Here is a 127,762-nt window from a genome sequence, read left to right as displayed (position 1 = left end):
AGGTCACAGTGAGCAGAGGGGTCCGTCTGTAACTAGGGGTCGTCTGTAAGTCGGGTGTCCTTAAGGGCGTTGTCACATGGGACGTTTTGGCTGCATTTGCAAACGCAGACCAAACCGCACCCACCGGGGCGGCCCGATCGCATCGGCGTTTCTATGGAAACGCCTGCGATGGCGAACGAGCCGCTGGTGTTTTGCATTAAAGTAACGCAAAAAACACCCGTGGCTCGTTCCTGATCACAGGCGTTTCCATAGAAACGCCGATGCAATCGGGTGGTGGCCGGCCCCGGTGGGTGCGGTTTGGTCTACGTTTGCAAAAGCAGCCAAAACGTCCCATGTGACAGCGCCCTGAGTAGGGGACCGCCTGTATATGTGCTATAAATGGATGAGTCCTAGTCCCTGTAGTTCATTTCACATCAAGCCTGCAAAGATCTGCTTTTCGTTACATTGTGTGGCTGTGTGGTGCACCATAGTATGAATACACAGTAAACTGGAGAGATATTTATCAGGGCTTGTACGACAGTCCTAAAATAATCGCAATTACTAGCAACCCACCAGTAATTGCGATTCCTTCCCCCTTCACGTCATCTACACAGCAAGAAGGTGTGAAGGGGGAGACCATGGAGTGGGCTGGCATGGGGCCTGTGGACTCGCTATAGCCTGTGACCATGGTTTGTCCCAGTATTGCAATCCGACTCCATTTATCTCTGAGTTGCAATACTAGCACAAACCATGGTCAGGTATATGGTGTGCTCCGGTGTATGGTTGATACATCAGGAGACCCATTGCGCTGGTGTTGTTTGCGATATTAACCAGTGATCATAATCAGCTTGAACTTGGTGTGGACGGGTATAAAGGTGAAAATACTCGTAATACTTAACCGTTCACTAGGCATTGCAATTATTTCAGGGCTTGTAAGCTACAACACTGATAAATCTCTCACATTGCGTCTGGTTTCTGAGGGTGCGTTCACATATGGCATACAAAATGTGTATTAACGTGTGTTAACAATAACATATGTTGATAATGTTCACACATGTGTTAACATGGCGTTAGTTAATTAAATGTTAACAGCTATGTAATCAGGCAAATCTCTTCTCAGCAGTACGTTACTGCCACCTGTGAACGCACCCTGAGGGCGCGTTCACGCGTTGCGTTTTGGCCTGCGTTTTCATTGCGTTTGAAACGCATTACAACGGCTGAGAGGTGATTTGCCTAATTACATTACTATTTACATGTGTTAACGCAATGTTAATGCATGCGTTAACATCACGTTTGCAATGCGTTTTGTAAACACAAATGTTAACAGTAATGTTATTGGGCAAATCACCTCTCCTCAGCTGTTGTAATGCGTTTCAAACTCAATGAAAACGCGGGGCCAAAACGCAAAGTGTGAACGCGCCCTGATACTTGAAAGTGTCTCCTGGATTACAGCTCGAATAAATCCTGCAGACGTTCTGCAATGTGGGTCGTTACCCAGCGGAGTAAAAAAAAAAGAGAAGAAGCAACAACCTCCTATTACCCATTAAGCTTTGGGCTTGAAAAACTGAACATGTGAATACAATCTTATATGTGTACAACTACGGCCCAATATTCAGACCTGTGCCCCAACATATATGGCATCTGATCATCTCTCTTGCTCACAGCTTTCAATTCTCAAAGGCAGAATTATATATACTTTGATAATTGAAATCTGTGATAGGTTGCTATGGGCAATGGATACTAATAGGTCCTGAGGGATTAGGGTGACATATTGGTGCTGTTGCTCCCATGAGGGGTCACTTAGGACTTATATGTGGAAAGCCCTTGCACAGCAGTGATATCATGGTCACTACTTTTAGCATGTTGTGGTTTTAATAACATTGAATGCGTCACGGCCGCCATTTTGCCCACACTTTGCCCTGACTTGCGTGGGCGCGGTCGCCGCGCGGTGACGTCATCTCCCCGGGACGCCCTCGCTTAGCCTAGGAGGCGGGTAGTTACGTCCGAGCGGAGTTTCGCATCAGTGGCGCGGTCGGCGTGCGCACCGTGACGGGACTCCGGTCTCTGAGGAGGAACATAGGAGGATATAGAGACTACTAACGATAAGTACAAGCCCCCGGCGCCATCTTTAAGCCGTGTATCTCGCTACTTGTGACTAGTAGTGATTCCTGCGTCCTGCCCTGTGGCCTGCAGGGGGCGTTATACAACAGAATCCCACAACATGGCCAGTGTACAGCCCTACAGATTCCCTGAGAGCACCCATGCTACCAACCTGGCCCTGAACTATGGCTATCCAGAAGGTGCTCCTTCCCCCTCACTTCGGAACCAGTTTCGCCGACCCAATGGAACGCCAGTGTGTTCCCCAAACCAACTCCAGCAATACAGCCCTGTGAAAATGGACTACCTGTACCCACAACTTGAGATTGGCGTGACAGAGCCCGTGATGGTGACCCAGGTACTGGACCCGCATCGCCTCTTCTGTCAGCTGAGGAGCCTGTCTCATGAAGTCCAGCGTCTATCGGAAAGCATGCACCATTATTACGAGGTCCAGAAGGGTTATGGCGATCAGGAGACGGCGCTTCCTTTAGTACTTGGTCAGCCGTGCGCGTCCTGCGGATCCGATGGGCGGTGGTACCGCTCCTTGCTGCAGGAACTCTTCCTAGACCGACAGCTGGCGATGGTCATCCACGTGGACTGGGGAAGAAGAGATATCGTCCCCTTGTCGGGGTTGCGAAACCTCACTTCTGAGTTCCTCCGTATGCCGGTGTTCACATTCCCGTGTACCTTGTGTGGTATTTCCGATGGAGGTTTGGGCTGGGACGTGGCGGTGATATCTGACCTGCGTACTATGCTCCTCGGAAGACACGTCAACGCCAAGATCGAATGCTACAACTCTTACGAACATTTATACGTCATCACCCTATTTGCAGAAGATGGAATGAACCTCAATTGTGTCTTTGGTATTCGGTCACAGAACCCCAAATTATACCAGGTTCCATTGCCTGCCTTAGTGGAGCCTTCTCCAGTGGATACTGTGAAGAAAATTCCTGTAAAACCCGATGTGCAAATTATATATATGTCCAAGTACCCACCGGTGGAACTTAAGATCGGCAAATTTGAAGACGCTGTGGTGGAATTTGTCATCGATCCTTTCAGTTTTTGGGTTCGGCTTGGAAAATATGCCGCGAATCATAAAGAAATGGTCGACGGGATGACAAAATTTTATTCCCAAGCTTCGAAATTGATGGGTATCATCAAGCCGAAACCAGGACAACTGTGCTGCACCAAGTATGAAGATTCCTTCCACCGCGCTGAGGTAATATCGGTCATCGATAAAAAGGTGAATGTATACTTTCTGGATAGCGGAGTAGTAGAAGTGGTGGACTGGTCCGAAATTAGGGAACTCCCTGCTGAATATACTAAACTTCCAGCACTAGCCAATAAATGCAGCATCGCTGATACATTCCCTATAGAAGACACCTGGAGCGAGGAAGCCATCTTGGCCTTTAAAGTAGCCGTCACCGACAAAAAGCTCATCATTCGTGTGTTATCGAAAGATTCCGATGAGTATATCGTAGAGATCATGGACCAATCCAGAATTGAAGAAAAATTTGTAGGAAAAATACTTGCAAAAGCCGGACTTGCAAGGTTTGAAGAACCAGATGCAGTATACCAATCCAGCGGGGATAAAATTGCACATGTTGAATTGAGCAAAACTATTTTAAATCCCAATGCTTCAGATTATGTATCGAAGGTTCAGGAGACGACCACTTCAGATCACACATCTAAGTCTCGTGAGACTACAGCTTCAGATAAGGTGTCTAAGTTACAGGAGACCACCGCCTCATACCCCGGTGACGAGACTACAGAGGTTTCTCCATTTGAACAACAATTATTTGAACCCGGCACCACAATCGAGGTAATCGTGTCACATGTTCGTCACCCTGGAATCTTCTGGTGCCAAAATGCTGACTCAAAAGCTGACCTCGGCACCTTGATGACTGCTATACAGAGCCATTGCAAGTCTACAGATTGCCCATATGTTGGCGACTCTCTAGCCTGCCTAGCAAAAAGTTTGGATGATGAATTATGGTATCGAGCATTCATCACTGAGGTTCCAGTGAACTTCTCAAAAACATCTTCCGTGGAAGTAGAATATGTGGACTACGGCAAACGAGAAACTGTGCCGGTGACAAATCTTCGTGCCTTAAGCAGTGAATTCTTCCGCTTAAAGGCCCAGGCCTTCAAGTGTAGTCTTTACAATATCATTACCCCTAAGGGAAGTAACCCTTTTCTTTGGGATAAAGCAGCTACCAAAGTCTTTTTGGAATTTGTCCAGGGCGCCTCCAAATGGACCGAATTTCACTGTACAATTTATGCGATCGCATCCCTGCATGGAGAACTGTTTAATATTGTGGATTTGTATACCCCATTTTCCAAGGTGTGTGATACCCTAGTAAAGAGCGGCTATGCAACACATCTCTATCACAAAACCTTGGCGCCATCTATGCAGCTTTACACTTACTACTATTCCATGCATGACATCAAGCTCGGGAGTGAGGAGGAGATCTACATCACCCATGTTGATTCTTCTCATATGTTTTACGCCCAGTTGGCTAGAAGCTCGAATATCATTGATGAGATTTCATTTACTATCAAAAAGATTATGGAGAAAACGCGTCGGAAGAAAGTGACGCCCCTATCTGGAAATCTGTGTCTGGCGAAGTTCAGTGATCAGCAGTGGTATCGTGGCCTAATCCAGTCTGAGAATGGCTGTAACAAAGTCTTCTTTGTCGACTATGGCAATACTGAAAAAGTTTCAGAAGAAGACCTTTTACCAATCATGCCCAGCGAGCATGACCTTCTACTTGTACCCATGCAGGCTATAAAATGTTTCTTGCCTGATATTCCACCGAAGGTTCCAAGTGAAATTATATCCTGGTTTGAAGATGCCGTCCTGGAAAAAACCTTGAAAGCTCGTATTGTCGCTAAAGACGCAGATGGAAAGTTATCGGTAGAACTGTACGATGGTGAGCAGCAAATTAACGCAACCCTTAAAAGAAAGTTGCGCTTGAATGCGCCCAAAGACAAATCCGATCATCCAGCAATTGAACAGCCCAGGACCTTCAGGCAAGAGGAAAGAAGGACATTTTCAGACAGAGTGGACAACCAAGAAAGAAAAACACCTTTCTCAGTTGGTAAAAATTTTAAGAACAGAGATTCTGATAATCGTAGCCATTCAGATATAGGTCAAGAACCAGAACCCCGCTACAGAAAGAACCCAGTTGTCCAATACAAAACAGATAACAAAGACTATAATTCACGTTTTCAGGAGTTCAGTGGTCAAAGAAAGACCGAATCCAGCCAAAGAGCATCTTCTAATGATTCCAATCATGAAAACCTTGGCCGGCGTGATACCAAACAAGGTGGAAACACATTGCCACAAAGACAGACGTCTGCTTCTGAATTCCGGTCTCCAGCAAAACCCCCTGTGGTGTCTTTAAGCGATATTCCCAAAAGGAAAATCTCCAAGGGGATGAAGGAACTTGTGTACTTGTCGCATACTAACTCTGTCTTTGACTTTCATGTACAAGTCGCTGAGGACACTCGACTGGATGAAATCTCGGACATTTTAAATAAAGAGAAGAGTTCTCTGGAGGCTCTCGCTGATGAAGACATCCGTGAGGGAAATGTAATTTGTGCCTATTTTTCGGACGACGGCCTGTATTATCGAGGATTGGTGCGAGAAAAGAGCAGGCGAGGAATGTGTGTAGAGTACATCGATTATGGGAACACTTCCATCCTCTCCGACTGCAGGAACTATAGACTCCCACCGAAGTGCTGCTCAATTCCTGTAATGGCCATTCATTGCTCGTTACAGAAACCTAGTACCGCATCTAACGCACCCAATCTGGAAGAGCTGCTGGGGGAATTTTCCAAAAGAACAAGTGACCTTCAACTCAGTTGTGAGTTTCTGAAACAAGATGGTCATAAATGGGATGTCCTCCTACAAGACGAGCTGGGGTGCATTAATGACCTGCTGAATCCTCGTGAAGAACCTGGACCAGAGGAAAGCACAGAGGAGGCAAGTGAAACCATCATGACGGAGGAGGAGGAAATCTCTTCTGTTGGTGCCTTCACTTGGGATCTGCCGCAACCGGGTGAGACTGTAAAAGTCTACACTAGTTCAGCAGAAGGCCCTGAATGTTTCTGGTGTCAGCTGTCCACCGCCGACATTGAATCTCTAGCATCGCAAGTCCAGAAGGCCGGAGAAGAGTCTGTCAAGAGCGATGAATTTTTTGATACTCTTCAGGTCGGCAGCCCATGCAACGTCATCTTCAGTGAGGATAATAACTGGTACAGGGCTATGGTGACCAGAATGGAGGGAGAGCTGGTGACTGTCCGCTTTATTGACTATGGTAACGAAGACACTGTCGGTAAAGACCAAATTAAGATACTTCCCGAGTCACTAGTAAAAATTCCTCCCCAAGCGTTGTCCTGCCGCCTGGCGGATTTCGATACGAACGCTGGAACCTGGAGTCCAGAAGGCAAAGATTACTTTTACGAGAAGGTCACCGAGGACGCGCTGGAATTAACGGTTCTCGAAATACAGGAAGGTTACTCTTTCCCTATACCGATGGCGTGTGTAACCATTCAGTATAACGAGATTAATATCAACGAGGAGATGAGCAAGTTTTGGCAAAAAGTGGATCCACTACGGCCCGACAAATCCATAAACTCAAGTTATGCGGATTTAATAGAAGTGGAGGGCAAAGATTTACCGACTACAGACTCGAGATCAAACGTTTCTGAAGATAGCTCCCAGTATGAAGAATGCACCAATCTTCCTGGACTAGAGCGCCCCCTGCAGGACGATGGGATTCATTATGGTGAAGACCAAGAATATAACACGGATGGAGTTGAAGGTGAGATGTTATGTGCTTTTTCTTGTTGTGTATTCATTCTTTTGTTCGTCTGGGAACTTCTGTTGTGTAGTGGCCATGCTGGGTATTGCAGCTCCATTCATTTGAAGGGGACAGATTGTAAACTGGCCACGAATGGACTTTGGCCAGTTCCCTCCAGTACTGCTATATTTCTTCTCACCTGTGTTCCCTGCTGTGTACTGTATATATTGTACGTTACATGCCATATTGTATTTTATACCAATTGCTTCTCGTTCATTTTCAGTAGCTGTGGACGTCCCTAGAGCACATGATGACCCGGATGCAGGAGATGTGGATCACGCTCCAGAGGACTTTGGTAATGTGCTCCTGTCTAATATATAAAACCAATGGTATCCCCCCCAATAGAAATGGAGGGAAGAGGGGAACGACTAATTTGTGACAAAAAAGTAAAAAATGAAAATTTTATTTATGACAACAAGAAAATGTATTAAAAATATGACACCTACATAGACAAGATACACAGCACACAGTATGGTGGGTCACAGAAGAATGGCAGTCAAAGACCGAGACAGTACTGGAACATGATGGTGTAAAATATTAAATACAGGACTGGGTTAGCTGTACTTGCTGGTAATGAATACTGTGCCTGTCCAGTACAGTAAGGGTTTGGGGGTCTACTCAGATGAGGCAACAGTCCTTACCTAATGAGAACAAGTCAGGTGGTTCCACTGCCCAGGATGGCTGCCCACCCCGACGCGCGTTTCGGCTCGAAATGAGCCTTCGTCTGGGGGTGGCTCATTTCGAGTCGAAACTCGGGGAGGGATGCCACTTGAGCATTGAGTGGGGGATGCAGTATTACACATTTATAATTTATTGCTCCCCTTTTCCCTCAACGTGTTCCTTTCTGTTTGGTTTAATTGTCCTGTCTATCATAGCCTCACCCCGCCGTCACTTCTGCAGTACTGTCAGATGCCATTCTCATATAGATTTTCACATGTAAGGCCCAGTATTATGCTCTGTTATAATAGAGCAGTAACAGAACTAAAAATGGAAGGTGAATGGACAGACGTAGCAGAGATCACTGATGGAAATTTGCAGTAAGGCAACACACACACAACACACACACAACACACACACACTATTTATTCTTGGGCCCAGAGCTAGCTGTACAAGCATTGGCTAATTCGCGGCCCTATTGACAAACATTAACATTTAAATGGAGTCCTTGGTGTTTGAGAATCGAAGCTGCTTTCTTCCTAAAACAGCGCCCCCACTTGCCCATGGTTTGTGCTGGTATTGCAGCTGTACCTCATTACCTCATGCTACCCATGGTCAGGTGTGGCGCTGTTTTTGGAAGAAACCAGCCATGGTTTTCAAACCCTGGACCAGGGTTTTCATATGAGACACTTTTTTTTTTTTTTTTTTTTAAAGCATGGCCTCTCTACACACGCAAATTTGCTTTATCTTCACAGAATAAAAAAAAAAAAAATCTACCATCCAATTTCATCAAGATAAAACGGGAATACTTACTCATAGATCCAGGCAACGTGACTGTGACCGTTATCTTGTTATCCATGGCCTCCTTCTTTCTAAAATCTACTTTTGAAGTTATGGTAACTGGGAGTTGTTGTAGATTCACAGGTTGTTACACTGTGCAGGAGCACTTCTCCCGGCCACAATGTGAGACTGTGCAGGAGCACTTCCCCTCTCCCACTTTGTGAGATTACATCAGACAGAGGAATAGGGGGGCTTGCTGATGGGGAGGGTGTAACAGACTGTGAAGCTGCAGCATGGAGGGGCTCTGGTAACACCCCCATAGGACTTCTGGCTAATTAGCATGATTATAAAATTAGATTTTAAAAGGAAGGGGGCCATGGATAACAGGTATAAGAAGATTACTACAGTCACTGTGCCTGGATCTATGAGTAATGTCCCTGGTTTATCATGATGGTTTTTACTCCTGTTGGGGCTTTGCTACAGATTTTTCCATTTACAGCAAACAAGGAGAATTTGTATTCACAATCCATGGCTAAATACGGCAGAAAAGAGGATGGATATTTCCTGCCTGAAGATTGTATGTGTGCATGGGGCCTAAAAAATGGTAATAAATATTTTTATACTCTTTCTTCTAGGCTCATATGTGGAGAGCAGTGACACCGCAGGTGATGTGTTTCCAAATCCTACACTACAAGATCCAAGTGACCAAGGTAATTTATCATCTGTGTATACTCTGTTCTGTTCAATTCTTACGGAAAATACTGAAACATCTTTACCGAAACTCACTGACTACAACTTTATATTGGATTTATGGTAGTGTTGGGCTAGAATCACGAGTAGATGTGTAGTTGTCATCCCCAGCAATAGCCGTGATCTTCATGTCTGCTGTCTTTTATGTAGACAACCACCACAGGAAGATCTATGCACATAGTTACTTTTTACATTTTTGTGTTTTTTTTCCAAAATAGGTTTCACCATTGACTCTGGTCCCTCTGAAAATAGCACATTTCACCAGCCGCGTGACCTGGAGGCCACACAAGATCAAGGTTATTCATGATTTGATCATCTCTTGGGTGTAAAGCCATGCAGATTTATTGTGTTGGTTGTTACACGACACAAATATCTCTTTTATTCATTGAAGTCATGTTCATTTGTTTTCAATAAAAATATTTTTTTTTGTACATGGAAAGTAATATTACTGAGCTGTTGTAGAAATCCTGTCCGGCACAGATTACTAATCCGGAGTCTGGCAGATCATCACCTAACCAAACACTTTTGCATGGCTTGCATCCTGACTGGATGCGTGAGAACGGTATATTGTTATTAGGCGCACATTTCATAAAGTAATTCTCAATTTATGACATCGCAGCCTTCGATTGCCAATATTTGTGACATGCTCGTTTTATGTGTGTTATTCTTTGTCATATCCTGCTTTTCCCTCTATCTTCTCATTTTGATCCCTTTCACTGCTCTTAAATTCTCTCTTTCTTAATCACTTGCTGCGCTGCTTCTCTGCTACGTATCTGTCTGTTGCGCTGAACTTTCTGATTCTTGGGTCACCCCTATCTTGTGGAATGGCCCCTGTCTCTTATGGATTCTTGAGCCGTCTCTCTCTCTCTCTCTCTCTGTCTCTCTCTGTCTCTCTCTGTCTCTCTCTGTCTCTCTCTGTCTCTCTCTGTCTCTCTCTGTCTCTCTCTGTCTCTCTCTGTCTCTCTCTGTCTCTCTCTGTCTCTCTCTGTCTCTGTCTCTGTCTGTCTCTGTCTCTCTCTGTCTCTCTCTGTCTCTCTCTGTCTCTGTCTCTCTCTGTCTCTCTCTGTCTCTGTCTCTCTCTGTCTCTGTCTCTCTCTGTCTCTGTCTCCCCTGTGCTCCTTCCAGTGTTTTTACGGCAGGTCAGCAGCATCAGCCATAGTCTGGTCTGGGGGGCTCAGCAGCGTCAGCCGTAGTATGGGCGGGGGGAGGGCTGTTGCTGGCATTGGCCATAGTCTGGGATTGGCAGATCGTAGTGTCTACCATAGTCTGGTCTGGGGAGGTCGGTGCCATCAGCCATAGTCTGGTGGGGGAGGGGTGTCGTGGTCAGCCATAGTCTGGTGGGGGAGGGGTGTCGTGGTCAGCCATAGCCAGTATATATGAGTGATTTATCTGTATTACTGAAAATGTAATACTCCTCATTGGATATATAATACTCCTGAAAAATGGTGAAAAGAGTATTATTATTATTCTAGAAAAATGTTAGTGACCTCTGCGCCCCACAATTCATAGTATCGTAGTTTATACAGTTGAAAAAAGACACTTGTCCATCAAGTTCAACCAAGGAAGGGAAGGGATTGGATGTGGAAGAGATTTATGGGAAAAAATTCTATATAACATAACCATCAATGTTATTTGGTTGTAAAAAGGCATCTAGACCCTTCTTGAAGCTCTCTGCTGTCCCTGCTGTGACCAGCGCCTGAGGCCTCTGTCACCTTGTTTTCTCCAAACGGAGACAGTGCCCCCTCGTCATTTGATTAATCTGAAACAACTTACCACCATATTTTTTTGTATGGACCATTCATATATTTATATAAATGAATGATGTCCCCTCGTATTCGTCTCTTTTCCAGACTAAATAAATCTAGTTGTTTTAATCTTTCCTCATAACTGAGACCCTCCATACCCCGTGCCTAAAAACTTCCAATTTAGGAAAAAATTGTGATAACTGTATAAAGTTATGGCTGAGAAAATAGAAGAAGGCAAAACTAAAATGACTGCGCTTCTCTTAGTACAAAATTTTTTTGGTTCATAAAGCACTTTTAAAAACTTATCACAAGACAATTGTCCAGTGTGTACCTAAGGAGTGACTGTGTTGTCTCGGAGCTGGTGACTGAAGACTGGCTGTTATGTAGTCTCCCATACACTGCACACACAGAGTAGTGGAGGATCTTTCTCACTCACAATCATCGGCAGGATCATATACGATGTTCTAGAGAAGTAGAGATCTGAGAAGAAACCATTTGGGGTTAGATATAAACTGAGCCAAGAGATACAGGTACAAATATGTTGCTGAAGCTTGATTTTTTTTAATGCCAATTTAGGTAAGTTTCAGCATCCCCTATATATCCACTTTTTTAACAGGGTCATATAAAGGTATTGGGGCACATTTACTTACCCGTCCACTGAAGTTCATCGAAAGTGCATTGTTTGACGATCAAGCACTGTGCCGCGATTCGCTAAGATCGTGCACCCGATATCCTGCATGTGTCGCTTCCCCACTCAGGTCCGACAGAGTTCACCTACTTTTTAGTGGTGCATGTAAGTGCATTGTCTTGTGACACAATTTGAATGTTAAATCCCGCGCTCAGTCCGAATCAGTCTGTTAAATGGAAGCCAGTGCAGCTGCGCCAAAATCCGATTGCGTGCAACACAATCCCAGCGCAGACACCTGTTATACATGTCCAGGCCATGTAATCCCCGAAAACGGCGAACAGTTCAACAAAAGTGCGATCCGCGACCCTTAGTAAATAAGCCCCCTAAAGTGAAGCATTATATAGCACTGCCCTGCACTTATGGCAATAAGACAACTTGGTAAGATAGAATACTCACTGTAAGCTTCAGCAAGCTCTGTGTGTGCCTGTGTCCCCTACACAATCCTCTCTCTGTAGACTTCTGTGTAATCCAAAACTCTGTCAGCTAATACTACACATTCAGCAGAGATCTCAGGGTGAAGGGAGTAGGATAAAATGAGCCAAAGCAAGTGGAGGAGGGAGCACTTAGTGCTGAGAATTTACAATGTTTTTTCCATTCACTTGATTTATTTAAAGGGTTGTCCATGTATATAATTTTTCAGTGGCTGGGAGGCTTTAAAAGTAATAAAGATCATATACTTACCTCTCTCCGGGTTCCTATTTACAAGGAAAAATGAAGGTATTGCTGCAACTCCTGGGTGAACTACTTCTGGGTGTAGCAGAGCCCCGGTACAATTGAAATAAGGAGGATTTACAACTCTATCACCAATAGCCACAAAGCGAGTATACTTACTCATTTACCTCCTCCACCTGACTACGACTACAAGATTTCCAAACTCAGAATTTCTGAAAAATACAAGTCATTTTAATTAACATTTAATAAGTAGGAAGATGAACCACAAACCAAACTATAACCAATCCTTTCCTGTGCCTGATGAAGGGCGTCAGCTACTGTATTACTAGGAATCGGATCGCACACTTGCACGTAACATACTTGATACATTAATAAAGTTCTAACATTTTACACAATCCCTATCAACATTCTATTTCTGATCTTAAAGGGGTTGTATGTGTAAGTCTATGGATCCTCCACTTGGCAACCCCAATACATCACTGACTTGCCAGGAAAGTGATTGGTAGCTATTCATTTTAAGGATTGCGCCCCCAACCCATTGATCTCCGTATGTACCAATAAGAGCCTGAACCATAAACTGCATGACCAAAACTAGAAAACCTTCTGAAAACACCCGCACACCTGACCATGGGTTGTGTCTGCTATTTTTGCTTAATGTAATTGAGCTGCAGTACCACACTCAACCTGGAGGCTGGGGTGGCACTATTTTGGAAATAATTACCCTATTATTTACCCTCCTGATATATAACGCCACATACCTGATCCACCACTGTCTGTGTGTCTGCTACTACCTGGTGTGTGAGGTCCTAATAATTACATAGATAAAATACATAGAAACAGATACATAGAAATAGCCGTATTTTTAGTGTATGGTCACACCCGGAGGTCGCTGGATGAGACGCAGCCGTTTACTAGTAAAATGTACACTCATTTACATTTGGTTTGCGCTAAAACCACATCGGCTGCCACATGAGATCTGACTTTAACACCTCTGTAGACTGTAAGCTCTTGTGATCAGTGGCCTCATTCCTCTTGTATCACTTGACGAGCATGTTATTACTCTGTAGTGCTATTTGTACCCAAGGTTCTGTACAGCGCTGCGGAATATGATGGCGCTACGATGCGCCATGACTTGTTAGTCGGGACCTTGCTGTACTCGGATTTTAAAGTCTACCCAATAAAGAAGATTTCACCGCTGTCCCGGGCACATAAAATTATTTGTTATCTTTAGATGTTTAATAGAACAAAGTCTTGTAGATTTTTCATATTTTTTTAGTAGAATAGTTCAATTCTCAGGTCTTCACTTCTGTGCTTCTAGCTCTCTGCATACCCTGAAGGTGTAATCAGACCTATGTGTATGTTGTTAGTAGCAGCAGAACTGTGTAATACGGATTTATATACCAGGATTGTACTTTCTCCAATTGCACTGGGGTGTGTACTTGCACTGCTGTGCTCTTAGCTCTTTGCAGACAGTGTTTGGTTTTGTCCCTGGAGAGATGTATAATCATGCCTCTATGTGTGTTGTTAGTAGCAGCAGGACTGTGATATATGGATTTACGGTATATTCCAGGATTGTGGCTTCACCATGTGCACTGGGGGAATATCCTCACACTGCTGTACTCTCTGCAGCCAGTGCTCGGTATTGTCCCTGGAGGAATGTGAAATCATGTGTGTGTTGTTAGTAGCAGCAAGACTGTGATATACGGATTTAGATTGCAACATTGTAATGGGGGCGAGTCCTCACACTGCTGTGCTGTGATATCTTTGCATTGAGCTGCTCCACTGCCCTTCCCATCAGTGACTGCTGTAGTATACAACTTGATAGGGACTTTAAAGGCGTTTACTGATGTGGCCTCACATAGCCGTGCGTCACACCCAGCTACGATCCGGGAATATATATGCATTTTCACAGCTCTGCTGCTACTAAAATCGTGAAGGTGGTCCCAGATATTTTATTATTTCTTGACATTGATTCACATTTATCCTAATTTCACAATAACGTATGCTCGCCCGGCTGAGCATACAGCTGCGTGCTTGGGAGACATGGTGCCCGGCCTTGAAGTACGGGAAAAGATTGAGAATGCTCTTTTGTTCCCAACGACTGTGCGCCATGGTGACCCGTGTGTGCTCACCGTACCGCGATCGGGTGCCATAGGCTTCTATGGGGACGTATATCCGTCCAGCTATACGTGCCCACAACATCGGTGTAAAAGAGGCCTTGCGTGACTGACCGTTTAGCAAGTTAACGTGTCCTTAAGAACACACAATCTCACACACATCGTCTGTGTTTCTTGCAGAGCCGACAACAGAAAGTGAAGGAACAGAAGAAGTTATTATCCCCGGAGCTGAGACTGAAGAAGAGTATGAGGATTGCACAGAAGGTCAGTTATATCCCAAGACATCCCCGTTTTCATTTCTACCATTTTTTGGGACTGTAATGACCTTTTTGATTACTAATTATTTTTTAAAGTGTGGTTAAAAAAAAAAAAAAAGGATCTATTCAGTCACGGAGTTCCCCACTGAGAATATCCATGGATATTTTCAAAATTTTAAACAAGACTGTTGGGATAGAGCGCTACCGAGCAGTTTATGGTTTTATTTGTTAATTTTTGTATCGGTTTATGGGTAGATGCACACAGCCATATGCCCGCCTCGCTGTGGCCGGAGGGGGAGGCGCATGCGGCTGTGTGTATGTACCCTTAAACCGATACAAAAATTAACAAATAAAACCATAAACTGCTCGGTAGTGCTCTATCCCAAAAGTTTGAGCGCTGTGAAGGAGGTGACCCCATCCATAGAGAAAAGCAGAGCACGGCCGCACGCACGGGAAAAGATAAAGCATGCATCCAGTATCGCCGCCATTACCGTCTATGGGGGCGTATATGTGGCCGTATATACATCCCCAAAGTTGGCCGTATAAATGTACCCATAGGGGAAGGGGGTTCATTTGAAGTCTTAGCTTTTTTCATTATTTTTTTTTAACTTATTTATTTTTCAGTAATTTTAGGGCAGAGGTCCCCATACTTTTTACATAGGGGGCCGTTCACTGTCCCTTTCAGACCGTTGGAGGGCCGGACTAAAGTTTAAAAATAAATAGCGGTACATACAGGTCCCCCCTCAACTATTTTATATATTGGCCCAATGAATTGGGTCAATTAATTATTAAATATACTGGGACCCCTGTCAATTATTGAATATGCTGCCCCCCCTTTAATTACTATACTGCCCCTCATAATTAATTATTTCCTATGCCCCCCCACCATTAATTATTTCCTATGCTGCCCCTCATAATTATTTTCTATGCATCCCCTCCACCATTATTTCCTATGCTGCCGTTTTTAGAACAAAAAACTCGTACTGACCTCAGTCTCCCGCCGCGCGGAAGGGGCTGCGTCATCATGCGGCTGCGCAGCCTAGTTCACGGAGCGATGGTTGTCTTCCGGCCACATGGCTTCAGTGATAGTGCTTAAGTGGCCTTTTCCGGAACTATACTGTGACGGGCAGGAACTTCCTGTCCGGACGGAGGCCCCTGCCTGACTGTCGAAGGCCGAGAGGGCCCGGCCAGATAGAAGCAGGACATAGTTTGGGGACCCCTGCCCTAGGGTAACTGAACCATGGGGGGGTTTGATTGCTCCTACCATATACTGCAATACTTATGGCCCCGCAGAGTTACAGAGACTCCAGGCTGTCATGCCAACGGGTCATCTGCTCCCCATTGACTTACCAGCATTCAAATGGTTGACACCTGCAATCAGTTCCAGCACCCACCATGGATGTTTGCAGTAGGTGCAAACACCCTCCATGTATAAAAAGGGATGTGCCCTTGAGCCCTCTTCATGCCTCCTTAACGACCATTTTTTCTTCTGACCTGTGAGACTCTAAATTGCTAGGATAAATTTATTAATTGCGTGTCTTTTTCTCTATAGAGTTCACAGATAAATGATAAAAGTTTTGTTCTTAACAGTCTTGGTAAAATTGAATAAACCTTTAGTATAGTATGCAGGGTGCCAATCCTTCACCCTGCCCCAAGTTCAGCTACAGAGGGTGCATGTACTTCTGCAGAATAGAAGCTCTGCCTCCCTGCAGCTCCTTCTACATTCTGCCTGCAGGGGGCAGCACTTCAAATGCCTCAAATCTTCAAATCTCCTGAGCTGTGGAACCCTTTAATATTGCATCAGGAATTGTCTCTCATGGCCTGAGGCCACTCATTAGACAAATCAAGTCCTTTTTTTTATTATTAGCTTTTCCAGTGAAAACCATTTAGTCCCAGTGTAATTGTATATATCTTTCTCTTGTATACCAAAGACAAGAACCTTTTGCAGACATTGAAGTTTTGTATATATTTTTTCCAGATGGGGCAGAGCCAGAAAATGGAGGTGATGATGTTCCTACTAAAGACTATGAGAAAATTGAAGACCACCTAACTATTGCTGATGATGATGTTGTATATCACCAGAGCGATTATGGAATGGAGGAGGCAGCATTTAGTAAAGTCATTGTAACAAGTGAAGAGCTGAAGGAATCCACCATGGAAAGTGAAGCTGTAGAGACCAGAAGATTCATAGCGCATGATGTCCTAGATGAAGCAGGAGAGACTGCCGGCCTTAGAATGACCATAGAAGAAGAAATACTTGGAATTATAGATGGAATGATATCATCAGTGATCAGAGAAGATGGCGGCAACTTTGAAAACATAGTCACAGGTGAAGATTTTGCGGGAACAGATAGAGTGGTGGCTATCCTTAATGATGAGGAGATTGAGGCATCCATGACTAGGGAAGATATTGTAGAAGAAAATCTTGTAGATCGCAAGGCGTCTGCAGAGCTTCTAGATACTAATCCAGAAGAAGTTTTGATTTTACAAGACAAAGCCATCGAAGAAGATGCTGAATGTTATGGAGGGCCAGACACATGGGAAGACTATGTGGAAAGTGAAGACCTTCTGACCATCGACGATATTGTAACACTGCCCCAGAGTAATGATGAGAGAGAGGAAGCTGCACTAAGTGAAGTAATTGTAACAAGTAAATATCTAAATGAAATCATGAATGTTCTAGAATGTGAAGATACAGAAATCAGAAGCTACACAGAACACGATGACCGAGACAAAGCTGGGGAGGCTGCCCCCGCTACAGTCACCGGAGAAGACGAAACTGTTCGTTTTGTGAATGAAATTATACAATCAGTGATCAGAGAAAATTACCACAAAGGAGAAGACCTAGTCGTCGAGGAAGATGTCGAAGGAACTAATGCAGAGGTAGATGTTGTAGTAGATGAGGAGAACGAGGAAGCGATGACTAGTGAAGATCTTGCTGGAGAAGATGATGCTGTAGATAGTAAGTTACCTGCAGAGCTTTTAGATCGTAATCCAGAAGATGCTTTGATTTTACAAGATAAAGCTGCCGAAGAAGATGAAGAACGTTATGGTGGGCAAGACGCATGTGAAGAGTTGACTAGAGTAGACTATGAGGAAACTGAAGACCTTCTGACCCAACACGACGTCTTAATAAGTAAAGAAACTCCCCAGAGCAACGATGAGTTAGAGGACGCTGCATTACGTAAAGTTCTCAGAGACGATGGCGACAAGAAAGAAGACCTAATGACAGAAGATGATGTCGAAGGAACTAATGCAGTGGTAGATGTTGTAGTAGATGAGGAGAATGTGGAAGCAATGACTAGTGAAGATCTTGCAGAAGAAGATGCTGTAGATAGTAAGTTACCTGCAGAGCTTTTAGATAGTAATCCAGAAGATGCTTTGATTTTACAAGATACAGCGGCCAAAGAAGATGAAGAACGTTATGGTGGGCAAGATACATGTGAAGAGCTTGACGAAAGTGAAGACCTGCTGATTACACTATCAATGATCAGAGAAGATGACGACACGAGAGAAGACAAAGTCACAGATGTTGACGTCAAAGGAACTAACGCAGTGGTAGATGTTGTAGTGCCTGAGGAAAGCGAGTCAACCGTAACCAGGGCAGATGTTATTGAAGAAAATGTTGTAGATAGTAAAGTATCTGCAGTGCTCCTCGATATGAGTCCGAAAGATGTTTTGATTTTACAAGAAGATGATGTGGAACATTATGGAGCGCTGGATACATGTCAACAGTTGACTAGTGAAGACTACGAGAGAAGTGAAGCCGTTCTGACCACCCATGATGTTTTAAAAAGTGAAGAAACGCCCTGGAGCAAGTTAGAGGAGGCTGCATTAAGTAAAGTAATTGTAACTAGTGAAGATCTGGAGGCATTTGGAAATTTTCTAGATAAAGAAGCTACAGAAATCAGAAGCTTTGTAGCAAGTGATAACCTAGACAAAGCTGGAGAGAAGGCTCCCACCACAGAGACCCAAGAAGACAAAACAAGAGAAATTTTAAGTTTTGTGAATGAGACTACACCTACTTTGATCAGTTTCGGTGACTACGAAGGAGAAGACATAGTCACAGATGAAGATTTTAAAAGAACAAATGCAGTAAGGGATGTTGTAGTCGAAGAGGAAAGCGAGGCAGCCATGACTAGTGAAGATGTTTTTGAAGAATATCTTGTAGATAGTAAAGTATCTACAGAGCTTCTAGTTATTAATCCAGAAAATGTTTTGATTTTACAAGATAAATCTATTGAAGAAGAGGAAGAACGTTATGGAGGGCTAGATAGTAGTGAAGAGTTGACTATAGAAGTCTATGAGGAAAATGAAGACCTTCTGGTCCAACACGACATCTTAATAAGTGAAGAAACACCCCAGACCAATGATGAGTTGGAGGACGCTGCATTACGTAAAGTTCTTGTAACTGGTACAGATCTAAATGAATTTGGAAATGTTCTAGATAGTGAACCTTCAGAAATAAGAAGCTATACAGATCCTGATGGATTAGACGGAGCTGGAGATGCTGCTCCCACCACAGGGAACCAAGAAGACAGAACAAGACAAACTGATAGTTTTGAGAATGAAGATAATACATCAGTGATCAGAGAAGATGACGACAAGAGAGAAGACCTAGTCACGGAGGAAGATGTTGAAGGAACTAATGTAGTGGCAGATGTTGTAGTGGTTGCGGAAAGCGAGCCAGCCTTGACTAGTAAAGAAGAAGATGTTGTAGATAGCGATGTTTCTGCAGTCCTTCAAGATCTTAATCCAGAAGATGTTTTGATGTTACAAGTTATTGAAGAAGATGTGGAAGGTTATGGTGAATTAGTTGAATGTGAAGTTGTGACTCGTGAAGATGATATTGCTCCGGGTTTAGGTGTTGAAGACATTCTAGCAATGGAAGACCCTCCGGAAAGTCAAGCAGAGAGCAGAAGTGAAGAGGGTCTAGATAGTGAAGATTACCTCCACAAGATACATGTTGAAGACTTTAGCGGATATGAAGAGATGATATCTTATGAAGTATCTACTGAGCATTCAGGGTTTACAACTAGTAAAGACTTTATGCAAACTGAAGAAGATTTAACCAGCTGTGAGTATGGAGGGGTGATAGATAGAGAAATGGAAGAAGTAATGTATGAGGATGAAGAAGTTGTATCCAGAGAAGAAGTCCTTGCAGAAGCTAGTCTAAGTTACGAGGAGCTGGAGGCCACCATCGTAGAAAGTCCGTCCATTGACCTGAGTCAGAATTTTGAAGTATGTGCAGGTGTCGGTCCGGTAGTTGACCTTGAACACGAGGACAATATGATATATGAAGGAGTTGAAATGGATGAAGAGCTCGGAGAATGTAAGACCCATGAAGACCATGCAACTGGAGAAGACCTAGGAACCGGAGCTGCAGTTTTCGAAGACCTTTTTTTCGAATGTCTGTCCACAGAAAACATCACGGATCATGAAGAGACGGAAATTGTTGAAAGCAGCCAAGAAGTTGCGGACTGTGGCAGCGATGTCGGTGACCTTGGTGAGTGATGTCCAAGGTGCTGATATTATAGACACAAGACGAGAAACTACAAGGTGTATGGAAGATGTAAAAGTTTTTTTTTTTACTATCTATCCACAATTTAGTGGATAAATGTCTTATTGTCCGCCTCCCCAGTGTGACTACTACTACATGTAAGACCACTACAGTCTTCCATGTAAAGAGTGAGGAGGCTGCAGCAAATGGGTGGGGGTGGGGTAGCAGTAGTTTTTGGCATCACACACATAAATTCTGAGAAAAAATGGCATTTTCTGTATTAGACACAAAATTTACAGAACCGTTCAGCTCCAACTCAGCTTAGATCATCCTATATGAATGTTCTGCACTTTAATGGTGTAATAGTTTAGCAGCCATCTCATGGAGGTCTCTATAACTTGAATATAACTCTTTACCTGAGTAACTGCGCTTACTATTAGACGCACCCCAGATTTAGTCATTAAAAAAAAAAGTAAAATACATTTGAAACCATTTAAAAATTCCTTGGTGGTCTCATATACATACTCAGGAATGCTGCATATACACACACACACAGTGCTGCTACAGCTATGAACTTATTGCAGAACATGAATAGGACCTTTATTCACTCATACATAAAGCACTGCTACAGTCATACTTTCACACACACAGCTCGACTGCATCCATCCTCACACACACAGCTCGGCTGCATCCATCCTCGCACACACAGCTTTGCAACATCCATTCTCTCGCGCTCACACAGCTCTTCTGCATCCATCCTCTCGCACACACGGCTCTGCTGCATCCATCTTCGCACACATGGCTCTTCTGCATCCATCTTCGCACACATGGCTCTTCTGCATCCATCCTCTCGCACACACAGCTCTGCTGCATCCACCTGCTGCATCCATCTTCGCGTACGCTGCTCTGCTGCATCCATCTTTGCGTACGCTGCTCTGCTGCATCCATCTTCGCGTACGCTGCTCTGCCGCATCCGTCCTCTCGCGTACGCTGCTCTGCCGCATCCGTCCTCTCGCGTACGCTGCTCTGCCGCATCCGTCCTCTCGCGTACGCTGCTCTGCCGCATCCGTCCTCTCGCGTGCGCTGCTCTGCCGCATCCGTCCTCTCGCGTACGCTGCTCTGCCGCATCCGTCCTCTCGCGTACGCTGCTCTGCCGCATCCGTCCTCTCGCGTGCGCTGCTCTGCCGCATCCGTCCTCTCGCGTGCGCTGCTCTGCCGCATCCGTCCTCTCGCGTGCGCTGCTCTGCCGCATCCGTCCTCTCGCGTGCGCTGCTCTGCCGCATCCGTCCTCTCGCACACTGAACACTACTACATACCTAGTCCCATGGTCAGTACAGCTTTTCCTCCCAACCTCTGGCTCTGTCCTGACCAGCAGCATGGATGGGTCCCAGGACCTTACAGTGATCAGTCACATGGTTCTGACATCTCTATGGGTCCAGTAGTTCTTATACCAGGACTGGGTCAGGAGGCTCTGGCAGTGCTGGATTTATAAGACACAGGCACTTACTAGCAAGAGCTTTTCTTATTTATTATATGACTTTTCTGCTTCATGCCTTCTCCGAGCTATAGACGAGGGAGCAGGACACCTGTGTCATCCCAATAGCCCCATGAATCCTTCTGACTATTGAGTCTGCCTCATTCTGGTGAATGATTTTGTTCTGCAGGTAACCAGCCAGACAGCTTCATCGTGTACAGAGAGTGCCCAACCTTAATCGCCAGCACAGACTCTGTATACGAGAGCGAAATTAACGAACCGCTCGACGAGACGGACAGCGACTGCGGAGGTAAATTGTATCAAACCTGCACAATTTCTCGTGATCTGTTTAGACTCCGAGGTTCATCTAAGTAACTCATGTATCTGCTTCATCTCTGTAGTCTCTATGCAGTTTCAGTAACACTTTTTGTGGTATCCCATCAATATGTTATATAGAATGAAGGTTACTTGCGTAGTTGCTGTATTATTTTGTATCTATACTTAAAGGAAACCTACCATTTGTTTTTATGCATTATGAAGCAAACAAACATACCATTGTAGCTGTAGCTACAATGATGCAGAAACATATCTTGTTTAATCCCTGAGCTGAGTGGTTTTGCTCAAAAAACAATTATAAAATACAAGACCTTGGGAAAGCTGGGTGCATACTATGTTCCATGCATAAAAGAGCTGCCTGAAATGTCCAGACAGGACTAATCAACCTGAGCTGGATGACTCGTACACAGCAGCTGGGGGATGGTGCAGTGATTGATTACTTCTACCTGTCAGGGACAACACAGTGATAACGTATTTTTGGCTTATGCTGGGCAGGAGGAGTGTATAATTAGGGTAAGGAGAAGCGCCGGGGCAGCCACAGGAGCAAAAGTCTCATTATCTTAATTTCATAATTGATTTTTCAGCAAACCCATGCATTAAACAAGATATGTTTCTGCATCAGTGTGGCTCCAGCATTCTCAAGGTATGTTTGCTTCATAAAGCATGAAAGCAAATGGTAGATTTCCTTTAACTCCATGGTGACAGACTACTTACAAACCCTGTGTAGTCGGGTCCTGCATTCATGTGGTCTCTTCAGTTGTCTGTAGATGTGCAGACAGCCACCATATATCCACTGTATATAATATAATTTCTTCTTCTCTTCTGGTGTCAGGTCTAGCAGGCGGCAATGATGATCTGCTATGGAGTTTCTTTTGTGGGACCACGTCTGCGGTCCAAGATACTGCAGAGACTGAAGGTAAGGATCCCCCTTCTGTTATTAAAGGGATTCACAGCATCTTTGGCTACAGCTCCCATTACATGACCAAAGATCAGGGGATAAGTGTCCGACTGCTGGAAGTCCCCTTGAAGTCAGTGGAGAACAGAACTAAAACTTGTCCTGTGCTCCATTGGGATTCCGGCACTAGGAATTGCTTCTCTCCCAAATTACATGTCACTAATGGAGTCCATGTTCTCCACAGACGCTGATGAGTGCGCTGACCGCACTTTATACGAAAATCCAAGCCAAACTGATTGTGCTGCAGAAGCCGCTGATTTAGGCGACACCCAATGTCAAGGTGAGTGTGACCTACAACCGTGTCCAGCTCTTTCATTGCAACGCAGTGTAATTAAAATACAAAACTTTCCAAAAATTGAGTTTGTTACAATTGTTCTATTGCTTCCATGGTGACAGACTGCTTAAAGACCCTGTGTAGTCAGATCCTGCAGTCTGTTATCTATCCACCACCTCTCAGGCTGTCTGAATCTGGCGGGGGGGGGGGGGGGAGTAGAAGATGAGATTAGAACATGATTTCTTCTCCTCTCACTATATCAGGTGCAGCAAGCGACACTGATGATCTGCTATGGAGAGACTTCTATGAGAGCCTCCAAGATAATCCCGAGCCTGAAGGTAAGGACCCCTCCCCCCCTACCATCTATATTAGGATGGGGCTTCATGGTAACTTTGCCTAACAAGGATTACAGTCTCGCTCTGCGACTCTTCCAGTAGTATAAGCAAGTCCAGAACTAGAACCTTTAGTAGTGAAAAAAAAAGTGCCACTCGATTTAGATCCACTCGGATAGGGTTGAAAAAAGACACTTGTCCATCAAGTTCAACCAAGGAAGGGAAGGGATTGGATGAGGAAGGGATTTAGGGGAAACAATCCTATATAGCATAACAATCAATGTTATTTAGGTGTAAAAAGGCATCTAGACCCTTCTTGAAGCACTCTGCTGCCCCTGCTGTGACCAGCGCCTGAGCTCTCTGCTGTCCCTGCTGTAACCAGCGCCTGAGCTCTCTGCTGTCCCTGCTGTGACCAGCGCCTGAGCTCTCTGCTGTCCCTGCTGTGACCAGCGCCTGAGCTCTCTGCTGTCCCTGCTGTGACCAGCGCCTGAGCTCTCTGCTGTCCCTGCTGTGACCAGCGCCTGAGCTCTCTGCTGTCCCTGCTGTGACCAGCGCCTGAGCTCTCTGCTGTCCCTGCTGTGACCAGCGCCTGAGCTCTCTGCTGTCCCTGCTGTGACCAGCGCCTGAGCTCTCTGCTGTCCCTGCTGTGACCAGCGCCTGAGCTCTCTGCTGTCCCTGCTGTGACCAGCGCCTGAGCTCTCTGCTGTCCCTGCTGTGACCAGCGCCTGAGCTCTCTGCTGTCCCTGCTGTGACCAGCGCCTGAGGCAGGCTATTCCACAGATTGACAGTTCTCATAGTAAAAAATCCCTGTCACCTCCGGTGATTAAACCTTGATTTCTCCAGACGGAGACAGCGCCCCCAAATATAAGAGAATGACATAGCAACGCGTCGTAATGAAAAGTCACAGAGCGATATACATGATCTTTAGTCGCATCATTGGGAGATGCGGTCAGAGTCGCCAGGTACCTCCAATCCTAAGAAAACTAAGTTGGAGAAAATTACAAGAATGAATGTAATTAGTTTGGGTCAGCTCCGTATCTTGGTATTGGGCCTATGATGAGGTTTCCGTGGACACTTTTGGAAATTGGAGAATGTTCTATAGTCGATTATTATCAAATTGGTGGGTGCTCATCTCCCGGAAACCTCTTTGTCCACCTAACTTAAGGGGCACGGTACTTACCTCTTTGTTTTACAAAGTAAATTAAAGACGTGCACTCACTGACTAAAACCCCAAGCCCTTTTATTTATGCCACGCAAGACATTGGAGCACTCCAGACACACAATGAAGGGAGCGACGGCCCGTTTTATGCTGGAACTGGACTGGACTGTGGAGGCAGATCAGGATAATGAGGCTACCACAATTCTTTTATGTTACTTACATCTTGTACGTCAGAAACCAGTTGTTTTATAGTGGCTGGAACTTGGTATTGCAGCTTAGTCCATGGGGACTGAGTCGCAGCGAGCTGTAATACCAGACCCAGCCACTACTAGGAGTACAGCAGTAGCTGGTAAACTATGAGGGGCATGAATCTTTATTTTGTTCTGTTTTTCTCTCTTCCTTTTGCTAGTTTTTTATTTTTTGGGACTTTTTAGGTGCATTTTTGCGACTATGCCAGGGTCTTTAGAAGTTAGCCAGTGGTTCTGTCTGTTGCAGTGTTCCTGGATGTATCTTTCCAACACAGATGTTTTCTTTGTTCTGCGACTTTTCGGAAAGCAAATTAGAAACTTTTTAGGTGCAAGACTACGTTACAACTGACCCCATGCTTAGTTCCATACATGCACCTAAAAAGTTGCAAATACCGTATATACTCGAGTATAAGCTGACCCAAGTATAAGCCGAGGCCCCTAATTTTACCACAAAAACCTGGTAAAACCTATATATATATTTTTTTTTTACGCGAGTATAAGCAGAGTTTGGGTTTTCAGCACATTTTTTTTTTTTTTTTTGCTGAAAAACTAGGCTTATACTCGAGCAGAGATCGCGATAACGCCTCTACAAGCGTCTATGACGCATGCAGAGGCTGATTTACTCTAAAAAAAAAACCACCAAGCGTATAAATCCGCTTGGCAATGTAATTGTGTTACCGCTGTGTGGCTCTCGGCAGTGGTGATGTGCAGCTGCCGCCTGCTAGTGTGTAAGGAACAGAGCGGAGAGCGGAGCTCAGACAGAGAGCAGTCACGTGTACACTGCCCCACTACACTGCAGAGATGTATCTGCTCCTCCCCCGCAGAAGAGGAGCTCAGGCCACGCCCCCTCAGCACGGAGCAGTCACTGTCTTCTCCAAGCTGCTCTGTGTCTGTGTGATATTGCATATAGGGAGCAGCAGGGGAATCACATTACACTGAGGGTCGGGGCAAGGCACAAGCAGGAGGACAGGACATGTGACCACTACTGGGGGTCCCTGCTCCTCCTCCCCTCCTGACCCGTCTCTCTAGTTCTAATATATACAGCTGCACATGCGCACTAGCAGACTTGGCAGAGTCTGAGAGAAAGAGTGGAGGAGCGTTTGATTCTAAAGGTGTTAGTTGTCATTTGGTGTGGTGGTCCAGTGCCTGGTGTGGTGGTCCAGTGCCTGGTGTGGTGGTCCTGTGCCTGCTGTGGGGGTCCTGTGCCTACTGTGGTGTTCTCACAGGTTTGTGTGACTGACCTATTCCCAGGGAGTTCAATTGATTAATAGTGAATACCTGAGCCTGACATTAGATGTATTCAATAAAGTACAAAATAGTTATAATTGATATTCCATGCATAGGTGGACTACATGGGACACAGGAGGTGACCGTGATCTTACAATGTTCACAAGAGCTTACAATCTATGAGGGGGAGGGTGCAAGAGGTGACAGTGCTTGTACAATGGTCCCCAGAGCTTACAATCTATGAGAAGGAGGAGGGGACACAGGAGATGACAGTCCTTGTACAATGGTCACAAGAGCTTACAATCTATGAGAAGGAGGGGACACAGGAGGTGACAGTGCTTGTACAATGGTCCCCAGAGCTTACAATCTATGAGAACAAGGAGGGGACACAGGAGATGACAGTCCTTGTACAATGGTCACAAGAGCTTACAATCTATGAGAAGGAGGGGACACAGGAGGTGACAGTGCTTGTACAATGGTCACAAGAGCTTACAATCTATGAGAAGGAGGGGACACAGGAGGTGACAGTGCTTGTACAATGGTCACAAGAGCTTACAATCTATGAGAAGGAGGGGACACAGGAGGTGACAGTGCTTGTACAATGGTCACAGGAGCTTACAATCTATGAGGAGGGGACACAGGAGGTGACAGTGCTTGTACGATGGTCACAGGAGCTTACAATCTATGAGGAGGATGGCACAGGAGGTGATAATGCTTATACAATGGTCACAAGAGCTTACAATCTAGGAGATGGTAAAGGGAGAATGGAGGTGACAATGCTTGTACAATGGTCACAAGAGCTTACAATCTATGAGGAGGGGACACAGGAGGTGACAGTGCTTGTACAATGGTCACAGGAGCTTACAATCTATGAGGAGGGGACACAGGAGGTGACAGTGCTTGTACAATGGTCACAGGAGCTTACAATCTATGAGGAGGATGGCACAGGAGGTGATAATGCTTATACAATGGTCACAAGAGCTTACAATCTAGGAGATGGTAAAGGGAGAATGGAGGTGACAATGCTTGTACAATGGTCACAAGAGCTTACAATCTATAAGAAGGAGGGGACACAGGAGGTGACAGTCCTTATACAATGGTCACAAGAGCTTACAATCTATGAGAAGGAGGGGACATAGGAGGTGACAGTCCTTATACAATGGTCACAAGAGCTTACAATCTATGAGGAAGAGACACAGAGGGTGACAGTGCTTGTACAATGATCCAGGCATTTCAAGTAAGGGATAATTAACCGGTTAAGGACCGGGCCCTTTCCTGTTTTTTCATGTCCATTTTTCACTCCCCACCTTCAAAAATCTATAACTTTTTTATTTTTACACGTAAAGAGCTGTGTGATGTCTTATTTTCTGCGTAACGAATTGCACTTCGTAGTGATGGTATTAAATATTCCATGCCATGTACTCGGAAGCGGGAAAAAAATTCCAAATGCAATGAAAATGGTGAAAAAACGCATTTGCGCCATTTTCTTGTGGGCTTGGATATTACGTCTTTCATTGAGCGCCCCAAATGACATGTCTACTTTATTCTTTGGGTCGGTACAATTAAGGGGATACCAAATTTGTATAGGTTTTATAATGTTTTCATACATTTACAAAAATTAAAACCTCCTGTACAAAAATAATTTTTTTGATTTTTGCCAACTTCTGGCGCTAATAACTTTTTTATACTATGGTGTACGGAGCTGTGGGTAGTGTCATTTTTTGCGAAATTTGATAATATGTTCAATGATATCATTTTTAGGACTGTACGACCTTTTGATCACTTTTTATAGATTTTTTTAGATTTTTCAAAATGGCAAAAAAGTGCCATTTTCGACTTTGAGCGCTTTTTTCCGTTACGGGGTTAAACGCATTGAAAAACCGTTATCATATTTTGATAGATCGGGCATTTTCGGACGCGTCGATACCTGATGTGTTTATGATTTTTACTGTTTATTTATATTTATGTCAGTTCTAGGGAAAGGGGGGTGATTTGAAATTTTAGGTTTTTTTATTATAATTTTTTTTTTTTTAACTTTTTTTAATTTTTATTTATGCTATTTTTCAGACTCCCTAGGGTACTTTAACCCTAGGTTGTCTGATCGATCCTATCATATACTGCCACACTACAGTATGGCAGTATATGGGGATTTTCTTCCTCATTCATTACAATTCATTACAATGTGCTATCAGCAGCACCGATCGCGGATGTTACCGGTAAGCCTTTGCTGCAATATGCAGCAAAGACTTACCGGCTATGGAGAGGGCTCAGCCCGTGAGCCCTCTCCATGCAGCGCGACGCGACCGCCGCCGTGAATACACGGCGGGCGGTCGTGAACCGGTTAAATAAATACCCCAAAGACCCCAATGTTTTCATATTGTATTGAAACTCATTCTATTGAACAAAATCCTCCCTGAACCAAAACACTTGTGCTCAGTAAGTAGCAACTTTATCGCGGCCAAATACATCTCGCTAGTTAGTGAACGCAAGTGCGATGGTCAGAAGGCTTATGTTTTTGGGAAGGCCTATTTACTTTAGTAAAAAATAAACAGTGTAAAAAAAAAGTGTTATTCCCTCAACACCCCAAAAAATAAATGAAATAAATTTAGAGGTGCAGCCTCAGCCTGCTCAGTGTGGGGAGGTAGGGGGTTTGCGGCTGGCTATTAACAAGTATACGACTAAGAGTTATATATTTGTATTACTGAAAATTCCATACTCTTCCTCGGCTAAAAATACTCCTCAAAAATGGTGAGAGGAGTATTATTACCCTTCTGGAAAAATGTTAGTGCGACCTCTGTACTCGAGTATATATGGTAATCAAAAAAACGTGCAGATCAGAGTAAGATAGAAAAATCGGCAAATTTAGAAAGATACAAAGCGCTGCTAAAGTCTCCCGACTTAGGCCGACTTTAAGAGGTCGCAAAGGAAAACAAATGATACATGTGCCCCAGTTAGTATGTGGAGGCCTTAGTCAGACATATAGGGGGGCATTTACTTACCGAAAGTTTTCGGAAAGTACCCCGAAAGTGTATTGTCCGACGATAATGCCCTCTGCAGCAATTCGCAGTCGTGTGCATGAGGCCGCTGGAGCAGCACATAATGGACTATGTCTCGTCTGCAGATGTTGATGATGAGTGCGGTGACTTTGCTTTACATGAGAATCCAAGCCAAACCGATGATTTTGAGACTGAAGCTACTGATGTAGGGGACACCCAGTGTCACGGTGAGTATTATCATAATAATAATAATCATTCTTTATATAGCGCACACAGATTACACAGCGCTGCACAGAGTTTGCCACATCAGTCCCTGTCCCCAATGGGGCTCACAATCTAATCAGCCTACCTGTATGTTTTTGAGGGTGGGAGGCAACCAGAGGACCCGTAGAAAACCCACGCAAACAAGGAGAGAACATACAAACTCTGCAGATGTTGACCCTGAGACTTGAACCCAGGACCCCAGCGCTGCAAGGTTTTAATGCTAATCTCCGAGCCACCGTGCTGCCCTTATACAGGGGTCTTGTAAAGTTGGGGAATAACTCCTATGATATAAGTAAGGGGCGCCATATAGGTTATAAACTTTATAAGTTGCTAGTAATGGGAAGCCTCTGAATGGGGCGAATCATGAGCGAATAAACATGTTATCCCAGGGTATCGATGCCAGGATGTTTGTTAAGCTTCTAGTCTTCTTTCCTTCAGGGTCTGTGTTTTTTCTTACCATTTTATCACACTGTGTAATGAAAAAAAAAAATGGCTACTTTTCATATAATCTTGACTGTAGCATTCTACAGCACCTATACAGATTTGTGTGTCTCCATGGCGACAGACTACATACAAACCGTTTGTTGTCAGTCACTAGAATGACATGCTTCAGTCATGTTATTACTATGGATTTTTTTTTTATTGCAGCTCCTGACACTGAGGGCGATGTCTCAAGCTCATGGCATACAGAGCGATCTCCTTCCGAAGAGAGTGGCCCGAGAGGGGAAGAGACTACCCCAGAGCCATGATGGCCACTAGCACCCTCTGCCTATAGCAGCTCGTTCACCGATTCAGCACTTATATTGTTTCTATAGTATAACTGATAGTTTATGGGTTGGATGATTCTGACTGATGTTCAGTTTTCAAGCATTTTGCACATTTCTTTCAGTTTTTGGTTAGATTATATTGCTTATTATCCAGTCAATTTAACTATTGTCACTTTGGAGAGGAACTTGGCCTCCTCCTCAATCAGCAGTGACCGGACTGGATGACTGCAGATCGCATGCCTTAAAGACAGAGACAATTTGAGGCTTTGTACATTTTCGTTTGTATGTAATAAAAGAATATTTCAGTAAAGTTGTGGTCAGTATTTTCTCTGTATATATTAAATACTGTGTACTAAGGGGGCCAAATGTAAGTGTAGTATATAGATGAAGTGTCAGCTCTCCTCCTGTGTGGTGGAGTATATAGAGGATGTGTTGGCTCTCCTCCTGTGTGGTGTAGTATATAGAGGATGTGTCGGCTCTCATCTTCCTCCTCCTGTGTGGTGTAGTATATAGAGGATGTGTCGGCTCTCATCTTCCTCCTCCTGTGTGGTGGAGTATATAGAGGATGTGTCGGCTCTCATCTTCCTCCTCCTGTGTGGTGTAGTATATAGAGGATGTGTCGGCTCTCCTCCTCCTGTGTGGTGTAGTATATAGAGGATGTGTCAGCTCTCCTCCTCCTGTGTGGTGTAGTATATAGATGAAGTGTCAGCTCTCCTCCTGTGTGGTGTAGTATATAGGAGAGGTGTCGGCTCTCCTCCTCCTGTGTGGTGTAGCATATAGAGGATGTGTCGGCTCTCCTCCTCCTGTGTGGTGTAGTATATAGAGGATGTGTCGGCTCTCCTCCTCCTCCTGTGTGGTGTAGTATATAGAGGATGTGTCGGCTCTCTTCCTCCTGTGTGGTGTAGTATATAGAGGATGTGTCGGCTCTCCTCCTCCTGTGTGGTGTAGTATATAGAGGATGTGTCGGCTCTCCTCCTCCTCCTGTGTGGTGTAGTATATAGAGGATGTGTGGGCTCTCCTCCTCCTGTGTGGTGTAGTATATAGAGGATGTGTCAGCTCTCCTCCTCCTGTGTGGTGGAGTATATAGAGGATGTGTCAGCTCTCCTCCTCCTGTGTGGTGGAGTATATAGAGGATGTGTCGGCTCTCCTCCTCCTCCTGTGTTGTGTAGTATATAGAGGATGTGTCTGCTCTCCATTTCCTGTGTGGTGTAGTATATAGAGGATGTGTCAGCTCTCCTCCTCCTGTGTGGTGTAGTATATAGAGGATGTGTAGCCTCTCCTCCTCCTGTGTGGTGTAGTATATAGAGGATGTGTGGGCTCTCCTTCTCCTGTGTGGTGTAGTATATAGAGGATGTGTCGGCTCTCCTCCTGTGTGGTGTAGTATATAGAGGATGTGTCGGCTCTTCTCCTCCTGTGTGGTGTAGTATATAGAGGATGTGTCGGCTCTCCTCCTCCTGTGTGGTGTAATATATAGAGGATGTGTCTGCTCTCCTCCTCCTGTGTGGTGTAGTATATAGAGGATGTGCAGGCTCTCCTCCTCCTGTGTGGTGTAGTATATAGAGGATGTGTCGGCTCTCCTCCTGTGTGGTGTAGTATACAGAGGATGTGTCTCCTGTGTGGTGTAGTATATAGAGGATGTGTCGGCTCTCCTCCTCTTGTGTGGTGTAGTATATAGAGGATGTGTCGGCTCTCCTCCTCCTGTGTAGTGTAGTATATAGAGGATGTGTCGGCTCTCCTCCTCCTGTGTGGTGTAGTATATAGAGGATGTGTAGGCTCTCCTCCTCCTGTGTGGTGTAGTATATAGAGGATGTGTGGGCTCTCCTCCTCCTGTGTGGTGTAGTATATAGAGGATGTGTCGGCTCTCCTCCTCCTCCTGTGTGGTTGTAGTATATAGAGGATGTGTAGGCTCTCCTCCTCCTGTGTGGTGTAGTATATAGAGGATGTGTGGGCTCTCCTCCTCCTGTGTGGTGTAGTATATAGAGGATGTGTCGGCTCTCCTCCTCCTCCTGTGTGGTTGTAGTATATAGAGGATGTGTGGGCTCTCCTCCTCCTGTGTGGTGTAGTATATAGAGGATGTGTCGGCTCTCCTCCTCCTGTGTGGTGTAGTATATAGAGGATGTGTCGGCTCTCCTCCTCCTCCTGTGTGGTTGTAGTATATAGAGGATGTGTAGGCTCTCCTCCTCCTGTGTGGTGTAGTATATAGAGGATGTGTGGGCTCTCCTCCTCCTGTGTGGTGTAGTATATAGAGGATGTGTCTGCTCTCCTCCTCCTGTGTGGTGTAGTATATAGAGGATGTGTCGGCTCTCCTCCTCCTGTGTGGTGTAGTATATGGAGGATGTGTCAGCTCTCCTCCTCCTGTGTGGTGTAGTATATAGATGAAGTGTCAGCTCTCCTCCTGTGTGGTGTAGTATATAGGAGAGGTGTCGGCTCTCCTCCTCCTGTGTGGTGTAGTACAGAGGTCCCCAACCGCCGGTCCGCGGACCAGGACCGGGCCGTTGGAGTCTATCAACCGGTCCGCGCAGGGGCGAGCGCCTCCTGCTGTACGAGGGGGCGGCACCGTGCTCCCGCCAGCCGGCCTGCATCCTACTCCCACCCGCCCTCCGGCCCGCACTCCAGCCGGCAAGAGGCTCCCTGCGCCAGCCGGCATTGAGCTGCCGCCTGCCCCTTCTGCCGGCCGGAAAGCGACGAGTTCCCGCCGGCCGCCCGGAACCGAGCTCCCGTTTGCACGCCCTCCGGCCATCATCATTCTCCCGTCCGCGCTCTGGTCCCTGCCTGCCGAAACCAAGCTGCCCGCCCCCAGGCACCGAGCTAACACCCGCGCGCACCATGTAACCCGCCGTCGGCCATGACCATGCGACCGCCTGCAGACCGGCACGACGAGCTCTCAAGTGCCTGGCCGGCATGCACCGATCTTCCACCCGCCGACCACCTGGCACCGAGCTCCTGGCACCATGCTGCGGCAGCCCACTGGACAGCACCGGGTGCCCGGCTCTTCCACTCCTCGCATACCTGTCAGGACCATAAAAAAAGGTAATGTAACTTTATCTGTGCATGTATATATTTATGTGTTCGTGTATGTATATATGTGTGTATATGTGTATGTGTGTGTGTGTGTGTGCATAAGTGCATATGCTGTATGAGTGTTTATGTATATTCTGTATATGTATGTGCAGTGTGTGCATATGCTGTATATACTGTTTGTATATGTGTGTATATATGCTGTATGTATATGTAGTATTTGTGATATTTATCAGAGTTTCTATTTTGTACTACATGGTGATACGCTGGATGCATTTTATACTACATGGCGATACGCTGTATGCATTTTATACTACATGGGGGTATTCTGTATGCATTTTATACTACATGGCGGTATTCTGTATGCATTTTATACTACATGGCGGTATTCTGTATGCATTTTATACTACATGGCGGTATTCTGTATGCATTTTATACTACATGGCGGTATTCTGTATGCATTTTATACTACATGGCGGTATTCTGTATGCATTTTATACTACATGGCGGTATTCTGTATGCATTTTATACTACATGGCGATACGCTGTATGCATTTTATACTACATGGCGATACGCTGTATGCATTTTATACTACATGGCGATACCCTGTATGCATTTTATACTACATGGCGCTACGCTGTATGCATTTTATACTACATGGCGATACCCTGTATGCATTTTATACTACATGGCGATACCCTGTATGCATTTTATACTACATGGCGATACCCTGTATGCATTTTATACTACATGGCGATACCCTGTATGCATTTTATACTACATGGCGATACGCTGTATGCATTTTATACTACATGGCGATACGCTGTATGCATTTTATACTACATGGCGATATGCTGTATGCATTTTATACTACATGGCGATACGCTGTATGCATTTTATACTACATGGCGATACGCTGTATGCATTTTATACTACATGGCGATACGCTGTATGCATTTTATACTACATGGCGATACGCTGTATGCATTTTATACTACATGGCGATACGCTGTATGCATTTTATACTACATGGCGATACGCTGTATGCATTTTATACTACATGGCGATACGCTGTATGCATTTTATACTACATGGCGATACCCTGTATGCATTTTATACTACATGGCGATACGCTGTATGCATTTTGCATTGCTTTATTTTTACACCAAACCAATATGATGGATCTGGTCCGGACACTCCCTGATATCTTATATTATAAGCTCCACCCCTCCATAACCCCACCCCATATGACCAAAGCCCCGCCCCCACCGGGCCATGGAAAACTTGTCTAGCTTAAAGCCGGTCCCTGGTGCAAAAAAGGTTGGGGACCTCTGGTGTAGTATATAGAGGATGTGCCGGCTCTCCTCCTCCTGTGTGGTGTAGCATATAGAGGATGTGTCGGCTCTCCTCCTCCTGTGTGGTGTAGTATATAGAGGATGTGTCGGCTCTCCTCCTCCTGTGTGGTGTAGTATATAGAGGATGTGTCGGCTCTCCTCCTCCTCCTGTGTGGTGTAGTATATAGAGGATGTGTGGGCTCTCCTCCTCCTGTGTGGTGTAGTATATAGAGGATGTGTCGGCTCTCCTCCTCCTCCTGTGTGGTTGTAGTATATAGAGGATTTGTAGGCTCTCCTCCTCCTGTGTGGTGTAGTATATAGAGGATGTGTGGGCTCTCCTCCTCCTGTGTGGTGTAGTATATAGAGGATGTGTCGGCTCTCCTCCTCCTCCTGTGTGGTGTAGTATATAGAGGATGTTTCGGCTCTCCTCCTCCTCCTGTGTGGTGTAGTATATAGAGGACGTGTCAGCTCTCCTCCTCCTGTGTGGTGGAGTATATAGAGGATGTGTCAGCTCTCCTCCTCCTGTGTGGTGGAGTATATAGAGGATGTGTCGGCTCTCCTCCTCCTCCTGTGTTGTGTAGTATATAGAGGATGTGTCTGCTCTCCATTTCCTGTGTGGTGTAGTATATAGAGGATGTGTCAGCTCTCCTCCTCCTGTGTGGTGTAGTATATAGAGGATGTGTAGCCTCTCCTCCTCCTGTGTGGTGTAGTATATAGAGGATGTGTGGGCTCTCCTTCTCCTGTGTGGTGTAGTATATAGAGGATGTGTCGGCTCTCCTCCTGTGTGGTGTAGTATATAGAGGATGTGTCGGCTCTTCTCCTCCTGTGTGGTGTAGTATATAGAGGATGTGTCGGCTCTCCTCCTCCTGTGTGGTGTAATATATAGAGGATGTGTCTGCTCTCCTCCTCCTGTGTGGTGTAGTATATAGAGGATGTGCAGGCTCTCCTCCTCCTGTGTGGTGTAGTATATAGAGGATGTGTCGGCTCTCCTCCTGTGTGGTGTAGTATACAGAGGATGTGTCTCCTGTGTGGTGTAGTATATAGAGGATGTGTCGGCTCTCCTCCTCTTGTGTGGTGTAGTATATAGAGGATGTGTCGGCTCTCCTCCTCCTGTGTAGTGTAGTATATAGAGGATGTGTCGGCTCTCCTCCTCCTGTGTGGTGTAGTATATAGAGGATGTGTGGGCTCTCCTCCTCCTGTGTGGTGTAGTATATAGAGGATGTGTCGGCTCTCCTCCTCCTGTGTGGTTGTAGTATATAGAGGATGTGTAGGCTCTCCTCCTCCTGTGTGGTGTAGTATATAGAGGATGTGTGGGCTCTCCTCCTCCTGTGTGGTGTAGTATATAGAGGATGTGTCGGCTCTCCTCCTCCTCCTGTGTGGTTGTAGTATATAGAGGATGTGTGGGCTCTCCTCCTCCTGTGTGGTGTAGTATATAGAGGATGTGTCGGCTCTCCTCCTCCTGTGTGGTGTAGTATATAGAGGATGTGTCGGCTCTCCTCCTCCTCCTGTGTGGTTGTAGTATATAGAGGATGTGTAGGCTCTCCTCCTCCTGTGTGGTGTAGTATATAGAGGATGTGTGGGCTCTCCTCCTCCTGTGTGGTGTAGTATATAGAGGATGTGTCTGCTCTCCTCCTCCTGTGTGGTGTAGTATATAGAGGATGTGTCGGCTCTCCTCCTCCTGTGTGGTGTAGTATATAGAGGATGTGTCGGCTCCAACTCCTGTGTGGTGTAGTATATAGAGGATGTGTCAGCTCTCCTCCTCCTGTGTGGTGTAGTATATAGAGGATGTGTCAGCTCTCCTCCTCCTGTGTGGTGTAGTATATAGAGGATGTGTCGGCTCTCCTCCTCCTGTGTGGTGTAGTATATAGAGGATGTGTCGGCTCCAACTCCTGTGTGGTGTAGTATATAGAGGATGTGTCAGCTCTCCTCCTCCTGTGTGGTGTAGTATATAGAGGATGTGTCAGCTCTCCTCCTCCTGTGTGGTGTAATATATAGAGCAGTGGTGGCGAACCTATGGCACGGGTGCCAGAGGTGGCACTCAGAGCCATTTCTGTGGGCACTCAGGTCGTCGCCCAAGGACAGAGTTCACCAAACAGGACCAAATCCACCAAATCGTCCTGCAGTCCAAGGCAACTTAAGAGAAGCTGCCCTCCACGATATTTTAAAGCAACACTTCAATGGCTGTTTGGAACTGCAGTTAACATTAGGTGTGGACTGATCTGCATTATCTTTGGTGGTCCTCCTTTTGGACCCACTATTCTTTCTGGTGCAAAGCTACAACGATAGTCTGAATTTGACCTCCTTCTTTCAACTGTATTGGTGGCTTCAGGGGGCCCGATACGATTGAAAGATGTGGAAGATCAGGCAGCAATAAGTTACTGCTAAAAATGCCAAATTGGCACTTCACGGTAAATGAGTGGATTTTGGTTGTAGTTTGGGCACTCGGTCTCTAAAAGGTTCGCCATCACTGATATAGAGGATGTGTCGGCTCTCCTCCTCCTCCTGTGTGGTGTAGTATATAGAGGATGTGTCGGCTCTCTTCCTCCTGTGTGCTGTAGTATATAGAGGATGTGTCGGCTCTCCTCCTCCTGTGTGGTGTAGTATATAGAGGATGTGTCAGCTCTCCTCCTCCTGTGTGGTGTAGTATATAGAGGATGTGTCGGCTCCAACTCCTGTGTGGTGTAGTATGTAGAGGATATGTCTCCTCTCCTCCTCCTGTGTAGTGTAGTATATAGAGGATGTGTCAGCTCTCTTCCTCTTGTGTGCTGTAGTATATAGAGGATGTGTCGGCTCTCTTCCTCCTGTGTGCTGTAGTATATAGAGGATGTGTCGGCTCTCCTCCTCCTGTGTGGTGTAGTATATAGAGGATGTGTCAGCTCTCCTCCTCCTGTGTGGTGTAGTATATAGAGGATGTGTCGGCTCTCCTCCTCCTGTGTGGTGTAGTATATAGAGGATGTGTCGGCTCCAACTCCTGTGTGGTGTAGTATATAGAGGATGTGTCAGCTCTCCTCCTCCTGTGTGGTGTAGTATATAGAGGATGTGTCAGCTCTCCTCCTCCTGTGTGGTGTAATATATAGAGGATGTGTCGGCTCTCCTCCTCCTCCTGTGTGGTGTAGTATATAGAGGATGTGTCGGCTCTCTTCCTCCTGTGTGCTGTAGTATATAGAGGATGTGTCGGCTCTCCTCCTCCTGTGTGGTGTAGTATATAGAGGATGTGGCGGCTCCAACTCCTGTGTGGTGTAGTATATAGAGGATGTGTCAGCTCTCCTCCTCCTGTGTGGTGTAGTATATAGAGGATGTGGCGGCTCCAACTCCTGTGTGGTGTAGTATGTAGAGGATATGTCTCCTCTCCTCCTCCTGTGTAGTGTAGTATATAGAGGATGTGTCAGCTCTCTTCCTCCTGTGTGCTGTAGTATATAGAGGATGTGTCGGCTCTCTTCCTCCTGTGTGCTGTAGTATATAGAGGATGTGTCGGCTCTCCTCCTCCTGTGTGGTGAAGTATATAGAGGATGCGTTGTCTCTCCTCCTCCTGTATGGTGTGGTATATAGAGGAGGTGTTGGCTCTCCTCCTCCTGTGTGGTGTAGTATATAGAGGATGTGTGGGCTCTCCTCCTCCTGTGTGGTGTAGTATATAGAGGATGTGTGGGCTCTCCTCCTGTGTGGTGTAGTATATAGAGGATGTGTCGGCTCTCCTCCTCCTCCTGTGTGGTGCAGTATATAGAGGATGTGTCGGCTCTCCTCCTCCTCCTGTGTGGTGCAGTATATAGAGGATGTGTCAGCTCTCCTCCTCCTGTGTGGTGTAGTATATAGAGGATGTGTCTGCTCTCCTCCTCCTGTGTGGTGTAGTATATAGAGGATGTCTCATCTCTCCTCCTCCTGTGTGGTGCAGTATATAGAGGGTGTGTCCGCTCTCCACCAATGTGGTGTTATATGTATTCAGACCAGATACACACTGGGTAATATTGATGCGTTTCCTTTAGCATTATAGTGAATGGGATATGTATCTTCCTACACCAGGCACAGTCTCCCCTTATCACTCACAGCATCTAAGGAATAAATACTACAGGAATTCTTAGTATGAGGCTCAGGAGCCTTGGTATCAAAGGCAGCAACAAAGTGAAATGAGGCATCAGCTCACCAGTTATAAGAGATCGGGGACACAGGCCCATTCATACGTATAAAGTAACTGGGTCAGACATGGAAAGATTCTCAATCCTGGAAGACTTGCACAGATACTGAAGGCTTGTACCCGGTAAAATGCTGTTTTACGTCTTTCTGTTTACGATGGAGACATTGAGGAAATTGACATTTTTTCATATAATTAATAATTTCATTAAAAGCTCAGTAAGAAAAGTGCAAATACATCAGTAATAGACAATCATAGATATCGGCCATGATTTGCCCGAGGCAAAGTCATGGTTCCAGTAGTGTATATAGGACAGATCGGGCACAGTTCACACTCTATAAAACAGGCATCTGGGATATGGATCCAGTAGAAGGCGCACCATGTGTCCAGGATCATCCAGGTGATGTTGCAGCTTGGTCACCGTTGTCGGGACATTAATCGTATCTTCTGGATGCCCTATCAGCGCAATGTGGTCAGAATTTACTATTCAGTTGCTGCGATCATGAACATCCGTTCTCAATGGTCTGAGGAGCTTCTGCTTAAACACAACAGCCAATCTGAGAAAGTCCAGCTGCAGTGTAAAGCATGGGGGACAGCTCGAGAAGAATGAACAGCTTGCTCTTTCCTAAGACCCAAGACAGATTCAATACTCCGTGGTAAAATTGTACATGTGCTTTACGGTTACCCAGTTTCTAAAAATATCTATAAAGGAAACCAAATGAATGGCGCACTCCACACCTCCCCACGGGAATACTACAGGTACCTAAGTCCACAGCAGAGAAAAACATTGTCAAAAAATTATCCACGATATTGTCACGTCTGAAATCCTTAAAAAATCACATAGCCTAATACTGTGTTATTTCTATTTGAGGTATAGGCAGGCGCCTCTCCCGTCCTCTGATTTGTTATCGTTTACTTCACATACAAGATGCAGGCCACGCGCCTCTCCTGACACATGATGTCATTCTGGTTTTTCTATAGATGAGATACAAGCTCCACGCCTCTTATGATCTCTGATGTAATGTGTTGTCTCTATGTATGAGGTACAGGCTCTGCGCCTCCTCTGACTGAAGATGTGATGTCTCTATGTATGAGGTACAGGCTCTGCGCCTCTTCTGACTGAAGATGTGTTGTCTCTATGTATAAGGTCAGGCTCTGCGCCTCTTCTGACTGAAGATGTGATGTCTATGTGTGAGGTACAGGCTCTGCACCTCTTCTGACTGAAGATGTGTTGTCTCTATGTATGAGGTACAGGCTCTGCGCCTCTTCTGACTGAAGATGTGATGTCTATATGTGAGGTACAGGCTCTGCGCCTCCTCTGACTGAAGATGTGATGTCTATGTGTGAGGTACAGGCTCTGCGCCTCCTCTGACTGAAGATGTGATGTCTATGTGTGAGGTACAGGCTCTGCACCTCTTCTGACTGAAGATGTGTTGTCTCTATGTATGAGGTACAGGCTCTGCGCCTCTTCTGACTGAAGATGTGATGTCTATATGTGAGGTACAGGCTCTGCGCCTCCTCTGACTGAAGATGTGATGTCTATGTGTGAGGTACAGGCTCTGCGCCTCCTCTGACTGAAGATGTGAAGTCTATGTATGAGGTACAGGCTCTGCGCCTCTTCTGACTGAAGATGTGATGTCTATGTGTGAGGTACAGGCTCTGCACCTCTTCTGACTGAAGATGTGATGTCTATGTGTGAGGTACAGGCTCTGCGCCTCCTCTGACTGAAGATGTGATGTCTATATGTGAGGTACAGGCTCTGCGCCTCCTCTGACTGAAGATGTGATGTCTATGTGTGAGGTACAGGCTCTGCGCCTCTTCTGACTGAAGATGTGATGTTGTCTATGTGTGAGGTACAGGCTCTGCGCCTCTTCTGACTGAAGATGTGATGTCTATGTATGAGGTACAGGCTCTGCGCCTCTTCTGACTGAAGATGTGTTGTCTCTATGTATGAGGTACAGGCTCTGCGCCTCTTCTGACTGAAGATGTGATGTCTATATGTGAGGTACAGGCTCTGCGCCTCCTCTGACTGAAGATGTGATGTCTATGTGTGAGGTACAGGCTCTGCGCCTCCTCTGACTGAAGATGTGATGTCTATATGTGAGGTACAGGCTCTGCGCCTCCTCTGACTGAAGATGTGATGTCTATGTATGAGGTACAGGCTCTGCGCCTCTTCTGACTGAAGATGTGATGTCTATGTATGAGGTACAGGCTCTGCGCCTCTTCTGACTGAAGATGTGATGTCTATGTATGAGGTACAGGCTCTGCGCCTCTTCTGACTGAAGATGTGATGTCTATGTGTGAGGTACAGGCTCTGCGCCTCTTCTGACTGAAGATGTGATGTCTATGTATGAGGTACAGGCTCTGCACCTCTTCTGACTGAAGATGTGATGTCTATGTATGAGGTACAGGCTCTGCGCCTCTTCTGACTGAAGATGTGATGTCTATGTGTGAGGTACAGGCTCTGCGCCTCTTCTGACTGAAGATGTGATGTCTATGTGTGAGGTACAGGCTCTGCGCCTCTTCTGACTGAAGATGTGATGTCTATGTATGAGGTACAGGCTCTGCACCTCTTCTGACTGAAGATGTGATGTCTATGTATGAGGTACAGGCTCTGCGCCTCTTCTGACTGAAGATGTGATGTCTATGTGTGAGGTACAGGCTCTGCGCCTCTTCTGACTGAAGATGTGATGTCTATGTATGAGGTACAGGCTCTGCGCCTCTTCTGACTGAAGATGTGATGTCTATGTGTGAGGTACAGGCTCTGCGCCTCCTCTGACCGAAGATGTGATGTCTATGTGTGAGGTACAGGCTCTGCACCTCTTCTGACTGAAGATGTGATGTCTATGTGTGAGGTACAGGCTCTGCGCCTCTTCTGACTGAAGATGTGATGTCTATGTGTGAGGTACAGGCTCTGCGCCTCCTCTGACCGAAGATGTGAAGTCTATGTGTGAGGTACAGGCTCTGCGCCTCCTCTGACCGAAGATGTGATGTCTATGTGTGAGGTACAGGCTCTGCACCTCTTCTGACTGAAGATGTGATGTCTATGTGTGAGGTACAGGCTCTGCGCCTCTTCTGACTGAAGATGTGATGTCTATGTGTGAGGTACAGGCTCTGCGCCTCCTCTGACCGAAGATGTGAAGTCTATGTATGAGGTACAGGCTCTGCGCCTCTTCTGACTGAAGATGTGATGTCTATGTGTGAGGTACAGGCTCTGCGCCTCTTCTGACTGAAGATGTGATGTCTATGTGTGAGGTACAGGCTCTGCACCTCTTCTGACTGAAGATGTGATGTCTATGTGTGAGGTACAGGCTCTGCGCCTCTTCTGACTGAAGATGTGATGTCTATGTGTGAGGTACAGGCTCTGCGCCTCCTCTGACCGAAGATGTGAAGTCTATGTGTGAGGTACAGGCTCTGCGCCTCCTCTGACTGAAGATGTGATGTCTATGTGTGAGGTACAGGCTCTGCGCCTCTTCTGACTGAAGATGTGATGTTGTCTATGTGTGAGGTACAGGCTCTGCGCCTCTTCTGACTGAAGATGTGATGTCTATGTATGAGGTACAGGCTCTGCGCCTCTTCTGACTGAAGATGTGATGTCTATGTGTGAGGTACAGGCTCTGCGCCTCTTCTGACTGAAGATGTGATGTCTATGTGTGAGGTACAGGCTCTGCGCCTCATCTGACTGAAGATGTGATGTCTATGTATGAGGTACAGGCTCTGCGCCTCATCTGACTGAAGATGTGATGTCTATGTATGAGGTACAGGCTCTGCGCCTCTTCTGACTGAAGATGTGATGTCTATGTATGAGGTACAGGCTCTGCACCTCTTCTGACTGAAGATGTGATGTCTATGTGTGAGGTACAGGCTCTGCGCCTCATCTGACTGAAGATGTGATGTCTATGTATGAGGTACAGGCTCTGCGCCTCTTCTGACTGAAGATGTGATGTCTATGTGTGAGGTACAGGCTCTGCGCCTCTTCTGACTGAAGATGTGATGTCTATGTATGAGGTACAGGCTCTGCGCCTCTCCCGACCTAAGATGTGTTGTTAAAGGTAGTGAAATGAATGGGATACTTCCACCCCTATTCACTGGGAGACTTCCAATACCTTTGGAGGAAAGTTTGTCAAAAAATGATCCCGGACATTGTCTAGACTGAAATCTTCCTAAAATCTAGAATTAATCACATAGTCTAATACTGTGTTATCCATACTTGAGGTATAGGCAGGCGCCTCTCCCGTCCTCTGATAGGTTGACGTGTGCTTCACGTACTTGATATAGGCCACGCGCCTCTCCTGACACATGATGTAATGGTTTTCGCTCTATAAATTTGAGGTACAAGTTCTGCGCCTCTCCCGACCTAAGATGTGTTGTTGTCTCTATCTATGAGGTACCAGCTCTCCCGAGCTATAGTCTAATGATGTGTTCTCCATGTATGAGGCACCGGCTCCGATCCTCCTGCGATTTTGGATGGCACATAAGTCATAACACTAGTAATGGGGTTTTGCAGCAGTTGTCACTTTGAGGCTTCTGTGTGTCCTTGAGGTAGATCAATGTTGGTCCCAGGAATGACGTATTCCCCTTCTCCATCAATAAGAGGGTCCCACTGGTTAAAATCTTTCTGGAGTCCTAATAAATACAATAAAATCACAACAGAGACCGTTACCCATGGTCCATAATGCACACAGTCATGTGGACGGGGCCTCAGTGCACCCAGGTTTTGGTACTCACCTAAATGCCGCTGTAGAAAGGCCAAGGTTACATTTATAATGATGTCCATCGCAATGTAGGGATCGATTTCTCCTTTCAACTTGAAGATCTTCCCAATGAGGTAACCGGTCAGGAAGGTGAAGTCTGGAAAACTCTGGTGGACGCTGCCCCTGGTGGTGGACACGAGACATGCGGTTACCACAATGAAAATGTATTCATCATGACGAAGAATAGAAAGCGCTGCTACTCTACACGTACTTGATGGTGATCATCTTCCTCTCCACACGGCTAGAATCCATCCTCTTCATTAGTAAAATGTTGTCCACCCACTGAAACTTCTCAGAATTGACAAATAAAACGGGTTGGTGGATGGTGGAAAATATCTCATCTCTCAGAGAGAACATCCAGGCATCCAGTGCCACAGCACATCTACCAAATACACAGGATACAGCGTTATATACATCATGTGCACATAGTATACAACAACAAGGATATGACTGCTATAATACTGCCCCCTATGTACAAGAATATAACTACTATAATACTGCCCCCTATGTACAGGAATATAACTACTATAATACTGCCCCCTATGTACAGGAATATAACTACTATAATACTGCCCCCTATGTACAAGAATATAACTACTATAATACTGCCCCCTATGTACAAGAATATAACTACTATAATACTGCCCCCTATGTACAGGAATATAACTACTATAATACTGCCCCCTATGTACAAGAATATAACTACTATAATACTGCCCCCTATGTACAAGAATATAACTACTATAATACTGCCCCCTATGTACAAGAATATAACTACTATAATACTGCTCCCTATGTACAAGAATATAACTACTATAATACTGCTCCTATGTACAAGAATATAACAACTATAATACTGCCCCCTATGTACAGGAATATAACTACTATAATACTGCTCCCTATGTACAAGAATATAACTACTATAATACTGCCCCCTATGTACAGGAATATAACTACTATAATACTGCCCCCTATGTACAGGGATATAACTACTATAATACTGCCCCCTATGTACAAGAATATAACTACTATAATACTGCCCCCTATGTACAGCACTATAACTACTATAATACTGCCCCCTATGTACAAGAATACAACTACTATAATACTGCCCCCTATTTACAAGAATATAACTACTATAATACTGCTCCTATGTACAAGAATATAACTACTATAATACTGCCGCCCCCTATGTACAAGAATATACCTACTATAATACTGCCCCCCTATGTACAGGTATATAACTACTATAATACTGCCCCCCTATGTACAGGTATATAACTACTATAATACTGCCCCCTATGTACAAGAATATAACTACTATAATACTGCCCCCTATGTACAAGAATATAACTACTATAATACTGCCCCCTATATACAGGAATATAACTACTATAATACTGCCCTATATGTACAAGAATATAACTACTATAATACTGCCCCCTGTGTACAAGAATATAACTACTATAATACTGCCCCCTATGTACAAGAATATAACTACTATAATACTGCCCCTATGTACAGGAATAGAACAACTATAATACTGCCCCCTATGTACAAGAATATAACTACTATAATACTGCCCCCTATGTACAGGAGTATAACTACTATAATACTGCTCCCTATGTACAAGAATATAACTACTATAATACTGCTCCCTATGTACAAGAATATAACTACTATAATACTGCTCCCTATGTACAAGAATATAACTACTATAATACTGCCCCCTATGTACAAGAATATAACTACTATAATACTGCCCCCTATGTACAAGAATATAACTACTATAATACTGCCCCCTATGTACAGGAATATAACTACTATAATACTGCCCTATATGTACAAGAATATAACTACTATAATACTGCCCCCTGTGTACAAGAATATAACTACTATAATACTGTCCCCTATGTACAAGAATATAACTACTATAATACTGCCCCTATGTACAGGAATAGAACAACTATAATACTGCCCCCTATGTACAAGAATATAACTACTATAATACTGCCCCCTATGTACAGGAGTATAACTACTATAATACTGCCTCCTGTGTACAAGAATATAACTACTATAATACTGCCCCCTATGTACAGGAATATAACTACTATAATACTGCTCCCTATGTACAAGAATATAACTACTATAATACTGCCCCTATGTACAGGAATATAACTACTATAATACTGCCCCTATGTACAGGAATATAACTACTATAATACTGCCCCCTAAGTACAGGAATATAACTACTATAATACTGCCCCTATGTACAGGAATATAACTACTATAATACTGCCCCCTATGTACAGGAATATAACTACTATAATACTGCCCCCTATGTACAGGAATATAACTACTATAATACTGCCCTATATATACAAGAATATAACTACTATAATACTGCCCCCTATGTACAAGAATATAACTACTATAATACTGCCCCCTATGTACAAGAATATAACTACTATAATACTGCCCCCTATGTACAAGAATATGACTACTATAATACTGCCCCCTATGTACAAGAATATAACTACTATAATACTGCTCCCTATGTACAAGAATATAACTACTATAATACTGCCTCCTATGTACAAGAATATAACAACTATAATACTGCTCCCTATGTACAAGAATATAACTACTATAATACTGCTCCTATGTACAAGAATATAACTACTATAATACTGCCCCCTATGTACAGGAATATAACTACTATAATACTGCCCCCTATGTACAAGAATATAACTACTATAATACTGCCCCCTATGTACAAGAATACAACTACTATAATACTGCCCCCTATGTACAAGAATATAACTACTATAATACTGCCCCCTATGTACAAGAATATAATTACTATAATACTGCCCCCTATGTACAAGAATATAACTACTATAATACTGCCCCCTATGTACTCCCTCCCTCCCCCCCCGTCATTATAGTATTTCTTACCTAAACCGTGAATCTCTCCCGAGGGCTTTGATTGCTGTCGCTGCACCAAATGAATGTCCTGCTACGGCTATCCTTTTAACATCAATAGAATCCTAAAAAGTGGATAAATATAAACAGACAGTAAAAAACATATAAATGTAAGATGAGATATACGAGACTATATATGTATATAAGTACTGCAGAGGTGATGTATTACATCATGGCGATCAGTCACATGATAAATGGCCGCCGCCTCTTATTTTCTGTACTCACCTTTAATGGTAACCAGTTAAATTTGGATGGCAGAGCGTTAGTGACGGGTTTCCCAGCATTGATATCCAGCAAGAGGTCTAAGGCTCGTAAGCATTCATCCGCCCTGATCTGGACCTACACATATGTAATAGGGTGAGGACCAATGCAAGAACAGGTCACATGTCTGAGAGGGGTGGAGCTTAACTGCTCTGACCTTGTAAAGCTGCAGCCATTATAATGTATTGTCCCTGGAGAGATGTGTGATCATACCTTTGTGTTTGTTCTAAGTAGCAACAGGACTGTGTAACATGGATTCATATTCCAGAATTGTAGCATCTCCAAGTGCACAGAGGGTGTGTCCTAACACTGCTACTATCTGTGCTCTATGAAGCAACAGTGTTATGTATTGTCCCTGGTGAAATGTGTTATCATACCTGTATTGTTTTGTAGCAGCATGAATGTAACTTCTCAACTGGAGGTGTCCTCATACTCCTGTGTTCTCTCAAGTCAATGTTATGTAATGTCCCTTGGGAGATGTGTACCTATATCTTTTTGTGTGTTGTTAGTAGCAGCAGGACTGTGTAACATGGATTTATAATCCAAGATTGTAATTTCTCCAAGTGCACTGGAGGTGTCACACTGCTGTGCTCTGTTCTCTCTGAAGTCAGTGTTATGTATTGTCCCTGGAGAGATGTGTAACTATATATTTGTGTGTTGTGGTTGTGTAACATGCATTTATATTTTAGGATTGTAGCATTTCCAACTCTACTGAAGCAGAGTCCTCACACTGCTGTGCTATTAGCGCTTTGCACAGAGCTGCTCTAACTCTCTTACCCTTTGCAGTGAACAGTATTGTTATAGTATTCAACCACAAGCTTTCTACAGCTCTTACTCGGAGCAGAGTGGAGGTGGTAAGAGCAGCTTAGGGACCATACCTAACACTGGTTGCAAAGAGCACAGCAGTGTGAGGACACACCCCAGTGCATGCGGCAGGAGCTACAATCCTGGAATATAAATGTGAAAATATGATAATAGTTTTGGGGCTTTTTTTTTTTGCTAGGATTATAAAACCACGTGCACCCATCCAGGATGTGATGTGACTGTCAGCTCAGCTGCTGTACCTGCTCGAATCGCAGAGGAAATTCATCGGCTCCCGGTTTCGGAGTCTTGTTGTACATCCAGACCTCCTCCATAGCGTCGCACTCTTCCTCCTCCGCGCAGCTGTCAGCGGGGGGGCGCTCTCGGAAGTAAAATGTTGCGGATGCAGATTCATCTCTGCGAGACACGGCACAGGGTCAGTGATACAGAAATGTCAACTTGTTCTAGTGCTGATCTTGAAGCACTTGTATTATGGGGGATGTTTGCCAAGTGGTTCCAGGTATTGGGGCACGACGGCAAGTGGTTCCTTATTATGGGGGGCACCATGGCAAGTGATTCCTGTTTTGGGTGGCAGTGCGGGATTGGGTCCTGTTAGGGGGACACCACAGCGAGTGGTTTCCATTATGTGGGGCAGCGTGTCAAGCGGTCCCCGGTATGCAGAGCAGTGCGGCAAGTGTTCCTAGTATGGGGGCCGGCGCCGCTAGTGGTTTTGTTATAGGGGGCAGTGTGGCAAGTGGTTCTGTTATAGGGGGGCACAGCGGAAAGTGATTTCCATTATAGGGGGCACAGCGGAAAGTGATTTCCATTATAGGGGGGCACAGCAGAAAGTGATTTCCATTATAGGGGGGCACAGCAGAAAGTGATTTCCATTATAGGGGGGCACAGCAGAAAGTGATTTCCATTATAGGGGGGCACAGCAGAAAGTGATTTCCATTATAGGGGGGCACAGCAGAAAGTGATTTCCATTATAGGGGGGCACAGCAGAAAGTGATTTCCATTATAGGGGGGCACAGCAGAAAGTGATTTCCATTATAGGGGGGCACAGCGGAAAGTGATTTCCATTATAGGGGGCACAGCGGAAAGTGATTTCCATTATAGGGGGCACAGCGGAAAGTGATTTCCATTATAGGGGGGCACAGCAGAAAGTGATTTCCATTATAGGGGGCACAGCGGAAAGTGATTTCCATTATAGGGGGGCACAGCGGAAAGTGATTTCCATTATAGGGGGGCACAGCGGAAAGTGATTTCCATTATAGGGGGCACAGCGGAAAGTGATTTCCATTATAGGGGGGCACAGCAGAAAGTGATTTCCATTATAGGGGGGCACAGCAGAAAGTGATTTCCATTATAGGGGGGCACAGCAGAAAGTGATTTCCATTATAGGGGGGCACAGCAGAAAGTGATTTCCATTATAGGGGGGCACAGCGGAAAGTGATTTCCATTATAGGGGGGCACAGCGGAAAGTGATTTCCATTATAGGGGGGCACAGCGGAAAGTGATTTCCATTATAGGGGGCACAGCGGAAAGTGATTTCCATTATAGGGGGCACAGCGGAAAGTGATTTCCATTATAGGGGGCACAGCGGAAAGTGATTTCCATTATAGGGGGCACAGCGGAAAGTGATTTCCATTATAGGGGGCACAGCGGAAAGTGATTTCCATTATAGGGGGCACAGCGGAAAGTGATTTCCATTATAGAGGGCACAGCGGAAAGTGATTTCCATTATAGGGGGCACAGCGGAAAGTGATTTCCATTATAGGGGGCACAGCGGAAAGTGATTTCCATTATAGGGGGGCACAGCGGAAAGTGATTTGCATTATAGGGGGGCACAGCGGAAAGTGATTTCCATTATAGGGGGGCACAGCGGAAAGTGATTTCCATTATAGGGGGGCACAGCGGAAAGTGATTTCCATTATAGGGGGGCACAGCGGAAAGTGATTTCCATTATAGGGGGCACAGCGGAAAGTGATTTCCATTATAGGGGGCACAGCGGAAAGTGATTTCCATTATAGGGGGCACAGCGGAAAGTGATTTCCATTATAGGGGGCACAGCGGAAAGTGATTTCCATTATAGGGGGCACAGCGGAAAGTGATTTCCATTATAGGGGGCACAGCGGAAAGTGATTTCCATTATAGGGGGCACAGCGGAAAGTGATTTCCATTATAGAGGGCACAGCGGAAAGTGATTTCCATTATAGGGGGCACAGCGGAAAGTGATTTCCATTATAGGGGGCACAGCGGAAAGTGATTTCCATTATAGGGGGGCACAGCGGAAAGTGATTTGCATTATAGGGGGGCACAGCGGAAAGTGATTTCCATTATAGGGGGGCACAGCGGAAAGTGATTTCCATTATAGGGGGGCACAGCGGAAAGTGATTTCCATTATAGGGGGGCACAGCAGATAGTGGTTCTCCTTATAGGGGGGTAATGCAGCAACTGTCTCTTTTATGCGGGCCACCACGGACAGTGGTTAATAGTATCAGGGCACCGCAGCAAGTGGTAACTGTTATGGGGGCACCGCATCAGGCTATGGGCAGACACCAACCCAATTTTGTGGGGTATTGTTATGTGCCGTCATCATATTTACCTGTGTTCAACAGCAGCAACTACAAATCCCTGCGAGGCCAGCCCGATGCAGATGGCGGCGTACAGCGTCCTGCAGAAAAAGGTCACACAATGGAGTGAGGAGAACATATACCATGTCTATAGCATGAATGCTGAAGATAAGAAGACCCCCTACTATGTCCCATGTGAGATCAGGGTTGGTGCAACCCAATCCCAATCCAATCAGTCAGATTTGGGATTTGGTAAAATGTAAGAATTACAGAGTGAACGTGTAGCAGGGAAAATCGTATGTGTGATGTCATCGTGTCTGAGATATGATGTCATAGGATACATTGTAAGAGTGGAGTGAGTGGTGCGTTACCTGAAAGCTCCGAGGCCGTGGGAGAATATAACCAGCGGATACTTCTCTCCGGGATGGAACGGTGCGTTCAGTTTTGCAGGACACTTTACAGAACCTACATAAAAGAGGAAATCTCAGTGTACTGATGAGGAGGTTATGCAGATTATTTAGGGCTTTCGGGCCACTATCCTTTAATGAGCCATTCAATCCTAATACAGGAACAGTGGGAGCATTAAAATGTGCGGGGGGGGGGGGTGAGGACTGAACATCAAATTCTGCAAGATGTTGATGTTACCTTGTGTAACTACACCAGGTCATACATGAGATAAGTGATGGCCCAACAGCTTCCTCTCCTCCACCATGTCCGTGTTTACTCAACCCTTGGCCAAGTGTGCATGTGTCCTCAATAGGAACAGGGGAGTTGGTTGCTGCCAGATACATCTCCATAAGAACAGAAGAATTGGACATGCCGAGACCCGACATGCTCAATCCTACCAGACGAGGAGAGTCAGGAGCCCCATACACTTTAGGTGGTCAGCCGCTTCTACCAAAATCATCAGATTTTACCTTAAAAAAGGCTTCCGACATGTCTCTTACGAAATAATTGCATTCCCCATGGAATAATAATTCAGCATCATCCTTTATTATAAATGAAGAGTTGTCAAGTTCCTTTGTTATCCTTTCTAGGAAATTAGAAGTAGTTATCCAAGTGGGTGCAGTCAAGTTTTAGGGGTGTTTCTGTGCATAGTCTGATACAGTCATCGCTGATTGGATAGTATTAGGCTGCGTAGAGACATGTCCTCTAATGGTAACACCCCCTTGGCTAACTACTAGAAGGAATTGCAGACACAGAGTTAGGTCTCATGCACACAAGCGTATTGGGGGCTGTGATGTGGCTATGTTCAGATAGGTTCATCGTGTGTATCAGGACAGCTCCTTATACATCAAGGAAACATTGGAAGGCCATTATGGGCTATGGGGGACAGATGCAACTGTGTGGCATCCATACCTGGCCTCTGCTGAGTGTACGCACTGAGGACCCCAGTGATGCAACTGTAAGTAGGGACAGTGCAATTACTGGAGAAATACCTGGAACATCAGAAGCAGCCAATCACTGACAACTGCCGGTGTTCCCCCCTCCTCCCGAGGGGGGTATTTTGTAGCCCTCTGTAGTTGGCATACATCGCTAAAAGGCAATGTGAACGTAGCCTGAGACTTAGCCTGTAGTCTCCAGTCTGCGGACAAAACTACAACTCCCAGCATGCGGCTGTCACAACATAAATGGAGTAGAACATGATGGAGGCCTCTAAAAAAATTTACATACAGATAGAAAATTTCTTTCATGTGTAGCGCTGCTCTATAACAACACATGGACGGGTTAGGAAACATGTTCTATGGCAATTTCCTCTTATGTTTGCAGTCAAATAGCTGCAAGTAGAGGGTCAACGCAAGAGGCGTACACGTGTTATGTAATTAGGTGCCAAGTGACGCCATATTCACAAGTGTCTCGATCACCGCAGCAATTTATGTGAGAGAAGGGACAGATAGGGTCATAACCTCTGCCTTGTGCTCTCTAGGCAATCACCCTAAGGCCGGAGATGTCTATGTATTACATTGATAAGTTTTTCACAATAGGCGCAATGTAATAATTAGTAGAAAATTTAAAATCAATCTTTAAATTAAATCAAACTTAGGTAAACAGCCTGTGAAGCCGCAGCATGGGAGGGGCTCTGGTAACACCCCCAGGAGTTCATCAGGCTCATTAGCATAATTTTAAAAGTTCGATTTTTAGAATAATGGAGGCCATGGATAAGAAATAAAAGAAGATTTACCACAGTCACGGTGCCTGGATCTATGACAAGTCTTGATGGAAGATTTTCTTTAATAAAACTTACCAAAATAATAACTGAAGATGACATCCACTACGGTGCGGTTGAGCTTTAGCGTGTCTGCCAGTCCCGTGTAATACTCTCTCCTCGGGATCCACACAGCTTCTTCATACTCGTCACTGTCCACACACGGATAATATAACCGGAAGAAGCTTCCCTGTAGGAAAATGATTGATCCAAAAGTCAATATCATATCCACAAGTATTACCGGTTCAGGTCACAGCACGTGAGCGAGTTACATCCAATAAACTTGGTCCATCTGTTAGTCGGATCGAATGGCTGAAACGTCGTATACATCTGAACTGAGCACAGAAGTAGAGCTCTCCTATACTGGGTCAAAGTTCTTTAAAGGGTTCATGTCAGGTAGGGTATAACATATGCTTTATAGAATTTAATGTGAGATCTCACCCATTTATCTATTAAAAAAAAAAAACACTTCCCTAAAGTCATGTGAAAATGAGCAGAGAAGAGTCATATTTTACCTGAGATGAGTCAAGTTTACATTTAACAATTGGATTTTTTATCAACTTTCTAAATTGTATTATATATTGGTTCTGTAAAACAGAGAACAACAATCCTGAAGTGATTAGAGAGATAAGATTCTTATCTTTAATAGGACACCAGCAGTATATTTCTAGGTGTACCGAAGATGGATACGTCTGAAGTGACTCTCTCCCGGCAGCCTCTAAATGTGACTCATCTTGGGCAAAATATGACTTGCTCTAATTTTTCTACGAGTAAATGGATTTCACATTTCATCCCTTACCTGAGGGGTTAGTAGTATCACAGTGGGGTAAAATTAGGTTACAGGTTCCTTGTCAATTTCTTACGGTGCAAATTCTGATACAGAATTTTTTCATGTATCATGTTATTGCTCTTATTTTTTTTGCACATACTGAGCTGTATGGGGGCTTGTTTTTTTTTGTGTATTACATTGTACTTCATATTGGGTGTATTTCATTTTCCATAGCGTGTACTGGGCGAAAAAATTACAAATGCAGTGAACTGGACGAAAAAAAAAAAGTTTTTGCGACATTTTCTTGCGTTGTTTTTCCGGCTTTCAGGGTTTGCTCCAAATGATACCTCCCCTTCAATCATTGGGTCCGTGAGATTACAAGGATACCAAATTTATATAAGTTTTATTAGGTTTTTAAAAAATTAAAACCCATTATACAGAAAAAAAAAAAAAATTTCTGACGCAAACAACGTTTTCATACTTTGGGGTAGGGATCGGTGTATGGTGTAATTTTTGGCAAGTTGTGATGCATTTCGCATTTGTGGTACTGTACAACCTTGAGTTGCAAAATGACAAAAATTACGACACTTTGGCGATATTTTTCGTTATGGGGTTCACCGCCGGATATAACCATATTTATGTGTCGATAGATCAGGACTTTTGAGATGTGGCAATACCTGACATGTTTATGATCTTTATATCAGTTCTAGGAACGGGGGTGATTTAAACTTTATGGTTTTGTAACATTTTTTTTTTTTTTAGACCTCCTGGGGTTCTTGAACCCTACAGAGTCTGATTGATCCTACCATATACTGCCATACTGTAGTAAAGCAGTGCATGGCATTTTTGCACATGGTCTGTAACAGTGTGCCACCTGCACATTGTGACAGATCTACTTAAATGATAATACCTGGAGACTTGTACAAACTCCAGGCTTTCATGGTGATGGTTTGCCGCTCCCCAATGACGTCACCAGAAGTGATGATCACAGCTTTGCCGGTGGCATGTAAAATGGTTAACACCTGCTGGAAGCATTCGCTGGTGTTAATGGTGGGTGTTTGCTGCACTTGTACAGCAAACACCCGGTCTGTTTGGAGTGGGTTTAGCCCCTTATACCCTCACCATACGCCCCTTGCCCCACACAAACATACTATTATGTTGGTTTGCAGCATGGGTTAAAAAAGGGGAGACTCCTCTCCGATGTGTTTAAATTGTGTTTCCAAGTGCATCATATGAACACAGCTTTACATATCATTTTGCCTCATTTTCACTTTAGATAGTATACACAGCTTCAGATATTAAATATTTATGCCCCGACACCCAACAATTTTTGCGTGTTTCGACGAGCTGTCCTTTTCTGTGTTGGTTGTAATAAGCAATTATAAGGTTGAAATATTATATTCAAGGCATACAATGTGTCCTGTACCTTAATGGTGTGATCGCTCATGAGGTCGGTGCAGCCCACTTTATAGGGTCCTTTCCCTGGGGGTATCCCACAGAAGTGGACGCTGCTGAAACTCCCCATGGCCGCTGCTACCTTGTTCGTCACAGAGCAGGTAGATGGAGACTTCTTCTTAGTCTGGAAAATAAATATGATATGGGTGGTAAGTGTCTAGCGAGCTCTGTCATCCTTCACATATTGGTCATTTACATACATAACTGTATGCACACATCGCATATGGATAGTTAGACATTCCCTTGCATGGCCACCTATCTACCAACATGTGATCAATAAACTATGCAACACAATGTGTTTGGATGTTATTTTTAAGATTTCTTATCTTATAAAGGGGAACTGTTTGATTAGTCCAGAGTCCACGTGTTGTACCACCTACACATGGGCATTGTGGGATAAAAATGATTGTTACAGATGTAAGATAGAAATTATGTTATATGCATCATTCCTCACCCAATGCAGGATTCGCCAGGTACTAAACATGGGTCGTGAGAACCTGGTAACATGGGCCATTCCCCAACACACTGCTTAATGTATACATGTAGTGAGCAGTGCCAGCGCCCTCCTGTAATATAGCATGACAAGTTACAGTGCAAAGATACACAGCCACATCAGGACAATTCACACAACGCATGGGGGATAGAGAGCAACAGTTGGGGCCAAAAGCAGTACTTAAATGGTTAACGCATTGCAGATGTTAGCGCTGGGTGTCTGCTATTGTCCAGCATTATGTCACTAGGCTTCTTGTAGGTCATGCATTGGTGTGGGGAAAGCTGCCTTTCAAAGTAGCACTGATGCATTACTTTCCTTTTCCAGGGTGGGATAAGTTATTTGTATATTTCATTCCCAGAATCCCTAGCATGCGCTTCAGACACCTGGGAAGGTGGACTGCACAAGTAATATCCACAAGGAGTATAATACAGCAGTCACCAGCCCTGTATACGGAGGACTCGGCCCAATAGACCACCAGGACTGATGAATACTAGTGATGGGTCATTCGCGAACGAGCCGGCACAAAAATCCTATAACATTCCCTAACCTGATCTAAACTTTATCTTAACTAATGTGCACATTTTCGGAAGAGGCTACTAGGGCATGGAGTAGCCCCTCCGGGCTGTGGAAGCAAAAGTTACTCCACGTCCCAGTTGCCCCTCCTGTCCCATCGGCGTGCACAAGCTGTGTTCACGCTGCCGGTCTCTCCGGAGCTTTGTGCATGCGCAGTAGCCTATTCAGTGCCGGCACGTCACGGTATGAGCATGCGCAGAGCTCTGAAGAAGCTGGAGGCGTCTATACAGCTTATTTAGTAGTATTATTTGTTAACTGTATGACTGTATTGTTTAAAATTGTGTTATAATTCATATAAATTGTTAGCACAGGTATATTCACCTGCTGATTTCAGAATATTCAGCAAGTAAATTATTTACCAGGCAAAATTATATAATAAGCTCATAAATTCTTATACAAACAATCGCGGGAGATGAGCCGTGCTGGGAGGAAGCTCAACTGGTTTTATGAGCTAATCCTTATCACACAGATCAGGACACATCAAAGCTGGAAACTTAGAAAGCAGCCGATCAATGCAGCACTTATGCTTATGAGGAAGTTACTGTTCCACTATATAGAAGTACATGATTATAGGTCACATGCACATTTTTATATCATGTCTTAAAACACACCCAATTTTATAAATTATTTTTTTTCTTTTACAAAAATCAGCAACCGTTTTACCAGCTGCTACAACCCTCCTGTCTGCAGGTTGTAGGGCGCACATCAAACACAAGCCCACATGCCGAATCTGACCCAGCAACTCATTGTATGTGGCCCACTCAATTCCGCTTTTAGCTATGGCCCGATGCTGGAGCAGATGGGAGGGGGGTGGTGTTAGAAACTTGTCTTAAAGTGAGAAGATTAGCATAACACAAACCCCTCCTCCTCTGCTCCAACACCTCCTCTCTGACACTGCAGAGGATTACAATGGTCAGTCACTGGGACTGATATCTCGGCAACCATTGGAGCTATTAAGAAAATTCTAAGTGTCTCTGAATCTGTGAAGCATGCCCTACATTCATCAACATGTGTGAGGGGGTGAATAGTCCTCATTAAAGGCCAAGTGAACATCCCTACTACTTGTCCCCAACCAATCAGGATCTGACCTTTGTTATAAAGTGCATGAGCAAAATCAGTCATGGCTCATTCACACAAACATAATGGGGTCCGATATGCAACTGCATATCTGTCCCCATTGACGTCCATGGTGCCTGGTCACACGTTGTCTCACCAGACCGTGAATGGCGAAATATAGAACACATCCTATATTTCGCCGTGTTACAGCGCCGGCCGCTCATTTCTCTATGGAGAGACTAACCCTCCTCCTCTCCAGTGCATGGCTGTATGTTTGCCCGGGTGAACATACCTCATGTGAATGTACCCTGAGGGTGATGTCACACATGCCATTTCTGGTCCGTTTTTAGGTATGCGCTTTCAGTCCGTTTAAAAAACGCATCAGTGTTTTTTACAAATATCTTAATACATAAAGAAGCCAAACGCATGGTAAACGTTCAAAAACGGATGCGTTTTTAAAAAACGGGTGCTTTTTTAAACAGACTGAAAATGCATGCTTTAAAACGGACCAAAAACGCCATGTGTGGCATCACCCTTAGGCTGGCGCCACACGTAGCGCTTTGTCTGCGCTTGCAAACGCAAACAAAGTCGCGCCCACCGGGGCGGGCCTCGGCCTGATCGCATCGGCGTTTCTATGGCGTTTCGACTTCACCTGTGTTCACTTCAGCTTGTCTCCAATTGTGAATGTGTCTTGCTTAATGCGACTTTCAATTTTGTGAGAACCCAAGCTTTGGCTTCTACCAGACAACATCTAGCCTGACTCCTTGTTTTTGCACAAGCGTAAGCCATGACCTACATTGGACTACCTTGAAGGTTAGGTCTTATTCACATGACCTTGTGCTCGCCCACTGTCAGGTGGAGAAGGGAGGAGAAGGGAGCGCTTATCACCCCTCTCCACTGAGATAAGATTGCCTGGCTCCATCACGGTGCGGGGAGACCGTGGCAGTGTGCCACAGACTTCTATTGTGGCTTAATAACGGCCATGTGAATGGGGCCTTAGTGGTCAAGTGACAGACCTCCCAACAGCAAAGTCCACATCCCTGTACAGAGGTTAAAGGGTGAGAGGGCATTTAGACAACTCCCTTGGAAGTGACCTGAAGTCACACCAGTTAGATAACACACTGGATCTTGTACCTATTGACCCAGAAGCGGAGAGCAATGAGATCTGGAAGAACACTGGCCTCTATTTACCTTTATTCTCTTAGAATTAAAGAATAAGGATTGGATAGACATCCCCTAGACATGCTGCAGATATACCAATCCTATTCTATTTAAACCACTACATGCGTTAGAACAAACAGCAGAGATTATTAGATAAAAACTTTGTTTCATTGTTCATATCTCAGCCCTGCATGAAACAATGTAAATAAAAACTGTAACACAATATCCTCTGCCTGATCATAATCTGAGTCTTTATAGTAAAAAGGAAAGGGGTTTTCTCATGATCGGAAATGTATTACATGACATGTAGGGCTGGAGTCCTATGTGGTGGTCCTGACTGGAAACATTTCTATGGCTACTGGCAGCCAAAAGACCCTCCTGCCTTATACTGCTGATAGTTCCCTACAATGTTGACAGAGTTTGTGATCTAAACTGAGACTCCACAACAGAATTGCCATATATATTTCTAAACTACTGGATGTCTCAGGAAGGTTATGAGATATCCTCTCTAGAACTCCTCTCTTACAAAAATCACCTCACTATTTGCCTCAGATGAGTCACTTTTAGAGGTCGAAGTATAATTTCAGACACTAATATCATGGGCTGTATAGAAGCTATAACCATGGTTATGCTGTCATTTTAAAGATGATAATTGTATTTTTTTTTATATCCTATCAGGATTGTGGTCCTGGGATTAGGAATATGAGCAGCAGAAAGAGATCCAATTCCTGACTATGTCTTGAACTGCCTGTATCCCACATTGTATAGCTCACAGAACCATCTGAACACTATTTATCACCAGAATAGCACACATTGGGGCACATTAATTAGGGGTTGTGGGCCAGTTTTCAGGCGTACAAGCCCTAAAAAAGGTGCAATTACCACCATAGGCCACCTCCACGCCGAAGGGGCACTGAGGGGTGTTAAGGGGGACGCATCCAGCAGTGTAGTGGGCTGATGTGGGGCATTTCTGTCCAGCACACTGCCTATAGCCTGCCCCAATCAGGGTACAATTCTACACCAGGCCCGACCAGACATAGAAGTGTCCCGGCACTGCAGCACATTGCTACTGCCCGCTAGGATTTATCAGGAGGCCAGAGTCTCCTTATAGATCCTTTGGGGGTGCGGGCACAATCATACACGTAGCGCCAGCCTATGATAAATGTGCCCCATTATATCTATGGATGGTGTGTCTGCCACATTAACATCATTAAAGAAAAGGTGCTATCAAGAATTGTAATTATATACTTTTTTTTTTTGTTATCCGGGGTAATTCTATGTCCCTGCCCTGGTTTACCCGGCAGCTGAATGTAAACTAAATCAATGTACATGTGCTCTTCCAGAAAAAGAACATTATAGAGGACAAGCACAATCGTGTGATGTGTAAAGGGCCCTGTCTGCAGTGCATTCACCCAGAACAAAGCACATTATACCGCTGAGCAGCAGAAAAGCCACAGCCACATGGAGAGCGCAGGCCGGGCCCCACACATCAGCAGCTCTGGGCACCAGCACCTCTTGCTCTGCATTTTTGGTCCCAAGGCCAAGCTCAGTCCTGCGTTCTGACCTCCATTATTGTAATTATTTGCCATCAATAAAAAGATTATAACAGAAGACTAATTGATCCGTTAACATGTCCATTGATTTCAGTGGACCATTTACTTGCTACCATTATACGAGTGGGAAATTGGACTATTTTTTCCATCTGAAATAAGGCAAACCTAGAGGAAGTGGTGCAAACAGACATGAAAACGGATCCTTACTTCAGCTGTTATCATTGGGATGTCCGACCGCAGGTGTGAACTGGGTTTAAGGCCGGCGGCACACGTGGCGTTTTGAACCCGTCCTTGGGCCGTTTTTAAGCAATCCGTTAAAAAACGCATGCGTTAAAATGCATCCGTTTTTTACCCGTTTTAATTAAGATAATTGGTAAAACCGGTCAAAAACTGATGTGGACTGCTTAAAAACGGCCCAAAAACGTGCTCAAAACGCCACGTGTGCCGCCGGCCTAGATCTCAGTTTATACAAACATTTGTTTTAACTTTAGTATCAACTTAGACACAAAACTGCACCATCTTATGGTAAAATGTCCTACGCATGGTCCTCCAGTTTCCTCCCACACTCCAAAACATACTGGTAGGTGATTAAGTTGTGAGCCCCATGGGACAGGGACTGATTTGGAAAGCTCCGTGCAGCGCTGTGTAATCTGTGCGCTATATAAAGAATTATTATTATTACTGAGTGCAATCCTGTGCAAAGCAGACTTGTCATTAGTGTTCACAGGACTGTATCTTTTATTTCCACAAAGTCGATTATGAGTTTCTACTACGTGCAGAAGGACTAGATTGTGTGCTGCAACAATGAATCGTTATTATTGTCATGAGAGTTACCTGTTCCTTGGTGTATTGTGAGGAAATACGGTAATGCAGCACACAACAGCACGTATTCTATACTACATTACATACTATAGAAAGCACACGTTACATGGTACAACACACACACAATGGGGGTTATTTATCATAGCCCTGCTGCCGATAAGGCGCAGCCGGATTTATCAAGAGGCTCCGACCTACTGATGTAGGTGGGAGCCGGGGTCCTGCGCAGCGATTATCTCTACACCAGGCAGAGAACAAGCACACTCTCATCCGGTGCTGTGCGCCTCCATGATTCCTCCTGCGGACGCTAAATTATACTTCTCAGCGGCGCAAGAAGGGTGAGCGCTTCTGCTGCTGTAGTGAGTTACCTATCCATGTATGGAAAGGAGGACATGCCGGAATCTGCAGCCATCATGTGACGAGACAAGAGCGTCATGTGACTCCCCAGCAGGCGCCATTTACGGACGGAGCACCAGAATCTGCAATGCTGGTAGCATTGCATAACAAAACGACTCTATATACCACAAAACACACTGTATACTAGGAAATATGCAAGTCAGTTTTCCAAAGTGGGGAATAGAAAACCACACTTCAATATGCTACCTAGATAGGCAGCCCCCTCAACATCAAGCATGAGCTACAAGAAGCCTAATAACAGGATGTGGGATTAAGTCAAACCAGTATATATATATATATATATTCCAGAAGGAACAGATTCCCAGCTGCACTGTTACATGTTACACTTTATACTACAAATAGCAGATAAGGTTGTATATACTACACACTTTATAAAACACACATACATACATAACATACTATATACGCTACTACAAATTAGTGATGGAAATTACGGCTCTTTTGGCTCCTGAGCGGCTCCCTATTAAATGTATAATAGGGAGCATCAGTCCAGCCAATGCCCCCCACTCCACACCTTTTTAATCAGATTTTTTTGGGGGCGGGATTAAGAGAGCCATCAGCTCACTACAGGGAGCCGGCTTATTCCTGAAGAACACATCACTACTACAAATAATAAGCATTAGCCATATAACAAACCATATGTAATACATGCAGTAATACACCCCGTGCATATAAAACACACACCCTATACACTTCAAATGGCCATATAATGCACCACATGTAATTATCACGATTACACACTATATAGTACACAGCACATATGTATATAAATCCCTCTGTAATACACACAAAAAGCTACAAATGGTACTTTGGGGTTGCATAATACTCCTCATGTGAGGCCGCGGTCACACGTACCGCTAAGTGTCCGTCATAACGCGACGCTAGCGCACAAGGGGAGGTCCTCGGCCCGAATGCACATGCGTTTCCAGGGAAACGCATGCGATTTTTAAGCAGATCGCATGCGTTTCTCTGGAAAAGCATGTGCGTTCGGGCCGAGGACCTCCCCCTGTGCGCTAGCGTCGCGTTATGACAGACACTTAGCGGTACGTGTGACCGCGGCCTTAGTCACAGTTGATATTACACACTATATAACATCCCATATGATACACACACTATATATTATACACACAATACACTACAAATGGTACATAAGAGCCTATATAATACACACAGTACACTATACACTATAATACACATAGTAAATAACATCCTATAATACACACAGTACAGTATACACTATATAATACACATAGTACATAATATCCCCTATAGTACACAGTAAAGTACACACTATATAATACTCATGGTATATAATATCCCCTATACTACACAGTACTGTATACACTATATAATACACATAGTAAATAACATCCTATAATACACACAGTACACACTATATAATACACATGGTACATAATATCCCCCATGATAGTATACAGTACAGTATATACAGTACAGGATATACACTACACACCTCAGACACTACCTCAGAGCTCCTCCCCCGCTGCTCCCTGCACATCACTGAGGGAAGCCCTGTTTACACACAGCCGTGACGTAACAGCATTTTTCCCGCCCATTCCTGTTAGGACAGTTTCTGTCACTATACATTTACCTCACAGAGGTGACACAATGTCCGCACATAGCAGAGGCCGGGAGCTGCAGTGTCACAGCTCAGGGCGGGCTGTAGGAAGTGTGTGACAGGCTTCCTGTGTGTGCGCACTGCCAGCCCCCGGCCATTAGTGCTAACCACAAACCTCACACAGAGGCTGCAGCCTGAGGGGAGTGTGAGGGCTATAGGGACACACTGACTAATACACTATTACAGTGACTTTCTGCCCCGATGTGTAATAAAGGCTTTAAACCCCATCAAATATTAATGGCACTTGATGTTTATGTCAACATTGATTGCATTTTTGTGTGAAATTACCTGTGAACATCTTTCAAGGCAGGAATACACAATTACTGGGACAGACAGACTTGTGTGCTAAAGGAAATTTTCATGGTCGATTTCATTTAAAGGGGTTGTCCACTTTTAGCAAAAATTTGATATGGTGTGAAGAAGAGTTATACTATTTTCCTATATACTTTCTGTATCGATTCCTCACTATTTCCAAGATCTCCGCTTGCTTTCCTGCTATAAAAAGCTTTGATGTTTACTTCCAGTGGTTAGAAATCTGACCATGGTCACACTGGTGCACGGCTCGTTAGTATAACAGAGTAATCAGAGCTGTGTGATATAACGAGCTGTGCACCTGTAAACATAGAAGCTTTCTATAGCAGGAAAGCAAGCAGAGATCTCGAGAACAGTGAGGAATCGATACAGAAAGTATATTGGAAAATTGTGTAACTTTTCCATATAAATTATTTGCTGAAAGTGGACAATCCCTTTAAGTTCACATCACAAAGCCTCAAATTACATTTCTATCATGGAAATGTAACAAGAAAACTCAGTTTTGCAATAAAAGTGTAAAAAGGCTTTCCCCACAGAACAAGTTAGGCCCTGTCCACAGGTGATCAGTGATAAGACCCCCACAGGTCACAAGAAAGAGGGTCCGATGTACCTCTTTAGGACCCCTCGTCGCTCCCAGAGAAGAGCAGAGTAGACGGCCGTTCTGCTCCATTCATCTCTATGGAGCTGACAGAGATTGCTGAGACTCCCACCGAGCAGAAAAGTTAGACCCTATCCTGTGAATTAGGCCTAACTTGTTTTGTAGGAAAACCCATTCAACCAAAATTAATGAATAAAGGCGGTCCCCTACTTAAGGAGACCCACTTACAGACAACCCATAGTTACAGACGGACCCTTTTACCCACTGTGACCTCTGGTGAAGCTCTCTGGATGTTACTATAGTCCCAGGCTGCAATAATCAGCTGTAAGTTGTCTGTAATGAAGCTTTATTGATAATCCTTGCTCCCATTACAGCAATTGTAACTAGGGGTCATCTGTAAGTCGGGTTTTCTTAAGTAGGGGACTGCCTGTATAACAAATTGATAAAGTTAGTACAATGTGGTATGTACTAAATATTTTTTTGGACTGCCAAGAGCAAGGCGAATTAGATTTTTCCACTGTCACCAGCATTACTTATCATGAAGCATAGATGACCAAATCTGAAGCCCTGAAATAATCACCCTTAACCCTTAACGCTCTGCGCCGTAGCTCTACGGCGCAGAGGTATAAGGGATGTATGAAGAGGGCTCACGGGCTGAGTCCTCTTCATACAAAGGTGGGGGTTTTTGCATATTGCACAAAACCCCCACCGCTAATAACCGCGGTCGGTGCTTGCACCGATCGCGGCTATTAACCCCCTCGTTGCCGCCGGCAAAGTCGCCGGCGGCATTTAAAAGACGGCGGCGCGCGGGCGCCGCCATCTTTTTTTCGATCGCCGCGCCCCCGAACGTCATCGGGGGGCGGCGATCGGTTGCCATGGTAGCCTCGGGTCTTCGTTTGACCCGAGACTATCTGGCATCTGCAGATTTGTTACAATGAGCCAGTGGCTCATTGTAACGAATGTGCTGCAAAAATGCCATATATTGCAATACAGAAGTTTTGCAGTATATGGTAGCAGCGATCTGACCATCTAGGGCAGTGATGGCAAACCTTTTAGAGACTGAGTGCCCAAACTACAACCAAAATCGACTTATTTACCATGAACGAGCCGCCGGTGTTTCGCGTTAAATTAACGCAAAACACCGGCGGCTCGTTCCCGATCGCAGGCGTTTCCATAGAAACGCCGATGCGATCGGGCCGAGGCCCGCCCCGGTGGGCGCGACTTTGTCTGCGTTTGCGTTTGCAAGCGCAGACAAAGCGCCCTGTGTGGCGCCGGCCTAAGGCTACCAATACAGTTGAAAGAAAGAGGGCAGATAGATTCTCTCCAGGGTCTCTCAGTACAGGTAGAATGTTGGGTCCAGCGGGATGACCTACAAAGATATTGGAGTTCCAAACAGCCAATGAAGTGTCACTTTAAAATAGCACTGAATGCAGCATCTGTTAAGTTGCCTGGGACTGCAGGAAGATTTGGTGGATTCGGTCCTGTTTGGTAAACTCTGTCCTGTGGTGATGGCCTGAGTGCCCACAGAAAGGGCTCTGAGTGCCACCTCTGGCACCCGTGCCATAGGTTCGCCACCACTGATCTAGGGTTAATGTATTAAAATTTTTTTGTATTAAATAATATTAAAAATTCAAATCACCCCCCTTTCCCTAGAACTGATATAAAACATAATAAACAGTAAAAATCACAAACATATTAGGTATCGCCGCGTCCCAAAATGTCCGATCTATCAAAATATAAAAACAGTTACGGGCGGCGGTTACCTTTTTACATAACATAAAAAATGAAATAAAAAATGATCAAAATGTCGCACAGACCTCAAAATGGTAGCAATGAAAACGTTGCCTCATTTCGCAAAAAATGACCCCTAACACATCTCCGTGCACCAAAGTATGAAAAAGTTATTAGCGTCAGAAGATGGCAAATGTATTAAAACACAATAAAACCTATATAAATTTGGTATCACCGCGATCGCACCGAACCAAAGAATAAAGTAGGCGTGTTATTTGGAGCGAAGAGTGAAATTCGTAAAAACTGAGCCCACAAGAACGTGACGCACGTGCGTTTTTTTTTTCAATTTTTCCACATTTGGAATTTTTTTTCAGCTTCGCAGTACACGGCATGTTAAAATAAATAACATTACAGGAAAGTAAAATTTGTTACGCACAAAATAAGCCCTCACACAGGTCTGTACACGTAAAAATGAAAAAGTTATGGATTTTTGAAGTTGGAGAGCGAGAAATGAGCCGAAAAACCCTGCGTCCTTAAGGGGTTAAAGGGGTATTCCAGTTATAGCAAATTAATCTTATTGTTTATATAATAAAAAGTTCTACAATTTTCCAATATACTTTCTGTATCAATTCCCCACGATTTTCTAAATCTCTGCTTGCTGTCCTGCTATAGAAAGCATCTATGTTTACTTCCAGTGGATAGAAATCTGTCCCCGGTCACACAGGTGCGCGGCTCGTTCGTTATAATACACAGAGCAGATTACTCTCTATGATTCTAACGAGCCGTGCACCTGGGTAACTATGGTCAGATATATGTCTACTAGGAGTAAACATAGACGCTTTCCATACAATGACAGCAAGCAGAGATCTAGAAAACTGTGAAGAATTGATACAGAAAGTATATCAGAAAATTGTATAACTTTTTATAATACAAACAATAATGTTAATTTGCTGTAATGGGAACACCCCTTTAAAGGGATATTCCCAAAAAGACAAGATTCTTAAATATACTCATGGATAACAAAATAACACATTCTCTAGTTCACTATTATTATTATAACAAAAATGCAGCATTTCTCAGATATAATTCCAACCTGTCTCTATCACTTGTGGTGTTTACAGTTTTGGTTGTCCCTGGATACGACCATAAACTCCTGTCTATGATCAGCAGATTCCTCTGGCATGAATAGCTTCTCCTGTACTGCAGGGGGAGGGACAGGAGGCAGAGAGCACTACAGACACAGGCACTTCCTGTCCAGCAGCAGCTCTACAGACAAGGTAAGCTCTGGATCCGAGGGGAGGGGTGGGGGGTTCACAGTGCTGACTGTGTGTTTTATATGTGAGGTAGCAGAGCTGAGTATGTGAGATTGTGTGTTATATCTCATGACTCTGATCTGTCTCATCTCTCTTTCTATGTGTCAGATACTAGTGAATGTTCAGAAGCTGAATAAAAGTGTAGATAAACCCTGTACCCTGATAATCTAAGCACATTGTCAGCACACAGCATGTCACAGCACTAGAGGGATCATGAAGTGTCTGCCTAGAGAGTCGCCGCTCACACTCTGGAATCTTACACGGACCATCATTAAACATAACTAGGGGATTCAGATTTGAGAACTTTCTTTCATAGGCAAACCCCTTTAAATTATTATCCCCTTTATGCCAGCTCCACGCCAAGAGGGAGTGAAGGGGCACAGCCGGTGGAAGAGTGGGCTGACATGGGGCAGGGATGCATGGCACTACCATGGTATGGTTTTTTTGCGAAAACGACATCAGTTAGTAGTGACGTAGTACTGGCCGGCGGTGCAGCCACCTGCCGGATACATCAGGCGGACTAAGATAAGACTGTCGGTTTCCAGTTTAGACCTACTTTAAAGTGGTCTAAACTCTGCAACACAATTTTTGGCGCAGGGACCATTAAAATAGACCACGCCCCATTTTACACCAGACCACGCCCACTTTTCAGAAGGCCACGCCCCCTCAGTCGGACAAGTCGGAAAATGGCTAAAAACTGGTCTCAAAAGCCTTGATAACTGTGGTGTAAGGCTTTTCACACTGTTTTTTGGTGCAAAACCACCAGAATTGTGGCGCAAGGGCGTTAATACATGCTCCCCAATGTGGTAGAACAATAAAAACAGGAGGAATAAAGGCGTGTTTCCAAGAGTCGGGCCTGGCCCTAAATACTAAATAGTCACAACATCTACAAATATGACACGCAACAATACACTTCTCAATACCAAGGTAAGGTTCCACACCAAAAGGAACAGATACAGACCACAGACCACGCGTGTTTTGCACCTCTGGCTTTATCACTGTATTATTGTTATATATCCTATTTTTATATGTTGTGACTATTCTATTTAGGGGCAGACTCTCCTCTTTGGGAGACACATTTATTCCTCCTGTTTTTATTGTTCCCCCATATGTCTTACTAAATTTGACTTGAAATCTTTTCTTGTAATTATAAAAATCATAAAGCGTACGTGATATTTCAGTATTTTTTTCCTCTTATAAGTCTTTATTTCACAGTGCTGTAAGGAGAAATGTGTTTACAGGCAGTCCCCGGATTACATACAAGATAAGTTCCATAGGTTTGTTCTTAAGTTGAAACTGTTTTTTTTTTTTGCCCCAGTGACAATTGGAGTTTCAACATTTTTTGCTGTAATGGGACCAAGGATTATCAATAAAGCTTCATTACAGACACCTTACAGCTGATCATTGCAGCCTGGGACTATAGTAACATCCAGAGACCTCACCAGAGGTCAGAGTGTACAGGGAGGTCCGTCTGTAACTAGGGGTTGTCTGTAAGTCGGGTGTCCTTAAGTAGGGGACCACCTGTATTTACCAAAGGCTATTTATCTTCTTCCACCCTGAATAGGTGTGTCAGTTCTTAATATAGCATATACTAGTGGTGGCGAACCTATGGCACTGGTGCCAGAGGTGGCACTCAGAGCCCTTTCCGTGGGCACCCGGGCCATGGCCCCAGCCCACCAGACAGGACTCAAAAAATCTTCCTGCAGTTCCAAGCAACTTAAAAGATGCTGCTTTCAGTCATATTTTGATACTTGCTTTGCTACTTGGGACTGTAGGAAGAGGGAGAATGAGTAGACAGGGCTGAATTATCTTTGGAGGACCTCCTGCTGGCCCCACGATTTTCTCTGTGTACAGAGGGACACTGGAAAGACGCTAAAATGATGGAAATTTTCCATCTTTCTACTGTGTTGCTGTCCTCAGGAGGCCAATATGATTGAAAGTTGTTGAACAGGGAGCAATAAGTTACTGCTTTAATTTTTAGTTGGCACCTCGCGATAAATAAGGGGGGTTTTGGGTTGCAGTTTGGGCACTCGGCCGCTAAAAGGTTCGCCATCACTGGCATATACCTTTTCAATGAGCAAGAAACCCCCCCCCCACCCCTTACGTCATCACTTCTAAGTCATCGCCCAACCCTAATATCTGCAGACAGTTTCACTTTCTGTCAATCCACTTACATATCCCACTGGATGGATTATGTAATATTGCATATACATCACAGAGACTATGACACATGGAAAAAGACGACGGCTTATCAGCGTCACTACACATCAGTCATCCCAGAGATCTTCCGTCATCACATCTTATGTCGTTATGGAAACATTCAAAGGAAATCTACCATTTGATTTCATGCATTGTGAACCAAACATACCACGAGATTGCTGTACCTACACTGTTGCAGAAACATATCTTGTTTAATCCCTGATCCGAGGGTTTTTGCTAAAAAAACTATTTTAAAATTATGATAATGAGGCTCTGCTGTTTTAAGTTCCCATAGATTTCAATTTGCGGCTCGAGACACAAACTGGACTAGGACCTGTTGTGAGCTTTCTACAGCCTTCACACGGATTAATCATGTGCATGGGTCCATTGAAATTAGTTGAAATGCAGTGGTCCATCCGCAAAAAAACATAGAATACGGACATTTAACAACATTTGAATACCAAGTGTGTTATTCTTTACTACACACATTGATCACAATACCAGACTACTATTTGAAGTGCTGAGTTTGACAGGGGGGGGGGCTTTATATAGGAAAGCCTCTCTTCTAGGAGATGCCTGTAAATAATCACTTTCCCACTGCTGAGATTTGTCATTCTTTAACCATCTGCACTTGCATCCAGACTCCTACTAATCAAACATTGATGGCGTATCCTTAGAAGAACCCTTGAAGACCTGAAGATTCTGAATAAGAAGCTAGAAGCTGGGAATGAGCTGAGCTCCCTCTTTGGCGATAATGATGAGGTGCTAGAGATCTAATTTGTAACAAGTCTGATTTACAGTATTGCCATAAAAGACACATTATAGAACAATAAGCTATCAATGTCAGAAGGTGTCAGCACTATGGATCGCAACGCAGCAGCGCTGGGAACGTAAAATGTTTCCCTTTGACTAACTTCTCCTAAGAAATGTAAAAGTTTTGTCTGATAGTTTGGAGCGCACATCTATGCTTGGATACACTGGATGGAGTTAGAAGCAGAAGACATTGGGGCACATTTACTAAGGGTTCCGAAGCGCGTTTTTCCGCCGGGTTTTCCAAATTTTACCGCTTTGCGCCGAATTGCCCCGGGTTTTTGGCGCACACGATCAGATTGTGTCACATCGGCGATGACTTGCATGCGGTGAAAAACGGGGGGCGTGGCCATTGGAAAACCCGACGGATTTGGAAAAATTGCGCTATTTAAAAAAAAAAAAGTGTCGCTTGACACACACTTACATGCACCAGTAAGAGAATGGTGAACTCTGGCGGACCTCGGCGCAGCAGCAACACCTAGAGGATAACGGGCGGACGGCCTTAGTGAATCGCCGGAAGACCCAAATCCTTGTCGGAGAACGCACCGCTGGATCGCCACAGGACCGGGTAAGTAAATGAGCCCCATTGTATTGTCGATGTACAGCTGATTCCTTGATACAATGTATTGAGCATTCTGCGTCCAGAGTTTCTGGCGGCTACTATAAACTTATCGAGTGGGGTCCAGGTTTTGGACCCCCTCTAGTTCCATATGATTGGTCCTTTGCTGCTGATTTGTCATGTGTATGAGAAATACATGAGAATCTCTAAACCTGAACACAGATTATCTACAAGCCGCTGCAGACTGAGGTTGTAGCCCCACAACGGCAGAACAGCCACAGCGTCAATACCATTGCCTTGGGGGTCGGCATTCACACAGTACTGTCACGACTATTGTAGCTATGAACTATAGTCCTGTACTTACATAACTAGAACTCAAAGTGTTTCTTTACATTCCTAGAAAGTATATTTGGCAGCGACTCACCTCTCAGCGGCGGCTGTGATCCTGGCCGGGCTCTGTCACTGCAGCGGCGGGGGCTGCATTGTGTTGTATGCCTCCAGCTGACTCAGGCCGGGCTTGTACTGTGTGTTAAAGGGGAGGTTACAGCTTCTTTCCTCCCTTTTTTCTGATGCTGGGAGGAGGGACTGAAGTCTTTTCTTCCTTGACATTCATTCCAGATGAGTCTGTACATTACTGGGGTAAAAGTCATGTCAGTAGTCTCTACATACACCTACGCTCGTGGAGTTTGCTACTAGTTACTATTGTGTTACTAAGGATTCTTTTACTTGTAGTGATTGATCATCATCAGGACTTCTTGTCTGTATTATTAAAGCCTGTGCTCCCCCATTCTCCTATGTAGCACAATTAGTAAATTTACCTATGTAGTACATGGTCAAATCATTATGTTTATGAGTACGTTTGTCTATCTCTATCAGAGTTATAGAGGTAAATAGTTCGGCAGGGCATATATTGCTACCGTCTACTATGTTCATTTAGGATACAACAGACCCCCGTTCTTGTGACCTATTAGATCAGGAAAACTTGATTTTTGCAAAGTCAGACACAACGGGGAGGGGCTAAGCAAATGCAAAATACGTGTTGATTGTTTTCGATCACACGCATTTCAGTGGAAACACAAATGTGATCAGGCCGAGCCCCTCCCAGTTGATTTTGACTTGTGTTTCAAAACACACCGTGTGCACACAGCCCAAGGGTGATGCCACACATGGCGTTTTGGTCCGTTTTTAAGCATGTATTTTCAGTCCATTTAAAAATGCATCCGTTTTTGACCGTTTCCATGCGTTTCGCTGCTTAGAACCTGTTTATCTATTAAGATAATTGGGAAAAATGGTGAAAAACGGAAGCGCTTTAAAAACGCACGCATTTTTAAACAGACTGAAAACGCATGCTTAAAAACAGACCAAAAACGCCATGTGTGGCATCACCGGAAGGCTAAATCATCACGCGTCAAACATTAATCAGTTATTTTATGCGTAGCTTGTAGATTTAGGCTGAATCCTTTTAAATAAACATTTTTTCTATTATGACTAATTTCCCTTTAGAAATATATTTAAGGAAGTCTGATATCTGGAAGAGAAAAGTAGTTCTAATACAGATTGGTACAAACCCTGCAATTGTTTATATTGATTACGTTAATTGCACTACAGTCACTCACGTAGTATTAAAATGAATATTCTAGGAATATGGAAAATCCCTGGGGGGGGGGGGATCAGGGCAAGCCCCTCCCCATTCCAATTAAAGCGTGTTTCCAAACGCAATCTGACTGAAACATGTGAACGCAGACTCAGGCCTTGTTCACAAGCAGTGCTGTGAAAACACATTGTAAATGCAAATCACATCTGTTTACTGTATGTTAACTTTCTGTTTACATCTTGTTAATGCAATGTTAACACATTGTAAATGCAACTGTGAAGACGGCCTCATGTCATGGAGAAGGGGAACCTGTGATGCCCAAGAGAGATAAGGCAGTGCTGTAGAATATTAGCAGTCACACAAAATATTCACACTTTGGGCACAATTTGGTCATTTTCACTTAGGGGTGTAGTCACTTTTGTTACTAGTGGTTCAGACATTAATGATCGTGTGATGAGTTATTTTAAGGACACACCAATACAAGCTGTGCACTGACTACTTTGTATCATAGTATCATATCTGCCCAGAAGAAGGGGAGGGGGGGGGGGTCACATGAACTGTTTCATCCAGTAAAAGGCCTCATTGGACCACCAGACATAACTCTCATTTTCCACCAGACATAACCCTCTCACTTCCTCATTGGCTGAAATCCTGTGATTCAGATGCAAAAAAAGTACTGGAGTGATGTCCATGTTTCCCAATTTCCCTATAAATCCCTCTAAGTCATTGGGAGTGGATCAGCCATAGAGTAGCCTGGCTGCTACACAGTGTACAGAGATGTCGCTCAATCTAAAACTCACAGAAAACTTCAAGCAATAAAACGATAGTTGCTTAAAACCACCACTAGAGGGAGCTCATGGGATTACTGCAGACTGTTTCAATACTAAGTTCAGTGTGTTTGTGCAGAGGTTTGGAGCTCTGTGTCGGAAGGAACTGAACATAGATAGATGGATAGATAGATAGATAGATAGATAGGAGATAGATGGATAGATAGATAGATAGATAGGAGATAGATGGATAGATAGATAGGAGATAGATAGATAGATAGATAGGGGATAGATAGATAGATAGGAGATAGATGGATAGATAGATAGATAGATAGATAGATAGGAGATAGATAGATGGATAGATAGATGCTGCTGCGCTGATGTCTGCCGAGGCCCACTGGAGTGCACGAGCCTATTCCTGGTGAAGGTAAGCGCGTGTCCAGCGACACTTTTTTTAAAAAAAAGCGTTGTTTTTTCCGAATTTGTCGGGTTTTTGTTCACCCACGCCCCCCAAATTTCCATCGCGACACTATGCCGATCTTGCATCTTCATAATCATTTATGACCTATCCATAGTATATAATAGTATAGGGATGGATGCCGCAGTAACGATAACTAAAGCTCAGCTAGAGCATAATATCCTCCAGTGCTCGACATTCTACACTCACTCACACTATGATTCAGCTTCTCTCGTTATGATCCGTTTAGACTATGTATACTCCTGAGTCACAGGACGTATATACAGAGAAGCCTTGGTCATGTGACCACAGAGCTCGTATATTCCATAGCCGTATGATCTTCTCATACCCACATTGTGGAAGCAGAAGTGCAGATGATACAAAAGATGTAACATGTGCTCGTAAAAGGTTATCATAAAAAGATAGAAGTTACTTTGGGGGAGATTTTATAGACTGAAACAAAGCCTGCAGTTACTTTGTAAAGCAAAGCAATGTAATAATGATAATTATTAAGCATTGATAAATTCACCCAACCACTCAAAATATTATTGTGGATTGTAAACATCTGCTTTGTGGCAGTATGTCATACTACAGTGACAAACATATGTCACAGCACAGGGATGTCACAGTACAGGGATAATACACACAGTGATGTCACAGCACAGGGATAATATACACAGTGATGTCACAGTACATGGATAATACACACAGTGATGTCACAGTACAGGGATAATACACACAGTGATGTCACAGTACAGAGATAATACACACAGTGATGTCACAGTACAGGGATAATACACACAGTGATGTCACAGCACAGGGATAATATACACAGTGATGTCACAGTACATGGATAATACACACAGTGATGTCACAGTACAGGGATAATACACACAGTGATGTCACAGTGCAGGGATAATACACACAGTGATGTCACAGTACAAGGAAATACACAGTGATGTCACAGTACAGGGATAATACACACAGTAATGTCACAGTACAGGGATAATATACACAGTGACGTCACAGTACATGGATAATACACAAAGTGATGTCACAGTACAGGGATAATACACACAGTGATGTCACAGCACAGGGATAATATACACAGTGATGTCACAGTACAGGGATAATACACACAGTGATGTCACAGTACATGGATAATACACACAGTGATGTCACAGTACAGGGATAATACACACAGTGATGTCACAGTACAGAGATAATACACACAGTGATGTCACAGTACAGGGATAATACACACAGTGATGTCACAGCACAGGGATAATATACACAGTGATGTCACAGTACATGGATAATACACACAGTGATGTCACAGTACAGGGATAATACACACAGTGATGTCACAGTGCAGGGATAATACACACAGTGATGTCACAGTACAAGGAAATACACAGTGATGTCACAGTACAGGGATAATACACACAGTAATGTCACAGTACAGGGATAATATACACAGTGACGTCACAGTACATGGATAATACACAAAGTGATGTCACAGTACAGGGATAATACACACAGTGATGTCACAGTACATGGATAATACACACAGTGATGTCACAGTACAGGGATAATACACACAGTGATGTCACAGTACAGAGATAATACACACAGTGATGTCACAGTACAGGGATAATACACACAGTGATGTCACAGCACAGGGATAATATACACAGTGATGTCACAGTACATGGATAATACACACAGTGATGTCACAGTACAGGGATAATACACACAGTGATGTCACAGTGCAGGGATAATACACACAGTGATGTCACAGTACAAGGAAATACACAGTGATGTCACAGTACAGGGATAATACACACAGTAATGTCACAGTACAGGGATAATATACACAGTGACGTCACAGTACATGGATAATACACAAAGTGATGTCACAGTACAGGGATAATACACACAGTGATGTCACAGCACAGGGATAATATACACAGTGATGTCACAGTACAGGGATAATACACACAGTGATGTCACAGTACAGGGATAATACACACAGTGATGTCACAGTACAGGGATAATACACACAGTGATGTCACAGTACAGGGATAATTCACACAGTGATGTCTCAGTACAGGGATAATACACACAGTGATGTCACAGTACAGGGATAATACACACAGTGATGTCACAGTGCAGAGATAATACACCCAGTGATGTCACAGTACAGGGATAATACACACAGTGATGTCACAGTACAGGGATAATACACACAGTGATGTTACAGTACAGAGATAATACACACAGTGATGTCACAGTACAGGGATAATACACACAGTGATGTCACAGTACAGTGATAATACACACAGTGATGTCACAGTACAGGGATAATACACACAGTGATGTCACAGTACAGAGATAATACACCCAGTGATGTCACAGTTCAGGAATAATACATCCAGTGATGTCACAGTACAGAGATAATACACACAGTTATGTCACAGTACAGGGATAATACACACAGTGATGTCACAGTACAGGGATAATACACACAGTGATGTCACAGTACAGGGATAATTCACACAGTGATGTCTCAGTACAGGGATAATACACACAGTGATGTCACAGTACAGGGATAATACACACAGTGATGTCACAGTACAGAGATAATACACCCAGTGATGTCACAGTACAGGGATAATACACACAGTGATGTCACAGTACAGGGATAATACACACAGTGATGTTACAGTACAGAGATAATACACACAGTGATGTCACAGTACAGGGATAATACACACAGTGATGTCACAGTACAGTGATAATACACACAGTGATGTCACAGTACAGGGATAATACACACAGTGATATCACAGTACAGAGATAATACACCCAGTGATGTCACAGTACAGGAATAATACATCCAGTGATGTCACAGTACAGAGATAATACACACAGTTATGTCACAGTACAGGGATACTACACACAGTTATGTCACAGTACAGGGATAATACACACAGTGATGTCACAGTACAGGGATTATACACACAGTGATGTCACAGTATACGATAATACACACAGTGATGTCACAGTATAGGATAACAGCACAGGGATAATACATATGGTATGGTATCATATTTTTCTATACAATCATGTGTATATTGAGTACACTTCCTCACATATACTGAACCTCACAAGTGTTTATACAACTGATGTTCAAGCAAAGTTTATGCGTAGTGGTAGACAAATGCCACTAAAGTTATCACACACAAGCATCTGCCTGACCACAACCTTAACAGTGAACTTCCCCTTTAACCTGTTGAAATAACACTACCGTATATACTATAGGGATGCTGAAGTCAGTCCAGGTCACTGTTATTGGACAGGATACTTGAAAAGCAGAAATATTTTGCAAAACGCCAATGAAGATCTACAAGCCACAGTGGTAAAAGTAACTAAAATTGGGTGTTTCTTGTTTTTCCCCGCTGTGTTTTACCTGCAGGTTTCTGTACAAACTCTAACATGCATTAGTAAATGACGTCGGCTCCCTGCTCCACCATTAGGCCACTGCGCCTGCTGCTTGTGGCTGAGCAGCAGTGAAAGAAGCTGCTGCGGGGGGAACGAGGAAACATTGTATATAACTACTGTATACATTTTACAGCAAAAAGAACAGGGGAGAGGATGGTACCAAGGTCCCTACAATGGAGATTGTAATGACAGAAAGAGAGGGGCACAGACCTGAACAAAAAAGCAGATATAAGTGAGGTTTTTTATTGAATTATCCTTTGTAAGCAGTCTACAGGCTTTTGGCGGGGGGCATTTAAATTTTCAGACCAAGTCCTGTTCCTCTTTCTGCTTTCAGAAGAGTTGGAGGGGTGCAGTAAACCCTGCCTCTGTTTCCCCTATACCTCCATCACCTCTATGGGGGTCATTTACTAAGGACCCTATTCGCGTTTTCAGACGTGTTACCCGAATATTTCCGATTTGCGCCGATTTTCCTGAATTTCCCTGGATTGTTGCACATCAGCGCCGGCATGCACGCAACGGAAATCGGGAGGCTTGGCCGAACGAAAACCCGATGGATTCGGAGAAGCCGCCGCATTTTTAAAAAAAGTGTCGCTGGACACGCGCTTACCTTCACCAGGAATAGGATCGTGAACTCCGCCGGACCTTAATGAATCGCTGGAAGACCCGAATCCACCGCAGAGAACTCGCCGCTGGATCGCGAATGGACCGGGTAAGTAAATCTGCCCCTATAAGTTAGATATATAGGGGCAGATTTACTTACCCGGTCCATTCGCGATCCAGCGGCGCGTTCTCTGAGGTGGATTCGGGTCTTCCGGCGATTCACTAAGGCAGTTCCTCCGACGTCCACCAGGTGTCGCTGCTGCGCTGAAGTCCGCCGAGGTCCGCCGGAGTTCACGATCCTATACCTGGTGAAGGTAAGCGCGTGTCCAGCGACACTTTTTTTTTAAACAATGTGGTGCCGACGCTGATGCCCCACAATCCGATCGTGTGTGCCAAAAACCCGTGGAAATTCAGGAAAAATCGGAAATATTCGGGTAACACCTCGGGAAAACGCAAATCGGGCCCTTAGTAAATGACCCCCACTGTATCCAAGTTATTGATTGTGATCCGCAATACCAGGTGCAGCCACCATCCAATGTGCGGCGCTGTGCTTGGTCAGCAGTGCAGAATCTGCAGCCCTTCTCTACTAAGATTTGCAGCACAAGTCACATTCATTCATTGCCATCCATGTTGCTGTGACTGTATATAGCAGCAGGTAATCCGCCAGCGATAAGGCTGCGTTCACACAGCAATTTTTTAGCTGTGATTTTTTTCAGCAGTATTTGTGAGACGAACTCAGGAAAGGCTCAGAAACACAGAATATGTACAAATCTTTCCACTTTCTCTCTGTAGATTCCATTCCGTGTTCTAAGAAACAAAGACTCATGCAGAATACCGAGCAGAGTTATGTCTTAAAGTCACATGGAAGAAATTTCCTGCAGTTATTTACTAAGTTTCCCACAAGCGCAGAGCAGTAAGTGTCAGTCACACAATAGGGAGGGGAGAGTCTCCATGGTGTCCTCCAACAACAAAAGACGCCCTCCTCCCCTCCCTCCCTTCTGTTATGTTCTCCTCACGTTACCCTCCGACAATCTGGATGGAAATATCACAATGCTTCTCCACGACTGCAGGATAAGGTAAAAACGTATTCAAATATTTCCTGGTAATTAATTAACCCTTGAAATGTCAGTGTATCTAAATGTGGTACTCAGTAACTACACACAGCATTATCATACTGGGTGCCTACAGGAGCACACCGCTACGACCTTACATGGGATATTATCATAGTATATTAGATTGGGAAAAGAAGCAGGTCCATCAAGTCCAATTTATAAGAATTAAACATATGTTTTTTTCCCCACAACCCGTGATGTGTCTGGTTTTCAGAAAGACATCCGGGCTTCTCTTGAAAATGTAAAAAGTAAAGAATCCCCATCTATGGTGATGGTAGAACATCCTCTCCTCTAGGTGTAGAGGATGTCCCCTGTCTATGGTGATGGGAGAACCTCCTCTCCTCTAGGTGTAGAGGATGTCCCCTGTCTATGGTGATGGGAGAACCTCCTCTCCTCTAGGTGTAGAGGATGTCCCCTGTCTATGGTGAAGGTAGAACCCCCTCTCGTCTGGGTGTAGAGGATGCCCCCTGTCTATGGTGATGGTAGACTCTCCTCTCCTCTACGTGTATAGGATGCCCCCTGTCTATGGTGATGGTAGAACTGCCTCCCTTTTAGATGTAGAGGATGCCCCCTGTCTATGGTGATGGTAGAACCTCCTCTCCTCTAGGTGTAGAGGATGCCCCTGTCTATGGTGATGGTAGAACCACCTCTCCTCTAGAGGTAGAGGATGCCCCCTGTCTATGGTGATGGTAGAACCGCCTCTCCTCTAGGTATAGAGGATGCCCCCTGTCTATGGTGATGGTAGAACCGCCTCTCCTCTTGGTGTAGAGGATGCCCCCTCTCTATGGTGATGGTAGAATCGCCTCTCCTCTAGGTGTAGAGGATGTCCCCTGTCTATGGTGATGGTAGAACCTCCTCTCCTCTAGGTGTAGAGGATGCCCCTGTCTATGGTGATGGTAGAACCACCTCTCCTCTAGGTGTAGAGGATGCCCCCTGTCTATGGTGATGGTAGAATCTCCTCTCCTCTAGGTGTAGAGGATGCCCCCTGTCTATGGTGATGGTAGAACCTCCTCTCCTCTAGGTGTAGAGGATGCCCCCTGTCTATGGTGATGGTAGAACCTCCTCTCCTCTAGGTATAGAGGATGCCCCCTGTCTATGGTGATGGTAGAACCTCCTCTCCTCTAGGTGTAGAGGATGCCCCCTGCCTATGGTGATGGTAGATCCTCCTCTCCTCTAGGTGTTGAGGATGCTCCCTGTCTATGGTGATGGTAGAACTGCCTCTCCTCTAGGAGAGGATGCCCCCTGTCTATGGTGGTGGTAGAACCACCTCTCCTCTAGGTGTAGAGGATGTCCCCTGTCTATGGTGATGGTAGAACTGCCTCTCCTCTAGGTGTAGAGGATACCCCCTGTTTATGGTGATGGTAGAATCTCCTCTCCTCTAGGTGTAGAGGATGTCCCCTGTCTATGGTGATGGTAGAACCGCCTCTCCTCTAGGTGTAGAGGATACCCCCTGTCTATGGTGATGGTAGAACCTCCTTTCCTCTAGGTGTAGAGGATGCCCCCTGTCTATGGTGATGGTAGAACCTCCTCTCCTCTAGGTGTAGAGGATGCCCCCTGTCTATGGTGATGGTAGAACCTCCTCTCCTCTAGGTATAGAGGATGCCCCCTGTCTATGGTGATGGTAGAACCTCCTCTCCTCTAGGTGTAGAGGATGCCCCCTGCCTATGGTGATGGTAGATCCTCCTCTCCTCTAGGTGTTGAGGATGCTCCCTGTCTATGGTGATGGTAGAACTGCCTCTCCTCTAGGAGAGGATGCCCCCTGTCTATGGTGGTGGTAGAACCACCTCTCCTCTAGGTGTAGAGGATGTCCCCTGTCTATGGTGATGGTAGAACTGCCTCTCCTCTAGGTGTAGAGGATACCCCCTGTTTATGGTGATGGTAGAATCTCCTCTCCTCTAGGTGTAGAGGATGTCCCCTGTCTATGGTGATGGTAGAACCGCCTCTCCTCTAGGTGTAGAGGATACCCCCTGTCTATGGTGATGGTAGAACCTCCTTTCCTCTAGGTGTAGAGGATGCCCCCTGTCTATGGTGATAGTAGAACCACCTCTCCTCTAGGTGTAGAGGATGCCCCCTGTCTATGGAGATGGTAGAACCTCCTCCCCTCTAGGTGTAGAGGATGCCCCCTGTCTATGGTGATGGTAGATACTCCTCTCCTCTACGTGTAGAGGATGCCCCCTGTCTATGGTGATGGTAGAACCATCTCTCCGCTAGGTGTAGAGGATGCCCCATGTCAATGGTGATGGTAGAACCGCCTCTCCTCTAGGTGTGGAGGATGCCCCCTGTCTATGGCGATGTTAGAACCTCCTCTCGTCTAGGTGTAGAGGATGTCCCATGTCTATGGTGATGGTAGAACCACTTCTCCTCTAGGTGTAGAGGATGCCCCCTGTCTATGGTGATGGTAGAGCCACCTCTTCTCTAGGTGTAGAGGATGTCCACTGTCTATGGAGATGGTAGAACCACCTCTCCTCTAGATGTAGAGGATAAACCCTTTCTACGGTGATGGTAACCACGTCTCCTCTATGTGTAGAGGATGTCCCCTGTCTATGTTGATGGTAGAACCTCCTCTCCTCTAGGTGTAGAGGATGCCCCCTGTCTATGGTGATGGTAGAACCTCCTCTCCTCTAGGTGTAGAGGATGTCCCCTGTCTATGGTGATGGTAGAACCTTCTCTCCTCTAGGTATAGAGGATGTCCCCTGTCTATGGTGATGGTAGAACCTCCTCTCCTCTAGGTGTAGAGGATGCCCCCTGTCTATGGTGATGGTAGAACTGCCTCTCCTCTAGGTGTAGAGGATACCCCCTGTCTATGGTGATGGTAGAATCTCCTCTCCTCTAGGTGTAGAGGATGTCCCCTGTCTATGGTGATGGTAGAACCGCCTCTCCTCTAGGTGTAGAGGATGCCCCCTGTCTATGGTGATGGTAGAACCACCTCTCCCCTAGGTGTAGAGAATGCCCCCTGTCTATGGTGATGGTAGAACCTCCTCTCCTCTAGGTGTAGAGGATGCCCCCTGTCTATGGTGATGGTATAACCACCTCTCCTCTAGGTGTAGAGGATGCCCCCTGTCTATGGAGATGGTAGAACCTCCTCCCCTCTAGGTGTAGAGGATGCCTCCTGTCTATGGTGATGGTAGAACCGCCTCTCCTCTAGGTATAAAGGATGCCCCTGTTTATGGTGATGGTAGATCCGCCTCTCCTCTAGGTGTAGAGGATGCCCCCTGTCTATGGTGATGGTAGAACCTCCTCTCCTCTAGGTGTAGAGGATGCCCCCTGTCTATGGAGATGGTAGAACCTCCTCCCCTCTAGGTGTAGAGGATGCCCCCTGCCTATGGTGATGGTAGAACCACCTCTCCTCTAGGTGTAGAGGATGCCCCCTGTCTATGTTGATGGTAGAACCTCCTCTCCTCTAGGTGTAGAGGATGCCCCCTGTCTATTGTGGTGGTAGAACCTCCTCTCCTCTAGATGTAGAGGATGTCCCCTGTCTATGGTGATGGTAGAACCTCCTCTCCTCTAGGTGTAGAGGATGCCCCCTGCCTATGGTGATGGTAGAACCACCTCTCCTCTAGGTGTAGAGGATACCCCCTGTCTATGTTGATGGTAGAACCTCCTCTCCTCTAGGTGTAGAGGATGCCCCCTGTCTATGGTGATGATAGAACCTCCTCTCCTCTAGGTGTAGAGGATGCCCCCTGTCTATGGTGCTGGTAGAACCTCCTCTCCTCTAGGTGTAGAGGATGCCCCCTGTCTATGGTGATGGTAGAACCACCTCTCCTCTAGGTGTAGAGGATGCCCCCTGTGTATAGTGATGGTAGAACCTCCTCTCCTCTAGGTGTAGAGGATGCCCCCTGTCTATGGTGATGGTAGAACCACCTCTCCTCTAGGTGTAGAGGATGCCCCTGTCTATGGCGATAGTAGAGCCATCTCTACTCTTCAGTGATGGTAGAACCACCTGTCCTCTAGAATACGCTGCTGAATCTTTATTGGTCCATAAAACCCCAAACACTTAGTTTTAAAAATTAAGTTCCCCAGTTGTCTCTTGTGAGCTTTGCAGGACAGACGTGAAATGATTGTATTAAAAAAATATAGAAAACCAACCAAAAAGTAGTCTGCTACCTAGATCAGAACCACTTACCTAACCATGAACCTATCACCAGGAATCAGATTTTACTTGGTGACAGGTTCCAATAGCTTATCCATTATGCCTTTATCAGCATTATGAATCATTTCAGCACTTTATTAAACGTTATTTCACATTACCTGGCTCCTTGCAAGCAGTGTGTGGTGAGTCCCGGGGGTGGGGCAACTTCTGCTTGAGTGCCTGTGTTTGAGTCTCCTCATACAGTCTTCCTCTCCTCACATTCTGCTGGCAGGGAGCCAGGTAATTTTAAATAAAGTTTTATAGAGTACTGAAATGATTCAGGATGCTGACAAAGGCATTTTCAAAATCAGCACAGCATAGGCTATAGGAACCTGTCAGAAGCTAAAAGTGGCATTCCTGGTGACAGGTTCACTTTAGTAGATAATTACAAAAACATTTAACATGTCTGTGGTACCGTAGGATAGAGTAAAATACTCGGGAAAGGTCTAATTATAAGTATACAAAAAAGTACAAAAATCTGCCATTTTTCATGAAAAATATGCAACACCCTCGCCGATGCAATGGCGAGGTAGGGTTTGCGAATACGTCCCACCTGCATGTAATCACCTTACCCTACATGGTCCTGATAGGACATAGCGGTATTGCAGTGGTGAATCCTGCCTGGCAAGGCAGGAGTTAAGTATTTTGTATAATGCCAGATGCTGTTATCCAATGATATGTGTTACATCCTGTGCTCTGTAAGCTGAGATGTGATTGGAGGAGCAGCCACCACCTGACCAAAGGAAGGTAATAAAACCCCCTGGCCAGGAATGTTCTAGGTCTCAGATCTCAGAACACTCAGAGAGATTCAAGTGTAGGAGAATCCTAGAGATCAGTGTGTGCGTGAGTAATCTCTGTCTAGCCCATACCAGAGCAGGAAGAGCCTAGCCCCTGCCTCTGAAGAGTGGAGCTAATAGATTAGAGTTAGTGTAGTGAGGAAAAGGGGTATCATCTTACCTTTAAAGGTGATACCTGAAGCCCTACAGGACAAGCTGAAGCTTCCTACCAGGACACAGCTGCCTCCCAGCCTGCCCTCTACTTCCAGGCTGGTGAACTATCTCCTGAGGCTCCCTCCAACTCACATCTCAGAACTCCATCTACCTGTTAAAGGCACGTTTGCTGCGGTTCCTGCGGTTCAAATAAAGAACTGTAAGTTGTTTTCTTCAACTTCTGTCTCCATCTGGTCCCTGCTAATACGGCTGCCTTCATCACCGGCACCCTGTCCATCACCCAGAGACTCACACTCGGGACATTAAGGGGTTGCCCCAGGGAGATCCGCTATAGCAGCCTCTCCCTCATCTTTTCTTGTCAACACCACCCTGCTGGAGACCTGCCAGGCTGTAGGACAGCCCTCCGGTTACCCCGTACCAAGCACCGTGACAATAGCGTGCTTAGGCCGCAACCGCCAGCCACTCCGGTACAGCGGGCCCCGGCTGTCTCTAGGCCTCACCTTAAAGGCTAGGCCCCGGTGGGGGATGTTGCAAGTGGCGTCACGAACAGGATATATACTTCTGTGCCTTATCCTGGCACTAAAGACTGTACTTTATTAAGAAAAAGACTGTGCTGCCTAACCCTGCTGCCATCCGGGTTTAGGCCCAAGTATTTGTGTGTTTCACATTGAACTGTTATACTGCTGCCACGTGCTGTCGAGCGCCGCTCCAGCACTCAAGAGGTTAATTCCTGCAAGAACTGTACCAGCTCTGCTACATCCGGCGCTGCCGCGCCTGAAGCATTTAACTCAGAGGCGTGTGGCGCAGCAAGTATTTCAAGCCCGCCAAATCTTGACTGGCGGGAACTCCAGAGGCGTCATTAGGCTCCGCCCCCTGCGCGAGTGGCGCGAAGCACCGTGGAGGAAGAGCTGGAGCGTGTGCGGCCGGCAACGAAGAGGGTTAATCAGCCATCTTGGATTTCGGCGCAGGCCGCGCCTGAAGCCTGCCAGCAGTGTGCGCCTCATCCGGAGTTCCGGCGCACGTGTCCTGCGACTGGAGAACAACGCGGAGCATCACTGAGCCCTGCTGCCTGCCTGACATCGGGAACGGAGACCTTCGTGTACCGGAGCTGTCCTGTCACCGCGGCTGATCCTGAGTGAGTACCGCTGGGGAAGTTAAAGGGGGGTAGAGATTGTTTCCGACGCTAGGTTATTGGCTCACCTCCCAGGGAATAGTGACTGTGTCTTAAAGTGCCCACGTCCCATTCTAGCCATCGCCCATAGCAACGGACATTGTGTAACCCTACAGACTTCCCTCAGCTAGACCAGTCATGTCCGCCCAGGACGAAGATACGGGACTGGCGCAAGTCCCGTCCCCTGGTCCCTCCTCAGGGTACCGGAGCATGTTAAGTCCTCCAGAGAGTCCCTTCAGCCCTGCTACCGCTAGTGTCCCTGGGACTCCCACCATGATGTCTCTGACTATGCCCTACTATCTGGGGGCCCCCTGGTTACCCTACTACGAGGGAGAATCACATACTCTCCCTGAATTCAGGGACAAGTTGTTAGCCACCTTCGCCTTGCTCCCATTCACAGAGGAACAGAAAGTGGGCATCCTCATCGGGCAGTTGAAAGGACCCGCTCTCCGGGAAGTCAAGTCTTGGCCCCGAGAACAATGTCAGAATGTGGTCCAAATTCTTGATAGGCTACGCAACACCTTTGACAAGTGTACTGTCTCCGAGTTGAAGCAGAAATTCTTCGGGAAAAGACAGAAGCCCCAAGAGTCCCTCCGCGACTTTGCCCTCTCCCTACAGGAGACATGGAAGGCCATCACCTGCCTTGAGCCCAAAGACGCTGCAACCTCTGATCAAACCTTAAGGGAACAATTTATTAATGGACTTGTTGATAGAAATCAAAGGTGTCAACTAAAGATCATCTCTTCTCAACATGCCCAGGCCTCTTTCCTTGAGTTTAAGGAAATTGCCATTGACATATTAGGAGACCGACCACCTACTGGACCGCAGAAAGAGCCTGAATCTGTGGAAATGGAAGAATCTGCTCTCGCTTGCCATCCTATGCAGGCAGCATCACCTAATCCTGCGGCTATGGAAGTTACTGGCATAACAGGACCGGTCCCTAATCTGGCGGACACCCTGCATCAAATCCTTGATCGGTTGACCCAGTTGGAAGTAACTGTCTCTGCTATGAGGAGGAAACCTCCAGAGAACCCGGTACGGTCAGCTACTCCTCGTGAATCTCCGACTAAACAGCGCCCAAAAGAAGCGAAGTCGTTAAGCACCTGGAGTCAGAAGAAACCCCGTCAGCGGTGCAGCTACTGCCATAAATATGGGCATGAAGAGAATGACTGTCGTCAGTTAAACGACAAACCCTTGGAGCTAAGGGACGACCTCCAAGGGAAGAACTTGTAAGTCCCAGAGATGCTAACTGGATGCCCAGGTTCGTGGGGACTCGCCCCATGGTTCATGTAACCATCAACGGAGTTACCCTACCGGCCTTAATTGATACCGGCTCTCAAGTGACCACCCTCCGGAGTGCTGCCTTCGAGAAATGCCGAGGAAGAGCATCCTTAATCCAGCCTCCCAAGGCTTACTTGAACATTATTGCTACGAACGGAAAACCCGTACCCATCCGCGGCTACTGGGAGCCCACGCTAACCATTGGAGACACTGAGTTAACCAGACAGGGCGTAGTGGTGACACGAGTGCCCGAAAACGGTAACTTCTCCCTGGTACTGGGTACCAATGTCCTCCGCAACTGCTACCCTGAAGTGCTGAAGGCTCTCCACGACTCCCTGCCAACAGTGCCCAACGGTTCCCGGAAGGTAATTCAGGAGACTATGCAGGTTCTAGCGGCGCAACAGAAGTTTGCTGGCCCTAATGGTGAAATCTGCAGAGCCCGGATCAAGGATCCCCAACCTGTCCGCCTTCAACCTGGGACGTAGACGTTAGTATGGTGTCGAGCCTGCATGGGCGTCCAAGGTCAAGACTACCAGGCGATAGTAGAACCTCTACCAGCTGATGAAGACCTGCCCATTCTAGCCGCCAGGAGCCTAGTCACTGTATCCCGAGGACAAGTACCCATTCGATTACTAAATGTGGGAGACTCCCCAGTGGATCTGAGAAAATACCAAGCCGTAGCCACTCTTTTCAGTGTCCATCCTGAAGACTTGGTGGAAACCGCTCTGTCTGCCTCCCAACAGTTGGAAGTGAAGCAAAGTGCTGAAGGTGAGCCTGCCGAGCAATCCTGGTGGCTTGAGCTCAATATTGGAGACGACGATTTTACTCCTGCAGACCAAGTACAAGGTGTCCTGGATGTCGTTATGAAGCACCACCAGGCCTTCAGCAAACACCCACTGGATTTTGGGCAGACTACTCTGATCCAACACACCATCCCTACTGGCTCTCATCCTCCTATCAAGGAACGATATCGGCCCATACCTCCAGCCCGTTACCAAGAGGTGAAGAAGCTGGTACAAGAGATGAAGACAGCCAACGTTATCCGGGAGAGTCGCAGCCCATGGGCTGCCCCGCTGGTCCTTGTGAAGAAGAAGGATGGAACCCTTCGATTCTGTGTTGACTATAGGAAAATCAACAATATCACCCACAAGGACGCCTATCCTCTGCCTCGAATCGAGGAATCCCTCGCAGCCCTAGGGTCAGCTGCCTACTTCTCTACCCTGGACCTGACCAGTGGCTACTGGCAAGTGGCCATGGCGCCAGAAGACCGAGAGAAGACGGCTTTCACCACCCCAATGGGCCTGTTCGAGTTCAACAACATGCCGTTCGGGCTATGCAACGCCCCAGGCACATTTCAACGGCTGATGGAGAGATGTTTGGGTCATCGCAACTTCGAGACCGTCCTGCTATATTTGGACGACATCATCATCTACTCCAAGACTTATGAAGACCACCTCCACCATCTGGCTGAAGTCTTCCAAATCCTGACCCAACATGGGTTGAAGGTCAAGCCATCCAAGTGCCACCTGCTACAACCTAGTGTCAAGTACCTGGGACATGTGGTGAGCGCTCATGGAATTGAGCCAGATCCGGAGAAGATTGCAGCTGTCCACGACTGGCCTACCCCATCAACCGTACGGGACATCAAAAGCTTCCTGGGATTTGCCAGTTATTACAGGCGTTTCATCCCGAAGTTTGCCCAGCTGGCGGCTCCCCTGCAAGAGCTTCTAAGGGGCCTGCCAAAAGAGAGCCAACGTTCCCGAGTATCCATTGAGTGGACGGCCGAACGAGAAGCTGCCTTCCAGATGCTCAAGCAACGGCTGACTGAACCTCCGGTGTTGGGATATCCAGACTACAGTCTGCCTTTCACCCTATACACTGATGCCAGCAAGCAAGGTCTAGGGGCGGTATTATCCCAGCTCCAAAACGGAACTGAAAGGGTCATAGCCTACGCCAGCCGTTCCCTCCGAGAACCGGAGCAAAACGACCAGAACTACAGTTCCTTCAAGTTGGAGTTTCTGGCGTTAGTCTGGGCTGTGACCGAAAAGTTCAAGGACTACCTAGCTGCATCATCTTTCACTGTCTTCACAGACAATAATCCTTTGGCGCATCTGAACACCGCACGTCTTGGAGCACTGGAACAACGGTGGGCCTCCAGACTTGCCAATTTCAGCTTTACCATCAAGTACCGGGCTGGTAAGACCAATGACAACGCCGACGCTCTGTCCCGTCTCCCTGACCAGTGGGAAGGACCCTCCACGGATGCTCAGTGGGAAGATGTGGAGATGCCAGCGTTCTATGCCCGGTTTGTGCGTCAAGATGCCCAGAGAGTTTACTCCCTACCGACAGAGGCAGAGCCAGCTACTCCTCAAGAAGAGTCAGAGCCCCCTGCGGAAAAGGACCTCTGGATGAGTCTTCAGGCTGATAGCCGTGCCATAGGAGAAGTAATGGACTATCTCTCTAGTGGGCGAGTGCCTGAAAGAATCCGGCGCAGAAGAGCTGATGGAGAACTGTCTCAATTGTGGCGCCAGAGAAAGACTCTGAGCATGCACCAGGGTCTGCTAAAGAGAAGAACTCTGGACCCTATCACTTATGACCGGCTATACCAGATTGTGATTCCCAGGAGGGACGCCAAGATAGTACTGGAAATGTACCATGACCAGTCCGGACACTTTGGCGCTCAGAAGACTGAAGCCACCCTCCGAAGGCGATTCTTCTGGGTCAACATGAAGTCCGACATTGAAGCCTGGTGTCGAGAATGCCCAGCCTGCGCCATCGCTCGAGGAGAGCGACACAATCAAAGGGCCCCTCTACGTCCCATTGTGAGCCAACGGCCCTTGGAGATCCTGGCATTGGACCACGTGAAGTTGGAGCCCAGCAGATCCGGTCACAGTTATGCTCTTACGATCATCGACCACTATACCAAATTTGTGGTTGCAGTACCTGTCAGAGATCTGTCTGCAAGGACTACCGCAGCGGCCCTGTGGAAGAGCTTCATCCTCCCCTATGGCTGTCCGGACCAGATCCTTACAGACCAAGGAACAGCATTTGAGTCCCAAGTCTTCCAGGAGCTGTGCACTCTATATGGCTGCAAGAAGCTGAGGACCACAGCCTATCATCCCCAAGGCAACGGGCTTTGTGAAAAGATGAATCAGACTCTAATCAATATGCTGAGGACTCTGACCCCTGCAAAAAGGGCTGACTGGCCAAAACTGTTGCCCGAATTAGTGTACCTGTACAACAATACCACTCATTGCTCCACAGGATACACCCCGTATTATCTGATGTTCGGGAGACACGGCCATCTCCCTGCTGATATGACCTGGGACATGGAGTCCCCTGATTCCCAGTCTTTACTCCCCCAGACTGACTGGGTTCACGAACACCAGAGGCGCCTGGCGGATGCCAGAGAAGTTGTGGATCTGCGGTTGGAAGAGGCCCGAGAGAAACAAAAAAGGGACTTCGATCGTAATGCCTGTGCTGAGCCTTTTGCCCCAGGAGATCGAGTGTGGCTGCGCAACAACCATCCTACCAGTAAGCTAGATGGGCGTTGGGAGCGTGAGCCATACCTAGTTAGGGACAGTCTCTCCCCTGAAGTCTACGAGATTTCAAGAGGAGACCGTCCACCACTCCGGGTACATAGGAACCGGCTGAAGAGATGTCTTCGTCCTTTTGCCCCTATGTCCACACCTCTCACCTCGACCCCCAACTTACAGACCTCCTTGTGTTCACCTACCCCCAGTTTCTTGGAACTTGTGACTGTGCCTCAATTCTGTTTTGTTTCCACTCCAGTAAGAGGTACCTCGGAGAGACCATCATCCCCACCGCAGTCTCCAATACTGCTGCCTGTGGAGGATGATCCGGCTCCACTGTCTGCAACCCCTGAAACATCAGAGCCAGCTGAGATTCCGACTCCAGCGCCTGAATCAGAGGAGGACGATGAGGAGATTGTTATCTTCTCCAGGCCGGAACTACGAAGGTCTCAAAGGGAGACAAAAGGTAAAGCTCCTGCGTACCTGCAGGAGTACCAGCTGGTGACACGCAGAAGCAGGAGGCAGGTACGTTTTTCTGACACCGAAGTACTTACCACCGAGGAAGATGCAGAGTAACCCCTGAAGGGCTGTAGCCCGCTTCAGGTACTGTACTATGTACATATTGTATATTTCTGTCCTTACCCCAAAGAGCCAGAGACTTTCCTGAGACTCTCACCCCTATTTATCTCAGTCAAGAGACATACCTTGAACTGATTATTGTCATGTACTATGATAGCACCTCTTCCTCTGCCACAGCAGAGATTTCTTCAAAGGACTCTGTCCCTCTCAAAAAAAAGAGGAGACCCTTTGCTTCTTCATTGCACTTTTCCCCCACATCAAGGGCTGTACCCAGAAGATGGACTTTGTCATTAGAGACCTTCTGAGAGTCTTTTGCCAGATACTACAAGGGAAAAGTGGCCATTGACTACTATTTTGCACTTAATGCCTTCCTTTTAGGTACGGACATTCTGTTTGCACTTTTTATGCCTTTCCTTTGCAGGAAAAGAGACATTTACTACCGTGCTACCCTGAGTAGCCTATCCACCTCTGTAACGTTTGTAACGTTCAAGATGTGTACCCATTGGGCTCCTAAGCCAATGTGAATTAACCTGTTTGCACACTGTCATATATGCCAGTAGTCTGCATTAACCCTTTCATAGGCTTTTCAGGTTGTAGTGTGGCTGTGTCGGACCGTCTTTATTGTAAAACACTGACCGCTACCTGATCCCTCAAACTGAGGTTTGCACGTGGGGGTAGTCCGTAAACTGCGGGTCCTAAGGGGACCGGGGGTGTTACAAAGATAGCACCTGGATGCCATCCATACATGGGTAAGGATACCAGTCAGGAGGTACTTGTGTCGCATATGCTAACGCAATGCAGATAGACACCTTATATAATTGCCGCCAGGGAAGAAGCGTTGATACAACAAATATACAGGCCTTGGTGCAAGGAGTGGATTACAGGACATGACACCACACCTTTCCTACTGTACAGTTCGGTTTAATGGCGTCAGCGACCAACTTTCATACAGCTATATGTTTTTGTCTTAGTCCGACACCAACCCAGGTGCCTGTCTCCAGGACCATGGGCGGTTTGTCCCTACACCTCACATAGCCTGCACTTCCCAGAAGTGCCCTTAGCCCCCTCTGTGCCCCAAACCATCTGTAGTCGAGCCGAGGGCGGCTCTTTCAATTGCCCCCGAGGTATGCAACACCCTCGCCGATGCAATGGCGAGGTAGGGTTTGCGAATACGTCCCACCTGCATGTAATCACCTTACACTACATGGTCCTGATAGGACATAGCGGTATTGCAGTGGTGAATCCTGCCTGGCAAGGCAGGAGTTAAGTATTTTGTATAATGCCAGATGCTGTTATCCAATGATATGTGTTACATCCTGTGCTCTGTAAGCTGAGATGTGATTGGAGGAGCAGCCACCACCTGACCAAAGGAAGGTAATAAAACCCCCTGGCCAGGAATGTTCTAGGTCTCAGATCTCAGAACACTCAGAGAGATTCAAGTGTAGGAGAATCCTAGAGATCAGTGTGTGCGTGAGTAATCTCTGTCTAGCCCATACCAGAGCAGGAAGAGCCTAGCCCCTGCCTCTGAAGAGTGGAGCTAATAGATTAGAGTTAGTGTAGTGAGGAAAAGGGGTATCATCTTACCTTTAAAGGTGATACCTGAAGCCCTACAGGACAAGCTGAAGCTTCCTACCAGGACACAGCTGCCTCCCGGCCTGCCCTCTACATCCAGGCTGGTGAACTATCTCCTGAGGCTCCCTCCAACTCACATCTCAGAACTCCATCTACCTGTTAAAGGCACGTTTGCTGCGGTTCCTGCGGTTCAAATAAAGAACTGTAAGTTGTTTTCTTCAACTTCTGTCTCCGTCTGGTCCCTGCTAATATGGCTGCCTTCATCACCGGCACCCTGTCCATCACCCAGAGACTCACACTCGGGACATTAAGGGGTTGCCCCAAGGAGATCCGCTATAGCAGCCTCTCCCTCATCTTTTCTTGCCAACACCACCCTGCTGGAGACCTGCCAGGCGGTAGGACAGCCCTCCGGTTCCCCCGTACCAAGCACCGTGACAATAGCGTGCTTAGGCCGCAACCGCCAGCCACTCCGGTACAGCGGGCCCCGGCTGTCTCTAGGCCTCACCTTAAAGGCTAGGCCCCGGTGGGGGATGTTGCAAATACTGCAGTAATCATGTCACTAGCTTAAAAGATAAAAATGTTATAGCTTTTAAACAAATGGTGCCTGGTCCTGAAAACATTGTCAGCCTGAATCAATGAAAGTGCTAAAACATTTGGTATCTGTATAATTCTACTGAAGTTATTTAGAATTTTGACTGGAACCCCAAAAAGTGTAATATTTTTGTCCATTCCAATTACAAATATGTTTTTAATGTAACACTATTCACTTTATGGAACATTGGGGCAGATTTTCTTACCCGGTCCATTCGCGATCCAGCGGCGCGTTCTCTGCGGTGGATTCACTAAGGCAGTTCCTCCGACGTCCACCAGGTGTCGCTGCTGCGCTCAAGAGCATCGGAATGCACTGAAGTTCACCGAGCCATCGTGGGTGAAGGTAAGCGCGTGTCGAGCAACCCTTTTTTTTTTTTTAAATGAGGCGGTTTTTCCGAATCCGTCGGGTTTTTTTTATGGCCACGCCCCCCCGATTTCCCGGGGCAATATAGGGAAAATCGGCGCAAAATGGAAAAATTCGGTCAACCCGTCGCAAAAACGCGAATCGGGCCCTTAGTAAATGACCCCCATTGTGCCATCAGAGAATACAGCTCACCCAACACAAAACTGCCCCCCTTATGGCTATGTCTATAAATGCATTGTTATGGATTTTAAAAGATGTGGCAGGTAATGCGGTGAATACAACGGAAGACCTGCTTATTATCTGGCCAGGATACCACCATATTCAGACATGGTCTACATACATGGGGTTAATAAGGTCAGGTGACAAATAATGGCCACCTTAAAAAAAAAAAACACTGTGCTTTGCATTATCATTGCTTAGGTTTTTTTTTGCTTTGTTGGATATTTTTCTGACCTGGTGATTTGGTCATGGGTCACAGGTCATACAATCACATACACATAAGGGGTTAGCACCTCTTCCCTATTCGGAATGACTTGTATTTATATTTTGTCCCTCTATAGTCTTCACTTTCAGGATTTATGTGATGGTCTTCATCTTGTTCCTGACCATCTTCTTCTCCATGAATCTCTTGAAGCTAAATAGACGTTGCAAGCGCGATGCATTTAGGAATTGTGGTGCCAATTCATAATGCCCTTGTTAACAGTCCCTGGGTTACGTAGAAGATGGGTTCTGTAGGTTTGTTCGTATGTAAGTTGAATTCGTATGTAAGTCGGAACTGTATATTTTAAAATTGTTGCTCCAGACAAAATTTTTTTGGCCTTGTGATAATTGGATTTAAAAATTGTTGGGCTGTCATAAGAACCCGGATTAACAATAAAGCTTAATTGAAGATACCTTTAGTAACTAATATAGCTGTTTATTGTAGTCTAAGGCTAAAGTACAGTACTGTAAATTCCCAACATCCAAAGGTCCGTTTGTAACTAGGGGTCGTCTCTAAGTCGGGTGTTCTTAAGTAGGGGACCACCTGTACTGTCACTAAAAAACTGTTGTTGTGAATTATCGCAAGATTCCTTACTGGGGATTTCTCCTTAGCCACAGGATAGGGGCTAACGTGCTGATGGTTGGGGGTCTCAGCGATGACACCTCCACAGATCACAAGAATGGGGTTCCAAGGTAGCTCCGTCAGTCCCCTCGGCGCTCCCAGAGATGAGTGGACGTGCATGTCCGTTTCGTTCCAGTCATCTCGTTGACAGAGATTGCCAAGCACAGTGCTCATTCTCGTGATCTGTGATCACTGAGACCCCCACCGATCAGCAAGTTAGGTCCTATCCTGTGGTTTCCTGTGGATAAACCCCTTTAATTGATGCAGCCAAGTGCAGCACAAATACATTGCGGCTGTGCCATGGCTGCACCGTCTATTCTCACCCTTTGTCTTTGTCAGTGAATGTCTCGCTTAAGCCTGAAATTTGAAGTTTTGGCTAAAACCGGTTGAAGTTCCACACTTTGAATGAAGGGTACATAGAAATCATGGGGCCCCATAGCACGGTTTGCGCACCTCGGCCTTAAATTATTAAAAATTTACAATGACCATTGTCACGGCAGGGTTTATTTTACATTAAAGGAAATCTACCTCCAGGATCCTCTGGCAGGATCTGCTCTTCTTTTAGTTTCTATTTCCAAGATTTTTACTAAAAAATAAAAAGGCTTTTAAAATTATGTAAATGAGCCTCAGAAGCTCCAGTCTCCTGGAGGCCCTCAGACTCATTTGCATGATTTGTAAAGCCTTTTTCTGTAAAAAACAATGGCATATAAAGCTAAAAGAAGAGCAGATCCTGCCAGAGGGGACACACACCAGCATGTAAGTGTGCTTGGTTTACAATCCTTCATCCTGGTGGTAGATGTCCTTTAAATTACAGTAAACTACCAAAGGTTGTTATTAAAAACCAAAATCCGTACAATGCTTACTAATAAATCATAGCTTTTATTCCAAAATTTAAAAAAATAAAAAATGTATATGAATAGGGCACAACAAACAAAAAAGTTGTATTAAAAGTATAGTAGTGCCAGTTTTTTTTGTAAACCAGGCAAAATTTATTCTGCAAAATATTCTACTCCAAAATGTCAGACCCTTTATTTCTGATATCTTCTCAGATTAGTAGAGGGTTGTAAGGACTGATATCTTCTCAGTATTCTCCCAGTATTGTGACTACCTTATGATTAGCTTATTGTACCTTGGCCTTAAAATTATATTCAAATTAGAAACAGTACCCCTCTTACTGAATTTAGATACAATGTTCCCCTTCATGGGGTGGTCTGGGATCTTTCTGGGGTCTTTCAATGTCAATGGATTAGTCTAATGGAGAATGGTGGAAACCTCGGTAGTTCTCTACTACTATCAGGCCCTCTTCCCCTGCATTGGACAACAAAAATTTCGGTTTTCCTATATATCACTCTTTCTACTACTACTTCTACTACTACTACACCATCATCCATCCATACTAATGCTCAGCAATGTATTAACTGTTTCTTTACAACCAGAAATTTACAAGATGGCTGACTACACTGAACTCCACCAAGCAGCGGCTCTCGGGGATTATGATTTGGTCTCTGAGATCCTGAAGAAGGGTCTCCATGACCCAAATCACAAAGATATTGACTGGAGCGACAGGACCGCCCTGCACTGGGCCGCAGCCAAAGGTACATCCAATGCTGAATTGTATAGAACCTTACATCTCTTATTCTGTAAGTCTGGACTTCCATGTCATCCATGTATAGATAAGAATTAGGAGGAAAGGCACAAATTGTGAAGAAATAAGGAGCGTCCATGATACACCTGGAAGGAATTCATGTCAGAGAATCGCATTGCATCAGACAGGAGACTATGAATACACAAGGAAATGCATGGATTAGAATATTGGGAAATTAATAACATTTGTTATATGTTGGATAACTGCCTAGAACATTGACCTTGGCAGGCGACAGGCGATGGTGCAACTTGCCAAAGTTGGTAGTTGGTATCATGAGGACGGCCTTATCTCTGAAACTTCCCAATGGAAAGCAGGGGTCCCGAGCACGACCCCCCCCCCCCACCCCATGTCTGCAGTCCTACTGATATTCTCTAGATTTACTCCTGCATTGGTATTGGGTGTCTATTACTGGCACTGTTATGGGAGATTTTGATTGACTCTGGTTTTGGTGGCCCATGACTGGCATTTCTATAGGAGATTTTGATTGGCACTGGGGTTGGTGATCTGTGGCTAGTACTGTTATGGTGGACCCTGGTTGGCGGGTCTATGAATTGGTGGTCCATGGATGGCACTGTTATGTTGAATTTGGGATAGGAGTTTTAGAAGAGCACTGTGTGTCTGGCAATTTTATTGGGTGTTCTATTATTTGTGGCACTGCACCTGCACTGTTCTGGGAGGGTGTCTAGTTCGCACAGGTATCAATAGTCTGTGGTTCTATGGGGGTACTCTACTTGATGGTATTAGTGGTCTATGGCACTTTTATGTGGGTACTGGTATTGGTGGTTTAAGGCTCACATAGTTATGGGGGATTGTGGTTGGCACTGTTATGGGGGATTGTGGTTGGCACTGTTATGGGGGATTCTGGTTGGTACTGTTAGAAGAGCACTATAGCTGACACTGTTATGGGGGATTGTGGTTGGCACTGTTAGAAGAGCACTATGGTTGGCACTGTTATGGGGGATTCTGGTTGGTACTGTTAGAAGAGCACTATGGCTGCCACTGTTATGGGGGATTGTGTAAGCACTGTTATAGGGGATTCGGGTTGGCACTGTTGGAATAGCACTATGGCTGGCACTGTTATGGGGGATTCTGGTTGGTACTGTTAGAATAGCTCTATGGCTGGCACTGTTATGGGGGATTGTGTAAGCACTGTTATGGGGGATTCTGGTTGGTACTGTTAGAAGAGCACTATGGTTGGCACTGTTATGGGGGATTCTGGTTGGTACTGTTAGAATAGCTCTATGGCTGGCACTGTTATGGGGGATTGTGTAAGCACTGTTATGGGGGATTCGGGTTGGCACTGTTGGAATAGCACTATGGCTGGCACTGTTATGGGGGATTCTGGTTGGTACTGTTAGAATAGCTCTATGGCTGGCACTGTTATGGGGGATTGTGTAAGCACTGTTATGGGGGATTTGGGTTGGCACTGTTGGAATAGCACTATGGCTGGCACTGTTATGGGGGATTCTGGTTGGTACTGTTAGAATAGCTCTATGGCTGGCACTGTTATGGGGGATTGTGTAAGCACTGTTATGGGGGATTCTGGTTGGTACGGTTAGAAGAGCACTATGGCTGGCACTGTTATGGGGGATTTTGGTTGGTACTGTTAGAAGAGCACTATGGTTGGCACTGTTATGGGGGATTCTGGTTGGTACTGTTAGAATAGCTCTATGGCTGGCACTGTTATGGGGGATTGTGTAAGCACTGTTATGGGGGATTCGGGTTGGCACTGTTAGAATAGCTCTATGGCTGGCACTGTTATGGGGGATTGTGTAAGCAATGTTATGGGGGATTCGGGTTGGCACTGTTAGAATAGCACTATGGCTGCCTCTGCTATGGGGGATACTGGTTGGCACTGTTGTGTGAACACTGTATCTGGTTGTCATCATTTCATTATCGGCTGCCTAGTAATCATGCAATTCATTCATGTACCAACTATTACAACGACCTTCCTTACCCCTGGCAGGTCAGTCGGACACAGTAAAGCTGATGGTGGAATTTGGGGCCCGGCCATGTCTGAGGACGGACAATGGCTGGACACCGGCACACTTTGCAGCAGAATCAGGAAAACTTAGTGTCCTGCGCACCCTCCACTCATTACATGCGCCTATCGATGCCACAGATATACATGGAGACTCCCCCAGAAGAATCGCAGAGATTTACGGACATAAAGACTGTGTCAAGTTTCTGGAGACGTAAGTTTCATTCATCCTGGTATTCAAAATGCAGGACTTCCTGGAAAACTTACCGGACGGCCGATCCTGGAAGTCCTATGTATTACAGATATAATGCAAAATGGAAAAAGTGGAGGGGGCCTGGAAAGTGCGCTTGTAACCGAACAAAAATCTCTCCAAGTATAATGGTTAACACAAATTTTATTGGTAGCAGTGATATCCAGTAACGCGTTTCGGGGAGACCCCTTCGTCAGACCAGAACTAGTAGAATAAATATATACATAAAATTGATGGAATACAATGAAATACATGAAATGTGGGCACATATAGATTAATTCATAATTAGTATAATGCAGTTATAGCGAAAATATATATATATATGAAAGGTTAAAAGTCATTTAATAAATGATTGTGTAAGGGATACACAGCTGTATAAAAAGTGTATTGCTAAAAACCAAAGAGAAGAAAAGGGTGTACAGGACGAGAGAAGTACATAAACCAGCAGGGGAAATAATGGCATAATTAGCTGAGTCATTAGGATCAGAATGGAAAGATGGGTAGTAATTGTAGTATATGTATGGGGAATTGATTGGATGGATTGATGAATAGAGGGTGGGAGATGAAGTGGGCTTATGTAAAAATATGATGTAAAATATGATATATAAATAAATAGGTAAATAAATATACTTGTATAATGATTGGAGTGAACAGGCCGAGTAGCTAGAAGGCATGAGGGGCACAATAAATAATATTAATCTAATAAGTTAATTTAAATAAATTAATTAAATTAAATAGTATAGTAATTGGGGTAAACAGGCAGAGTTGCTAGAAGGCATGAGAAGCAGAAATAATGAACTAAATAATTTAAGAATGAACTAAATAGTTTAAAAATAAATGAGAGACTTACATGGGACCACTGAGTGGGAACTCAGACTAAATGGGAAAACAAAAGACAAGGAATGAAGATGTGGAGATTTAAATGACAGTCATAGAAGGACATTAGGGATAAACCGAGGGATGAAGCCCATTATACTTACAAAAGAGCGCTGAGAGGGAACTCAGGCGGTCAGCTACTGAAGGAGGCGCGCGGGGAGTGAGTCTGATATAGGAATGAGAACGCCGGCGCCTGCGTGTAGAGCGGCGGGCAGTGGGAGTCGGCGCATGCGCGCTGGTGCTTGCCTGCAGATCGGCAAATAGTGGAAGCCGGCGCATGCGCGCTGGGATCGGGACATCGGTGTGTCTAATAGAAGAGATGGAAACGTAGGCACTGTGTGTGTGTGCAAATGGAAAGGAGAGGATGATAGCCACTAAGAGTATGAGGGTGTAACAAAGAACTATGCATGACAGTACCTAAATAATAAGATAAAATATTTTTAAATAAGTTTCGGTAAATAAATAAATAAATAGATAAATGGAAGAATACATCTGAATGATTCAATAAAAAATCAGGTACATAGGTGATAAATAAATAAATATGGTGCATAGAAGGGTACATAAGTAAAAAATTAAAGGTACATAGGAAATAATTAGGGTACATAAGAGGAAACATAAGTAATAAAGGTACATATAAGGACGGCAGGAGTGACATAATCTTGATACCTAAGTAATAAATAAGCAATGGGCCGTAGGTCCACTAACATAAGATAAATAAATATGAAATGAAAATAAAATAAAATAAAAAATAATAGTGTTAAAATAAAGAGCAATGGTCAACACGCTACATGGAGCAAAGAACATACAATAATAATGATAATGACTAAAAAATGTTCTGTAAATAAATTTCATACGTTATTAAGATGTATTGTGTGGTATTATATAATCTATTATTTAATATTGCCCTCAACGGAGTGGAAACGGACTTAGAGTGTGTGTGGAAATGTGTGTAATATTAAAAGATATTTTCAAGAGATTCATTGAGACCGGCTGGCATGAGACACTGAAGTTTATAGATCCAGTACATTTCGCGTTTCTTTAAATGATCGAAACGCTGGGGGGTGGAGGGACTGACATGTTCAATAGGTGTTATGATGAATTCCCTATAACTCTGTTTGTGGTACAGGGCCGCATGTCTCGATATACTATGAAGGAGAAAACCGTTAGTGATGTTACTCCGATGTTTATTCATACGTTCTCTCAGTGGTTGGATAGTGCGGCCAATGTACTGTAATTTACAGGTACATTCAATTAAATAAATAACAAAGTTAGAACTGCAGTTAAGGAAACTTTTAATTTCGAACACCTCTCCAGTTGTATTTGATTGGAAAGTGGACCTTCTGTGGTGGATGGTTTCGCAGCACTTGCAGAGGTTGTGACCACATTTAAAACTGCCTAAAACTTTTGGAAAAAAGGATAGGTCAGATTTTGTTTTTTTAGAGGTGCGTAAACGGCTAGGTGCCAGGAAATTTTTTAAAGAGAGCGGTCGTCGAAAAGTAACGGTGGGATTAGCAGAGATGCTGTTTTTGAGATATGGGTCGTGGAGCAATAAATTCCAGTGTTTCTTAATCTATATGTGCCCACATTTCATGTATTTCATTGTATTCCATCAAATTTATGTATATATTTATTCTACTAGTTCTGGTCTGACGAAGGGGTCTCCCCGAAACGCGTTACTGGATATCACTGCTACCAATAAAATTTGTGTTAACCATTATACTTGGAGAGATTTTTGTTCGGTTACAAGCGCACTTTCCAGGCCCCCTCCACTTTTTCCATTTTGCATTATTCATTTCACGGTATCTCTGGCTACCGGTCTTTCGGAGCGCCCAAAAGTTGCTGCAGTAACCTAAGATCAAAACCTCCGTAACATCAAGGATCCTCCCCCATATTGGATATTTATTACCGCTTGTACCCAAGTGGTTACCAGGTGAGCAACCAATTTTCTCACCACATTCGGTACACTTGTCTCTACGTTATTACGCGAGGCGCCGTCCTCCTTCGTTGTTGTTTTTGTTTCTCTTTCTCTATGTATTACAGAGCAGACCTTGCTTTACTCCATTCTACTACTACTACTACTACAACAACTACAACTTTTTATTGTCTTCATACCCCTGGCTCCCTGGGGGTTTTTCATATTAATTGAAAACCCTTTACATTGGGAAATAATAATTATTATAATAATAATTCCTTTATTTATATAGCGCATAGAGATTACTCAGCATAGCACAGAGCTTGCCAAATCGGTCCCTGTCCCCAATCAACCTACCAGTATGTTTTGGGGTGTGGGAGGAAACCGGAGGACCTGGAGGAAACCCACACAAACATGGAGAGAACATATAAACTCTTTGCAGATGTTGACCCTGGGACTTGAACCCAGGTCCTCAGCGCTGCAAGGCTGTAAAGCTAACCACTGAGCCACTGTGCTGTCCCACTAAGCCACAGTGGGGTAAAGCTATGTCGGACCTGTACAGTAGTACTTAGGAATTCTGGGATTGGCCATTCTCTAAATCCTTCATGAAGTCCCATACAAATCAATGGAAAACCCCTTTAGCCACTGCAAATGTCATATTCAATAAATGCCTATTGTATTTGGGTCACATAGGGGGCAGCACCGGAGCAGGTAATACAGTCAATTTTTAACGGAATAGTTTTCCTTTCTCTGCCATTTTATAAAATATATTTTTTATCTCCCAGGGCTGAAGTTGAATGCAGAGACCACCGTCTGGCCGCAGCCCTGGAGGGGAACCCCTTGGATGAGGTGGATGAAGACTGGGAGGCCAAGAGATCGGAGATCCTAAAATCTCAGCTCAGCGACAAAAATAAACATTTAAGTGCTAATCAAGAAAAACTTTCCTCTAGGCCTGTGTTCATCCAGAGGTCCTGTCAGGCCCAAACTAGGAAATCATTACACCCGTCATATGTGCGAGAACAAAGGAAAACTAAGTAAGGATGGAAAAAAATATAACAGAACAGTGATACTTGCTCTTCTCCACTAGGTGGAGCTACAGTAGCATAGGATTTGTCTCACTATATCCAAAGATAACTATTACTCTACTATTATTACTAGAAAGGAGGTAGTCAATGCGGCGCACACTGGTGGTGAATGGAATCCGGAGTAATCTTCATAAGAAACTTTTTATTGGTAGCTCAACAACACAACGCGTTTCGGAATCTCAAAGGATTCCTTTTTCAAGTTGGAACAGGCTGAGAGCTTAGGCGCTGTCAGACTTGCCAGAGCTGTCTACTATTACTATTAATGTGGCCTCATTTATGAAGAATGTATATACACAGGATACATAGGTAATAAAGTCACTTATCTCATATTCTTTGTGCATGGATTATTATAACTTCCCCAGGCGAGCACGCGGCCACCTGCAGGAGAGAGGAGGGGGGAGCGTTCCTCATCTACCCCTCTCCTTAGAAAGCCAAATATGACAATATGTATAACATGTCCTATATTTCGCACGGCAGCCGCACCGCTCATTCAGGGTGTCAAGATACACAGGGTGTCCTAAACCTCTATTGTGTGGTCATATCACCGACCCCCTCGTGTGCATGGGGCCTGATTCTACTTATGACCTTTTCATATTTAATGTACATTTGAATTCCTCCTGCTTTAAAGGAAATCTACCACCAGGATGAAGGATTGTAAAACAAGCACACTGACATACTGATGTGTGCCCACTCGGCAGAAGCTGCTCTTCTTGTAGCCTTGTAGCTTTGTTTTTTAAGAAAAAGAAAAATTATGCAGCTGAGCCTTTGGGGCTCCAAGCTCCATTGACATCTATAGAGTCTGGAGCCCCGGAGGTTCATTTGCATAATTTGTGAATCCTTTTTATTGTAAAAACAAGGTCCTAAGAAGCTAAAAGAAAAGCAGAACCTACCAGAGGGGGCACTCACCAGTATGTCAGTCTGCTTGGTTTACAATTCTTTATCCTGGTGGTAGATTTCCTTTAAGATATATATTCATCACTTTTTTTGAAGCCACCACTTTTAACAGAGGATGTATTCCTTTGTGCATATATGCTCTCATCTTACAAAAAAGTTTGGGTTAATGTGTGACATCGGCAGATAAAATCTACTCCTTGGCAGACCCCCCCCCCCTTTCTTCTCTCTCGGTTGAGACTGGGCATCTCTCAATTAATATGTAGTTTCTATTCCTTTTGAGGAAGAATAAAGTGACTATTGTTGGGGGTAAGGGCCACATTACATTGATTGTTGGGCAAATTATCAGGAACAAGAATTTGGGGAACCTTCATTCCACGTGATTGTGATTCTCAGACACTATTGACGACTTATGCGTAAGTGCATTGTTACTGAATATTTCTACAATGTATATAACACACGATTGATTTGGACAGCGCATTCCTCTACCCAATACATATATCACAGACTTTCCTGTACATGCACAGGGTGGGAAAAACTGCACATTTTGTGTCCTCTCCTGAAGAGAATCTTGAATTGGAATCTTGAGTAAGTGAATCAGCACTGGATACAATCTGCTTCTTTATCGCCAGTAAACTGTCACAGTCATTTACCTAATTATTCTATATTCCGTGTTACATGGGCATGGTTGGAGCCTGCAGCTTATTGCACATGGTGATGTCTACAATGGCTGAACTAAATATTATCATATAGATAGCAGATCATAGCAACCTAAGCCCATGGATTTCATTGGATATATTGGATGATGGTGAAGATGGGAATATCATTTATAGTGAAACCGCTTAACACTTACCTGTAAAGCCCTTGATAATAATAATGATTATTATTATAAATATGTCTATAACGCCATCAAATCTGTATCACTGTGCACTTCATGGGCTACATATACACATCAAATAAGACATTACAGAGTAATAACATGGTCAGATGAAAATATCAGTAATTGCTGACCATGTTATGTTGTACCATTATTATCTACGATGTATATTGTTGCCTGTATATTGAGAGAATCTAAACCTTTACTATTTATTTAGATTTTTGATATTTGTATAAAGCTTAGAGGAAATCTACCATAAGGATGAAAGATTGTAAACCAAGCACACTTACATGTTAGCCTGTGCCCCCTTTGGCAGGATCTGCTCTTCTTTTAGCTTTTTATGCTCTTGTTAAAAAAAAGGTTTGCAAAATTATGCGCATGGGGGCTCTGGGCACAATTATCAGCTATGGAGCCCGAAGCCCCTCAGGCTCATTTGCATAGTTTTAAAGCTTTTTTTTCATAAAAATAAGGGCATTTTAAACTAAAATAAGAGCGGATACTACCAGAGGGGGCACACACCAGTATGTCAGTGTGCTTGGTTTACTATCCTTCATCCTGTTGGTATATGTCCTTTAACCCCTAGGCGCACCAGGACGTTATAGTACGTCCCCGAGGCTACATGCTAAGAGCACGGGGACGTGCTATAACGTCCTGCTTCTGGCACTGGCTCACGAACGGAGCCGGCACCAGAACCAGCGGCTGTCAGCTGTCTATCACTGCTGACGGCCTGCGCTAACACCCGCGATTGGAGCCTACTCCAATCGCGGTTGTTAACCCCTTACACACCGCGTTCAAGCATGACCGCGGCGTGTAAGGGTGTTTGCGCTATGAATCGGATCCCCCGTGCCGCTTACCGGGGGATCCGATCCACTTCTGGGCAGCTCCGAGGACTGGCATGTGCCCCGGAGCTGCCCGGTCTCCATGGCAGTCAGACTGTAAACTGTCTGAGCATGCGTGAGCATGCCAGACAGATTACACTGCTCTACAATAAAATAGTATTGTAGAGCAGTGTATTGAACTTGAACCAGCGATCAGAGCATCACTGGTTCAAGTTCAAGTAAGTATAAGTAAAAAAAAGTGAAAAACACTGAACACTACACATTAGAATAAATAAAAAATAAATACATTAAAATATAAGCCCCTAAAATGTCACTTTCCCAAAAAAACACATGATAAAGTATAAAAAACACAAAACCCCTCATATTGCCGCGTCCATAACAATCTGTATAATAAAACAGAATCATTACTGGACCCGCACGGTACACGCCGGAGAAAAAAAAACGCAAAAACGTTCCGAAAAAAGATCATTTTTAATTAATACCCTATAAAAAATGCTCTAAAAAGTGATTTAAAAAATGTTATGCACTGTAAAATAAGCCCACTAAAAAGAACAACTCTTCTCGCAAAAAATAAGCCCCTAACCAGATTTGTCAGCCGAAAAATAAAAAAGTTATGCATATGAAAAGATGGTGATGCTAAAATGAACAAGATTTTCTCCAAATTGTTTTTTATTCAGTACAATTGAATAAAATACACAAAACCCCCACATATTTGGTATCCCTGCGTCCGTAACAATCTGCATAATAAAACAGAATCATTATTAGAACCGCAAAGTGAACCCCGTAAAAAAAAACCAAAAAAGCTCCAAAAAAAGATAATTTTCAATTAATACCCTATAAAAAAATGCTCTAAAAAGTGATTTAAAAAATGTTATGCACTTTAAAATAAGACCACTAAAAAAAAGAACAATCCTTCTCGCAAAAAATAAGCCCTTAACCAGATTTGTCAGCCTAAAAATAAAAAAGTTATGCATATGAAAGACGGTGATTAACAACATTTTTGCCAAATTACTTTTTATTCAGTAAAAATGGGAAAAAATAAAAAATCTATATAAATGAGGTCTTTTCGTAATCATGGCGACCCATAGAATAAAAATAATATACTATTTTTATGGTATGGTTAACGACCAAAAAAAAAAAAAAAAACATAAAAATTTTCCTAAAAATTGATGATTTTCATTTCCTCCACCAACAAAGAGTTAATAAAATCTCACCAATTAGCTGTAGATGCTCCAAAATTATGTATTAGAAAAGTGCATCTCATGTGGCAAAAGAAATAAGCCCCTATAGGTCCACAATAAAAAAAAGAAAAAAATGATAGCCTGTACAATGTGACATAGCAAATCTGATCTGGATGGCGCCTCCTTCCCTTCTATGCCCGGCCGTGCGCCCATACAGCAGGTTACCACCACATATGGGGTATCACTGTACTCGGGAGAAATTGGGTATCAAACTTTGTGGAGCCTTTTTTCATTTAATCCATTGTAAATGTTTAATTTTTCACCCAAAATGAATGTATTGTGAAAAAATATTACAATTTGCAGACTGCACCTCCATTTTGTTTTAACCCCTATAAAACACCTAAAGGGTTAACAAACTTCCTAAAAGTGGTTTTTCATACGTTGAGGTGTGTTGTTTCCACAATGGGGTAATTTATGAGTCTCGCTATTATTTAGGCCTCTCAGTGTCAATTAGAATTTGAGCCGGTCCAACTATATACAAAACATGTGAAAAATGATACCTAAATTCTGAGCCTCATAACATTCTAGTAAAATATGTGGAATCTTAAAAAACCACCCAACATAAAGCAGACATTTGGGAAATGTAAGTTATGAAATTATTTGGGAGATATGACTATCTGCATCAAAAGTAAAGAATTTAGAACGTTGAAAATAAAGAATATTTCCAAATTTTTGCCAATTTTTTTTTTTTTCATAACTAAACGCAAAAGATTTCATCCAAATTTTTAAATTAATTTGAAGTACAATGTGTCACGAGAAAACAATCTCAAAATCCCCTGGATATCTCATAGCGTTCCAAAGCTATAACCACTTATAGTGACACAGGCCAGATTTGAAAAATGGGGCCGCGTCCTTAAGGCCAAAAGAGGCCGAGTCCCGTAGGGGTTAACTATTAATTGTTTACAAAACTTAACTGTTTATATTTATGGGAAATCTCCTTCCTGCCTGGGAGTTCTGATGTCATCAGCTGGTGTACAGCAAGAATATGGGAGTCCTAACGTCTCATCGTCCAGCTGATAACATGTATAGAAGCTTCTACTACATTCATTGAGTTTTGGGTTGTATCTGGATTAGATATTGTACAGTATTTTTATATTATTTATTAATGGTGTAGATTTTATCCTGACATGTCATATGCTGTAATTATAACTCCCCTTGCTCTATATGACTGTATTTATCACACTGTGTATTCTGGTCCCTCCCCTCTCATCAGCCCCCCCTCCTCCGATGCTGCGATACAACCTGCTGAACTCACGGTTGCAGATCAGAGGGCAAACACATCCAATAAACCTTAATTATTAAACCTTACGATACGGCATACCACATACCAGCGCTGCATTCTGCACACGGCGACCTCTCCTGCTACCCGAGGACATAAACAGAAAATTGCGTTGAATAACCGAGTTCTAAGGTTCCTGTTTATAATATACATATAACTGGATGCAGAGGAAGCTACGGGGCCCTTCATAATCACTAAGCAGTCACATATTGTATCCTCTTATATGTCAACACAAAATATAAATCCTTTATTTGATAACATTGTGTCCTGGGGGAGATGTATCAGCTCCTGTGCACCAGAAAACTGGAGTACAAGCCTAGAAATTGGCGCATGGGCAGGAACTGCAACTGCAGGCAGTCCCCAGGTTACGTACAGGATAGGTTCTGTAGGTTTGTTCTTAAGTTGAATTTGTATGTAAGTCGGAACTGTATATTTTATCATTGTAATCCTAGACAGAACTTTTTTGGTCTCTGTGACAATTGGATTTTAAAAATATTGTCATAAGAATCAGTATTAACAATAAATCTTCATTACAGACGCCTGTGATAACTGTTATAGCTGATTATTGTAGCCTAGGACTAAAGTACAATAAATTACTAATATCCAGAGGTCCGTTTGTAACTAGGGATCATATGTAAGTCGAGTGTTCTTAAGTAGGGGACCGACTTACCCTTTTACTCCACCTTCATGCCAAGTAAACATGGAGGGGCGTGAAGGAGGCCGTGCCTATTGGCACAGTGCCCCATCTCATGCAGACCTCTGGAAATATCTGGTGCATGCAAAATACATGATACACCCCCACCCAGAGTCACTCCTAGTCCGTAAATTCAAGGCCGTCTGCACATACGGTTGGCATTTTCCTTGCAGCATATAGCAGCAGTTTATTGGATGGGATTTACACAAATTTACGGCATAATTTAGGGCTGTGAATTCAGTGTCTAGAATTCAACCTAATAAACTTTACTTATATATCACCATCATATTCCATGGCGCTTTACAAATCATAGGAGGCATATACAAATAAAATACTTCATTACAGAGTACAAACAGTCATATGGAACAATAGGAGTGATTCCTCAATGATTCGGGTGGTGATTCTATACATTTATTCCAAGTCTTCCAGAAAGTCTATGACGGACTCTAGGAGCCCTGGAAGAGTTGGCATCTCTCCTGGGACTGGCATAAAGCTTCCATTATTTTATTGTGACAAGAGTCGATGGTTTTGCAAAAACATTTTCCTACACTCTTGATACATCAGGATCCTACTTTTGGAAGGTGCCAAGTGTGATAACATATCAAATATGGTAGATATTCACAGTAGTCGAGCAGATTGTCATAGGAAGTGGGAGCTCTACTCCAAGGCCACTATCCAAGTGACTATTCTAATACTCGTCCAATAAACTGAAATTGACTTTGCTGGACCAAGGCCACTAGCAGTTCTAGAGATATAGGTGCACAGCACCATGAAGACATGCAAAAAATAGTCACAGGCAGCCCAACGTCAGGGCTGTCAAAGGAGGAGCAGAGTCCAGTTAAGGTGGCACGGTGGCTTAGTGGTTAGCATTACAGCCTTGCAGAGCTGTGGACCTTGATTCAAGTCCCAGGGTCAACATTTGCAAAGAGTTTGTGTGTTCTCTCCGTCTTTGCATGGGTTTCCTCCCACACTCCAAAAACATACTGGTAGGTTGCTAAGATTGTAAGCCCCATGGGGACAGGGACCGATTTGGAAAGCTTTGTGCATTGCTGCATAATCTATGTGCACTATAAAAAAAAGCCGGGAGCTCTGTCTGATCAAGTCTCAATTTTTACATAGAGTCAGAATACAAGAGCAGTGACAGTGTCATACAACAACGCTTGGGTTAGGAGAATGGACCAAACCTGTTTGTGAGCAACTAGAAAGCTATAAACCTGGAGGACTCATGGACCTTCCAGTAGAGGGGAAGATGTCTCCTATATCTTGGTGCATCAGGGATTGGCTGGGACACTTTTACCTACCGCACTGTGTAGACAGACCAGGAACACCAAAAGACAGTCTGGAGTCTATGAGTAACTCTGGGCCATGAACACCAGGAGAAGGTAAACATCAAGAGACCACAGCATTCTAGTTTTTTACTGTATGTGGTATTTTATTCCATCCAGCTTTCATGGTGAATAATAATAAGGCTACATTCACACTGCCGTATGGGGGACATATATACGGCCGATATACGTCCCCCATAGACGGCAATGGGGCACGGCGCCCAACGGGAGCGGTACGGTGCCGCACACGTGCAGCACCGTACCGCTCGGTGCCCCGAAGAAGATAGGACATGTCCTATCTTTGTCCGTAGTACGGCGCCGTGCGCCATATCTTCCTCTCCCTGTGCTCTGCCGTTGCCCACTACGGTACGGTACGGCAGGCAACGGCAGTGTGAATGCAGCCTAAGGGTTATTTTCCTGGTTGTTTAGTTCAAAAAGTTAAGATAACTTTAAGAATTTCCTCAGTTGACCTACAAGGGATGCAGTATTAGCAAACTGAATACAAGGGTAAACCATGATACCTATAGGTGCCAGGAGGCGCCTCTTCCACATGAACACTTCCAATTTTCGTTGAACATGATACAGAAAATATTTCAATTAAGTCAAGATTCAAAAAAGAGACCACCCCTGACCGGCAAAACTACTAAGTGAATTTGTCATTCTTACCACTCGTTAAACAATGATCAAGAATACAGAACAAACAATTATGGTCGGTTTTTAACTTTGTTTATTTGCAGTAATACTTCCAAAAATACTAATAATGAAAACCTTGGGATGTGGCTCAAGATCTTTTTGTTCACCCTGCCCACCAGGCCTGAAGTGTCAATGGTCACATGATCAGAGTGGCCAATCAGTAGAGAGGGATTGATAACATACCACCATGAGCTGCAGCTCATCCCATAAAAGACAAACTCTGTTATGACGTCAATGATGTGAACGTGTTTATTATAACATTTTTATGAACAAATTTGGACCAAACTATAAAGTAAAGTAGTTTTAGAAGTAACCTCCCTCCAAAAGTTTGTTTAACATTCTCCCACAAAAACTTAAGCTGCAGATACCTCAAAATTAAATTATACTGTTGAAATATTTAACTCATCCCGCAAAAATCAAGCTCTCATGGTAAACTGTTATAGTTAAAAAAAAAAAAATAGACAATTAAAGAACGCTGTATTTCAGTTTTGGTGAAAATATGAAGAGTAATAAGGTATGTGGAGATCCATGACAGGTGTAAAAGTTAATATTATGGGGATGGATGAGCGCTGGGGAGTAGTTTATAGGCCAATTTACCAGTTTGAGATAAAGGAATCCTCTTCTGTCACTTATAGCTGTGATAACGACTGTGATAATAACCTGAACTTGATCAATTGTGCAAAGTTCAAACATCCCATATAAGATGTGTGGAGAGGACGGGGCCGGGGAGCATTCTCCTCGCAGCCACCATGGTGTCCAGGGCGTCTCTGGGGCTCCTCTGCCTCATAGCGGCCATCATCCACTCTGATGCCTTCACAGTAAGTAACATGATACAGGCTGAAGTCACCATAGCTGAGATCCAGGGATCATCACTATGCCATAAATGTGTTGTTTTTTGTTTTCCATAATATCATTACACTGCAGAATAGTGTAGGGCTGCAGGATATAGGTGGATGCTACAATTTATGGTTACTCCATAGAGGGAGGGTCCTTTAATGTCCAATAATTCGGGTACTTTTATTGAAATATGTCATTTCTTTTCACAGATTAACCAACAAAATACAGACAACGGTAAGAGAAAATCCTATAATATTTCAATTACTGGTTCAGATGCAGTGATATAAATATACAGACGGCCCCCTACTTAAGAACACTTGACTTACATACGACCCCTAGTTACAAACGGACCTCTGGATATTGGTAATTACTGTACTTTAGCCCTAGGCTACAATAATCAGCTGTAACAGTTATCACAGGTGTCTGTAATGAAGATTTATTATAAATCCTGATTCTTATGACAACCCAACATTTCTAAAATCCAATTGTCACAGAGACCAAAAGAAAGTTCTGGCTGGGATTACAATGATAAAATATACAGTTCCAACTTACATACAAATTCAACTTAAGAACAAACCTACAGACCCTATCTTGTATGTAACCCGGGGACTGCCTACATATATATATATATATATATATATATATATATATATATATATGTAGGCTACATATATATACAAGGTTACATACAAGATAGGGTCTGTAGGTTTGTTCTTAAGTTTCTTAAGTATTTATATATACGGTCCCCTACTTAAGAACACCCGACTTACAGACGACACCTAGTTACAAACGGACCTCTGGATTTTGGTAATTACTGTACTTTATCCTTAGACTACAATAATCAGCTGTAACAGTTATCATAGTCGTCTGGTGTCTGATATTAAGCTTTATTGTTAATCCAACATTTTTAAAATCCAGTTGTCATAGAGACCAAAAAAAATTTGCTTGAGGTTACAATTATAAAATATACAGTTCTGACTTACATACAAATTCAACTTAAGAACAAACCTATAGAACCGATCTTGTATGTAATACGGGGACTGCCTGTATAAATATATATATGAAGTTACACATCTGTATAAGAAGATTCCAACTGGGAAGTTGGTAAACTATTATTTAAAAGTGATACAACTTTTTGATTTCTTGTATAGTAGATAACGAAGATGCCGGAGAATTCATAGACATCCCTGACATCAACATGAGTAAGTAATGCACAGTATAATATCTCCTGCTGATGTTACAGATCTATATCTCTTTTATCTCATATGCATCTATCTATATTACATATCTCAGTCTTCCTCATAGTTTCCCCCAATACCAGTTCTTTGGAAGCTTTTATGCATCTTTCTTACCTTGAAGCTTGTATCTCCTCCGCACAATTTATTGCTTACTAATTATGTTTCTATGGCTCATCTAAAGAAACATTGAGATGTCTATTTTATTTTATTATTACCCATGGTTTTTAACTTATATTTTTACTATATGTAGAGCTCAGCAAGGAAGACCTGTTCCAGGGTGACATCAGGCTTCAGGTGAGTTCCACACCTCTTACAATGTGCAATGTGATGGTCGAAACTGGAGTAATTTAAAGGAAATTTACCATCTTGAGTAAGTGTCCATCATGATCTTACTCATAGATCCAGACACTGTCACTGTGGTAATATTATATTTGTTATCCATGGCATCCTTTCTTCTAAAATCAACTTTTATAATTATGCTAATGAGTCTGAAGGGCTGAGATTGGTGTTTCCAGAGCCCCTCAGTGCAGTAGCTTCACAGGCTGGTACAATGAGCAGAGTAGGTCTTTCCTTCCCTTGCACGTCCTGATGCTTCTAGATTACACAGACAAAGGGAGGAGGGAGTCAGTAGTTGGGTAAGACTTGTTCTGAATAGTGTAACAGCCTGTAAAGCTATAGGGACTTTGGTAATGCCGCCTGAGCCCTTCAGGCTCATAAGCACAATTTTAAAAGTTGATTTTAGAAGGATTGAGACTATGGCTTACATATACTGTATAAGAAGATTTCCACAATCACAGTGTTATGATCTATGAGTAAGTGTCTCTCGTTTATCATGCTGGAGTTTGATGGTAGAAGAGACTGTGGATGAGGACTCTCTAAGCAGACACTTCGTGATCCCTCTGTGCTATGAGATGCTCTGAGCTGACAATGTGCTTAGATTATCAGGGTACAGGGTTAAGCTAAACTTTCTTTTATCTTCTGAACATTCTACTAGTATCTGACATAGAAAAAGAAAGATGAAACAGATCAGAATCTACCCAACCATAGTCATGAGTTTATGGTCAAGTCCAAGGACAACCAAAATGTAAATACCAGGACTGATAGAGACAGGTTAGAATTATATCTGTGAAATGCTGGATTTTTGTTAATAACATTAAATTAGAGAATGTGTTATTTTGTTATCATGAGCATATTTAAAAATGTTGTCTTTTTGAGAATACCCCTTAAAGGATTTAATAGAAGAGTTCCAACATGGGTAACCAAAGCTGCATACCAAGGCATGTCACCTTCCTACTATACATCTGTGGCTCCTCCACAAACCATGGTTCCTTCAATATAGGAGTATAAAAGTTAGAGTAGTAAAATCAGACGTGAGTACTTTGCCGTAGAGTAGAAAGACAAGTCGAAGGTCAAGTAGAAGTGGTGGAGGGGCTTCTGGGGTCGGAGTGGACCGGTGCCGAGTGTTCATGCCCTGCGTCTGAACACTTGCTATACCCTTTGACTGTTCAGAACTGAAGGTTCGCTGGTTACAGTGCAAGGACCTGGTGTAAAATTATACAAGCGCAAGCCACCCACCAAATTTCATGTTTTATCATATGCAAGAGCTGTGTTAAGCTAATTCCCAACATTGGGTTCTGCAGAAAGATCTGAAGATGGTTCTAGCCATAGAAGTATAATAAGTGATAGAGCATTAATGATTAATAACATCAAGTCTATAAAAGTGACATAACCCACAATAAACTTGGCAGGGCTCTGGTCAATTAATTAGTAGTGTTATTAGATGGAACAGATGGACTTTTTGGTCACCTGAGGTTGCAGTTCCTTAAAGGACATCTACCACCAGGATGAAAGATTGTAAACCAAGCACACTGACATACTGGTGTGTGACCCCTCTGGCAAAAAATGTGCAAATAAAAAATAAAAAAAGAGAGAAAAAAATGCAAAAAGAATGATACAACTGCCCCCATGTATAAGGAGAAAAGGAATCACTCACATCCTTCCCCTTCATAAATATAGACCGTATGTATCCACATCACATTACATTGTATTACTGCTAAACTGTTACCTCTCTACAGAAAGATTCCCGAAATGGTCTACGTGATGAACGATACAGGTGGAAGTTTCCTATTCCATATATATTGTCTGATAATTTGGGTAAGAAAAGAGTGAAATGTCTTTCTATCATTGACCAATCTATAGTCCTTCTATCTAATGTCTGTCTTCTATCTATTAGCTACCTACAGTATCTATCCAACGTCTGTGGAGAAACATCTGCAGATGTCTTCACTTCAAATTTATGCTCAAAACCTACAACTCTGCCGTTCACCTCACTAAACAGGTCTACTTCACTAATCTATTATCCTCTCTCTCTAAAAATACTAAAATGCTCTTTGATACTCATCACTCATTATTAACACCAAAGGTGCAGCCACCTGTCACAGGCTTTGAGGGCTGAAGATTTGGCCACCTACTTTAAAGAGAAAATTGACTGCATTCACCCGGAAATAATTTCTCAATCGTTCACTCCATTAACCCCTTCACGCTCCGTGGCGGATATATCCGCCACGGAGCGCAGTGACTTAGCGCTCAGTGGCGGATATATCCGCCACGGCGCCTATGCCGGCTCGGCTCTGGATCAGAGCCGAACCGGCATCGGGAAACACGGGGTGCCGGCTGTAACTAATAGCCGGCACCCCAGTGTAACACCCGCGATCGGAGTTGTCTCCGATCGCGGGTGCTTAACCCGTTAAATGCCGCGGTCAGCGCGACCGCGGCATCTAACCTGCATCTGGGGGGTCTTTCCCCCACGATCGGCCCCCCCGAACCGTTTTCGGGGGGCGACGATCGTTGCTATAGCAACTCTGGGGTCCGATCTGGACCCCAGAGTTACTTGCAAGAATTGCCGGTAAGATGGCGTCTGTGACGTCATCTTACTGGCACAGTGCCAGCCTATGCAAGTGCATAGGCTGACACTGATAATACTCTGCAATACATGAGTATTGCAGAATATTATCATGAAGAAGCAATCAGAAGATTGCTTGTTCATGTCCCATGGTATAAAGGTGAAAAAGTAAAAAAAAAAAAGTCATAAATCACTAAAAATGCCCCAAATCCCCAAAACACATAAAGAGACATATAACTCAAAAAAAAGTCTAAATCATAACACAAACCCCACATATATAGTATCACCGCGTCCGTAACAACCCGTAGAATAAAAGTAAATCATTATTGAACCCCCACGATAAACGCCGTAAAAAAAAACTGTTATAAACCCTCCAAAAATTATGATTTTTACCTTTTCAATCCCACAAAAAATGCTATAAAATGCGATCAAAAAACCATATGTACTCAGACATGATACTGTTGCAAAGTACAACATGTCCCGCAAAAAACAAGCCATCAACCAGCTCCGTAGCCAAAAAAGTAACAATGTTATGCCACTTGGAAGACGGCAATACATAAATGATAGATTTTTCCCCACATTAGGGTTTTGTTTGACAAATTTAGTAAAACGTAAGAAAATATATTCATGTCTGGTATCCCCGTAATCGTATCGACCCATAGAATGAAGATAATATGATTATTAGTCTATACAGTGAACACCAAAAAAAAAAAAAAAGTAAAAAATCCAGTACAGAATTGATGCTTTTCTACTCCTGCCCTCAAAAAAAGTTCCTAAATTTTCAACAATAGGTGATACCAACCCCAAAATGGTAACAATGGAAAAAGCATCTCATCCCGCAAAAAGAATGCCGTCACATGGCCGCAATAACGAAAAAGCGAAAATTGTATAGCCTTCAAAAGGGGCCAATGAGGAAACTAAAATCCTGGCAGCTGCAGGTCCCTCCTTCCCTTCTGCACCTCGCTGTGCCCCCATAAAACAAGTAACGGCCACATGTGGGGGGTCTCTGTACTCAGGAGAAATTGCAGAACAAATTGTATGGTGGGTTTTCTCTTTTTATATTTTGGAAATGTGTAAATTTTAGTGCTAAATGAACGTATAAGGGAACAATATGACCATTCTAAATTTCACCTCCATTTTGATGTAATTACTATGAAGATCTCAAGGGGTTAACAATCTTCGTAAAAGCTGTTTCTGATAGCTTGAGGGGTGCAGATTTGAAAATGGGTTGGTTATATTGGGGGTTTTGATGCTAAATATGTAAAATTTCATTCAAAACAGTATTTATCCCCAAAATAGTCAATTCTGAAAATCCGGAAAAGCGATATTCTATTTGCAAGCCGCGTGACATCAAAATAAATTATCCAGACATTTCAGAAATTATGAAAATGTAAAGTAGACAAATGGGAAATGTTATTCAGCAACTTATTTAGGTGGTAAATCGATCTGCCTGAAAACTCAATGATTTAGAATTTCGAAAATGGCAAATTTTTCAAAAAATTCATCATATTTTCTTTTTTTTTGTAAATAAACGCAAAACTTATCTGCCAAAATTTACCACTAAAATGAAGTACAACATGTGGGGAAAAAACAATCTCAGAATCGTTTTGATAAGTAACAGTGTTCAAAAGTTATAACCATATAAAGCGACGCATGTCAGAATCCAAAAAATCGGGCTGAGCCTTAAGCTACAAAATGGCGTCCTTAAAGGGTTAATCCCCTTCCCTCCGAAACCTCACCCTGTTCACTCTCATCCTTTGAGCCAGTCACAGAGGAAGAATTGTCCAGGCTCCTCTCCTCTGCTCGCCCCACTACCTGTATCAGTGACCCCATCCCCTCACATCTGGTACAGTCTCTCTCCCCAGCAATCATTTCTCCTCTCACTAAAATCTTCAACCTCTCTCTTCTGATGTTGTCCTCTCTTCTTTCAAGCATGCTGTTGTTACATAATTAGTAAAGAAACTCCTGGAACCCCTGGTCTATTCTTGACTAATTCATTATCTCTCAGCTAACTCCCTCCTTGACCCCCTACAATCTGGTTTCCGCTCTATGCTCTCCACTGAAACTGCTCTTTCTAAAGTCTCCAATGATCTCCTCACTGCAAAATCCATAGGTGACTATTCTCTCTTCATTCTCCTCGATCTATCGGCAGCGTTCGATACTGTGGACCACCAGCTCCTCCTCAGGAGGCTTCACTCCATTGGCCTGGAGCTCACTGAACACTGAACTTTCAGTGTCCTCTTCTTTGGATCTCAGGATCTTTTCATCTTCCTCTCACTGTCGGGGCCACCCATAGGGTTCCTCAGGGCTCAGTCCTAGGTCCTCTTCTCTTCTCCCTCTATACTGCCCCCATCGGACAAACCATCAGCAGGTTTGGTTTCCAGTATCATCTCTATGCTGATGACACCCAGCTGTCTATTTCTGGACGTAACATCACCCATACCTTACTCCAGAACCCTAGTGACTGTCTCTGCTGTCTCTAGCATCATGTCCTCTCTCTTTTTGATACTCAATCTTTCTAAGACTGAACTTCTTGTCTTCCTACCATCTACTAACCGACCCAACCCTGACCTCTCCATCTCGGTCTGTGGGATCACTATAGCACCGAGGCAGCAGGCCCGCTGTCTTGGGGTTGTGCTGGACTCTGACCTCTCCTTTGCACCACATATTTAATCTCTTGCCGCGTGCATCACAAAAACATCTTCAGAATCCACCTATTTCTTGCAATAAAAACAAGCCAGGCTTGTCTATCAGACCACACACTTTCAGACTTAGGCTACATTCACACTACCATATGGGGAACGTATATACGGCCGATATACGTCCCGCATAGACGGCAATGGGCTCACGGCGCCCTACGGGAGCGGTACGGTGCAGCACACGTGCGGCACCGTACCGCTCCGTACCCCAGAAAAAGATAGGACATGTCCTATCTTTCTCCATAGTATGGCGCCGTGCACCATAACTTCCTATGGAGAGGGGCGGGGGTGAGCAGCGCTCACCTCCTCCTCCTCTCCCCGTGCACTGCCGTTGCCCGCTACGGTACGGTACGGGCGGGCAACGGCAGTGTGAATGTAGCCTAATACCCACCCTCCAAAGCTTCATACGTGCTCTTAAAACCCATCTCTTTAGGCAGATCTATCACACTCGCTAACTGCATAAGACTTCAACTCTATCTCTACTAATCCATCCCATGTTCTCCGGCAGATACCAAGCTCCAGGCTTCTCTGCAGTCACTTTCACCTTGGACTTTGTATATAAGATGCGGCTGATGGCTGGTTCATGCAGCAGAATTTTTATTTATTAAATTATTTTCTTTCCTTATAAAGAATGGCTGGAGCATTATACAAACACTTACACCTCCTGTGTCACCCCCTTATCCTCATAGACTGTAAGCTCTTGTGTCACCTCCTCATCCTCATAGACTGTAAGCTCTTGTGTCCCCCTCATCCTCATAGACTGTAAGCTCTTGTGTCACCCCCTCACCCTCATAGACTGTAAGCTCTTGTGTCACCCCCTTCATCATCATAGACTGTAAGCTCTTGTGTCACCCCCTCATCCTCATAGACTGTAAGCTCTTGTGTCACCCCCTCATCCTCATAGACTGTAAGCTCTTGTGTCACCCCCTCATCCTCATAGACTGTAAGCTCTTGTGTCACCTCCTTATCCTCATAGACTGTAAGCTCTTGTGTCACCTCCTCATCCTCATAGACTGTAAGCTCTTGTGTCCCCCCTAATCCTTATAGACTGTAAGCTCTTGTGTCACCCCCTCACCCTCATAGACTGTAAGCTCTTGTGTCACCCCTCATCCTCATAGACTGTAAGCTCTTGTGTCACCCCCTCATCCTCATAGACTGTAAGCTCTTGTGTCACCCCCTCATCCTCATAGACTCTAAGCTCTTGTGTCACCCCCTCATCCTCATAGACTGTAAGCTCTTGTGTCACCCCCCTCATCCTCATAGACTGTAAGCTCTTGTGTCACCCCCTCATCCTCATAGACTGTAAGCTCTTGTGTCACCACCTCATCCTCATAGACTGTAAGCTCTTGTGTCACCCCCTCATCCTCATAGACTGTAAGCTCTTGTGTCACCCCCTCATCCTTATAGACTGTAAGCTCTTGTGTCACCCCCTCATCCTCATAGACTGTAAGCTCTTGTGTCACCTCCTCATCCTCATAGACTGTAAGCTCTTGTGTCACTCCCTCATCCTCATAGACTATAAGCTCCTGTGAGCAGGACCTTCACTCCCATTGTTCCATATCTATCTTTCTCTATCATATCTACCATCTATTTTTTTTTCTTTATGGATATTTAAAGAAATTTTTGTAAAATATTTGACTTTCTTTGTTTTCAGACCTGAATGCTAAGGGAGTCATTCTTAAATCCCTTGAATTTTTTCGTCTGAAATCTTGTGTGGATTTTAAACCCTATGAAGGAGAATCAACTTTTATATATTTTCTGAAGTCTGGGGGGTAAGTACTTCCAGCTTGTTACAGCGCTGTCCACAGATCTGACCCAGGGCTAGAAATGGCGCCTCTTCGGATAGAAAGCAAACATGTTTTTATAATCTTGTATAATCCATTTAACTTCAATTGGTAGATTTGTATACAGCAGGTAAGGTTGGATTCCTGTCCTCGTTGTTTTTTCAGATAATGGGGGTCATTTACTGCGGGTCCCATTCTCGCATTTTCATCGGGTCTCCCGTATTTTTCCGATTTGCGCAGAATTGCCCCAGGATCGGATTGTGGTGCATCGGCACCGGCTATCACGCGACAGAAATCGGGGGGGAGGGGGGGGGAGGGGGCGTGGCCGCTGGAAAACCTGACGGATTTGGAAAAACCGCAGAATTTAAAAAACGAATTGTGTCGCAAAATCAATCAGTCACATGCACCAGGGATAGGATGGTGAACTCCAACTGACCTCAGCGCAGCAGCGACACCTGGTGGACATCGGGTGCACGACCTTAGTGGATCGCTGGAAGACACAAATCAGCGTCTGAGAACGCGCCGCTGGATCGCGACAGGACCGGGTAAGTAAATGACCCCCAATATGTTCATAATATCCACAGCAATATTCAAGGATTATTTTTTATCAAAATAAGAGCCCACAGGTAGCACATGTGTTATGCAGGATACACAAAAAGTTAATGAAGGCTCACATTGGCACAAAAAAAGTGGTATTCATCAATTTATTCCACTGGAAATATATATTTTTTTTGTATGAGCCCAAAATTGAGGCCATGGAGCTTTCAAATACATAGTTGGCAGTGACAAGTTGCATACGTTCCTCAATAGAGGGTACAGACAGTCCCTGGGTTGTGTACAAGATAAGTTTCATAGGTTTGTTCTTAAGTTGAATTTGTATGTAAGTCTGTGTATTTTATAATTGTAGTTCCGGACAAAGATTTTTTTTGCCCCAGTGACAATTGGAGTTACAAATTTTTTGCTGTAATAGAACCAATAATTATCAATAAAGCTTCATTACAGACACCTTACAGCTGATCATTGCCTGGGACTAAAGTAACATCCAGAGAGGTCACCAGAGGTCACAGGGGGCAGTTTTTATGTACTTTTTGCATGCAAATTTCATGTGAGCTAAATTTGTCTATTTGGTTTTGTATTTTTATGTGCGTTTTTTAATGCAGAGTTGCCTTTTGCGTTTTTTTTTTCTCTCATTTTTGCCCATCCCTTTAGGCTGAGTAAATTTTGCATGAAAACTGCACGTTGATGCAGATTTTCTGCACTGAGCAACAATTTCCACATGAAAAAAAAGTATCGTCTACACGACTTTTTCCAAATCATATTCACTTTAATGCTACTGTATTACGCTGTGAGTCTTCAGCACCTAAATCAGCACATAAAATCTGCAATGTATGCAAGTCCCCAACTTGTTCCCAAAAAACAGCTGGGTACAATCGCAAAATATATGTAAAATGATTCTTTTAGAAAAAATATCTCCAATATAGGCAAAGGGCTGCATTAAAGGAAACCTACCACCACGGATCTACCTATTAAGGGAGATCGGGTCGTAGATGCCTCTATTGTATGTGCGCGCCCGTGTCCACGAAGCCAGAGTTCTGCGCATGTGCAGAACGCAGGCCCATGGCTGCATGGTCACTGCTGCGGAGCTACTGTGCATGCGCAGAACTCCGGCTTCACGGCGGATGATTTCTGGTAGGAGGATCAAAGGGGCTACTGGGGCATGGAGTAGCTGTGTCGTGTAGCCTCAGCTCCGGCTAACACACACCCTAGTAGCCTCTTTAGAAAATTAGCATATTAGGGCAATAACAGTTATAAAAAGATACAGGGGACGTGAGGATTAGCCCTTAAAAGGGCTATCCTCGTGTCCAATAGAGTGACCTACCACCCGATCTACCTTAATAGGTAGATCCGTGGTGGTAGGTTTACCTTAAAGAATATCTGGTGGGAGCATCTTACATCTCGACTGTAAACATTTCAAATTGTTACGCATTAGTTAACCATTTTATATGCTATCGATATTCCCTTAGTCAGGTTGTATAGTTCGAAGAGCACTACCCCAAAAGTACACTTCAAAACCTCTGTATGACAGATGCGACACAACAGAACACAAAACAAAAATTTAAGTAAAAACTTTTAGGCTTTGCTTATCTCACATTCCCCCCATCTTGTGGATGGGTAATCTAGTCCAGTTACTGAGACCAAGGTAGGACAAAATAAGGGATCCATTTTTCCAAGGAATTTAAAAATCTGATTAATATGGCAAAATGAGATATAGATCAGCTCAATGTAGACCCTTTCTTTAAAGTGCAAGTCCAGCCTTAAACTACAAAGTGAATATTTTTTATCTTGTAGCTGCTGGTCCTATGTTGGAGACTTCGGTACCGGTCAGAACCTTTCCATTGATAGCGGATGTGACCATAAAGCTATTGTGGAACATGAGCTTCTTCATGCTCTGGGATTCTATCATGAGCAGTCAAGAAGTGACCGAGATGACTATGTAAAAATTTGGTGGGAAGAAATCCTTGAAGGTAAGTTTATATCACTTCTTTTCTCCAGTATATAATTGTTATCTGGCGTAGAAATGAATGTTCTCGAGTAAAGCTGATCCAAAGTTATGTGGATAGTTTGACAGTAAATATTTTTTCACAGGCAGGCAACACAACTTTAACACATACGATGACAAGTTTATAACGGATCTGAACACTCCATACGACTATGAGTCCGTCATGCACTATGCTCCGTTTTCTTTCAACAAGAACCCCGATGTCCCAACCATCACTGCCAAGATCCCAGCATTTGATAACATCATTGGACAACGACTTGACTTTTCAACCATAGACCTGGAACGTCTAAACAGGATGTACAACTGCAGTATGTATGACCTGCAAAACTGTTTTTGAAGAAGCTATATATATATATATATATATATATATATATATATATATATATCCATGATTATATAGCGTACACTAGAGGGTTGGATAAGAGAGTAAACAAAAACATTAATCCCATGGCCACCAGTATCTATGGATTCCGTCATATGTTCTCATTCACTCATGGGTCTGCATACGGCAAACTGAGAGGTCCATAGAGGGGTTGTAGCAGTTGGGCCACAGTTTTGGTCCACTTTTGCATATGATGCGGGTATGTATCATAACCTGGCACTGGCTCCGGCCTCCTGATAAATATCCAGCCATGTGGGCACAAGTGCCAGGTGCATTGTATGCCTAGCCTAGTTCTAAAAAATAGAAAGAGACACAGGCGGCGCCCCTAGTGTAATGGGTAACTCGAAAGTATAATAGGTATAAAGGGTATCTGCTCACCTGAAGACACCTTGTGTCTTAAGCGTTTGGAGCAGATACTTGTTGGTCCGTCTGATTTCCACTGGTTGTTGATGGGGTGTGCTGCGTCTTCCCGGGATCCGGTACAGATATATAGGGGATCACAGGGATATAAGGATTTGGAAAGTCCGGGTTGGTGTAAGACGCGCTGACCCAATTATGCTAGGTCCGACACAGATAATGAGGTTCAAATATTTATTTGAATGATAAAAGGACTACGCATTTCGGGGTCCTTTTATCATTCAAATAAATATTTGAACCTCATTATCTGTGTCGGACCTAGCATAAATGGGGGAGAGCGTCTTACACCAACTTTCCAAATCCTTATATCCCTGTGTAGCCTAGTTGTACACCAGCTTTGGGCCTTTGGCCGGACCTGGCCCAGCACCGCACTTTCCGTTCCCAATCGGTGAAGAAGGCGGGGTAGTTCTAATTCCCGCTTTGCAACTAAATAATGGCTTGTACACCAGTTCTCAGGAGTATAAACTGTGATAAATCCGACCATAGTATTTACTTGTTGGAAGGACTGGTTCATATTTTTGTTGTAGATGATGTCTAGGGTGTAAAAGGATCAATTAAAATGTCTTTGAAATGTCCATTCATATACATTTAATAATTGTATGTGTGAATTACCTAAGTTTGATAACCTTTCTTGACTAATCTAGAGAAGATTACTTGTTTTCATCTTAGATGAGGAAGGAAAGGAGAATTTGTTTGGTTAGGAAGTAGAATGTCTGACTTAAAGGGAACCTGTCACCAGCGGACGCCTGTTAAACCCCTAAACATACCTAATAGGCTGCATTAAATGTGGGGGTGGGCTTCAGGGTCAAGCGTTCACCAAGTCTCCGGCCAGCTGCGTCATCAAAACTCCTCCTACAGTTTTCTTTTCAGCCGATTCCTGCCCTGCCTTCCCTCGTTCAAAATCTTGGACGTATGCAGTGCCTTTAGTTATCTCCTCTCCGGCCCTGGAGGGAGAAACGCGCACTGCACATGCGCCGTAAGCTGTGCACTTCGCCGCCGCAAAGTAATCGGTAGCCTCGTGCACGTGCATGTCCAAGATTTTGAATGAGAGAAGGCAGGGCAGGAATTGGCTGAAAAGAGAACTGTAGGAGGAGTTTTGATGACGCAGTTGGTCGAAGGCTTGTTGAATGCTTGATTGCTGGATCCCGAAGCCCACCCGTCTGACTGGTAGATACCTGTGAATATAAGTTGTTATTTCAGTATGCGGCCGGCACACCATCATTATAAGGACATACCTGGACAACATTTAATGCAGTCTATAAGGTATGTTTAGGGGTTTAACAGGAGTCTCGCTGACGACAGGTTCCTTTTAAAACAGAAGTTTCATCTTTCCTATCTGGAGAACAGCTTTAAAGACAGTGTTTCCACTAATAAATATATTTTTCTGTGTAGTTCTGAACTTTTCTTATGGGCCTTTGCAGGTGCTCCCCTCATTCTCCTGGATCAGTGCTCCTTTGAGTTCATCAACATTTGTGGGATGGTCCAGGCCACCACCGATGATGCTGACTGGATTCATGAGCTGGGTTCTGCAGGAACATCGGGTGATCACACCTTAACTGGACGATGCAGAGGTAAGATAACCCACATTATCTCATAAGAAGACAACCTTTGGACAGAAGCCACGTGTTTTCATTTATCAGCAGCTATAAACCCAGGTTATAGACTCATTGCTGATGTCAAGGGTCAATTACCCTGTTTACTACTGGGGGGTAATTAGGACAAGAATGTGGAATATGGATCTCTGGTTCCGCGTTGTTTAGGACTTGCTGATCTGCAAATTATGGAGCTATCACTAAATTGTTAAAAAACCCAGGAGATGATAAGAACCAACTTAGTACCAGCCTGGGGTTTTGGACTCTAGCCATGAGATCGAGCTTATCTTTATTGGATGGTCCTTCTCTCTTTGTTACTACACAGCGCTAATTATTTTACATATGAATTCACACTTTCATGTATGCTTATATGTATTAATGTTAGTCTGTGATTGCTAATAGTTCTGGCTTTGGAGACCTCCACTGGTCTTCTAAGCATTAAGGCTGTGGCAGTATTCCATTATTATGTAAGCGGTTAGGGTGGTAGCCCGGGGCCCAGGCCTTCTAGGTTATCTTGGCCAACCAAACCACCCACCAGATTTTATACTGAGAAGAACCTTCATTAATGAAATCCTTGTACATATGTTCCTGCTCTCAATACACATGTACACAAGAGCCATTTCAGGGCTTTTGAAGATCCTCCAAAGGTCCTGAAACCAGTAATTGAAAGCAGGCAAAGGGGACACTTCCTCCATTCCCCAAGAAGCGGATTCTAATAGGAAGTGATTCCAGACTTGTAGCGGCTATAATATTCATACAGCCCAGGGCCCAGGACAGTCTTAATCCACCCCTGGGCTGTGGCGTCTTCATCTTGTGACCAGAACTACTTCTTACCCCCTTTTAGTAGAGCAGGACCCCACTGTTTTGTTTTGCGTACCTAACATTATACTGTTATTTTTATGTTTTTATAGATGCAGGTTACTTTATGCACTTCAATACTCACTCTGGACCCACTGGTCACTCCGCCGTCCTGGAGTCCCGCATTCTGTATCCTAAACGGACTGAGCAATGCCTGGAGTTTTTTTACAAGATGAACGGAAGCCCCAATGACAGGCTGACCATCTGGCTCCGCCTAGATGACGGCACAGGAAACGTTAGAAAATTAAAGAAAATCCACACTATTCACGGTATAGTTATGGAAGTTTGGAGAAATTTTGGGTGGACTTTGTTCTAGTGCAGAAAGATTGAGGTTAACCGTTTCATCATTGATGGGACAGTAGAGTTGACCAAGCTTGACATGATATTGACTTACAAATGTATTATCACATCTATCTCCCAATTCAGGTGGCAATGACCACGACTGGCAGATCGCACATGTGCCCCTCAATGCGGATAGGAAATTCCGCTATGTATTCCAAGGTATCCAAGGCGATAATACAACCACAAGTGGCGGTATTCTTATTGATGACATCGTCCTATCAGAACTCCCTTGCCCTACTGCCGTGTGGACCGTACGGAAATTCAACGAAATCCTTGCTAACACTGTCAAAGGAGATCGGGTTGTCAGTCCCTGTTTCACCAGCCCTGAAGGCTACAGATACGGTATTGGTCTCTATCCTCATGGACAGCCCACATCCACTTACAACAATTACACCGGGATATCATTCCACCTATGTAGTGGGGAAGATGACGCCGTCTTGGAATGGCCGGTATTAAACCGTCAAGTCATTATAAATCTGTTGGATCAAGATCCAGATGTCGTTCAGAGGATGTCTTCTAGCCGGACATTCACAACATTAGCAAGTCAAATAATATCTCGTAAGTAATTGTTGCTCTATAGTACAGTATTTACCGTATATTTCGGACTATAAGGCGCACCATCAATAAATGCCTGCTAAAACGTCTAGGTTCATACATAAGGCGCACCAGATTATAAGGCACACCTGATTATAAGGATGAATGACCAGCAGGTGGCAGACCTGTGCACAGTTCAAGGCAGCTGTTGTGCGCCTTATAGTCCGAAAAATACTTCTTTGAACAGCTTATTGTTGGGATTGTAATTTTTGGGGGGCTATTAAACAGCGCCAAGTCTTCTGTTATAAATTGCTTATTTCCTTTCCAAAAGCATCGAACATTTCCAGATGGGAGAAGCCTTCTCTTACTGGCACTTGGGATAACACGTGCGGCTGCTACAGATCCCCAGACTTCGGCTGGTCAACTTTCATCAGTCACTTCAATTTACATCGAAGGAGTTTTCTGAAAAATGATGATCTGATATTGTTTGTGGATTTTGAAGGTACGTATGTATTATCATATACATGGTCAAGGGTAGTAGAGGGAGCACAGCATTTTTATAATTTCCGCCAGCCACACTTGGGAGGGGGACTTTATGGAGGTTAACAAAGTAATGGTGGTTAAAATTATGATGGGCAAAAAATTATGGATTACAGCCATGTACACTATCCATTATCCAAGCCATGTTTAGTGAATTTATTTATATGCAATGCAAAATTTCAAATAAATTTGTATAAGTAGCAATTCTTGTCATGGCTGAAATTGTTCTCTATCCAAATATGCCCATTCTCAAAATGCACCAGACTGGCCCATTTGTCATAGTAGATTGGGTGGAAATGGAGGTTCATCAATACAAAGGCAGGTCTTACCTATAATCCAGAGGAGGGCAAAAACCCTATGATACTGATGCTTTTTAACCAAAGTAGGTTTAAAATTCCGTTCTTACTCCAGAAATGGCAATCAGAATACATTTCTAGATCAACATCCCATCCCAAAAATATGTGAGGCTTATTTTCAAGAAAAATCATCCAGGCCATGGCAAAAATTGTCATGTATGTATCAGATCATCAAATCATCCAGTAGCAGAGAGTTCAACAGTCTCTCTGTTCTTACAGTAAATCCTATGATGGAAACCGTCTTTCCTCTAGGTGTGGAAGATGCCCCTTTTGTCATCATTACGGGCCTTAGATCTTAAAAGATCATTAGAAAGATCTCTCTACTTGTGGGACCATCTGGAACATCACAAAGCACCTGTGGCTTGCTTTCTGATGAGGACACTTTGGGTTCTCTTGAAAAGTTCATATGGATTCAAGAGGGTGTTCTTCATTCTGTTTGCTCTTGGTCCTACAGATCTCACACACCTTATAAAGACTGAAGTTCCCATCCGGCCAGCCGCACCTTTGGTGGAGGAAGAGGAAGTACAAGAGTTGGAGGTAGAGGAAGTACATGAGCGGGAGAAGCGTTCCTTGGAGAACCCTTTGGTTAACTATGATGTCCAAGCCAAGGAAGCCCAATGTGATTCCAGCGTGTGTCTAAATGGAGGAATCTGTGTGATGGAGTCTGGTAGAGCAAGCTGCAGGTACACTATGTCATGGTTGTTACGTGTCTTAGATGTAATCTATTTTTTAAAATTATTATCTAATTATTTTCTAAAATTGACCCAAATGTTCTACATATTTTGAGAACGTTAAAGAATATTTTTTTCTTTTATAGACCTCCCCAATGAGGGCAGTTTCAATGGCTGCAATAATGATCTATAGATTTGGGTCAATTTTAGAAAATAATTTAAGTTTGAGGATTTACCTATTTGGTACATCCATCTTTAGAAGATCTATTTAGGGGAAGGCGCCCATCCATAATAAAAAACATCAGTATATGATTTCGAAAGGGGCCAACACCTGCACATGCCCCAACAGATGTTTGGTTTCAGTGTTGGTTTGGAACAACTAATGCAGAGATGATGGTTGCATCATGTGTAGTGGTCTTGTACCTGCACACTTGGCTCCATTTAATTTCAATATTAACTGGACCTGCAGCAACAGGACATGACCACTTCACAGGGCGTGGAGCCATCTGGTTCTGGCGCCATTCACTCTTTGGTACTAAGAAATATGAGCGTTGGCCCCTGTGACCAGGTACAGTTTCAAGTGAACAGGATACTCTGGCCTTCTGGCTGGTAGTTGTGTTTTTTAACAATAGTTTATATACTGCACACATGCATTGCATGAACTGTGTCGACGTGTGTTTCTCCATGGTTACAGACTACGGACAAACCCTTTGTAGTCTGACTCCTGTAACCATGTATTCTTTTCATCTGGTTGTATAGTTCTTACTTATGTTTGATCTTGCAACAGAGGAATCCGACTACACTGGACATGTTTGTAGTCTGTCACCAGGGAGATGCTAAGTTATTTCAGGAAAAAATATAGGATATTATTAAACAAGATAATTTGTAATAATAAAAAGTTTGTTTCTCACACATTTATTGTAATATACCAAAAAATACTAGCATTAACCCCCGGATGTATTATTGCAGGTGTGCACCCAGCCAGGCGTTCATGTACACCGGTGACCGCTGTGAGATTGCCCAATTACACGGCAATGTGATTGGAATGATGATCGGAGGAGTGGCCGGGACCATCGCTTTAACTATTGCAGTCCTCGCCATAATCAGCAGAAAATAACTTCTCTGTATATGCAGGAAAGCTCTCCATACTCACACTCAGGTGTCACTCAATGTAAATAAAGAAATCCAACATAATGTATGACCTTCTATTCCCGTAACTTTGTTAGATACAATATAAGATTCTGCATCAAAATATGGTCATTTGAGTATGTAGACAGTAGCACCAAGTAATTTTTATCATTAAGTACCACTACTATGGCAGATTCAAGTCTTCTACACTATGGGGCAGATTTACTTACCCAGTCCATTAGCGATCCAGCGGCGCGTTCTCTGCGGTGGATTTGGGTCTTCCGGCGATTCACTAAGGCAGTTCCTCCGACGTCCACCAGGTGTTCACGATCCATTGCTGGGTGAAGGTAAGCGCGTGTCCAGCAAC

At 44.3% G+C, this 127,762-nt stretch overlaps 4 protein-coding genes across 9 annotated transcripts; 3 read left to right on the top strand and 1 right to left on the bottom strand.

The window, feature by feature from the left end:
• Positions 1-1,921: 1,921 nt before the first annotated feature.
• TDRD6 (tudor domain containing 6) lies at positions 1,922-30,452 on the top strand. Of its 2 annotated transcripts, none has more exons than XM_072143714.1 (12): positions 1,922-6,905; positions 7,171-7,239; positions 9,017-9,091; positions 9,350-9,427; positions 14,534-14,617; positions 16,589-20,116; positions 21,775-21,894; positions 22,753-22,836; positions 23,060-23,155; positions 23,413-23,487; positions 29,237-29,338; positions 30,024-30,452. In XM_072143714.1, exons 1-12 carry the CDS (start codon positions 2,201-2,203, stop codon positions 30,122-30,124), a joined length of 9,117 nt encoding a protein of 3,038 aa, XP_071999815.1. In that variant the 5' UTR covers positions 1,922-2,200; the 3' UTR covers positions 30,125-30,452. The 2 variants fall into 2 exon arrangements, with proteins under 2 accessions (XP_071999815.1, XP_071999814.1); XM_072143713.1 differs by having other exon boundaries at positions 7,168-7,239.
• An 8,360-nt stretch (positions 30,453-38,812) lies between these two features.
• On the bottom strand, positions 38,813-70,184 carry PLA2G7 (phospholipase A2 group VII). 5 transcript variants are annotated; one of them, XM_072143709.1, is made up of 11 exons: positions 54,883-54,950; positions 54,400-54,552; positions 52,244-52,394; positions 50,370-50,463; positions 50,031-50,099; positions 47,686-47,839; positions 46,586-46,699; positions 46,334-46,425; positions 43,587-43,757; positions 43,350-43,498; positions 38,813-39,156 (listed from the first exon to the last, which is right to left on the bottom strand). In XM_072143709.1, exons 1-11 carry the CDS (start codon positions 54,940-54,942, stop codon positions 39,122-39,124), a joined length of 1,242 nt encoding a protein of 413 aa, XP_071999810.1. In that variant the 5' UTR covers positions 54,943-54,950; the 3' UTR covers positions 38,813-39,121. The 5 variants fall into 5 exon arrangements, with proteins under 5 accessions (XP_071999810.1, XP_071999808.1, XP_071999811.1 ...); XM_072143707.1 differs by lacking the exon at positions 38,813-39,156 and adding an exon at positions 42,597-43,247; XM_072143710.1 differs by lacking the exons at positions 38,813-39,156; positions 54,883-54,950 and adding exons at positions 42,598-43,247; positions 70,086-70,184.
• Positions 70,185-77,541: 7,357 nt separating this feature from the next.
• ANKRD66 (ankyrin repeat domain 66) lies at positions 77,542-101,045 on the top strand. The gene is made up of 4 exons (XM_072139665.1): positions 77,542-77,659; positions 94,404-94,562; positions 96,579-96,807; positions 100,417-101,045. Exons 2-4 carry the CDS (start codon positions 94,415-94,417, stop codon positions 100,667-100,669), a joined length of 630 nt encoding a protein of 209 aa, XP_071995766.1. The 5' UTR covers positions 77,542-77,659; positions 94,404-94,414; the 3' UTR covers positions 100,670-101,045.
• Positions 101,046-109,304: 8,259 nt separating this feature from the next.
• Positions 109,305-127,461, top strand: MEP1A (meprin A subunit alpha). Its single transcript, XM_072144180.1, has 14 exons — positions 109,305-109,373; positions 109,602-109,626; positions 110,544-110,594; positions 110,881-110,924; positions 112,706-112,784; positions 117,886-118,003; positions 120,365-120,540; positions 120,662-120,883; positions 122,796-122,945; positions 123,878-124,093; positions 124,251-124,724; positions 125,032-125,202; positions 126,051-126,279; positions 127,237-127,461. Exons 1-14 carry the CDS (start codon positions 109,305-109,307, stop codon positions 127,382-127,384), a joined length of 2,172 nt encoding a protein of 723 aa, XP_072000281.1. The 3' UTR covers positions 127,385-127,461.
• The last annotated feature ends 301 nt before the right edge of the window (positions 127,462-127,762 follow it).

Source organism: Engystomops pustulosus, chromosome 3 (genome assembly GCF_040894005.1).
Source record: "Engystomops pustulosus chromosome 3, aEngPut4.maternal, whole genome shotgun sequence".
NCBI classification, from domain to species: Eukaryota; Metazoa; Chordata; class Amphibia; order Anura; family Leptodactylidae; genus Engystomops; species Engystomops pustulosus.
The sequence above is the reverse complement of the archived record's forward strand: the minus strand, read 5'-3'. Positions and strand labels throughout refer to the sequence as shown.

What these genes read in the sequence shown, in the direction of transcription:
- TDRD6 (XM_072143713.1), top strand. Translation starts at nt 2,201, where the DNA reads ATGGCCAGTGTACAGCCCTACAGATTCCCTGAGAGCACCCATGCTACC. An exon ending in GGAGGCCACACAAGATCAAG is followed by an intron (nt 9,428 to 14,533) that starts GTTATTCATGAT and finishes TGTTTCTTGCAG; the next exon opens with AGCCGACAACAGAAAGTGAA. An exon ending in AGATACTGCAGAGACTGAAG is followed by an intron (nt 22,837 to 23,059) that starts GTAAGGATCCCC and finishes TGTTCTCCACAG; the next exon opens with ACGCTGATGAGTGCGCTGAC.
- PLA2G7 (XM_072143707.1), bottom strand. Translation starts at nt 54,942, where the DNA reads ATGGCCCATGTTACCAGGTTCTCACGACCCATGTTTAGTACCTGGCGA. An exon ending in CCTGGCGAATCCTGCATTGG is followed by an intron (nt 54,553 to 54,882) that starts GTGAGGAATGAT and finishes TTTATTTTCCAG; the next exon opens with ACTAAGAAGAAGTCTCCATC. An exon ending in CATCTTCAGTTATTATTTTG is followed by an intron (nt 50,464 to 52,243) that starts GTAAGTTTTATT and finishes TCTTTTATGTAG; the next exon opens with GTTCTGTAAAGTGTCCTGCA.
- ANKRD66 (XM_072139665.1), top strand. Translation starts at nt 94,415, where the DNA reads ATGGCTGACTACACTGAACTCCACCAAGCAGCGGCTCTCGGGGATTAT. An exon ending in GCACTGGGCCGCAGCCAAAG is followed by an intron (nt 94,563 to 96,578) that starts GTACATCCAATG and finishes TACCCCTGGCAG; the next exon opens with GTCAGTCGGACACAGTAAAG. An exon ending in TGTGTCAAGTTTCTGGAGAC is followed by an intron (nt 96,808 to 100,416) that starts GTAAGTTTCATT and finishes TTTATCTCCCAG; the next exon opens with GGCTGAAGTTGAATGCAGAG.
- MEP1A (XM_072144180.1), top strand. Translation starts at nt 109,305, where the DNA reads ATGGTGTCCAGGGCGTCTCTGGGGCTCCTCTGCCTCATAGCGGCCATC. An exon ending in TATTTTCTGAAGTCTGGGGG is followed by an intron (nt 118,004 to 120,364) that starts GTAAGTACTTCC and finishes TTTATCTTGTAG; the next exon opens with CTGCTGGTCCTATGTTGGAG. An exon ending in CTTAACTGGACGATGCAGAG is followed by an intron (nt 122,946 to 123,877) that starts GTAAGATAACCC and finishes ATGTTTTTATAG; the next exon opens with ATGCAGGTTACTTTATGCAC.